Source organism: Salvia miltiorrhiza, chromosome 8 (genome assembly GCF_028751815.1).
Source record: "Salvia miltiorrhiza cultivar Shanhuang (shh) chromosome 8, IMPLAD_Smil_shh, whole genome shotgun sequence".
Taxonomy (NCBI): Eukaryota; Viridiplantae; Streptophyta; class Magnoliopsida; order Lamiales; family Lamiaceae; genus Salvia; species Salvia miltiorrhiza.
In genome coordinates, this window is record NC_080394.1 from 54,752,125 (window position 1) to 54,893,736 (window position 141,612).

At 38.1% G+C, this 141,612-nt stretch overlaps 19 protein-coding genes and 2 long non-coding RNA genes across 28 annotated transcripts in view; 10 read left to right on the forward strand and 11 right to left on the reverse strand.

Annotated features, from left to right (window-relative positions):
• The window catches only part of LOC130998693 (uncharacterized), a 1,242-nt gene extending 697 nt beyond the window's left edge, over positions 1-545 (reverse strand). Inside the window, exon 1 of the mRNA XM_057924104.1 lies at positions 1-545. This exon is cut by the window's left edge and continues 697 nt beyond it. Within this exon, the coding sequence (XP_057780087.1) occupies positions 1-545 (545 nt within the window).
• Positions 546-6,722: 6,177 nt separating this feature from the next.
• LOC130999235 (uncharacterized) lies at positions 6,723-8,392 on the reverse strand. Of its 2 annotated transcripts, none has more exons than XM_057924745.1 (2): positions 7,352-8,392; positions 6,723-7,188 (listed from the first exon to the last, which is right to left on the reverse strand). In XM_057924745.1, the coding sequence occupies exons 1-2, from the start codon at positions 8,247-8,249 to the stop codon at positions 6,992-6,994; spliced, it is 1,095 nt and encodes a 364-aa protein (XP_057780728.1). In that variant the 5' UTR covers positions 8,250-8,392; the 3' UTR covers positions 6,723-6,991. The 2 variants fall into 2 exon arrangements, with proteins under 2 accessions (XP_057780728.1, XP_057780729.1); XM_057924746.1 differs by having other exon boundaries at positions 6,723-7,176; positions 7,352-8,391.
• A 3,216-nt stretch (positions 8,393-11,608) lies between these two features.
• On the reverse strand, positions 11,609-12,760 carry LOC130998694 (uncharacterized). Its single transcript, XM_057924105.1, has one exon. The coding sequence runs from the start codon at positions 12,758-12,760 to the stop codon at positions 11,609-11,611; it is 1,152 nt and encodes a 383-aa protein (XP_057780088.1).
• Positions 12,761-17,590: 4,830 nt separating this feature from the next.
• On the reverse strand, positions 17,591-18,742 carry LOC130998695 (uncharacterized). The gene has a single exon (XM_057924106.1). The coding sequence runs from the start codon at positions 18,740-18,742 to the stop codon at positions 17,591-17,593; it is 1,152 nt and encodes a 383-aa protein (XP_057780089.1).
• A 2,814-nt stretch (positions 18,743-21,556) lies between these two features.
• LOC130998696 (uncharacterized) lies at positions 21,557-25,009 on the forward strand. The gene is made up of 3 exons (XM_057924107.1): positions 21,557-22,017; positions 22,373-24,597; positions 24,670-25,009. Exons 2-3 carry the CDS (start codon positions 22,373-22,375, stop codon positions 25,007-25,009), a joined length of 2,565 nt encoding a protein of 854 aa, XP_057780090.1. The 5' UTR covers positions 21,557-22,017.
• A 737-nt stretch (positions 25,010-25,746) lies between these two features.
• Positions 25,747-30,659, reverse strand: LOC130998697 (uncharacterized). The gene is made up of 7 exons (XM_057924108.1): positions 29,726-30,659; positions 28,147-28,986; positions 27,128-28,066; positions 26,743-27,039; positions 26,563-26,670; positions 26,294-26,482; positions 25,747-26,210 (listed from the first exon to the last, which is right to left on the reverse strand). Exons 1-7 carry the CDS (start codon positions 29,744-29,746, stop codon positions 25,776-25,778), a joined length of 2,829 nt encoding a protein of 942 aa, XP_057780091.1. The 5' UTR covers positions 29,747-30,659; the 3' UTR covers positions 25,747-25,775.
• Positions 30,660-31,824: 1,165 nt separating this feature from the next.
• LOC130999237 (uncharacterized) lies at positions 31,825-32,806 on the forward strand. The gene is made up of 2 exons (XR_009093449.1): positions 31,825-32,027; positions 32,143-32,806. It is a non-coding gene; the product is annotated as an uncharacterized LOC130999237 (long non-coding RNA).
• A 924-nt stretch (positions 32,807-33,730) lies between these two features.
• LOC130999238 (putative late blight resistance protein homolog R1A-10) lies at positions 33,731-36,919 on the forward strand. Its single transcript, XM_057924747.1, has 2 exons — positions 33,731-36,615; positions 36,694-36,919. The coding sequence occupies exon 1, from the start codon at positions 34,024-34,026 to the stop codon at positions 36,610-36,612; it is 2,589 nt and encodes an 862-aa protein (XP_057780730.1). The 5' UTR covers positions 33,731-34,023; the 3' UTR covers positions 36,613-36,615; positions 36,694-36,919.
• A 2,389-nt stretch (positions 36,920-39,308) lies between these two features.
• Positions 39,309-40,533, forward strand: LOC130999239 (uncharacterized). Its single transcript, XR_009093450.1, has 2 exons — positions 39,309-39,418; positions 40,187-40,533. It is a non-coding gene; the product is annotated as an uncharacterized LOC130999239 (long non-coding RNA).
• A 2,115-nt stretch (positions 40,534-42,648) lies between these two features.
• On the forward strand, positions 42,649-43,286 carry LOC130998698 (transcription initiation factor TFIID subunit 8-like; the record flags this gene model as incomplete). Its single annotated transcript, XM_057924109.1, has 1 exon — positions 42,649-43,286. A coding segment is annotated over one exon (522 nt), but the record flags the coding sequence as incomplete, so codon positions are not given.
• A 708-nt stretch (positions 43,287-43,994) lies between these two features.
• LOC130999240 (cystathionine beta-lyase, chloroplastic-like) lies at positions 43,995-45,706 on the forward strand. 4 transcript variants are annotated; one of them, XR_009093452.1, is made up of 5 exons: positions 43,995-44,480; positions 44,613-44,740; positions 44,914-44,978; positions 45,187-45,289; positions 45,380-45,706. XR_009093452.1 is itself a non-coding variant. In XM_057924750.1 (4 exons), exons 1-4 carry the CDS (start codon positions 44,429-44,431, stop codon positions 45,553-45,555), a joined length of 459 nt encoding a protein of 152 aa, XP_057780733.1. In that variant the 5' UTR covers positions 44,306-44,428; the 3' UTR covers positions 45,556-45,706. The 4 variants fall into 4 exon arrangements, 2 of the variants coding, with proteins under 2 accessions (XP_057780733.1, XP_057780732.1); XR_009093451.1 differs by having other exon boundaries at positions 44,005-44,480; positions 44,610-44,740; XM_057924750.1 differs by lacking the exon at positions 44,914-44,978 and having other exon boundaries at positions 44,306-44,480.
• Positions 45,707-46,003: 297 nt separating this feature from the next.
• Positions 46,004-48,565, forward strand: LOC130998699 (putative late blight resistance protein homolog R1A-10). The gene has a single exon (XM_057924111.1). The coding sequence runs from the start codon at positions 46,004-46,006 to the stop codon at positions 48,563-48,565; it is 2,562 nt and encodes an 853-aa protein (XP_057780094.1).
• Positions 48,566-49,138: 573 nt separating this feature from the next.
• LOC130999241 (uncharacterized) lies at positions 49,139-55,883 on the reverse strand. Of its 4 annotated transcripts, none has more exons than XM_057924753.1 (12): positions 55,747-55,876; positions 54,819-55,314; positions 54,100-54,215; positions 53,875-53,994; positions 53,405-53,492; positions 52,945-53,036; positions 52,765-52,869; positions 51,478-51,587; positions 50,571-50,658; positions 50,450-50,485; positions 50,266-50,366; positions 49,139-49,170 (listed from the first exon to the last, which is right to left on the reverse strand). In XM_057924753.1, the coding sequence occupies exons 2-11, from the start codon at positions 55,102-55,104 to the stop codon at positions 50,283-50,285; spliced, it is 1,125 nt and encodes a 374-aa protein (XP_057780736.1). In that variant the 5' UTR covers positions 55,105-55,314; positions 55,747-55,876; the 3' UTR covers positions 49,139-49,170; positions 50,266-50,282. The 4 variants fall into 4 exon arrangements, with proteins under 4 accessions (XP_057780736.1, XP_057780735.1, XP_057780737.1 ...); XM_057924752.1 differs by lacking the exon at positions 49,139-49,170 and adding an exon at positions 49,801-50,021; XM_057924754.1 differs by lacking the exon at positions 49,139-49,170 and having other exon boundaries at positions 50,095-50,366; positions 54,819-55,027; positions 55,747-55,883.
• A 7,635-nt stretch (positions 55,884-63,518) lies between these two features.
• On the reverse strand, positions 63,519-64,953 carry LOC130999242 (uncharacterized). The gene is made up of 2 exons (XM_057924755.1): positions 64,803-64,953; positions 63,519-64,692 (listed from the first exon to the last, which is right to left on the reverse strand). The coding sequence occupies exons 1-2, from the start codon at positions 64,872-64,874 to the stop codon at positions 63,604-63,606; spliced, it is 1,161 nt and encodes a 386-aa protein (XP_057780738.1). The 5' UTR covers positions 64,875-64,953; the 3' UTR covers positions 63,519-63,603.
• A 966-nt stretch (positions 64,954-65,919) lies between these two features.
• Positions 65,920-67,436, reverse strand: LOC130999244 (uncharacterized). The gene has a single exon (XM_057924756.1). The coding sequence runs from the start codon at positions 66,792-66,794 to the stop codon at positions 66,108-66,110; it is 687 nt and encodes a 228-aa protein (XP_057780739.1). The 5' UTR covers positions 66,795-67,436; the 3' UTR covers positions 65,920-66,107.
• Positions 67,312-69,685, forward strand: LOC130998700 (adenylate isopentenyltransferase 1, chloroplastic-like). The gene is made up of 3 exons (XM_057924112.1): positions 67,312-67,386; positions 67,938-68,507; positions 69,569-69,685. The coding sequence occupies exons 1-3, from the start codon at positions 67,312-67,314 to the stop codon at positions 69,683-69,685; spliced, it is 762 nt and encodes a 253-aa protein (XP_057780095.1).
• A 2,557-nt stretch (positions 69,686-72,242) lies between these two features.
• Positions 72,243-82,851, reverse strand: LOC130998701 (uncharacterized). Its single transcript, XM_057924113.1, has 3 exons — positions 80,988-82,851; positions 80,134-80,483; positions 72,243-72,656 (listed from the first exon to the last, which is right to left on the reverse strand). Exons 1-3 carry the CDS (start codon positions 82,849-82,851, stop codon positions 72,243-72,245), a joined length of 2,628 nt encoding a protein of 875 aa, XP_057780096.1.
• Positions 82,852-87,402: 4,551 nt separating this feature from the next.
• Positions 87,403-88,831, reverse strand: LOC130999245 (uncharacterized). The gene is made up of 2 exons (XM_057924757.1): positions 88,689-88,831; positions 87,403-88,578 (listed from the first exon to the last, which is right to left on the reverse strand). Exons 1-2 carry the CDS (start codon positions 88,758-88,760, stop codon positions 87,490-87,492), a joined length of 1,161 nt encoding a protein of 386 aa, XP_057780740.1. The 5' UTR covers positions 88,761-88,831; the 3' UTR covers positions 87,403-87,489.
• Positions 88,832-90,115: 1,284 nt separating this feature from the next.
• On the reverse strand, positions 90,116-91,276 carry LOC130998702 (uncharacterized). Its single transcript, XM_057924114.1, has one exon. It carries the CDS (start codon positions 91,274-91,276, stop codon positions 90,116-90,118), a length of 1,161 nt encoding a protein of 386 aa, XP_057780097.1.
• A 32,581-nt stretch (positions 91,277-123,857) lies between these two features.
• Positions 123,858-126,111, forward strand: LOC130998703 (uncharacterized). The gene is made up of 2 exons (XM_057924115.1): positions 123,858-124,737; positions 125,903-126,111. Exons 1-2 carry the CDS (start codon positions 123,858-123,860, stop codon positions 126,109-126,111), a joined length of 1,089 nt encoding a protein of 362 aa, XP_057780098.1.
• Positions 126,112-137,638: 11,527 nt separating this feature from the next.
• LOC130998704 (uncharacterized) lies at positions 137,639-139,999 on the forward strand. Its single transcript, XM_057924116.1, has one exon. It carries the CDS (start codon positions 137,639-137,641, stop codon positions 139,997-139,999), a length of 2,361 nt encoding a protein of 786 aa, XP_057780099.1.
• The last annotated feature ends 1,613 nt before the right edge of the window (positions 140,000-141,612 follow it).

Below are 141,612 nucleotides of genomic sequence, written 5' to 3' on the forward strand. Positions count from 1 at the left end.
TCCAAATTGATTAACAGAAAATGGCTGCGTCGTTTCAAAAGTCTGGCCACATCATGATCGGATCCCAGCAAGCACTTCAGCGTCGATAGTCTGGGAATGATCCTCTTCTCATAATTTGAATGTAAAATAACCGGATTTTCGGATATTATCTTGGCAATCCCCTTGGGGCAAAGGCCTAAATTTCGGAATACATTGAATTTGAAATTCATGGTCTCAATAGTAAACCCTAGAACTCGATAATCAAAATATGCGACGACTTTCTGCAGCTGAGTAGCCGTAAAACCATTCTCTTTGAGGAATGACACTACTGAATCAGCTCTTATGGGGCAACTAGATTTAGGTAAAGCCGATGAAGTTAGTGAAGCTAAAACAGGATGAAATTGGTATTTGTTGAGCAATAGATCGTGGATTTCAGGGTTAGGGTTTTCCACCCTCCAAGTGGAGAAGAAATGGATTGACGGGAAGAAATGAGCATTGGAGTTGCAGAGAAATGAATTAGGGTTTGCAAATAAACAGGAGAGATTCCTGCGTGCAGTTGCAATCATGTTTGATAGAAATAGAACTTGTATTGGGAAATGATAAACGACTCGCCTGTAAAATGGACGGATTGAAAGCTTCTGGATTGAGGGTTTCTGAAGCAGCGGCGCCGCCGTAGCAAAATAGTCTCAGTTTTCTCCACTTTTTATTTTTGTTGAGAACTAAACTAGGGGGGTGTTTGGCTAATGTTATTTTAAAGAGCTTATAAAATGTGTAATTTTAAAGAGTTTTTAAATTGTCAAAGTGTTTGGATAATTGAGCTTATAAGCTAGAGAGAGAATTTTTTGTTAGAGAGATAAAATATTTTTTAGAGAGAGAAAATCGAATAAAAATGAATTTGAACGATATATAATAAAAATAATAAATTATAGTTGAAAAATATTTGTAAAATAATTGTTGCATATGAGATTATAAAAAAATAAATTAAGGTAGATGAACTTATTTTTTAGGGAGATTATAAGTTGTTTATGAACTTATTTTACCAAACACTTTGAAGAAGCTTATAAGCTGTTTTGAGGAGCTTATAAGCTTCAAACACCATCTAGGTCGTGTTGCCTTTTTATTCACAGTCCAAGAGTATGTATTGGGCCTCACATTTCTCTTTTGGGCTGGGCTGGGCTGGGCTGAGCTATTTTGTACTCTCTCTATCCTTTAGAGCATCCGCAATGGGGTTCCTTGATAGCCTACTTGATAGTGGTTGTGTTATTGAGTAGGTAGTGTTGCATTGGGGTTCCTTGATAGCCTACTTGATAATATTAGTTTTGATTTTATGTTTTTCATTTAAATTTTATTGCATAATTTAAATAACATATTTTTGTAATAGTTAATTACGCCATTAAACATAAAATTTAAAATTACCTAAAACATAAAATAAAAATTACATAAAAATTTAAAAACACCTAAAACATAAAATAAAATTACATAAAAATTAAAAACAACTAAAACATCATTAAAATCACATAATTAAAAGCCTAGGATAGACCACGACGCCTGAGCACGTCGGCGACCATGGACGCGTGCAATGCACGTTGTGCGTCCGTCATGTGCGTCGTATCCGTGTTCAGGAGCTGCATATCGAGCTCCCTCTCCCTGATATCGTTCCTCCGCTGGTACTGGGCGGTGAATGCCCTCATCTGCTCGTCGGTCCTGTCCAACCTCTCCACTATTGCCGGTGGAGGATCCGAGCTCGTATGCGACGCTGATGCCTTCCATTTCCCCTTCGCTGCCACCTTCGCCGCCTTGTTACCAATGGGCCGGGCAGAAGAGATCTCCTCGCCCGACGCCGAGGTGGTGAAGCCGCCCTCTTCCGTGGTCTTTGTCCTCTTGGAGGCATGCACGTCTCCAACGAGGTACATCGACTTGAACTTGGGATTATTCTGAAGAATTTTCCACGCGTTCCAGAAATTGAAGGAGGCCCTGTGTGGGCTTCGAGCCCTGAAGAGGATTTGGGCCTTGTCACGAAGCATATCATCCGAATGACCGGAGGGCCAATTGTTGCGCGTCTCCACCCAAACAGCTTCCCAGAGACGCACATCCGCGCTCACCCGGGACCAGTGACCTTGAAGTTGCTTGATCTTAAGGTCGACGTCGAGGATGGGGTTCACACGTGCGCGGATCCGGCCCCAATACGCCTCTCCTTTTTGATCCGTCCCACGGATGGCGTCGTTGGTCTCCTCCGCCCAAATTTGGACGATGAGATCCGTATGCTCGGGAGCATACGTATGATGGTACCTAGCGGCCTTGTCGTGCTTGATTTTGGTGGCCATTTCCTTCCTCCGGCCGCCTTTCTTTGGTGGGGAGACACTCTGTTGTGCACTGACCGGTTCCTCATCGGGCGGGCTCTCCCCCAAGTTGATTCCTCCCATATCGGGATGATAATCGGAGGAGAGATCGGGGCACCAATTTGGATCGTAGAAAGGGTTGTGTGGATCCATGACGGAGAAAATTGTTGAAGAGAAATGGAGGAGATGAAAATTAGAGGAGAAGAAGAGGTGTGAAGATGGTGGGGAGAAGTTGGGGTTTTTTAAATAGGAGAAGAAGAAGAAAAAAAAAATTGAAAACGGTCGGTCAAAGGAGCGCAAATCGAGGAGATGCAGTCAAAATTCGAATAAAATTTGAATTTTCAATTTTTTTTTTAATTGGGCGCGTGCATTGCACGCGCCATCCCTTCCACCCTTCGAGCATACTCGAAGACTCGAGTATGCCTCGAGTAGCTCCACGCCGCAACGCCCTCCTCGATGCCACCCCTCTCCTCGAGGAGCCCCTCGAGTACCCGCGTTGTGGGTGCTCCCTCCGTCCCACGAATCTTGACACGTTTTCCTTTTTGGGCCGTCCCACGAATCTTGACACGTTTCCTTTTTTGGTAATAATTATTACCTTCTCTCTCCTACTTTATCACCTTTATTATATTCTCTCTCCTACTTTATCACTTTTATTACCTTCTCTCTCCTACTTTATCAATTTTATACTTTATTAATTACACACTTAAAACACTAATCTACAACTCCTTAATTCCCGTGCCGAACCCAAACGTGTCAAGACTCGCGGGACGGAGGGAGTATTTCATTTGGTGAAAAACACGAGTTTTAAGAAATATTTTATAAATAATGTGCTGAGTAGATAAATGATCTATTACTCCATACATCCCATTAGACTTGTCTCATTTCTTTTGAACACCATTATTAATGAGAGTAAAATAATTGTTGTAAAAATGTGGTGCCATATTGTTTGTAATGTAAAATCATTACAAAAAATAAAAATAGGACAAGATCGATGAGACGGAGAGAGTACTTTTTTAAGTGTAGTGTTTTTAATTGTAATTATTTTAAGACCTATATTATCAATTTTATTATATTATACTACATAACTGAAAATTATTGTTATTGATAGGGGCACCTTTGACGAACAGCCAGTACTGGAGCTTCGATGAAAAAACAACATATACTGTTGAGGCGACGCATGAACTTGCTAGATTTGCAGTTAATTTAATAATCTGAAAGTTCGATTTTTTGATTGACTTTTTCACGTTGTTCAATTAGATTTGAATATATAATGCACTTTTTTCGCCAAAAAAAGAGTAAAATTTATAATTTATTTGAAAAATTAGAAACGTGTAAAAGTTCTTACTCTAATGTAAAGTCTGCCTTAAAATTAATGAAAACAAATTTCATAATGGGAAAATAGTGTAAAAATGGAAATACTGAAATATGCAAGGGCAAAATCGTAACATCAACATTCAACTATCAGAGCATCTCCAGTGGGTTGTGTCTTAGGGGGTGTTTTAGATGGTGGTCCCCATCTAAGACACACCCCTCTCCAATGCATTGTGTCTTAAAGGGTGTCTTAGATCTTCATTTCCACAAAATTCACATTTCTACACTTTTATTTTTAAATTCCCAATTTAATTAAAAATAAAATTAAACATTACAATAATTAAAATAAAATTAAAAACATAATTAAATAATGAATTTTGAATTTTTAAATAATGAATTTCGATTTTTTTTGAATTTAAATAATAAATTTCATTTTTTTTTTAATTGGGCGAGTCCTCAGGACGCGCCATACATTTCTCGCCTTCAACCCGTGTCTTGGCTAAAACACGGCCTCGCATCTGCCCGCGTCTCCAGTGCAGCCCCCCTCCCTGATAAACATGCATTTTTACCTCTTGGTGTGTCATTTTTGATGCTTAGTTGTGAGGATTTTGTGTGTTTGTTGATTTATTTGAGCTTATATTGGTTTATGGTCAAGAACTTGTCACTTTCTCGTTGTTTCAACGAATTTTCAGAAATAATGAAGCAGAATTTGGAAGATTTGGCTGAAATATAAGTTGTAGTTCATCTCAAGAGGAGTTCGTGAGCGCAAACGGTTCGTAAATCGGAGTTCGGACGAGGGAGAACGAGCCAAAACAAAATCACTGCGCAAGGCGCGCGAGGTCGCGCGGTCCAGTCGCGCGGCCGCGCGACCGGGCCGCGCGACGGATCAGAGCTTGCTGGAGGAGCGCGCGGGCGCGCGAGAAGGCCGCGCGAGGGCATGCGGTCTCGGCGCGCGGCCGCGCGACCCGGCCACGCGAGACGCCGTTTTCTCGCCCAGTTTCCGGATTTTTCACTTAAAAGCACGATTTTGGAGTATTTTTGAGAGCTACAAGACCTAGGGCATATAAATACTCCCCAAGAACTTATTCTTTGCAACATTTTATCATCTTTTATCATATTTTACTTTTCCTGAGAGCTGTGAGAGACGGAGAACGGAGACAGAGCAAGATTCAAGATTCTCAACTTCACTACGGTTTTTCATTGTTGAATGTTTATTTGTGTTTTTGAGATATTGATTTTTAGTCATATGTCTGTGTGTGGCTAGAATCCTTTTTCCCAGGGTTTAGGGAGTAGACATGATTTGAATTTCTGACTGTTTGATTCAATTAATTGAGATTGTTTTTCCTTTTTATGTTCTTGTTACAATTGCTTGCTTTATTGCTTGATCACCAATTTAGCATTATCATAGGTTTTAATTTGAGATCGGGAGATGATAATTAATACCTGAACTAAGAACATAGAACACATTTATTTTAATTCTAAAGGGAATTGATATTTGTGAGGGCGTTAATCCTATGAGCTTTTAGGAGTTGCATGTTAGAAGTGCGATCCGGGGACGGTAGCCTTGCATGTAATCAACGGTTTGTATGCCACGGGAGTGGGTATAGACTAGTTTTGAGATTGCCTTAGGAATCATCTTATTAATTGAATTGAACATGTTAGCTAGGAGAATCTGTTGAAACCTTTTCCTTGGGAAATCTTCTCTTATCTGTTTCTCTTTTCACAGCTTGCTTTATTTTCTTTCCTGCTATTTATTTATTTTGTTCTTTACTACAAAAACTCTCATTTTCGTTTGTCCAGATAGAGTAGAATAATTTAGGATAGGCATTGATAATAATTAGTCTCTGTGGAATACGACCTTGCTTGCTACTGTACACAATTGCACCCGTACACTTGCGGCGTGTTAATAAAATAGCGAACACTCCCCAAGACCCGGATCGATCCTCCACTCGCACTGGCGAGTAGAGATGCTCTCAACAGCTATGGTGTCTCCTTGATGCTAACATAGAATTGTTGGTATTTTTGTTGCTAACATGTTTATAATAATAATTACTATATATTGTTTCTATACAAATATTTATATATTTATTTGAGTATCCATGAAGGGAAAAAAAACAAACACACACACACACATATTTATACTATATTAAAAAGCCAAGATTTCAATTTGAAGCTAGTTTCAAATTGATTTTAAAATTAAATTGTAATTTTGTAGTTATTATAAAATTGAAGGTATATTTGTGAATTATATCTTTTTTGTTTTATTTTATTTTTTATTTTTATTTTATTTCTTTCTAAAATTATGGAATTCGATTAATTATAAAAGATTTAATATGTATATTAAATTAAAGATCATGATAAGAGCTTTAATTTGATATTATATATTATGTAAATATCTGATTAAAATATAAAAAATATATTATTAAAGATTAAAATCTAAAAAATTCCTTTATCCTCTTTCATTTTTTATGAATAAATCTGTGTTTAAAATTTATTTTTATTATTTTTCTTTTCTTTTTTTTAAATTTCAATTTTTATTATTGTAATTTCTTTTTATTTTTTCAATATTAAGTTTAAATACATTCAATTAAAATTAATTTTGTTACTCCCTCCGTTTACAAAAAATAGTCTTTTTTTTGTCATTTTGAGATGTCCACAAAATCAATCCATTTCCATTTTTGCAAACAATAGTCTTTTTTTATCATTTTGGGACGTCCCCAAAAATCAGTCATTTTCCATTTTTGCAAACAATCTATCACATGGTGGGTTCTATTCTTCACTCACAATATAATAATTATCATTATAAACACTACTTTTTAAATAGATTTCTTTCTCCACTCACAATAGTAACTATTTTTATTAAAATCTGTGTCGTCTATCTTTAGGATTATTTTTTGGTGGGCGGAGGGATATATTATATTTATAAACATGATAATTACATTAGTATCAACTTATATAAAAGTATAAAACGTTTTCATTCATTACACAAGTGCAAATACTAATAGTATGTACGAAATCACGCTAACAATTCTACTCTATGACTGACATTTCCAATTAACACTCTCAAAATGAGAGCATTTCCAACCACAAGTCTTGAGAAATAGAAGGAAGTTCCATTAATGAAATGAGAAATTGAGAAATTCTGGCAAAAATCACAAGGATTCACAACAGCATATCTCGCCTACTGATCTACAAAAAAAAAATCATATTCACTCCTCCAAACTCAGCTGAATCCAGTCACCTCCAACTCTACTGCAATTGCTTCAAAATGCATCCAATATAAGAAAGTTTAGAATATAAACTAACAATCCATTTGAATCACCATGGCTTCTTTAGCTAGCTCAAGGCTTTCTCCAAGTTCATCAGCCCTCCGACGCCACATCATCGCAGTATGCTTTCACACTCACAGCAGGACAGGGACCAAAACTTTGAGCATCCGATTGCAAAGGCGAAAATCGTTGCTTACAAAGTTTCATCTCTTTTTGTCTTGACATATATCTTTGTGATGTGTTCTTCGCCAATCTCATCACGATAAGGCTCAACAAATCTGTCAAAAAAACTATCCTCTATTAATGTAGCAACAGCTGACAGTTTTGGCCACTTTTCAATCAAACTCCTACTTTCCAAGAGTCTAAGTATTTGCAGACGCGGCTCAAGCCTCTTCTTCATACTGCACATGAGTGCTACTGGACAAGTGACAATGCTGGATAGATCGTACTTACCGGTAGCAAGCAGAAGCTCTGTGACATTCTTCATTTTCTTCCCAGATTGTGAGAAAACCAATGGTTGCTTCCTAAATATTGTGAGTATATCATCATCAGAAAATCCCAAATCGCGGAGCGTTTGCACCTTGACTTCCCACATCCCTTCACTCGTATGAGTGAAAAGATTCACAGCTTGGATAAAAACGCCTGAAGTCCAAGGGACCCCAAATTCTATAGCCCTGACTACAGATTTCTGCATAATATCCGGCTTGACCACGAAACATCTCGGGCGAAGATGGAGAAAATGAAGGATATGCACCATTGGTATGCTATAGCTCTTCAAGATTTCCATATTTGGCATTAAGGTTTTCTCCAAATCGGCTGTCAGAAACCAGCTGCATCGTTTCAAAAGTCTGGCCACATCATGATCGGATCCCAGCAAGCGCTTTAGCGTCGATAGTCTGGGAATGATCCTTTTCTCATAATTTGAATGTAAAATAACCGGATTTTCGGATATTATCTTGGCAATCCCCTTGGGGCAAAGGCCTAAATTTCGGAATACATTGAATTTGAAATTCATGGTCTCAATAGTAAACCCTAGAACTCGATAATCAAAATATGCGACGACTTTCTGCAGCTGAGTAGCCGTAAAGCCATTCTCTTTGAGGAATGACACTACTGAATCAGCTCTTATGGGGCAACTAGATTTAGGTAAACCCGATGAAGTTAGTGAAGCTAAAACAGGATGAAATTGGTATTTGTTGAGCAATAGATCGTGGATTTCAGGGTTAGGGTTTTCCACCCTCCAAGTGGAGAAGAAATGGATTGACGTGAAGAAATGAGCATTGGAGTTGCAGAGAAATGAATTAGGGTTTGCAAATAAACAGGAGAGATTCCTGCGTGCAATTGCAATCATGTTTGATAGAAATAGAACTTGTATTGGGAAATGATAAACGACTCGCCTGCAAAATGGACGGATTGAAAGCTTCTGGATTGAGGGTTTCTGAAGCAGCGGCGCCGCCGTAGCATAATCGTCTCAGTTTTCTCCACTTTTTATTTTTTATTTTTGTTGAGTAAGTATTGGGCCCCACATTTCTGTTTTGGGCTGGACTGGGCTGAGCTATTTTGTACTCTCTTTATCCTTCATAAATATTTCATTTGGCGAAATAATGTGTTGAACAGATAAATGAATCTATTACTCCCTCCTCCGTCCCATTAGGCTTGTCTCATTTCTTTTGAATACGGCTAATATTGTTTGTAATGTAAAATCATTACAAAAAATAAAAACATAATAAGATCAATGGAACAGAGAGAATATTTTTTTAAGTGTAGTGTCTTTAATTGTAATTATTTTAAGACAAAAAGCCTTTAATCTTACACCTATATTATCAATTATATTACTCCCTCCGTCCACGAAATGAGTACCCATTTGTGGACGGCACGGGTTTTAAGAAATGTATTGAGTGTAGTGTGAATAGAATAGAGGTCCCACCTTTTTTAGTGTATTAATTAAAGTGTTGTGTGGGGTACACTTGCCAAAAAGGGAAATGGATACTCATTTCGTGGACGGACGAAAATGGAAATATGGGTACTCATTTCGTGGACGGAGGGAGTATCTTGTACATAACTGAAAATTATTGTTATTGATGGCACCTTCAACGGACAACTAGTACTGGAGCTCTGATGAAAAAAGAAAATACACTGTCAAGATGACACATGAACTTGCTAGATTTGCAGTTAATTTAATGATATGTAAGTTCGATTTTTCGATTGACTTTTTCATGTTGTTCAATTAGATTTGAATATATAATACACTTTTTCGCCCAAAAAAAAAGAAAGTAAAATTTATAATTTATTTGAAAAATTAGAAACGTGTAAAAGTTCTTACTCTAATGTAAAGTCTGTCATAAAATTAATGAAAACCAAGTTTCATAATGAGAAAATACTGCAAAATTGTAAATACTGAAATATGCAAGGGCAAAATCGTAACATCAACATTCAACTCTCAATAGCTATGGAGTACTATATATTGTTTCTATACAAATATTTATATATTTATTTGAGTATCCATGAAGGAAAAAACACACACACACATATTTATACTATATTAAAAAGCCAAGATTTCAATTTGAAGCTAATTTCAAATTGATTTCAAAATTAAATAGTAATTTTGTAGTTATAATAAAGTTGAAGGTATATATCTTTTTTGTTTTATTTTTTTATTTTTATTTTATTTCTTTCTAAAATTATGAAATTTGATTAATTATAAAATATTTAATATGTATATTAAATTAAAGATCATGATAAGAGCTTTAATTTGATATTATATATTATGTAAATATTTATTTAAATATAAAAATTATATTATTAAAGATTAAAATTTAAAAAATTTCTTTATCCTCTTTCATTTTTTCTGAATAAATGTGTTTAATTTTTTTTATTATTTTTCTTTTTCTTTTTTAATTTCAAATTTTATTATTGTAATTTCTTTTTATTTTTTCAATATTAAGTTTAAATACATTCGGTTAAAATTAATTTTGTTACTCCCTCCGTTTACAAAAACATAGCCCTTTTTTTTTTGTCATTTTGAGATATCCACAAAAATCAATCAATTTCCATTTTTGCAAACAAAAATCTCTTTTTGTCATTTTGGGATGTCCCAAAAAATAAGTCATTTTCCATTTTTGCAAACAATCTATCACATAGTGAGTTCTATTCTCCACTCACAATATAATTAATTATCATTATAAACACTACTTTTTAAATAAATTTCTTTCTCCGCTCACAATACAATAACTATTTTTATTAAAATCTGTATCGTCCACCTTTAGGACTATTTTTTGGTGGGTGGAGGGATATATTATATTTATAAATATGATATTTACATCAGTATCAACTTATATAAAAGTATAAAAACGTTTTCTTTCATTACACAAGTGCAAATACTACTAGTAGGGATGTCAATCGGGTCAGCCCACCGGGTTTTCGGGCTAGCCCTATCGGGTTCCGGGTTAGTCGGGTGCGGGCTAATCGGGTTGGAGATTTTTTCGGGTTGTAAATCTTCAACCCTAACCCTAAACTTTCGGGTTTCGGGCTAGCCCATCGGGCTAATCAGGTTAAAGGCGTAAAAATAAAATTATCATTTGTATTTTATTATTCCTAATGATCTAATGTATAATGTATAAAATATACATAGATATTAAAGATATAAATTATATAGCAAAGCATGAAATGCAAAAATATAAGATATTCAAGATTACATAAACAAAATTATATTAAAATGAGATAGTAAAATTTAACATGTATCAATGCACTAGAATCAATCTGGATTATTACTGAATAATTAGTGGATTTGCCATGCACGTCTCATTGACAAAAATAAAATTGGTATCACTTTAAAATGAGATACTAATAATTAATTTCTAACTAATGAGATACTAATAATCAATTTCTATAAAAAAATCCGTAATTAATTTCACATTTTTTAATGAGATTGCACACACACACACACACATATATATTCTAACTAATTAATTTCACTTTTTTTTAATGAGGCTACATATATATATTTAAGCAAATACCATAGATCTAAACATCGCAGAAGTTGTAACTGGATGCATCAGTCACAATTCCGTCAGCCCACCGGGCCAGCCCATCGGGTTTTCGGGCTAACCCTATCGGGTTCCGGGTTAGTCGGGTGCGGGCTAATCGGGCTGGAGGTTTATTCGGGTTGACCCTAACCCTCTAATTTTGTCGGGTTATTCGGGTCGGCCCACGAGTTTCGGGCTGCATTGACATCCCTAACTACTAGTATGTACCAAATCACGCTAACAATTCTACTCTATGACTGACATTTCCAATTAACACTCTCAAAATGAGAGCATTTCCAACCACAAGTCTTGAGAAATAGAAGGAAGTTCCATTAATTAGATGAGAAATTGAGAAACACTAGCAAAAGCCACAAGGATTCACAACTGCATATTTCGCCTACTGATCTACAAAAAAAAATTCACATTCATTCCTCTGAACTCAGCTGATTCCAGTCACCTCCAACTCTACTGCAATTGCTTCAAAATGCATCCAATACAAGAAAGTTTAGAATATAAACTAACAATCCATTTGAATCACCATGGCTTCTTTAGCTAGCTCAAGGCCTTCCCCAACTTCATCAACATGGAACAAAACTTTGAGCTTCCGATTGCAAAGGCAAAAGCAACTACCAACTTTCAGCATTAGAACTTCATACAAGTTCTTTAAGTATCTGCTTACAAAGCTTCATCTTTTTCTGCCTTCCACATATATCTTTGTGATGTGTTCTTCGCCAATCTCATCACAGTAAGGCTTAACGAATCTGTCAAAAAATCTATCCTCTGTTAATGTAGCAACAGCTGAAAGTTTTGGCCACTTTTCAATCAGACTCCTACTTTCCAAGAGTCTAAGTATTTGCAACCGTGGCTCAATCCTCTTCTTCACGCTGTACCCGAGTGCCGCTGGACAAGTGACAATGCTCGATATCTTGTACCTACCGGTAGCAAGCAGATGCTCTACGACGTTCTTCATTTTCTCCTCAGTTTGTGCAAAAACTAATGGTTGCTTCCTAAATATTGTGAGTATATCATCATCAGAAAATCCCAAATCGCGGATCGTTTGCACCTTGACTTCCCACATTCCTTTACTCGTATGAGTGAAAAGACTCACAGCTTGGATAAAAACGCCTGAAGTCCAAGGGACCCCAAATTCTATAGCCCTGACTACAGATTTCTGCAAAATATCCGGCTTGACCACGAAACATCTCGGGCGAAGATGGAGAAAATAAAGGATACGCTCCATTGGTATGCTATAGCTCTTCAAGATTTCCATATTTGGCATTAAGGTTTTCTCCAAATCGGCTGACAGAAACCAGCTGCATCGTATCAAAAGTCTGGCCACATCATGATCGGATCCCAGCAAGCACTTTAGCGTTGATAATTTGGGAATGATCCCATTCTCATAACTTGAATGTAAAATAGACGTACGACCGGATATTATCTTGGCAATCTCCTTGGGGGAAAGGCCCAAATTTTGGAATACCTTGAATTTGAAATTAATGCTCTCAATGGTAAACCCTAGAATTCGAGGATAACATATGACGAGTTTCTGCAGCTGAGTAGCCGTAAAGCTATTCTCTTTGAGGAATAACAATAATGTATCAACTCTTAAGGGGCTTCTAGATTTAGGTAAACCCGATGAAGCTAGTGAAGCTAAATCAGGAGGAAATTGGTGTTTGTTGACCAATAGATCGTAGATTTTAGGGTTAGGGATTAGGTTTTTCACCCTCCAAGTGGAGAAGAAATGGATTGACGGGAAGAGATGAGCATTGGAGTTGCAGAGAAATGAATTAGTGTTTACAAATAAACAGGAGAGATTCCTGCGTGCAATTGCAATCATGTTTTAATAGAAATAGAAGATGTGTTGGGAAATGATGAACGACTTGCCTGCAAAATGGATGGAATCAAAGCTTCTGGATTGAGGGTTTCTGAAGCAGCGGCGTCGCCATGGCAGGGAAGGGAGAAGCTTTAATCACTTTCACTCTCTCACTTACTCATCGATATATTAATATTGAAATAATATTGTACATTCTTAAGTCAAAACAGCCCTTTTGCCTCCGTATTTTCGATGAGGGTTATTTACCGTAAAATATTTATAATTTGCTAATTTTTGGTTTATAATATAACTTTATAATTTTATTAAAAAATATATTAATTTTTAATTTAATCGCAATTGTGACATAATTTATATTTTTGTCAAATAAAATTTTAGTTGGCAATTGGAACTCCAACGTGACTCAAAATGGTCGGTTGTCACACAAGATTCATAGTTATACTAATGAAGCTAGTGTCGTTTTTTAACTGATGATTTTGTGGCATTTGACAGAAATTTAAATTATGTCATAATTGAAAATAATTTGAAAATTAATGTATTTTTTAATTAAATTATAAGATTATACTCCCTCCGTCCCTGAAATAAGTTCATCTTTTTTCATTTTGGGACGTCCCCCAAATAAGTTCCTCTTTCTTTCTTTCTATTTTTGGACAACTATCCCACCACTAATAATACTTTATTTATTCTTACTTTTCACTTTTTCACAACTCTCAATACTAATTATAACACTTTTTCACATTTTCACCACTCCCAATACTAATTATAACATTTTTTTTTCCACCATCGATACACTTTACCATTTTCCTTAAAACCCGTGCCGTCCCCAAAGAGGAACTTATTTTGGGGACGGAGGGAGTATTATAAATCAAAACACACACACACACACACATTTATACTATATTAAAAATCCACGATTTCAATTTGAAGCTAATTTCAAATTGTTTCCAAAATTAAATTGCAATTTTGTAGTTATAATAAAGTTGAAGGTATATTTGTAAATTATATCTTTTTTTATTATTTTTTTTCTATATTTTCTTATTTATATTTATTTTATTTCTTACTAAAATTATGAAATTCGATTAATTATAAAATATTTAATATGTATATTAAATTAAAGATCATGATAAGGGCTTTAATTTGATATTATATTTTATGTAAATATTTGATTAAAATATAAAAATTGTATTATTAAAGATTAAAATTTTAAAAAAATTCTTTATCCTCTTTTTTTTTCTGAATAAATCTGTGTTTAAATTTTATTTTTATTATTAATCTTTTTTTAAAATTTTAATTTTTATTATTGTAATTTCTTTTTATTTTTTCAATATTAAGTTTAAATACATTCAATTAAAATTATTTTTGTTACTCCCTTCGTTTACAAAAGATAGTCTTTTTTTTGTCATTTTGAGATGTCCACAAAAATCAATCCATTTCCATTTTTGCAAACAATAGTCTTTTTTTATCATTTTGGGACGTCCCCAAAAATCAGTCATTTTCCATTTTTGCAAACAATCTATCACATGGTGGGTTCTATTCTTCACTCACAATACAATTAAGGGTGATTCTATTCATAGCCCTCATTTTACTCCTTTTAGCACCCTTTTAAAAATATTAATAATAATTTATTAAAAATTTACTATTTTACCCTATGATGTATAGCTCCCAAATTTTATTAAATTTTAAATTAATTCATCATTTCAATTTCTTTTTACTACTACTATTTTCTATCTTAATATTGATAGCCTCCATTTGCGTTCATACTTCATAGTCCCCATTTGCCAATGCGTAACCCCCATTTGTTATTTGCTTTCATGGCCCTTCCGCCGACAGCGATGTCGCCGCCGACCAGCTGGCCCTTTCCTTTCAGGGTCTCTGATCTTGAGAAATGTCGCGGCGGCGTGTGTATGCACCGGGATTTAGAGATTCAGACCAGTGTAGGAGAAGGTGTGGCGCCTAATGGAAGCGTCGTCCTTGCCGGACTTCGGTGTTACTGTTGGATTTGTATACTGAAAGCAAGAATGTTTTATGCTTGTATACAATGTTTCCTAAGTTCACTATTTTAATCTCCTATCTGATTGTGTTCATGATTGCATATATATGTTCTCTATCTCTATATAAGTAGATTATATGGTGTGTTGTAGATCACAGAAGACCATATAATTGGAATAACCTCAAGAGATATAATATGATCACAACCGAAATAACTCTAGGACAAGTTATTGGTTTAGGCTGCGGTATAGATGGAAGTAGTTTGTCTTGACTACTTGTCTATACTGGTACGTCATAACGTATTGATAGGACCACAGTGAGATGTATTCTTCTATCTGACTTAAGTGAAGAATCAAGATCTCGATGACTTAATAAAATCTTAATACTAATAAGATTTCAGATATATATGTTAATCCGTGTATCACTTTGATTTACTATGAATGAGAGTTATATAGTAACTTGAGTACTCTGTATCTTGGGTGATAGCGGTTAATATATGATATTTGATTATCTGTATTAGTACCCGTATCCGATATAGGATAATGACATCCCTTAAGGAGCTCAATAAGGTTTATTGCCCTAAACCCTGCAGGTTGATTAAGTTCAGGCGCAATAATAAGGTTTGAGTGGTACTGCTTAAGGATTACAAAGAGATTAATTAATTTAAGCTGTCAGAGCTCTAATTAATTAATGGATGTCGGATATTTTAAATACGGGGATTTAATAAGTCTAAATACAAGCCCCGACTCATCACCGGCAATAAAGGGGTAATTCAATATTGGTTCTCTAGTGGAATGAACTAATATTTATAAATTAATTATGGTCTGGGCTGACCATAGATAATTAATTTATTTGAGGCCCATCTTTATTCCTTGTATCTGGTCCCTGGACTGGCCCAAAGTCTCCTAGCCCTAGAAGGAGTAGAAATCGTCCCCTACACCTAATCTGTGCCTCCTACACATATTTAATTATTTAAATACAGCTGTCAGCTCTCAGGAAAACACACTGATAAAATATTAGGGTTTTGGAGAGCTGTGGGGCGCAGGAAACGTGAGGAGCATTATTTCTCTCTTGGGACTTTCATAGTTTGTTGTCCATTCAACGGTGAAAGCTGAGCGGGATACAGTTCAGAAGATCAGAGCTGGAGTCAGATTTTTCGCAGGAAATCAAGTTCTGGCAGTTTAAGGAGAACGGCCATAACTTCCTCCAAAGAACTCCGATTCAGGCGAAACAGGCGGCCACAGAAAGCTCTCTCGAAGACGAAGAAGTCGTATTTCTGGGCAGAATACGATTTGAGGACGTTTGAGCCTTCAAACGAAGGCTTGAAGCTGATTGGTCTGTTCAGCTGCGAGTTTGACGAATTCTTCTGAATTCTTCAGGTATTTCGGAACTCCAAAGTGCAGCACTTAAATTCATAGGAGCATGTTAGGATTAATAGGATTAATCGTTGTATGATAAATTAATAATAATCCAAGAAACGATCATTGGGCAATTAGAGTATTAATTCAATTTAATATTCCTTCAGTTACGGCGATGAAATTTGGAGGTGTGAGAAGGGCGGAAATCCGCAAGAAAATAGGGCGAGCTCTAGCGAAAATTCTGAACGATTGAGAGAAGCTCCGATGCGAGACATCGATCTACACCGAAGAGAAGGTGCAGACTCGCCGAAAATTGCAGGGTGGCGGAGCAGCAATTTCAGACGGAGAAGTTAGGGCTCAACTTTTCCCTTCAATTGTGCGCTTTCAGAGGAGAGAGAGAGAGAGAGAGAGAGAGAGAGAATGTGAGAAGGAAGGCGATAATCGTTCGTCGGATTTCAGATGAGCCACAGCGGCAGAACTTGTGAGTTAGAGGGAAGGCGACTGTTCTGTGTTGTGGGCAGAAGTTTGGAAAACGCAAGGGAGAGAGAGAGAGAGAAAGGGCTTTTCCAACCGTGACTGTAGGGAGAAGAGAGATCGTCCTTTTTCTTGGGCTGAGAATTATTAAGAAGTAAATATGGGGGCTATAGATCATAGGGTAAAATAGTAAATTTTTAATTAGTTATTATTAATATTTAAAATGGAGGCTATAAGGAGTAAAATGGGGGCTATGAATAGAATCACAATACAATTAATTATCATTATAAACACTACTTTTTAAATGGGTCTCATTCTCCACTCACAATACAATTAATTATCATTATGGACACTACTTTTTAAATGGGTACCTCTTTCTCCACTCACAATACAATAACTATTTTTATTAAAATCCGTGTCGTCTACCTTTAAGATTATTTTTGGTGGACGGAGAAAATATTATATTTATAAATATGATAATTACATTAGTATCAACTTATATAAAAGTATAAAACATTTTCTTTCATTACACAAGTGCAAATACTACTAGTATGTACCAAATCACGCTAACAATTCTACTCTATGACTGACATTTCCAATTAACACTCTCAAAATGAGAGAGTTTTCCAATCACAAGTCTTGAGAAATAGAAGGAAGTTCAATTAATGAAATGAGAAATTGAGAAATTCTGGCAAAAATCACAAGGATTCAGAACAGCATATTTCGCCTACTGATCTACAAAAAAAAATTCATATTTACTCCTCCAAACTCAGCTGAATCCAGTCAGCTCCAACTCTACTGCAATTGCTTCAAAATGCATCCAATATAAGAAAGTTTAGAATATAAACTAACAATCCATTTGAATCACCATGGCTTCTTTAGCTAGCTCAAGGCCTTCCCCAACTTCATCAACATGGAACAAAACTTTGAGCTTCCGATTGCAAAGGCAAAAGCAACTGCCAATTTTCAGCATTAGAACTTCATACAAGTTCTTTGAGTATCTGGTTACAAAGCTTCATCTTTTTCTGCCTTCCACATATATCTTTGTGATGTGTTCTTCGCCAATCTCATCACAATAAGGCTTAACGAATCTGTCAAAAAATCTACCCTCTGTTAATGTAGCAACGGCTGAAAGTTTTGGCCACTTTTCAATCCGACTCCTACTTTCCAAGAGTCTAAGTATTTGCAATCGCGGCTCAATCCTCTTCTTCATACTGTACCCGAGTGCTGCTGGACAAGTGACAATGCTGGATAGATCGTACTTACCGGTAGCAAGCAGAATCTCTGTGACATTCTTCATTTTCTTCCCAGATTGTGCAAAAACTGATGGTTGCTTTCTAAATATTGTGAGCATATCATCATCAGAAAATCCCAAATCGCGGATCTTTTGCACCTTGACTTCCCACATCCCTTTACTCGTATGAGTGAAAAGACTCACAGCTTGGATAAAAACGCCTGAAGTCCAAGGGACCCCAAATTCTATAGCCCTGACTACAGATTTCTGCATAATATCCGGCTTGACCACGAAACATCTCGGGCGAAGATGGAGAAAATAAAGGATACGCTCCATTGGTATGCTATAGCTCTTCAAGATTTCAATATTTGGCATTAAGGTTTTCTCCAAATCGGCTAACAGAAACCAGCTGCATCGTATCAAAAGTCTGGCCACATCATGATCGGATCCCAGCAAGCACTTTAGCATCGATAATTTCGGAATGATCCTATTCTCATAACTTGAATGTAAAATAGTCGTATTTTCGAATATTATCTTGGCAATCTCCTTGGGGGAAAGGCCCAAATTTTGGAATACCTTGAATTTGAAATTAATGCTCTCAATGGTAAACCCTAGAATTCGAGAATCATATGTGACGACTTTCTGCAGCTGAGTAGCCGTAAAGCTATTCTCTTTGAGGAATGACACTACTGAATCAGCTCCTATGGGGCTACTAGCTTTAGGTAAACACGATGAAGCTAGTGAAGCTAAATCAGGAGGAAATTGGTGTTTGTTGACCAATAGATCGTAGATTTTAGGGTTAGGGATTAGGTTTTTCACCCTCCAAGTGGAGAAGAAATGGATTGACGGGAAGAGATGAGCATTGGAGTTGCAGAGAAATGAATTAGGGTTTACAAATAAACAGGAGAGATTCCTGCGTGCAACTGCAATCATGTTTTAATAGAAATAGAAGATGTGTTGGGAAATGATGAACGACTTTCCTGCAAAATGGATGGTATCAAAGCTTCTGGATTGAGGGTTTCTGAAGCAGCGGCGTCGCCATGGCAGGGAAGGGAGAAGCTTTAATATCACTTTCACTCTCTCACTTACTCATCCATATATTAATATTGAAATAATATGAGTGGATTTTTAAAATGACCACTTTCATATTGTAAAATTAAAATTTGTCCACTAAGATAAAAATATTAAAAGATAGCCACTTTTACCAAAATACCCTTCCACATTAAAAATTAAAAAATATCCACTTTATATAACCCCTTTAAAAAATCCCGCAATTCACAACCAGTGTTTTGGTTGTGTATTCACACTGGTTGTGAATTCTCAATTCACAACCAGTCGAATTTATAATCAGAATTTTTTGTTTGTGAATTCACAACTAGTCGAATTCACAGTCAAAATTTAATTCACAACCAGTCGAATTCACAACTAGAATTTTTTGGTTGTGAATTCACAAAAAACGAATTCACAACCAGATTTATGTTGGTTGTGAATTCACAATCAGTCGAATTCACAACTAAAATTTATTTTGGTTGTGAATTCAAGTAGTTGTGAATTTGAGTTTTTAAAGTTTGAATTCACAATTAAAACTGTAATTTTTTTGATTGTGAATTTATAGATTTGGTTGTAAATTCAAGAATATTAAGTTGTGAATTCATCGAGCTGGTTGTGAATTCAAGAACATTAAATTGTGAATTCATATAACCAAAAAAAAAATTTATCCAAAAATCGAAGGACTTTTAATTTTCTCAAGGATGATTTGGATCAACAGTACGATAATTTTTCTATATGGAGTCGTCATTTCCGTTGAATTCACATTCTGCTGCCGCCGCCGCCACGGCACCGCCCTCAGCCGTCGGGAGATCTACATCGTTTGGAGCGACACCTCCCGCCACCGTCGTCTCCAGCCCGCCGCACAACTATTGACCGGAGGAGAAAAAGAAAGGGGTAGAGAGAGAGAGATAGATAGAGGAGAGAGAAAGAGAAGAAGGCGTCGCCTAAATCTGGATGAAGCCGTCTGAATCTGGATGGACGGCGTCGTTTTCGGCGCTGCTATGGGCAGAGACGACGAGGCCGAGGCGGCGGCGCTTCACCAGAGGAGAGAACACGCTAGAAATCCGATGAAATCCTAATCGAAAGGCCTCACAAACCGCCTCTTCTCCGCCGCACCCTCCATCTCCGTCACCTTCGCACCACCGCCTGTAAATCACCCCAAAACACCAAAAACAGACGCTTTTTCCTAAATCCTTGCAAATCCATAAGTTATTCGAGGAGATTTGCCTTGCAAACACCATAGAGAGGAAGGCAGGGGGAGGAAGGAGAAGAAGAAGGGAAGAGAGATAGAGCAAGAGAGAGAAAACGTAGAGAGAGAGAGCGAGTCAGCGAGAGGAGAGAGAGGAGTATGAATTTGTGGCTAATTTTTTAATTTTTATTGTTAGGGGTAATTTTGTACTTTTACACAAAAAGTGGCCAAATTTTAAAGTTTTTATTTGACTGGCCAATTTTTAAGTTTACTATATGAAAGTGGCCAATTTCATATATTGACTCAAATAATATTGTACATTCTTAAGTCAAAACAGCCCTTTTGCCTCCGTATTTTCGATAAGGGTTATTTACCGTAAAATATTTATAATTTGCCAATTTTTCGTTTATAACATAACTTTATAATTTAATTAAAAAATATATTGCTAATTTTTAATTTAATCGCAATTGTGGCATAATTTGTATTTTTGTCAAATAAAATTTTAGTTGGCCATTGGAACTCCAGCGTGACTTAAAATGGTCGGTTGCCACACAAGATACATAGTTATACTAATGAAGCCAGTGTCGTTTTTCAACTGATGATTTTGTGGCATTTGACAGAAATTTAAATGTGTTAATAGGGGAATCTACCCACTTCAATAATATGTCTTGCAAAACTACCCACTTTCAAAGTCAAAGACCGAAAAGCAAGTTTGATGGTGATGGGTTGCTTGGTTTTTTGTGTAAAAGTTGATGATGATGGAAATTGTGTAAGAGTTGTGTAAGAAAACAGTTAAAATTGGTACAAAATGTGAGAAAACGTCACTTTCATGCATTATAAGATTAAATAGTTTTGCAAATTTTGAATAAATTAGGGGACGTTTGTGTGTTACAAACATTAATACGAAGGCCAAAAAAATCACGAACATGTCAATTCTTAAGATTTTTTTTTTTGAAACCATTAAACTATGTATCCGCCAGTAATTCGTAGCCGGCCGAAGTAGCCGCTGAAGTTTGTGACCGGCGGCTACTATTCAACGGCTACTAATTACTGGCGGATACTTGTGTTATTCGCTTCAAAAAAAATACTTTGTTCATAATTAGCATGATTGTGAATTTTTATCCTTCGTGATTTTTTATTGTTACATATGCACCGTTATTTTTAGATTTTTATTTAATTTTACAAGGGGAAATATGAGAGATAGTGAAATATGTACAGTACAAGAAGTACACATGGATGGGAAATATGAGAGATAGTGAATCTGCCAAAATTTGGATTATAGTGGGGGTAATAACACTCACTTTATGCATGATTTGACTACACAAAAAATAATAGACTTGCACATAAAATAATAAGAAATTATATACCAATTATTTGGAAATTCATATATTCGGTAATGAAATAATATTATATAGCCAAAAAGTAAAGTATCCGCCATTAAATTATTTGATTTATCAGTAGCCGCTAACAAAAAATATATGGCGGCTACTGAACTTTTTGTACGATTTTCTGGCGGATACTTGGTCTGTTAGGCAGAAAATAATATTTTATGTCAAATTATGTATAATTTTTAATTTTTCAGCTTGTTATGAATGTTTAAATATAACATACGCATTCCCCTTTTGTATTTGTTGCGATTTTTTACTTTTAATTTTTTAGTAAAAAATTAAAAGTACATACTGAGAAGGTGACTCTGCAAAAAATTTGGTTGTAGTGGGGCATTAATGCTAATTTTATGCATGCGTGAGGTGACATGCAATAATAGATTGAAGCCGTATTGAATGAACACTGCACTTCACGTGAACTTTTTGTAAGGAATCAAGTTTAGTCCTTATAAGGCTGCATTTGTGAATGACCAAAACACAAATTGAAATACTCACCTTGAATTTCATAAATTCAGGCATACCCTAAAGATTTGAGTGGTTTTGTGCGAGAGGAGGCAATTTGTGTTGAATTTCAGCCCGAAAAGGTGATTCTCCTGTATTGTTTGTATAAATTATAGTTTGCATGTTTAATCGTACGTTGTTTTTAACGTTGAGAGCATGTTTTACGTTATTTTAATGAATTTCTTTATTATCTGAAATTTAAAAGCATGTTAGGGAAATATTAAACTTTTTTCTAATATAATTGAATTTTTTGAACCCAAAAAATAAAGTATCCGCCAGAATATCATTAGAAAACGATAATAGCCGCCGACCCTACAAGGTCAGCGGCTACTGGTGTCGGATAATGATTTACTGGCGGATACTTCATTTTTCGAGCTTATTGTGATGTTTTGAACTTTTTAAACGTATTTTAATACTGTATTTTATGTGGTTTTATAGATGGAATTCGTGAGATACATATATGTGAGATACAACGGAGTCGTCGATGGTATACACTATGTTGGCGGGGCTACGGAGGTCCTTCCCCTCTTAAATGAAACAGTTGCGAGCCTGATATACAGCATCAACAATGTGCTGACAATGCATTCGTTGAGCCCGAACTATCAATTGTATTATTTGGCGACCAATCGATTTGGAAGGGAGACGAAATGCGTAATAAGTGACGACGATGATGTGCAAGGCTTGTTGGAAACTGCCGAATATCCCATGGTGTACGTTGAGCACAACAACGACCCGGTCGAAGAAGCGTACATCCCTACTTTTGATTTTGGCCAGGCTTCGGGATACGGAGATGATGAAGCACAATCTAGTCAGTATGAGACGTCGTATCATGCTCGCGAGAGCGCGCCTCCAACACAGTACTTTTCATGGGATGGGCAACTGTTGGACGAATCCGCATGGAATCTGAATGAAATGTGCGGGAGATTCAACCAGGTGCGGACGGATGACGATTCTGATGAAGAAGCCGTACAACCTGAAGACGAAGCCGAAGAACCTGATGACGATTCTGATGAAGAAGACGAAGAATACGATCCAACGAACGAGTCGGGCACAGATTCTGCCGCCTCTGAGGATTTATTAGACGATGATCTGATAGAGTTCACGGCGACCGAGCGAGCAGGTTGGATCCGACAAAGTAGAACCCGTCATGGAAATCCGACGGACTCGACCGGTGAACTATCTAATTGGATAGTTCCGTTGATTCCAGTGGACGCCACGACTTCGCTCGTTGCTCGCGAGAGTGAGCTGTCCAGAGTTGCTGATTTGGGGAAGAACTCTTTTTACAACAGTAAAGAAGAATTGGTCCTTGCTGTTGGCTTCTGGAATATGAAGCAAGGGGCTGAGGCAAAAGTTGTACGCTCAGATCAGGGACGCCTCTATTACAAGTGCAAGCACTCTGATAAGTGCAAGTTCGATGTGCGTGCATCTTGTCACGGCGGAGGGATGTGGGGAGTGCATAAGTTTAAAGAGCACTCTTGCGAAGGGGAGTTGGGCATTTTGAAACGAATAAAGGCACATTCGAATGTGGTTGCAGCTTATGTGGAAAAAAGAATACGCGATGACGGAGAGGTCATTAAGCCGAAATCTATTATGTCGGAGTTGTTACGTGAATTTGGCGTCAGAATCAAATATGATGTCGCGCTGCGTGCAAGAAATCTCAGCTTAGAGAAGATATACGGTCGAATTGATGATTCGTTCATTCTTCTGCCCAAATATTTGTATGCCCTAACTCAAGCGAATCCAGGCACCGTGATGGATTTCGAAGTAGACGAAAACAACCGGTTCAAACATCTGTTTCTTGCTCTTGCGGCTTCCATCACACCTTTCTTCTTTTCGCTTCGGCCAGTGATTGTGGTCGACGGCACACACTTGAAGGGGAAAAACAATGGCATTTTGTTCGTCGCCGTGACAAAAGACGCAAACGAGCAAGTTTTTCCGTTGGCATTTGGTGTCGGGCCGATCGAGAATGATGAGTCATGGAAGTGGTTCCTCTCAAATGTGAGACAAACTTTTGGTCAGCCCGACAACTTACTAGTTGTCTCTGATGCGCATGTCTCCATTGCTAATGCTGTGAAGAGCGAGTTACCAAATGCTACTCACGGTCTTTGCTACTACCACTTGCAGAACAAAATTAAGGGCTACGGGCAAGCTGTTGTTGAGCTTTTCCGCCAGGCTGCATACGCCTACACGGACTCAGAATTTTCACGTGCAATGTCGGCTATGGCTCAATTGAAGCCGGCGGCGTACGGGAAGTTGATGCGCGTAGGCCCTGAGAAGTGGGCACGATCACAAAGTCCGGTGACCCGTTATAGTTTTCTTACATCTAATGCTGCCGAGGCTTTGAATGCCCGTTTGTTGTGGGCCAGACGCCTTCCTATATGCTCCATGCTGGAGGCAATCAGGATGGTTCTGGAGCAGTGGTTCAATGACAGACTTGCGTATGCGGAAGAGAGCGATGACCTTCTTACTCCAGAGGCAAAACAGAAGATAAGTGCGGAGATCTCAAAGAGTCGTCGCTACACTGCGAAGAGGACCTCCGAGAGAAAATACAGGGTTCGTGCTGGTGATCGTCGCTTCATGGTTGACCTTCAAGCGAAGAGCTGTGAATGCAATGAATTCGACCTGGACGGCATGCCGTGTTCTCATGCGATCGCAGCCATTACGTATGCTAAATCTATTTTATTATAAAATTACAGTTATTAGATGCCTACTAAATATTAGCTTTCTTTTCGCAGTGAGGCGAAAGAGCCAGTGGAAGATTACGTGGAAGCTTACTACTTGCGGAGTTCACTGGTTCAAACATACTCCGGAGCAGTAAATCACTTGCCTCCCTTAGAGCACTGGGAAATTCCGTTTGAAGTTGCATCTGATATTGTTTTGCCAAACCTTTCTCGGCGACAAGCTGGTCGACCAAGAGAATCTAGAATTCCTTCAGCTGGTGAGAGGCCGACTCAAAGGACCACAACAGCGGATGCATCAAGTAGTCTGGGAAAACGAGCACCCAAAACCTGTGGTCTATGTGGCTCGCCTGGCCACACACGTAGAGCATGCAAGGGTACGGGCTGGGAGCAGTAGCTTAATTACCTTTTTATATTAAATTTTGATGGATATTGTTGTTGGGAGTATTGGATACTGATTGAATATTCAGTAGAGCTAGTTCATTCCAGTAAGTGATGTTCTGAAGTTGGGAGTATTGGATACTGATTGAATAAATTTCGAAGCGGTTTCATTTGCATAATATCGATGAACTAGCAAACACCATGGAATGCTCACTATCCGCCAGTAATTAATGGTTTATCACTAGTAGCCGCCCAACAATAAACATCAGCGGCTACTGGCCGCGGATATGTATTTACTGGCGGATAGAATGATAATTAGCGGTTTTTTGATGTTTTAGAAGCTATTGTGTTGCCTGATTTGAAATATTTGAAGCAGAAAACACACGCCTTTAGTAATGACCAACATGGACATGTCTTAACAATTATGAGTTGAAATTATGAATGAGACTTTGGAGAAGTGAACAATGTTTTATATAAAAGTTTAGTTAATAGCATAAAACACCCAAAGTATGCTTTTTTATGCATTAAACTATCAAATAAGACGTTTAGCCCAAGTAGCCGCCAGAAATTAATTACCCGCCGTGATTAGCCGCTGAAATGTTTTCAAGCGGCTACTGCTTGCGGATAATTATTTACTGGCGGCTAGTTTCATTAATCATCTTATTTCATAATTTTATCTAGGATGCAAGTGGAAAATCATAGAAAAATACTCAAAAAGATACTGCAACCTCTAATCAAAACGTCATTTGCATAATTATCATTTAAATGTACAAATACATAAGCTATTTCGGTGCGGGGATGCAAAACTCGTAGATGCTACTGCCTATCTTGCGCCTATAGTCGGCGGCGTGCCCATTGCCCCACGCAAGGCTCGGCGAGCCTGATATCAGACGCTCCACATACATGCACGCAAAAACACCGGAGCTGCATTGATCTGGCTGCTGAAACTGCTCATTCTCGTCGGCATATTGGATTTTCAACCTTCGCCATTGGAGGTTTTCCAACGGGTTGTCGACAATCGTGGTCCTTGCGAACCACTGGGACACTTCAAGCATCTTACCCAACAGGCACTGCAGCGGATATAGGGCGGCGATCACATCGAAGCGCGGCTGCGGCATGGTCTTGAACAACTGCGAATCGAAGATGTCGCAAACTCCACTCAGCAAATCCACTCGGCATGTAATGTAACGTCCACACACATGTATAGGCAAAATGAGCTGCACGCGCAAATGCAATTGGTGAAGAGGAAATAAAAAATGAACTACTCCAACATATTGATACTGTAGATATATATGTGTACCGTTGTGGCATTCATCCAATCGCCATGAGTCGAAGATACCCCCTGCCCATGCACCATATACATCTTCTTGGCATGCGGTTGCCACGTAGCAAAAACTCCGTCGGAATATATAAACCGCCCTTCTGCCTTCGCGGGAAACATTTCCCGCCACGCTGACTTCAACTGCGTGAATTCATCATCGAAATATTTCTGCAGCAATTAAACATTATATTAAAAGCATATTTGATTATAATTCTGTATCCAATAATAATATTTAATTAAATGCTTACGAATAACTCTGTATCCAATACGATGGTGGTCCTCGCATCAACACCGTCTATCAAGTCATCACCCCTCATCAACCTCGATCTCATCGTCATCATGTAGCAATCAACAGCCTGCACGTACTTAAATGTTAGTAACAAGTGACCAGACTTTCATGATAACAACTGATTCATAAATTAACCAACATTGGACGAGAGGTCCCTCCTCGTGTTTTGCATAGTGGTCCAAAAGCTCCACGGGAGAGGGTGTTCGCTCTCTGCCACCGACATCGTCCGGTAGTTGCCACGGTTGCCAGCTTTCATCATACGGTCAAACCCGTCAACATACTGTGAGTCGACGGGTCTCGGCACGGCGCTGTGCACGTATGGTGATCGAAGTGCAGCCGACGGGTTCCGTTCTCGGCGACTTCTGCGTGGAGCCTCCGGTGCACAAATACTGAGGGGAACAGCAGCTACTGCCTCAGAAACTGCCTCAGAAACTCCCTATAATTCACATAAAACAACGCAAGTTAAACAATGTTGGCATAATTTAAATTAAATGACTTGTAAATTTAATGCAACGACAACATACCCCTCTAAACTGCTTCCAATACTCGTGCATCTCATCTTGAGTCAGGATCGGAGCCGAAGAACGGGCCGGCTCAAAAGGGTATGCTGAACTCGTGCCCGGCTCAGCCCACGAGTAGCGTGGCCCGCCATAAGAACTGGACGCCTCGAATGTGGGCATGTGGTGGACACCCATGTGCGGAGTCTGCACATGCCCAAAACTAGTCGGGCCACCAAACGGATCATGCTGCCACTGCGGGGTGTGCATGGCATCACCAGTAGTCTGTCCCACCTCTCGTGCAGGAGACTCATGTGCAGGGGATTGGTGATGCGATGGGGCCTCTGAGGATGTAGGCTGCGCCGGATCGGAGTCGGGCTCGGGCTGGGGCTCGCGTCTCCTGTCAGAGTGAGATCGTGGAGCAGGTCTGGGCACGTGAACATCAGTGCTATGCGAGCATCGGCAACGCATAGCATCGAACTTGTCCTCGAAATATCTCTTAATCCTCCTGAACAGGCTGTCCTCCACGGTCCTCGCTACCCGTTCCTCACTCTCGCGCATCATGTGCTGCATGCGCTGCCAATCCTCCTCGCTCCACTGTGAAGGTGCAGGAGCATCCTCGTGCCTAGGCCTCGGGGCTCTGTGACTGTGAGACCTTCGACCAGAATCAACGGGGTGATCGCCCCCAATGCTCTGATCGTGATGGCTGCTGCTCGATGAGGTGTCCACTATTTGTCCCCTCGGGCGCTTGCCAGTATCCTGTCTCATACTGCGACGCCGAGGTTGATGCTCAGGAGCATCCTCGTTGTGGTCCCCACCAGTGTAGCGCTGCCGAGGCTGCCTATGACCAAAGACTGCCGGCTCTGGTACTCGAACCCCTATCCCGGCATTGACGCCTGCCACCGATAGCCAGTAAGATGTCTTGGCCTCGTACTCATCGGGGACCATCTCCCATATCCCGTTCTCCTAGAAACAAAAAAAATGTAGTCAAACATTAATATTCATAAACTAAAATAATATTAACAAATAAACAACTAAATTATTACCGGAGACTCAAAATAACTCTGTAACCCATCCAACTTGGTCTTCACGAACGTCCACCTCCGAAATCTAGGGTAAACCCCCGCATTGCATATGGCTATGGCTGGGCCCAAATAGGGAATTTTCTCAAGACCCCAAATGAATAGGGCCCAAGAAGGACCGTAGAAGTGATACGTTTTACAATCCTTTTTGATTGTGCTGTGCTTCAACCTGTAGTTCAAGCTTCTATACGCGCACGATCCCCAAGGAAATCTGGAAAAGGTCGACAAATCATCCACCAGCTTCCAAGTCCAGGACTGCACGGGTCGGCGCACGTCCACTCCTAATACAAATGCGTGTAGCACCAACAAGTGGGCCACACGGAGGTACAACCCGCCGTCGGTGTCAACCACTGGATTGACGGTGTCGAAATATATATCCGCCAGCTCCCGCACTGACACCGGTTGAGAGCGGCAAAATTGTCTAAATGTATGAGCCCGACTCAGATCGTGCTCAGCCTCGGGGTCAAAAGGATCATCCCCAAAGGACAATCCTGTCACGAGAGCGAAATCTCTCGGAGTAAACTCAACGTTCCTCCCGTTGATGTAGAAGCAGATCTCATCATCCTCATCGTCTCTCGTGATCTTAAGATGACGAGAGACAATATGGTGCAATGCAGCATTGCACTTCTGGCCCGGCTGCCAATCCAACATCATCCCAAAGCACCCATGCCTGAACGTATTCTCCAGTGCAAAACCGCCAATTTCGTTTAGTCTCGAGACTACTGTCGATAGGTAAGTAATATTGTTGTACGTACTGATCTCAACTGCCACACGATTGATTTGCTCGCGCCTCGAATAAGGGACCTATTCAATACAAAAAATAACTCAATTTACAAAGCATAATGAATTAACAAACATCAACTAATAATAATGCATAATTAACTATTAAATTACTAGAAACATAAATAAAAAAATATAGAACCACAATAAACAAGTATCCGCCAGTAATTAATTTTTTTAAGAAGTAGCCGCCTGGTGTTTTCAAACCCGGCGGCTACTTCTTAAAAAGATTAATTACTGGCGGATATTAGGTAATTATGGTTCTATATGTTTTTATTAGTATGTTATAAATTTTTAAATTCTGAATAACCAAAAAAACGTTATTATTTTATGCGTAATACAGTAAAATTAACCTAATGATCTAAATAGACGATTAAATATATCTAAATATGCTTCAACTAAATAAAAATTCTAACAACACTGAAACTATACTCAAACTTGTAACAGCACTCAACTACACTATATCTAACATATACGAAACATATAAATAAATCTAACAAATACTATATCTAAATCAAAATTCAATACTATACAAAACATATGAAAATTCGAAACATATAAATTGTAACATACAAACATATAAATTCTAACATAATGATTCTAACATAAAAATTCACCCATATACAAAACATATAAAAATTCGAAACATACAAAACATATACTTACTTAAAAATATACAAAATTCGAAACATATACAAAACATATAGATTCTTAACATATAAATATATCTAACATATATAAAACAACTAACAAGTATACTTACTTGGTTTGAAGAAGAAGCCATGGCGTGAATTGTGTAAAATATTGTGTAAATGGGCTGATTTTTTCCTTCTCTCAAGTGGAGTGCGGCTGATTTGAAGAAGAGGAACCAAAACAATGGATTTTTTCTTCCAGCGGCTGATTTTTTCCTTCTCTCAAGTGCGCGGCTGCTTCTCTACTTCTTAACCCTAATTTAACATAAAATATTGTGTAAATGGGCCCTACCCAATTTATCTCTCTTATCAAAGCTTCAATTTTTTCAAACAAATCCCACAAAAGCCGTGCCCGCTCAATTCTAGCCGCCCGTGACTTAATTTGCTGCAAAGCCTATAGATTCCCACCCTATAAAGCTTCACCCTTGCCGGTTGAATTGTCCAATCACAATTAAATTAGCTTTAGCTCTTCAAAATTGAAAAAAATACAACAACCATTAATTGGAACGATAATAAATAAAATTTATATATATTGTGATATAAAAAGCAGTAATAAATGACATGGTACTATTATCCGCCAGTAAAAAGTATCCGCTAGAAGTAGCCGCTTAGGGTTTCTTTCACGCGGCTAATTCTAGAGGATACGAATTACTGGCGGATAATTATATGGTAGGCTCTCTAGTATTTTACTGTTTCATAATATATGATTATATATTATTTTTATCCAACATTTTCTATTATTTTATGCGTTAGGCTATATTAATTCCTGTTAAATAAAATAAAATAAAAAATTCGAGACTTATTACACCACTATAATCCAAATTTGTCTAAATAGAAGCCTATTATGTATTTCTACTTCATAGAATATATTTTAAAAAAAGAAATACAAAATTAAGGTAAGTTTGTGTATAATAAAACAGTAATACGAGGATGAAAAAAATTGTACTTTAAGTATATTTGGAAACAAAAAAAAATTATGAACCTAATGTATACATTATCCGCCAGTAAAACATAGCCGCTAGCATTAGCCGCCGGGTTTAAAAAACCCGGCGGCTAATGCTAGCGGCTATGTTTTACTGGCGGATAATGTATACATTAGGTTCATAATTTTTTTTTGTTTCCAAATATACTTAAAGTACAATTTTTTTCATCCTCGTATTACTGTTTTATTATACACAAACTTACCTTCATTATTTTCAAACTTAGGGCATTATACGTCAATCATCTTACAATAATTGCACATTTATCTGGTTTTGTGCATTTTTAACTACCTATCTTACACATTTTCTTACACAATTGTACTTGTGTAAGAAAAGTGTAAGAACTTTTACAAAAAACCAAGCAACCCATCACCATCAAGTGTACTTTTCGGCTTTGACTTTCAAAGTGGGTAGTTTTGCAAGACATTTTATTGATGTGGGTAGATTTAATTCCAACCCAATTTAAATTATGTCATAATTGAAAATAATTTGAAAATTAATGTATTTTTTAATTACATTATAAGATTATATTATAAATCAAAACACACACACACACACACACATTTATACTATATTAAAAAGCCACGATTTCAATTTGAAGCTAATTTCAAATTGTTTCCAAAATTAAATTGCAATTTTGTAGTTATAATAAAGTTGAAGGTATATTTGTAAATTATATATTTTTTTATTATTTTTTTCTATATTTTCTTATTTATATTTATTTTATTTCTTACTAAAATTATGAAATTCGATTAATTATAAAATATTTAATATGTATATTAAATTAAAGATCATGATAAGAGCTTTAATTTGATATTATATTTTATGTAAATATTTGATTAAAATATAAAAATTATATTATTAAAGATTAAAATATAAAAAATTTCTTTATCCTCTTTATTTTTTCTGAATAAATCTGTGTTTAAATTTTATTTTTATTATTAATCTTTTTTTTTTAAATTTTAATTTTTATTATTGTAATTTCTTTTTATTTTTTCAATATTGAGTTTAAATACATTCAATTAAAATTATTTTTGTTACTCCCTTCGTTTACTAAAAATAGTCTTTTTTTTTTTGTCATTTTGAGATGTCCACAAAAATCAATCCATTTCCATTTTGGCAAACAATAGTCTCTTTTTGTCATTTTGGGATGTCCCCAAAAATAAGTCATTTTCCATTTTTGCAAACAATCTATCACATGGTGGGTCCTACTCTCTACTCACAATACTGTAGGGCGTGTTTGATATGGGAGATAAGGCGTGAATAGGATACTTATATGCCCTAATCCATTTGTTTGGTATACCATATAAATAATCAAGAAAGCCCGAGAAATAGGCGGCCCGCTGTTAAAACACTGTTCCTCTTTAGGAATGTTATCACACCCTCATCCTCGGTTAGCTATGCTTGTTTGTACAGTAACCTAGATTATTTTACATCTGTCAGTATTACCCTTCAATTATTTCAACTAATTTGTCTCATATGTTGATTCTATCATCATCTCACGGTAGCGACCTTGGGGATCTGATAGAATTTGGATTGAGGAAGGAGACTGGTGCAACCTTGTGGATCTCACGGGATTTGGACTGAGATGGTGATTGTCAGGTTGTATCAGGAGGCATATTGGTTCGACGACGGCGACGCTGTTGTTGTTGCTCGGTGGATGAAAAGGGGACCGCCACCTACCACTGTCGCGGCGACGACGACGAAAACAACGTGTGTTGTCGTTGTTTGCCTAAATTTTAGAAGAGGAGCAGCGATTTTGAGTGTAATTAATGATTTATGCAAGAATTGATTTTGTTGAATTAAGATGTTGGGCGGCATTCTGTAGAAAAATAAAAATTGGGTGGTGCTATGTGAAGACTAAAGAATGGGAAAAAAAGATTGAGTTAGGCGGTGGCTCTGCTCTTTGCATGTGTGTGGTCTGTTGAAGTTCCGTTCAAGCAGATTTTGGAGGCATGGGGTCATCTGTTTCAAGAAATTGGGGGTAGTGTTGGGCGGCCGGCGGTGGAACTTTTTTGTGTAGTTGGGAAGTTGGGATTAAATAGAAAAATGTTTATTTTTGTATTTCTTAATTAATTAATTTTAATTTATATAAGGTTAAAATTGTAATTTGCTCATTTATTATAGTTGTATCTTTTTTACCAAACATGAATATTAATTATCTTAGTATTACTATCTTATCTATCAAACATGAATAAATAATAACAATCTCGCGTAATCCATATTATTTATCTAAGTTTTATTTATCACTCCCTATCTCAATTTATATACCAAAGACACCCTTAGTTTTCCTTTTGCAACTGATTCTGTTGTTCTGCAGCCTTCAGCTACGGAACCTGGAACTTATGAATTGGAAATCTTTGCATTACTCTCATGTACTGATCCGAGGTGTATGTAATTTTTACTACTCTCTTCGTTCACAATATCGTCGTCACTTTTTCTGTTTTTGGTCTGTACACAATATATATAAAAGCAGAATTGCTTAGCAGAAATATTTTTCCGCCATTTTGCTTAACCCCATATTTAGAAGGTGTTGGTGTTTTTTTGTTTCTTTCAAGTAATGCATGAAACATTGACTTTGTTTATTATCTATTTAATTTTTATTTTATCCAAATAATGCATGGAATGTCGATTGTGTTTATTACTACTCCATCCTTTCCAAAATATAAGATGTTTTAAACCTTTGCACAAGAATTAAGAAGAATTAATTAACATCAAATTTTAAAAACTCATTCTCTTTTCTCACCAGCTAAACTTAATGTACTCCATATCCCAATAAATTTAAATGAAAGATTGATAATTCTTCCCTTTAAAAAAAGTATTTTAAAAGGAGAAGTGATAAATAAAGTTAATTAATATATTAATGAGGGAGTTGGAATGTGAAAAATTTAATGAGAAGAGAGAGATAATAAATCTTGATTGAAGAGACAATCTTATATTGTGAAACAAAATAAAAAACTTAAAACATTATATTTTGAGAGCTGAAGAAAGAATTATTGCCTCGACCCATTGAAAAATAGATAAACAAATAATAGAAGTTAGATGTAGGGAGGATAAATGAGAGAATTTGAAGGTGTATTGAAATATAGCAACAATGGTCTCTATTTATAGAAAATAAAAAAATATAAATTTTGATATTTTTAATTATTTTTTAAATATTTATATTAAAAATATACTAATTTTTTATTAATTATCCCAACAAAATCTACTTAACCAATCAAATATTGACAAATCGTTGCACCATTGATCCAAACTAGATGAGAGAGAGTGATCACTCCCCAATTTTCCTACCGACAAAGATGGTCTTAATAATGGCAGCCATATTTACTGAACACCACTTTCCTTTCCTTTTGTTTTGCTTATTTTTCGAGTGAGCAGAGATCTGAAAAATGGCTTACAATCTTCAATCACTCATCACCATCCTCCATGGGATTCTGGATCCCGAACAAACACGCTGGAATCTTGGACGTGAGAAACCACAACTCCAATCCCTCCTCGAAAAAGCTTCTTACCTGCAGCAGCAGATTCTCGAAAAAACTCCACTACTCTCCAAAATACCAAGCTTGGAGTGCCAAATCAGAGACGTAGCAAATGAAGCAGAAGACATCGTTGAATCTCACATGGTTAGACGAATTTTCTCGATGCATGAATCTTACATGCTTGAACAACTGTTTTCGATGCCAGAAGAAGAAGAAGAAGACACGACACCAGATGTGCTGCTTGTGACACAAAAACTTGATTCTGTGATCGAACAAGTCGTGAAGCTCGTGGAGGTGGAGACAAACAAGAAGCCGACTGGCAGCTCAGTGAGTGGTGCTTCTTTCTCGAGCGTCGTGGTGGGAGTTGATGAAGATCTGATGCAGCTGAAGGATCGGCTGATCGGGATGCAGAGCAAGTTGGAGGTCCTGCCCATCGTGGGTATGGGTGGTATAGGTAAAACCACTCTTGCTCGAAAACTTTATCAAGATCCACTCATTCTTGACCACTTTAGCTATCTTGCTTGGACCACAATTTCACAAGATTACAATATGCGCTCAATTCTATTAAGCCTTCTTCGTTGCATAACTGGATCAGACTATGAACATGAGGGAGATGGTGAGTTAAAAGATATCTTGTATAGGAGCTTGTGTGGTAGAAGATACATGATTGTATTAGATGATATTTGGAGCACCACATTCTGGGATGAGATAAGGATGTACTTCCCGGACTACAATAACGGGAGTCGGATTGTGATCACCACTAGGGAATCGGATGTCGCCAAATATGCAGACTCGGAGATTCAGCACCATCATCAGGTGCAGTTGCTGAGCGAGTCTCAAAGTTGGGATCTTCTTAGCCAAATTGTGTTTGGAAAAGAGGATTGGCCTCATGAGTTACAAGGGATAGGGAAGAAGATTTCGAGTGATTGCAGTGGGCTTCCTCTGGCTATCAATGTGATTGGAGGGCTGTTGTCAAAGGTGGAAAGATTGAAAGATGTTTGGGAGAATATTGGGAACGACGTAAGAGCTGCAATTGCTGAATCGGACAAGCAGTTCTTGAATATACTATCCTTAAGTTATAACCATTTGCCGATTCACTTGAAACCATGTTTCCTCTATATGGCAGCATTCCCCGAAGATTATGAGATTGACCACTTGAGACTCATATGCATGTTGGTAGCAGAAGGATTTGTGAAATCGAATGGAGATAAAAGTTTGGAGGAAGAGGCAGAGGATTATTTAAAGTCACTTGTAGAAAGGAATCTAGTTTCGGTTATTACAAGTTATAGTTGGTATGGAAAAGCAGAGACCTACAACATGCATGATCTTTTGAGAGATTTATGCATTAGGAAAGCTGATGATGAGAAGCTTCTACATGTCAAGAATTCCACATTCTCTAACCAGCTGCGTCGTGTGAGTATTCACACATCATATGGAATGGAAGATGATGAGTATGCTTCTTCATCAGAGATGTCACTTGTTCGATCATTTCTACTCTTGATCGAGTTGGATAGGAATGTACTTCCCATGGTTTTCACATTAAGATTGCTTAGGGTGTTGGATTTATTGGAAATGCGTAAGATTGAGTTCCCGGAAGAAATATTACAACTTGTGAACTTACGCTACTTAGGTATCGATTGCAAGTCATTGCCAAGAAGTGGAATATCAAGATTGTGTAATTTGCAAACGTTGATTGCTTGGCTACGCGATGGCTCTTGTCCAGCTGAGTTGTGGGAGATGTCTGAGTTAAGACATCTCATCATGTTGGGTGCATATCTCAGGATAGAAGATGATTACATGAAAAAAATTGTTCAGAAGAAGCTGCAGACGATACGGACTGTGATGCTCAGTCGATTAGTGATTAGAAGGGGTTTCTTGGAAAGCATTCCAAATATAAAAAGCTTGGAAATCTGGTATAAGGTTGAAGGCTCATCAGGGATGAGTGACGTAGTTGATCTGAGTCATCTTCACAAACTCCAAACATTAACCTGGAGAAGTTCAGTGTTCAGGAAATATTATCCGCACGTACCCAAATTTCCATCTACTCTTAAAAAATTAAACCTGGATCGTTGTGTAATAACTCCGGCAGCGACGACGGCTCTGTGTGCACTACCGAATCTGGAAGTGCTCAAGATAGAGTATTGTACCTTCAAAAGCAATGAGACAGAAGAAGAAGTAGAAGAAGAAGAAGAAGCAAATGAAGAATGGGAAATAGCAGAAGGAGATGAATTCAACTCATTGCAGTTTCTGCTACTCGTTGGTTTAAAACTGGTGCGTTGGAGAGCTGATGAAACCAACTTCCCTAGACTCCGCCATCTCTTTATACGAGGTTGTAGGAAGCTAGAGGAAATCCCCGCCCGCATTGGAGAAATCCCAACCCTCCAATTAATCCACTTAGAAAGGTGTAGCGGTTCAGCAGTGGCGTCAGCGAGACAGATTCAAGATGAGCAGCAATCTGAATACGAGAACTACCAACTCCAACTTCGTATCTTCCCATAATTGGTCAGTCTTATTTTCACTCTAATCATATTGTTGGGTTTCATGAAACTGACGAATTTCTTGTGTCGCATATCTACACAGCACAGAAAGAGGAAGAGAAAAGAAAGGAAGATGAAGATTGAAGACGACTCAAAGTGGCCACATTTGAAACTCATTAGATTTCTCCTCTCTTGTCTTGTCTACCATTGCTTCATAATTTGCTTTGTTTTTCTCACTAGCTTGTTTTTTCCACTTTTTTTTATTGTTTTAGAAGAGCAACTCATTTTCCCTTTTAGTGTTTTTAAAAAGAGGTTATTGCAAGAAAATACATATATTTTGTCATTTTTCTGGTTTATAACATGACCTCATAATTTGACCAGAAAATACTTCAATTTTTAATTTAATCGTAATTATAACACGACTTTATAGTCTAATCAGAAAATACACCAAGTTTCAATTTATTCTTAATTATAACATGACCTTATTTAGATTATTTTTCATCATAGATGTATTAATATTTAGGGATAATTGCCTGTAAATTCCTAACGTTTACACGGAATTGGTTTTTGCACTTTTTTTTTATTTTTCTTCTTTTAAATACCTAACCTTTAGTTTTTGTCTGGAATTTGTCCGGTGATCGGTTTTTACTGACACCGGCGCCGGAAATGCCACTGTGGCAGCCGGAATTGATGAGGTGGCAACCGAAAATTAACATGGTGGCACTTTTGTGACATATGGAAAAAATATCTAAAGAAATTTAAAATAAAAAATACATGTGGAAAGAAAATTAAAAAGAAAAAGAAAAAGAAAAGGAAACCCCCCCCCCCAATCGTCTTTTCCGTTTTCCCCCTTCCCCCCACCCCAAACCGATCACCGGCGCCGCTCCCTGCCACCTCCCCTTCCCCCACCCTCTGCCATCACCACCGCCGCCGCCCCCTCGCTTTCCCTCACCCTCCACCGCCACTCCCAAACACCGCCACCACCGCCACGCCGGCGCCCGCCGCCCCCTCCACCTCCCCAGAGCTCTGAAATCCGGACTTCAGCGGCGACGCGGCGCACAAAATTCAGCGTCTGAGTTTTTAAAATTATGCAATTTTATGGTGAATTCGAATTTTTGGTTTTCTAAGTTTTTTGGATTTTGGATATGTTGGTGCGGGCGGTGGAGAGGGAGTTGTGCTGGTGTGGAGGGAGAGAGGCGGAGGCGGAGGTGCCTCTGTTGAGGGGGAAGTGGCGGTGCCGAGGTGGGGGTCGGATTTGGGGATTTAGGGCTTTGGGTTGTAGTGCCGAGATGGGGTTTGAGGGAGAGACGATGGCGGCGGCTTCGCCGCTGCTGTCGCCGAAATTTCAGAGAGGGGAGGGGGAGGAGAAGGCCGGCGAGGTCTGGGGAGGTGGAGGGGGCGGCGGGCGCCGGCGTGTGGTTGTGGCAGGCTGTGGCGAGATCTGGGGTTGGGGAGGGGGCACCGGGATCTGGGGATGGGGGAGGGGCTGACGGGATTTTGGGGGAGGGGAGGGGTAGACGGGGTCTGGGGAGGGGGAGGCCGACGGGTCTAGGGAGGGGGAAGGTGCTGCCGGCGCCGGCGTGTGGTGGCGGCAGGCGGCGCCGGCGGGGGGGGGGGAGTTAGGGTTTGGGAGATGGGAGAATGGAGAAGATGATGATGTGGATGTTTTCTTTATCATTTTTTTTATTTTTTTTTCACATGTCCTAAATTTGCTTAGGTGTCACTTTCCGGCTGCCACTGCATCGATTCCGGCTGCCACCTTGTAATTTCCGGTGCCGGTGTCAGTAAAAATCGGTCACCGGACAAATTCCAGACAAAAACTAAAGGTTAGGTATTTAAAAGAAGAAAAATAAAAAAAGGTGCACAAACCAATTCCGTGTAAACGTTAGGAATTTACAGGCAATTACCCCTAATATTTATTGTATTCAAATTAAATTGTTATGTATAAAATATTGTTAATTGATTGATTAATTTTTATAAAAATTAAGTTAGATGATTAATTATTTTATAATAATTATTTCATTATATATATATATATATATATATATATATGTATGTATTTTTAAACCATCAATATAATATCTTGATATATATAGGGGTGGGCTACCGTGAGAGCACATCTTAAAATAAGAAATAAGAGCAATTTTTAATGTATGAATTTTATGTAGAACACGTATAAATTCGCTGTATAAAGGTATGAATTGTGAAAAATAAATTTTTGCAACCTTTGGGATTCGAACTCAGGACCATAAATCCATCCAACAGGATTACGAATTAACCGTAGATCTTGATGATCTAAGGGCTGAAAATGATTCTTATTTTATATCTTAAGAAATGCTCTTATTTTAGTCCTTCCCTTTATATATATATATATATATATATATATATATATATATATATATATATATATATATAGGGTTGGTATCATGTGAGAATTTTAGATTTTGTGACACCTAAGAACAATCTTAAGCCCTTGATTTTGGGTAATCCAACGACTAACATTTAAAGATAATAATCATAATTAATATTACAATATAATTAAGATATCAATCGAATTGTGTGAATGAGGGCACATAAGGTATTACATAAAAGTCAAATAACGCATATTAATTAAAGATTTGAAAAGATTCCTGAATTAACGTGTTTGCCTAAATTAGATAGAATTCAAAAGGTAATCTAATTATTTCATGCAATCTTTTCACTTCATTTCTAGCCTATCACTGTCGAACACACTTTAGAGTAAAAAACTTGTTCATCTATCACCAAACCACAAGTTCATCACCACATTTAGGGTTGGCGTCCGGTGAACATCGCCTCCATCGACGACGGTGAGTGCCATATTCAGGGATGTATATATTTTTTCTGTTTAAATCTTTTTCTCGACGAACACCAACTTGGTGGGGTTAGTTTGTGTGATTTCCGGCTTGGTGGAGAATCGATAGGACAATTTCTTGTGTGATTTCCGACGACGATTTTCTTCGATTCCATGTTCATGTGTCTATGTTTGTTGTTCATATTTGTGTGTGAATATGACAATCTCTGTGTGTATTTTGGTCTTTTACATTGGGATTAGTCTGTGTAATTGTACATAATGTTGTGAATATGACTAGTGTTAATGGAAATATTATTATTCATGCCACTTGTTCGTGTGAATATTGTAAGTATTACTAAATACCACCTGTTCCGATCCCTTCAATTGTTCATGTGAACATAGTAAGTATTACTATTTTTACCTTGTGCATGTGAACATAGTAATTATTTCTGGCAAAATGCTTTGTTCATATTTTTATTTGGATATGAACATGACAAGTGGCCGCAGGTCGTTCGTATGCTCATGTATGTTTTTTGTGTGGATGTTTTAAGCATTACTACATATAAATATACCATTTGTTGATCATTATTATTGTTAGCAATGATTATAATGTGAATATGAGGTATATTTGTTAATATAAGATTTTGTTTATGCTTATTGAATGTGTGAATATGATGTGGGGTTGTTCATGTATGACATATGCTATGAATATAGTGTATGTGCATATAATATACGTTATTCATTTCTATCATCGTATATGAATATGTTATGTGTTAAATTTCAGATTGTCGTCGTTATGCGCAATGGATCAACAAGTTGGAAGTGTGGAATGTCATCGTCGTCTCCACGTCATATGAGCCATATGCGAGTTAGATATTATGGCACGATTTTAAGTTGCGAGTACAATGATGCGAGGGGAGGGCTGTTGAAATGTGCGTCTACACATTATCGAGAGTTGTGCAAGAATAGTAACTTCAATGCTAATTATGTCTTGCTTGGATGAGACAAGTCAGTAATATGAACAAATTATATACTTCCAAAAAAATACTATGTTTTATGTCATATTTAAATAAAGCACAAACTCGTGATTACATTTGGTAGTTGAAATCAAAGTTTATTCATTTTTCATTATTCTAATTTGCTCACGTATGCTTATGAAAAAATGTGCAGAAATTTGGTTATGCACCGTTGTTGACCAATGTCAAAGACTTCTCCCTGTAATTTTTTTTAATGTTTTAAAATGATGTTTCATGTTCGAAATTCATAACCAAAAATATATTCATTAATTAGAAAATACCTATTCAACACACTATATATTACTCCCTCCGTCCCAATAATCTTGTCCCACTTTCCTTTTTGGGTTGTCCCAATAATCTTGTCCCATTTCCTTTTTTGGCAAAGTTTAAGGCTTGATTAGTTAATTAAACAACATCCTAATTAATTCACTCATCCTACTCTCTCGTCTCTCTCACCCTCTTTATTTCTCACCTACACCAGCACGACGGGAAGAGAAGAAGTCAAGTCGCCTCTTTCTTCCACAAAATTCCGTCACCGTCCCTCTTCGACGGCGTCAGCCGCGCCTGAATCCGGTGAGTCGTGCCCCCTTTTCTCCTTGTGGTTCTTTCTCTCCTGTCACCCTTCTCAAATTCTCAATTTACCTACCCTCTTCTGCAAATTTTGAGCCCTAGCTCTCCCCCAATAATTCAGCCACCGACGCGGCTCCTCTTTCCGGCGACCCCAGCGCCTCTCACCTGACGCTGCTTCCCCCGCCTGTCACTCCTCTTGCGCCATAGTTGCCGCCCTCCTGCCTTCGCCCTTTGTGCTACCGCCGCCCTCCCGCTTCCGCCCTCTCCTCCTCTGTTTTTTTTTTAAATTCAGAAATTAGGGCTTTTTTTCTTCATCCCTTTCCTTTGTTTCTCTCAACAATTAAAAGTTTCTATTTTTTGTTTTTTGTTGTTGTTATTTGTGGATCTCTTTGTTTCTGTGGTGGTGTTGCTCTGTGGTGTGTTTTATCTTTGGTGGGCTCGAACGAAGGGAAAAGTAGACTGGAGATTTGAGGCTCGGCGGCGGCCTTCTGGTCATGCGATCGCCGAATTTTGGGCATGGGAGATTTGGCTAGAGAGATAGGGGATGAGAGATAGGGAGGGGTTTTCAGATTCGGCTAGAGAGATAGGGGATGAGAGATAGGGGTGGCAGTGGTTTTCATTCTTCTGTGTTTCAATTTTCTGTTTATAAGAGTCTTCCTTATATCTCTGTGGCTTCGTAGCGGTCGCCGGAGACAAGGGAGAGGGGCGGAGTTGAGAAATGGTAGAGACAAAGGGAGAACAGGGGGCTGGGACCGGCAGTGGCTGCTCCCGCTGCTGCTCGGCGGAATCAGAGAGGTGGCTCCACCTACTGTTGCCGTCGCCGGAGTTAAACATGGTGTCGCCGGCGGCGCGGCGTCTGCATAGTGTATGTTGAGGGAGAGAGTGCCGAGAGAGAGAGACATGTTTGGGGAGGGGCCTAAGCTATACTTGATTTTCCTTAAACATGTGGGACCTTCTATTTTACAATACTAATTTTACACTCCTTAATCTCCGTGCCCAAAAGAAAGGGGACAACATTATTGGGACGGAGGGAGTATTTACATATAGATGTATATTTATCAAATATATATGTATATATATAGTATATTGTGAGATGAAAAAAAAATTAAAAATATTTAATATTAAACTTTGATATTATTATACTAAATTAATTACAAGGTCATGTTATAATTGAGAATAAATTGAAACTTGATGTATTTTATGGCCAGACTATAAAGTCATGTTATAATTGCGATTAAATTGAAAATTGATGTATTTTCTAGTTAAATTATAAGATCATGTTATAAACCAAAAAATGGACAAACTATATGTATTTTCTGGAAATAATCCCTTTTTAAAAGGTTTTTGCCATGGGACTTTTAATGAGACTTGAACCTTTAATTTATTTATTTTAATATGATATTATAATTTCATGGGTTAATTGCCGAAAAATCTGAACTGAAATACATCAATTGGAAAATTAATTGCAATTTTCCCCCGCGTCCACTTTCCGGCGAGCTCCGATTAAGCGTGGCATAATTCATTCCATCTGTCAAAAACGTGGCAGCCACATAAACATTAATTTCCACCTCACATTTTACCCAATTTTATCCTAAATCAATAAAAACACTCTCTTTCACAATCCAAAATCGTAAATTCCTAAATTTGAAATATGTAAACAAACTTGTTTTTTTTTCTGGTGGCGGTAGCACAAATCTGTCAATCGATAGGCTACAAAGGAGCTGAGAGACCGGCGCTCGAATACCTAACCAACATCGCTACCAGATATTTGAAAGCAGTAGCCAAATTGAGCGTGGAATCCGCCAATTCGAGCGGGCGCACCGAATCAAACCTCTTCGACATCGTCGCCGTGATCGAAGACTTGACATCGGTGCAAGGCTTCGACGGCGCGTGGAGAGTGAGGTCGCAATCGTTGTGGAGGTCAGCCGTGATTAGGGATTTGATGAAGCTGGTCAAGTACACAGACCAAACTCCGTTTGCTCAGCCGTTGCTGCCGAGGAGGAGTTGCTCCGATAAAGAGATATTGTTGAAAGACAGGGATAACAACGGGTGGTACAATGAGGGGAGATTGAAGCACGTGCCACGGTGGTTGCCAGCGGTGGTGGAGCGGGGCGGTGGGGCGGAGGAGAGGGAAGGGGAAGTGAAGTGGGAGGAGAGTATGGAAAGAGAGGGTTTTTGTTGATTTAGGATAAAATTGGGTAAGAGGTGAGGTGGAAATTAATGTTTACGTGGCTCCCACGTTTTTGACAGATGGAATGAATTATGCCACGTTTAATCGGAGCTACACCGGAGCTCGCCGGAAAGTGGACGCGGGGGAAAATTGCAATTAATTTTTCAATTGATGTATTTTAGTTCAGATTTTTTTGTCATGGGAAAAAACCAAAAATCGAAAAAGTACATGGTTTTTGCGGCAATTAACCCTAATTTCATTGATATATATTTTGTCAAAGTTAATTAATTTGAAGTTTCGGGTGAATTATGATCTTTAAACATTTCTAGTCCTAGTACTTTTAGCTAGATAAAATTGGCATGCATGATGTTACTTGTAGCCCACATTTTACTTTTTATAACCCCTTTTTTAAAATAATAATAATAATAATAATAATAATAATAATAATAATAATTAAGTATTTACTATTTATCCTATATTTTATAACCTTAAATTTAATTTAGGAGCTATAAAAAAATAAGGTAAAATAGTAAAATAATTAAATAATTTTCTTGTAAGATTTTGATGCTTCGCAGCACCAAAATCATACAAGATATAAATAAACAAAATCACATTAAGTTAATCAAAATACCCTATTAAGCCAAATCAGATAATTCGGGTATTTGAATATCCTATTTATCCAAATTAACAGCTTGACTTCTTAAACTTGACATTTGACCGAGAAAAGTCACTCATTTTTCATGGATATGAATTTTAGAATCATATACAGATAAAGCTCCATATCACCTTAACAGAATCTTTTATCTTGGGGAACACCTGCCAACAAAAAAAAACCTTTATCACTGTCATGTTTGCCCAATGACCAAATCAAAAAAGATTTATTAAAGTTGAACAATGAAGAACACAAGAACCAATTGCAACTATACTATGTTTCAAATCAGTGAGAAGTATCATTACTCCACAGGTGCCCTTTGAGAAATTTGGAAGTATTAAATTCAGAAGTATTAGGCTATGCGATCACTCGTTTTATTACCATTATGCAGAAAATTTTCAAGTGTTTTAGCTCTCTGTTTATCCTTTATCTTGCCATTTGCTATTTGATGTTTCCAGCCAACTACTGCCTGACTACCTTGTTTCCTCTGTAACAAAATGCCATACATACAACCTCTATCTTTGATCAATAAACTGATCACAAGATAACTACCATTTTGAGCTAACATTTACAGATCTCTTACAGCATCTCTGTTTCCATTGCTTGAGATACAAAGGGATGGATGTCAGCACGTCTGCTTTGGTTGATGGAGTTGCCGAATGCACAAATGGTAGCTGTATATTATATACTCAAGCTGTTTTAGGCAAACACACACGTTTATATCTTTACTCTAGCTCGTGCATGTCAAGGCACGACGTGTTAAAGTTTGCGCAATTGTAATGTAATAAACTTGTGACAGAAGAAGAGATCATACAAACAAGTCGCCAAGTGGAGCCAAGTGTTTCCACGGTGTTGATGAATTTTTCCAATGACTTTGATCCTTATGAGGCTTTAAGCACACCTCTATATCAAACAGCAACTTTCAAGCAGGTGAGTTCTTTCTAGCTTTGATGTTTTGAGAGGTTTTCTGTAAAGTGAGAGATGAGAAGAAGCCTTGTGGGGGTCGTGGTGTTTATTGAAGCTCTTCTTGAAAATCGAGGAATGTCTCTGAACATTGCAGTAACTTTAGTTTTCATTTTGCAACTGATTCTGTTGTTCTGCAGCCTTCAGCTACGGAACCTGGAACTTATGATTATACAAGAATTGGAAATCTTTGCATTACTCTCAGGTACTGGTCCGAGGTGCATGTAATTTTTACTACTCTCTTCGTTCACAATATCGTCGTCACTTTTTCTGTTTTGGTCTGTACACAATATGTTTGTCACTTCCATTTATAGCAATAGGATCCTCAAATTCCACTCACAACAATAGTAGAGTTCAAACTCTACTCACAACAATATTCACTATTATATAATTGATCTGCCCCCGTGGTGCAGGCGAAGGGTGCAGGATCCGTGCTGAGCTTCTTAACGGGGTCGCTGGCTCTCTCCAAGCACGTCGTTGAGACGACAAAGTATTTCAGCATAACCGTGAGTTTCGGTGAGTATTCTCGGTTCGTTACTCGATTTGCCCGCCACGCTCCCGAGTAATTTTAACTCAAGCATGAAAGTGTTTGTTTTGGAACGACAGGGAGCGTCAAGTCCCTCATCAGCTTGCCCTGCTTCATGTCTCATGCAAGCATACCTGCAGCGGTACGCGAGGCGCGAGGTCTGACCGAGGATCTCGTGCGTGTATCCGTCGGGATCGAAGATGCCGACGACCTCATCTCCGATCTCGAGCACGCCCTACGGACGGGGCCTGCGTAGCTTGCCTCCGCATATATAAAAGCAGAATTGCTTAGCAGAAATATTTTTCCGCCATTTTGCTTAACCCCATATTTAGAAGGGTTCTTTCAAATAATGCATGAACCATTGACTTTGTTTATTATTTATCTATTTAATTTTCCATTTATCCAAATAATGCATGGAATGTCGATTGTGTTTATTACTAGTATTTATTTATTTCGTTTTTTTAAAATATTTTATATAAAAGATATACTAATTTTTATTAATTATCCTAACAAAATCTGCTCAACCAATCAAATATTGACAAATGTCGTTCCACCATTGATCCAAACTAGATGAGAGAGTGAGACCACTCCCCAATTTTCCTACCGACAAAGATGGTCTTATGGCAGCCATATTTCCCTGAACACCACTTTGCTTTCCTTTCCTTTGGTTTTGTTTATTTTTGGAGTGAGAAGAGATCTAAAAAATGGCTTACAATCTTCAATCACTCATCACCATCCTCGAAGGGATTCTGGATCCCCAACAAACACGCTGGAATCTTGGACGTGAGAAACCACAACTCCAATCCCTCCTCCAAAAAGCTTCTTCCCTGCAGCAGATTCTCGAAAAAACTCCACCACTCACCAAAATACCAAGCTTGGAGTGCCAAATCAGAGACGTAGCAAATGAAGCAGAAGACATCGTTGAATCTCACATGGTTGAAGCAAATGAATCTTACATGCTTGAACGACTGTTTTCGATGCCAGAAGAAGAAGAAGAAGACACGACACCAGATGTGCTGCTAGTGACACAAAAACTTGATTCTGTGATCGAACTAGTCGTGAAGCTTGTGGAGGTGGAGACAAACAAGAAGCCGACTGGCAGCTCAGTGAGTGGTGCTTCTTTCTCGAGCGTCGTGGTGGGAGTTGATGAAGATCTGATGCAGTTGAAGGATCGGTTGACCGGGACGCAGAGCAAGCTGGAGATCGTGCCCATCGTGGGTATGGGTGGTATAGGTAAAACCACTCTTGCTCGAAAACTATATCAAGATCCACTCATTGTTGAGCACTTTAGTCATCTTGCTTGGACCACAGTTTCACAAGATTACAATATGCGCTCAATTCTATTAAGCCTTATTCAGTGCATAATTGGAAAAGAAGAATGTGACGAACATAATGGAAAAGGAGATAGTGATTTAAAAGATATCTTGTATAGGAGCTTGTATGGTAGAAGATACATGGTTGTATTAGATGATATTTGGAGCACCACATTCTGGGATGAGATAAGGATGTACTTCCCGGACAACAATAAGGGGAGTCGGATTGTGATCACCACTAGGGAATCGGATGTCGCCAAATATGCAGACTCCAAGAGTCTGCATCATCAGGTGCAGTTGCTGAGCGAGTCTCAAAGTTGGGATCTTCTTAGCCAAATTGTGTTTGGAGAAGAGGATTGCCCTCATGAGTTACAAGGGATAGGAAAGAAGATTGCGAGTGATTGCGGTGGGCTTCCTTTAGCTATCAATGTGATTGGAGGGCTGTTGTCAAAGGTGGAAAGATTGAAAGGTGTTTGGGAGAATATTGGGAACGACGTAAGAGCTGCAATTGCTGAATCGGACAAGCAGTTCTTGAATATACTATCCTTAAGTTATAACCATCTGCCGATTCACTTGAAACCATGTTTCCTCTATATGGCAGCATTCTCCGAAGATTATAAGATTGACCCCTTGAGACTCATATGCATGTGGGTAGCAGAAGGATTTGTGAAATCGAATGGAGATAAAAGTTTGGAGGAAGAGGCAGAGGATTATTTAAAGTCATTTGTAGAAAGGAATCTTGTTTCGGTTATTACAAGTTATGATTTTGATGGAGAAGCACAGAGGTACAGCATGCATGATCTTTTGAGAGATTTATGCATTAGGAAAGCTGATGATGAGAAGTTTCTACATGTCAAGAATTCCACCGAACTCACATTCTCTAACCAGCTGCGTCGTGTGAGTATTCACACATCATATGGAATGGAAGATATTGATGAGTATGCTTCTTCATCAGAGATGTCACTTGTTCGATCATTTCTACTATTTGTCAAGTTGGATAGGAATGTATCTCCCATGGTTTTCACATTAAACTTGCTTAGGGTGTTGGATTTATTAGAAATGCGTAAGATTGAGTTTCCGGAAGAAATATTACAACTTGTGAACTCACGCTACTTATCTATCAATTGCAAGTCATTGCCAAGAAGTGGAATATCAAGATTGTGTAATTTGCAAACCTTGATTGCTAACCTACACTATGGCTCTTGTCCAGCTGAGTTGTGGGAGATGTCTGAGTTAAGACATCTCATCATGTTGGGTATATATCTCAGGATAGAAGATGATTACATGAAAAAAATTGTTCTGAAGAAGCTGCAGACGATATGGAATGTGAAACTAACTCCGTCAGTGATTAGAAGGGGTTTCTTGGAAAGCATTCCAAATATAAAAAGCTTGGGAATCGGTTATGTGGTTAAAGGCTCATGTGAAGTAGTTGATCTGAGTCATCTTCACAAACTCCAAACATTAAGCTGGAGTTTAATGTACTGGCAATATCTGCACGCACTCAAATTTCCATCTAGTCTTAGAGAATTAAGTCTGGTGTTTTGTGTAATAACTCCGGCAGCAACAACGGCTCTATGTGCAATACCGAATCTGAAAGTGCTCAAGATGCGCACATGTACCTTCAAAAGCAATGAGACAGAAGAAGAAGAAGCAAATGAAGAGTGGGAAATAGCAGAAGGAGATGAATTCAGCTCATTGCAGATTCTACAACTCGAAAAATGTCATAGACTGGTGCGTTGGAGAGCTGATGAAACCAACTTCCCTAGACTCCGCCATCTCATTATACAACGGTGTTCGAAGCTAGAGAAAATCCCCGCCAACATTGGAGAAATCCCAACCCTCGAATTAATCGAGTTAAAATGGTGCAACGATTCTGCTAATGCGTCAGCAAAACAGATTCAGGAGGAGCAGCAATCTGAATACGAGAACTACCAACTTCAACTTCGTATCTAATACTCCCTCCGTCCACGAAATGAGTACCCATTTGGGGGTGGCACGGGTTTTAAGAAATTGATTAAGTGTGTGTAAGTGGAATAAGGGACCCACTTTTATTGTGAGTGGGATGTGTGGGGTACACTTACCAAAAAAGGAAATGGGTACTCATTTGGTGGACGGACCAAAAAGGAAATATGGGTACTCATTTCGTGGACGGAGGGAGTAATTGGTAAGTCATATTTTCACTCTAATCATGTTGTTGGGTTTCATTAAACTGACGAATTTCTTGTGTCGCATATCTACAGAGCACATAAAGAGGAAGAGAAAAGAAAGGAAGATGAAGATTGAAGACGACTCAAAGTGGCCACATTTGATTTCTTCTCTCTTGTCTTGTCTACCATTGCTTCACAATTTGCTTTGTTTTTCACGGGTTTTTGCTATGGGACTTTTAATGAGACTTGAACCTTTAATATGATATTATAATTGATGACATCCAGTCCAGATATAGCCTGTTGCCATCCCTATCCCCAATAGTTCGTGTAGCAGTTCAAGACATCCAACAGCCTGTTGCCATCCCTATCCCCAATAGTTCGTGTAGCAGTTCAAGACATCCAACAACAAGACTGACAATATGGAAGGATAATTCAGACAATGAGCTTCAAAAGTAAATTTTAAGTTTTTAAGTTGACTGAAAGTCCAAATCTCAACTCCGAACTCACAAAAATTTAGAGAGATGAATTTACTGCAAATCAAAAAATTGGACATTTCGTCCCCTTGGGATGGCCTAGTGGATGGGGTGGTTGCCTGTTGTCCAAGAGGTCACAGGTTCGAGTACTCTCGGCCACAATACCCACCATAGGTGGGGGGTATGTGTGGTTTGTATTATTTATTAAGAAATTATTCATCAAAAAAAAAATAAAAAAAATTGGACATTACTGAATGTTTTAAATTTTTTTGGTCTAACTTGCAACAAGATTGAAAGAGTGAGAATTAACTAGCAATTGTCTGATTATCTCAAAATATTAAGCATAAGGTGCAATAATACATAAACCAATGCGAAATCAAACTGGGTGAATAAACTATTCTGTATAAAAGGTAAGCTACGTTGCAAGCATCAAACTCTCATTTAAAAAAACATTGTCATACTATATAAATATGATTCCAGGAAAAGTTAAGCTGGCCACATTAAAAGTTTATCTTAACTCCACTCACAAATAGATGGGGGCTAAACTAAATCCTTAAAATTCCAAACATGAGAAAGAAAAAAAAATCCTCTTAAAGACTCAGAAACAAATACAATATCCAATCCTTGATAACAAAGTGAAAAAACATTCCCAGAAACAGACCCAATATCCAATTTTTGATTCAGAGATGGCCAGTGTTAAAATATGTTTCCGATTACACATTGATTTCTCTATTCAATATCAACTGCACAATGACCTTAGTATTGGGATGCATCACATCACTGGAATAACTGCAATTTTTTAACTAGTGAGATCCAAAACGTTGATATTTGAACACCAGACATTATGATTTTCAGGGGAGAATAAAACAAAATCTTGTGTGCATATAGCAAAAGAAGTTTTGCAAAGAACTACAATTAGAATTTAAAAACTAACTACTAATTGGTAATTAAAGCTTGAGGGAGAGTTGTTTTCCTATTCTAGCGCCCTAGGTTCTACTTGTTTCACTAATTCAAATCCAGCATGAACAAATACCTCTCAAGAAGCGCCTTCTAGCGTGGGACAAACCGGGCAATATTAGCTAGTACTGTCCTTAAACTTCGGATACCAGCCCCAGTTTTCGAGCTTATCATCATCTGTAGTTAGACAAGGTTATTGTAATTATGATTCATATTATAGAATAAAACTACACGTAAAGAGAAATTATTGATGTCCATACCAAAGGCTGAACTGCAGATTTCTTTGCTTTGAGGTTCTGTAAGATCATAGATGATGTTGCTCCAGTCAGAAAAGCATGTATGGATGTGATTTCTATACTATTACACGTCTACAATACTTACCTCTTCAATTTGCATTGCTCGTCGCGCCACATCAATTGGAAAAACCAAATCAGTTTTTGTTAAAACAATTTGATACTTTGTCTCATACCTGCACATTTAAGATGAAGAAGGGTTAGCAAAATTCTCATTAGTGGAATTAACAACAAACTAGCAGCAAATTGATTTTCAGGATGATGCTCCATCAAGTCACTAAAAACAATTGTACACATAATCTAAATCTTCAATAGCCCACTTATTTTAGCAGTTGGCCTGTTTAGCATTACAGACATAATACTCCCTCCGTCTCTTAAAATTATGCATGATTGACTCAGGCACGAGTTTTAATAAAAAGTTGTTTGAAGTAATGATAGTGGAGAAAGGGTCCCACATTGACGGTATTGTTAAGTAGATTGTGGGTAAATAGTGGAAGTTAAAAGGGTAAAATTATAAGAATTATATGTGGGGTAGTGTCCAAAAATAGAGTATGCATAAATTTGGGGGACGTACCAAAAATGCAAGGTATGCATAATTATGGGGGACGGAGGAAGTATTAAATACTCCATCCATCCCATAAAAACATGCATGGTATGGGACCACATGAGTTTTAAGAAATCTTGTAAAATGTAGTGTGAGTGGAGAAAGGGTCCCACATTGATTGTGATGTTTAGTGGGAGAGTTATTACTATAAATGGGGTATGCATGTTTTTATGGGACGGAGGGAGTACAATTTACAACATATGACTAATAAATACCCAAGGAAAAATATAAAGAGTAAAGCAACTTTGGACCACCTCTGCCATGTGATTCAACCATTTATAATAGTATAAAGTTATGGACATCACTCTGTCACTGAAATTCACCAATAGAAAGATTTTGCAACAGAAAAAGAAACACACGATGATGGAGGTCGTGCAAATAATTTATGTACCTTTCCATCAGATCAATAAGTTCAAAATCCCTTGGCTTCATACCCCATTTTGTGTCTATAAGAAGGCATACCCGCTTTAGACCAACACGTGTCATGACATACTCTTTTACCTAAAAAGGATTTGGGATATAAAAAAACGCAACAATTAGAAACTGAATGTAATCTACACCTTGTCAAAATATATCAAACAACGTAAAGAGAAATCACCAGCATATGAAACCTCTAAAGAAAGCTTAATCACCATAGTTGAACAGGAAGATGTTAATCTAGTTTATAGAGAAAATTATTCAACTTAAAATCTTTTGATTGCATATGAGGCATTCAAAAAAAGACAAGTTAATTTTGATTATCCTTTTTGTGAATGGACAAATGTGATGAGAATGAAACTGTAACGTTAGATTTTCAAATCCTATGGCTGATATTTACCTAAAGGAGGCGAATTTTTACCTAGGTTTGAATCCTGAGGGATCGGAAATTGTATCAATTAATTGAATGTCATTATTCAATCATTATAAGAAACTTATGCAACACTATATACTGACTTATGCATTATTTTCATTTCTCACGAAAAATAGCATTCTCACTATAACCTAACTCTCTCTCTCTCTCTCTCTCTCTCTCTCTCTCTATATATATATATATATATATATATATATAATGTGTATTTATTGGATGTAACTTTGTTTCCCATGTTCGAAATGTTATCTCATTAAGACCTCACCTAGCAAAACATCATGCGAGGTAGGCATCCAAACATTAACAAAAATTGATTTTTTTTTAATATCACTTTATCCAAATTGGTCTCTGATACTTTAATAAAGGTGTAATTGCATTAACATTTGAAGAGGGTGCTTCCTTCCCCGTACAGAGGGCCTGAGTTGAAGTGTGAGATTATGTTTGCTTCTTGTGCTTGTTCTCAACCCTCACATACCTCACATAAATCATAAGGACATGATGTCATATCGTGCTATGATCACTAATCCAAGCTCATCATTGACAAGCTAGACCTAGTTTTCCCTCCCTTCTACAGACAAAAGTTGCTGATCACCATCATCATTAACCTTTAGTTTCTTGAAATTTTCCAGTATAAAATGACTTTCTTTTTTCCACTTTTTCATCTTACCTTTTCAAGAAATTGACAAATACTAGTTTTCTTTTCTTAGGAGTGACCGAACGTGTGATAATCACCAACAAATCACAAGAAATCCAGAATGGCTGAAGGAAAATTAGAGACAGAAATAGAGATGTGAAATGGAACAAAGTTGTAGTGCTTGTTAGAATACTCACAAGTTCCTCCCATGCTTCTTTCACCTCTTCTTTGGCATAAGCAAAACCATATCCAGGCAAATCCACCATACATAGCTTCGGTCCAAGCTTAAAAAAATTGATACTCTGCAAAAGGATGGTAAAATGTTAGTGTGTGTGCATATATATTTTGAGTGTTAGCAGTAACAACACATGCAGCACCTGTGTGAGGCCCGGCTTGTCTGACGTCCGTACAACACCCCATTGCCTCGTTAGTGCATTGAGCAATGATGACTTTCCCACATTTGACCGGCCTAACAGAATAAACAGTCCAAAGTAAGTACTAGAAACTTATTCTGAAATGAAGCTGAATGTTTTCCCAGGAAGTTTGTAATATAAGTTCCATAACATTAAAATCCAAATCATCTTGTAAGAAAGACAACAATACAAGAGCCCTAAGATAAACTGGATCAGCTATTTGTCTTTTATCTATACTTCGGTCTTCATGCATTCAAATTTCATGTGCCATAACTATTTGGAAAGTATAGTATACATAGGAAAGCAGTCTTAAAACAGGAAAAAGAACAAAAACGAGAACTGTGCTCAAGGAAATGCAAAATCCAAAAAACCAACTTTTCACTCTATTTATATTGAAAGGAGGTGACTAATATTACGATTCTACCTGCAAATGCAATCTCAGGAAGATCAGGAGGGGGAAATGATGAGGAAATCTTTGCAGCAGCAAAGAATTCTAATTTGTTTCTAAATGCCTGCAACGTGATCAAATTAGCAAGAGTAAGGATTCAATGTAAGATCCAATAACAGTTTTAGACAACCACATCACATAGCATATTTTTTTTTATAAATTACACAAGTACATTTCAGGTAATTATAATGAAAAAAGGAGAAGACGTCATGCAATAAAAGCATAATATTGAATATATATTAGTTTGGCTAGCATCAGAAGTCCAAATTTCATGTTAAGCAGATGATAGTAGGTATCAAGAATAATGGGAAGAATCAAAGACAGGTGATATTCCAGCCTTGTTTTCCAACAACCCACCATTCACCCCATTCAGCCTTAGTCAACTTCAAATATCAAACATGAACATGGTAGAAACAATTCAAAATTGGAAGAGAGTAACTCCATACTGGTACTTCGATCCGTTCTCTTTCTGGAGTCGTTGAGAAGGGTATGTTGTCTAAAGAAGCAGGAAGCTCAATGTTGTAGCCAGCTCTCCTAAATACAATTTCACGTCTACGTCCTAATAACTGGATAAAGATTTTCCAGAGAAAAAAGAAAAGAATCACAACGTTAACAGTTGAGAATGTAACTATAGGAGTTGCCAATGACATATAGGTTGAATGGGTTATTACATTGTCTTCTACAAAGGAAAGGATGGAGGAGCTAGGACATATAGCACGAAATTGTGCATTCTTTGACATTTGAGAACCACTGCTTTCTGTCTCATCCACCTTCCCCTGATTATTACCTGGACATCATGCATAGAAATCAAACTTAAGAAGCCAAAGTTTCATCCCAAAAATTCATTCATCATTTATGGTTTTGTACCAGAATTTGGGTTTGGCACGGCTCACTCAACTGAAAGGATTGTGCCAGCCCCTAGTTGTAATGACAAATATATTCTTTTAAACAAGTGAAGCTAGTTGTTTTTCAATTGAAGGTAACACTAATCTGCTACCGTACTATCAAAATTAGGATTTGCTTGGGCTGATAAAAATCCAAAACCACAAGCTTGATCCGTAAGACAGTAGGAGCTGAATGAGTACCATATCGATCTCTGGGTGAATAGAATCCAAAGATAATTTTGCTTTCCCTCATGGATTTATAAGAGATTAAAACCTCATGATAATGCAATTCATAATTCAACTGGTAAGAAAATCTGATGTAACCTTCCATTTTGCCAAATTCTGGAAGTCAAAATCCTTTACTAAGGAAAACAAAGGAACATGTATCAAAATAACATACAAAACTAAAGGAAGATTGATGTTCTTTTGACAACTAAAAATAGAAATCATAAATTCTAGACTGGTACAGAGACAAGGCTAGCCATTAGAAGAAAAACCATACTGACCTTGATCAGATATGCTATCATCCAATCTCTTGTTTGATGTATCATAAGGATCTATCCGGATACCTCGTTTTTTCTTCTTAGGTGGTGCCTCTGTTAAATCTGAACCATTAACCAAGGCCTTCATTCTCTGATCCTTTCTATTGTGACGGACAGAACCAACTGCATTTATTCTCTGATTCAACTCCTTTTGTGTGGCCAAAGGAGCTTTCCTGTTATCACTTATCTTTGATATTACATTCCCTAAGCCATTGTCTCTAACATGTTTTGGCTTATCAGCACGCCCCATCTTACCGTTCTGACCTCTCTTATCAAGTGATTCACTTCCTCTGAATTTACCACTCTCTGTCACTGATTTGTTTCTGCTAGAGACCTTAAATTCATAATCCTTTCCAAGTGATTCACTTCCCTAGAGATGGCCTAGTGGACACCCTCGTTTTCTTTTCTCTGGCGCGCTATGTGCAAAGCGCAACCAAACTCTTCGTCTTCTTCAAGGTCTCTAGCAGAAACAAATCAGTGACAGAGAGTGGTAAATTCAGAGGAAGTGAATCACTTGATAAGAGATCAGTGACAGAGAGTGGTAAATTCAGAGGAAGTGAATCACTTGATAAGAGAGGTCAGAACGGTAAGATGGGGCGTGCTGATAAAGCAAGTGACAGAAGGCAAGTGACAGAAAATTGGCTAAACTCAAGTGACAGTAGCTGAGGCCAAACTTAAGACCAACAATTATTCAAACTTAAGTAGTAGATGAGGCGTGTGATTCTAGCATGCTCACGGATTCAATAAACAGATTTCTAACAAAATTCTAACAAAATATGCTCACATGCTGACATGATTCACAAAATATGCTCACATGATTCAATAAACATGATTCAATAAACAAATTCTAGCCAACAGCCCAACACACAGATTTCTAACAAAATATGCTCACATGATTCAGACGGAGGGCGACCGGCGGCGTGCGACGAGCCTGGCAGACGTTGACGGCAGCAGCAGATGGAGAGGCTGTCGACGGCAGCAGCAGACGGAGAGGCAGACGGAGAGGGCGGCGGGTGCAGACGGCGGGGCAGCAGCAGACGGAGAGGGCAACGCCAAAGGTGCAGACGGAGAGGGCGGCGTGGTGCACACGACGGGGCAGCAGCAGACGGAGGGCGACCGGCGACGTGCGACAAGCCTGGCAGACGTTGACGGCAGCAGCAGACGGAGAGGGCGACGCTAGAGGTGCACACGACGGGGCATCAGCAGACGACGGGGCAGCAGCAGACGGCGCGGCGTGCGTGGAGAAGAGGAGAAGAAGTGTGTGGGGGAAGAATAGGGCAGGCGCGCCGCTGGAAGCTTGGAAATTGAATCGAGTGACAGATCTTGAATTGGGAATGGAATGGAGTTATGGAGGCGCGATAGTTTTTCCAATTAGAGTTACAATAGTTTTTTTTACTATTTTTTTAAAAAGAGGGTTAAAAAATTAAGTTCTACAAAAATTATAATTAAAATGTTAATATTCTATATATACTATATATACAATTAGGATCAGAATAAGATATTATAAAATTATAATTAAAATATTATATATATATATATATATATCGAATCGAATATCTACGAATATCGAATCGAATATCATAATTTCATATACGTATTTGAATAATAATCGAATCGTATCGAATACGAATCGAATAATTTTGAATACGAATCGGGCAATTTCGAATCAAATCTCGAATCGAGCAAAATTATTCGATTCGTTTACAACCCTACTCCAGCGTGACTCAAAATGGTCGGTTGCCACACAAGATACATAGTTATACTATTGAAGCTAGTGTCGTTTTTTAACTGATGATTTTGTGGCATTTGACATAAATTTAAATTATGTCATAATTGAAAATTAATGTATTTTTTAATTAAATTATAAGATTATATTATAAATCAAAAAATGGATAATTATGAATATTTTCCGATAATAATCCGTTTTCGATACATTACTTGTTTTTATGCACTTTCCAAACAATATATTAAATATAGAGAAATATTATCTAAAAACATTATTTAGATTTTACTTGAATGTGAATCTCTTTCTTTTTTTTTTTTTTTTTTTTGATCAATAAAAATTCCAATAAAAATGAGGATGGTACCAGAGATACCACAAAATTACACAAGAGGTGAGTGCTCGTTAGAGCACCAACCAGAGAAAGAGACATTTGACTCTACAATATGAAAAAGCTGGTTCCAACTCCACATATTTCCTATGATATTTTTTGCAATCTTGGACACCTCCACATTCTTATTCTCAAACCTACTATCATTTCTATATCTCCACAACATCCACACAGTATCAATCCATAAAGCTTTCAGAAAGGTCGTATTTTTCATACCTCTTCCCCCTCCTATGAAGGACTTGAAATGCTCCACCAATCTTTGTGGCTTCGTGGTTTCGATGCCGATCCACTGATGAATGTGATCCCACACACGGTCTACCTTCGGGCAATGGAGTAAGGAATGATCAACCGTTTCCTCCCTCGTCACGCACGCATTACACCACTTTTCTTCATCCGGAATCGGTACTTTCCTTTTGAGTAAGTTATCACAGGTTGGTAACCTATTACAAAGTGCTCTCCATGCTGTCACTTTAGCCTTATGTGGTGCCGGAGCCGTCCACAGTTGCTTGCTTTCTTCTTTGAAGACCGCGGGCCGCTCTCCTTCTGCCTTCGCGCACTCCGCATATGCCTCTTTGGTCGAAAAGATTCCTTCCGCTGCGGTCTTCCAGTTCCATCCATCCTGTTTGCCAAGACAAGGAGAAAAAGCACCAATCAAAATCATCATATTATCCTCCATCTCCTTTTCCCTCCCCCTCAATTCCCTTCTCCACTTAATATCCCACTCCCACCCTTCGTCCGTCCATTTCCCCGACCCCTCCACACTGTTAGTTTTTAAGAGACAAAGGTTGAAAAGCCTCGGATAAAGAAACTTGAGAGGTCTGCTCCCAACCCACGCCTCCCCCCAGAAACTAACCTCCTTCCCGTTCCCTACCACCCTTTGGATGTTGCCGTTAAACCACTTCTCACTCTCCCCCCCTCCCCTCCCTACAATTTTGGACCACCACCCCTTCATCCCGCCTCGTTTCTCCACCTTCCACACCCCCCCCTCCCCTACTGTCAGTTCCCCATACAATGAGCGAATGACTCTTGCCCACAACGCCTCCTTCTCCTCCAAATACCTCCACATCCATTTGAACACCAGAACCTTATTGAACCACTCAATGTTTCTAAAACCCAGACCTCCTTGAGACTTATCCACACACAAATCTTTCCATTTGAACCAAGCAATGGATCTGGAGACCCCGTCTCCCCCCCACAGGAATTTCCCAAACGCTGCATTAAGCTTATTAATCACCGCTTTAGGAATGAAGGTGAAAGAGAGTTGAAACACTGGAATGGCTTGCAAAACAGACTTCACAAGGACTATTCGTCCTGCTAACGATAACGATTTCTTCTTCCATCCTCTAATTTTCTTCATCACTTTTTCCTCCAAGAAACTCCAATCAACGCTACTGTTCATTCGCCCTCCGACCTTTATACCAAGGTAATTGAAAGGAAGAGAGCCCTCCTTACAATCAAGCAAAACGGCCCATCTTGTCAATGAGGCACTTTGGACTCCGACCCCCATCAAACTACTCTTGTCAAAGTTAATTTTCAGCCCGGCCAAAAATTGAAAAAGCAGTAGAATCCTCTTAATGGTGATCACGTTGCCCTCATCCGCTGTGAGCATAAAAATCGTATCATCCGCATATTGCAGGTGCGACACCTGAATTTTCTCCATCCCCACAACAGCCGGCCTCACCATCTGTTTCTCTGTTGCTCGCTCCATCAGTGCGTTAAGCCCTTCGGCGATAATTAAAAAGAGAAAAGGCGACAACGGATCCCCCTGTCGAAGACCACGTTCCATCTTGAAATCCCCTGTGGATGATCCATTCACCAGAACACTCCCCGACGCCGATTCAAGACATCCCTTCATCCACCTCCGCCATTTATGGTTGAAGTTCATCTGCCCAAGTAGAACATCTAAGAAATCCCATTGCACGGAGTCATAAGCTTTAGCAAAATCGATCTTGAAGAAAAGTCTACCGATCTTCTTTTTCTTTGCTTCCGCGATTGCTTCGTTAAGAATCACCACTCCGTCAAGAATGTACCGTCCTTTAATGAAAGCACTCTGATTATCCGAGATAATGGACCCCATCACCCCCTTTAACCTTCCAACCAAGGTTTTTGCGATGATTTTGTATAAACTGTTGATCAAGGAGATTGGTCGGAACTCATCCAACTTCTCCGCCCCATCCTTCTTCGGGATAAGCACGATGAACGACGTGTTACTCCCCTTGGGAATCTTCCCATTCTCGTGAAATTCCTTCAAGATTTGATGGAGATCTTCCTTAACCGTATCCCAAGCACTTTTCCAAAAGCTGAAGTTAAACCCATCTGGACCCGGGCTCTTATCGGTACCACAACTCCACACCGCCTCCTTAATCTCCTCCATCTCGAACCCTCTGCACAGCCACTCCCGCTGTTCATCGGACAGTTTCTTTTTTAGGAAGTCAATGGGCATTTTTGGCAATTGCCTAGACTTTCTTTTGAAAAAATCAGCGAAGTGATCCCTAACCTTGGTTTTGACCTCCCCTGGATTAGACACCCACTGCCCCCCGAAATACAAACCCACAATGGCATTCTTTTTTCGTCTTCCCTTAATTGCTCGGTGGAAGAATCCGGTGTTAAGATCGCCACTCTTGAGCCATCGCACCTTGGCCTGCTGTTGTAGAACTCTTTGTTTGTCCTTCAACTGGAGGAATAGGTTCGCTTGAACCTCATTCCTACGGATGATCTCATGCTCCTCCATCCCCCGCTCTTCATCTTTCTGATCGAGGTCTTGGAGTTCGGCCTTCATCTTGTGAATCCTCTCATCAATATTCCCAAAGGTGGTTTTATTCCAACCTTTCAACTCCATCTTTAACTTCTTCAATTTTTCACTGACCACAAAGCACCTCCAGCCCGGCAATCCGTTGTCATTCCACACATTCCTAACCCGTTGTTCGAAATCCGGATGCGACGCCCACACGTTTAGAAAACGGAAAGGCCTCGGACCCCAATCTTCAACCTTAGACATCAGCAAAATGGGGCAATGATCCGAAATAGAACGTTGAAGACCACGCCCGATGGACCCCTCCCACTGTCGCAACCAAGAGTCGTTGACCAGAAACCTATCAAGTTTACTCTTGCACTTGCCATTCGGTTTGTACCAGGTGAATTTGCGTCCTTGGCATCTGATTTCCGTGAGACCACTATCACAAATAAATCCATCGAAGATCCTAGCTTCAGCTGCCCCAAACGAATTCCCAGCACCTACTCTTTCTTCCCTCTTCCGAACCGCGTTAAAATCCCCCATCACACAAACTCCACAATATTCATTCTGTTCCACAACAGTTTTGATAACATCCCATAACCTTGCTTTTTCTTCCGACCCTGCAGGTGCATAAACGTTAATAATACAGCACCCAAAATCATCTTGAATCCATTTTCCGTTGACAATCACCGCCCCGCTGACCTCCCACTTGCTAGACATTTGGAAAACTTCTTTGTTCCAAGCACAAACCATCCCCCCTGACCTCCCTTCAGAGTTTCGAAAAGCAAGGTCAAAATTGTCTGTTCCCCACCAAAAGTTGCATAAAGAGGAATTGAAATCAACTATTTTTGTTTCTTGAAGACAACAAAAATCAATCTTTTGCAATTTAATAATATCACCAACGTCTTTCTGCTTCGCCAAACTCCCAAGTCCCCTAATATTGTATGACAAAAGATTCATAGAGACTTACTAGTTTTGCTCCCAGCTTCTTCACTCGCGACCCCTTCCACCTGAGCTTTAATTTGTTTAGCCATCTCCTGGTCTGGAACTTGGCTTGAGAAGCCTAAATCTTTCCCTAATTTCCAAATTTCTAAGCTTTCTGATTCCAAATTTGAAATGAAATTATTAAAGAATCTCCCGTTGTTCGGAGCTATAATACAATATCTTTAATAATAATGAAATAGGCAGATTCAATTTTAACTCCAGCAACATATTTTATTATATAGCAAAAAAGAATATTTAAAAGATATTTTAATTAGTATATTCTTGATTAATATGTGGAGTATAATTTATTGTAATTAATGCAAAACAAATAATAATAATAATTATAATTATAATAATAATTATTATTATTATTTATTTATTTATAATTTGAGCAATTTGACAAGACTTTCAACACATAAATATTCAAATAAATCGTCTCAAAAAATGAATTACTACTTCTTAATAAATCTAATTTAATGAATTTACTCGTAATTAAATTTTGAAATTCCAAATAAGAATGTCTGTGTATTTTGGGTAGATTGATACAACATTCAACATGTATATATTAAAATTAATCAACCAATTTTTTATTATTATTATTATTATTTTACTTGGGGGGAAGCGATGGGGTTTCATCCTTAGACCTCACTGTTCGCAGACAGGAGGTCGCACTGCTTGGTATCCCCTTGGGATAATTAATCAACCAAATTAAATAGCCAAATTTAATTTTTCAAATGGGACTAGGCAGCCGCCAATTAGCTAGCTCGAGCACATTGAGAAATTTGACCGGCTACCTAGTTGGATAGATTATTTAAAAATAAAAAATAAAAAAAATTGAGAGAATAGTTGGATAGATTAATTAACAAATATATTTGCTAAATTTATTGGAAATACGTAAAAAAAAATTGATAAATAAAATAAATCCACATTTAATTAAATCACATATCGAAAATCCAATACTCAATTGGACAAATCTGGACAAACTCGTGAGTCTTCTAGCTCTACCGCTGGGGTCTTGCACAAATCAAATATCCTAGCAGCAATGTTCCACCTATACTCGGTGACGTGGCCATGACCCCATTCAATGGAGGGTGAATCGGCAATAAGCCGCTCTACTTGCATGCAACAGAATACGCCGCAACTAACATTGTCTGCCTGATTAAACTGCATCGTCGGTGCAGCTACCCTCAAAGTAAATTCCAATATACGGAGTAGTATTTAGGAAATGGAGAAAAAAGTAATTAGGTAAGAGTTAAAAATAATTATGAAATCTCCACAAAAGGATAAAATCTTACGAACAAATCAGTGTCACAGATGATGGTGTTATCAGAGTCAACACTCTGTAATAGAACATTCTTGGCGATCACCCTAACCCTCAACGCCAACATGTACAAATCAATAGCCTGCATCAAACTAAATATATAAGAATTCAATCGTGAAAGAGTAATTTATAACAAACACAATGCAAAAAAATAAACAAGTTTTGTACCCCTATCGCCAAATCTTTGCTCTGGTCCACGACATCTGCAAAAAAATCATACTCGAGGGAGTTGCCATCGCTCTCCTTAAGGACCATCGCCATCACTCGCCCTCCTTAAGCAGCATCGGACATATACTTTGCAAACCTTGTTTGTAGCGTTGGCGAAAGTGGACGTGGAGCCGCATTGCTCACGTACGGTGGCAACAAAGCAGCTGTGGGTCGTTGCTCCTCAACGCCAGCTTCTATTGTTTCAGATAAGTGTTGCAACGCACTCACAAAATCCGAATTCTTCTTTGCTACGTCGTCCCAGTATTCCGCGGTGAGGTCTTTGGATACGAGGCTGGCTATTTTGAGAATTGCGAGAGGAAGACCATCACAGTTCTCAGCAATTTTCATCCCACTTCTCCTCAGATCAAAAGGGCAGTTATCTTCTTCAATAAACACCTTTTGACAAATAAGCTTCCAGCTTTCTTCTTTACTTATAAAATGGGATAAAACAGTGTTGTCATTACCTGTAAAATTGTTGAAGTCTTCTTTGATTTTACGTACCTGGATTGAGATTCAATACACGGAAAATAAATTGAAATGTTTTTATATTTTTATATTTATATAAAATTGATACCAATTCAATTATTATATTTATAAGGGTTAATTGCCCATAAAATACTGAACTTTCATCTAATTCTGGTTTTGCATACAAACTTTAAACTGTGGCCTGATTAAATACTAAACTTTAATTTTATCTGATTTTGCTACTAATTTAAATTCTGGCGAAATTTCGTCCAAATTCCGTGCCATTATTTGACACGTAGTTGGTAAAATAATAGTTTTTTATTTAATTTCTTATTAATAAAAAAAAGAACACAAAGCAAATAACCAAAATTGTCAATAACTTAATATATCAAATCAAATAATAATTATTTTTAGTTGAATTAATTAATTGAATAAATTCAATAAAAATATTCTCGTGCATTATAGAGGAATTAGTAGATGTTTTACACATTCATGCATCAAAGGGGCTTTCTGATCACCACATGCCTGTTTCCTCAAAGACTTGATAGAAAAGATAATTAACATCGAATGCATCTGAACATGTCATAAGCTTGCCTAAAGCCACAAACAGAATGAAGGATGCTGTTATCAATAAGTCAAAACACTCAAAACAACAAAAAAGAAAGAAAAAAGAAAACAAGTAGAATAAGAAAATGGAGAAGCTGATACCAACTATTGTATAAGGAATGAATAGAGGCATGTACTTGACTACTTGTTTCTAAAGAAGTAATAATTTACCACATCTGAAATGCATACTATGAATAACATGTCCAATGTAGCAGCTACAAGTTTGTCAATATTGATGACATGAAAGAAAATAATGTTTATAAATTAAAGATCCCTCAAACAACACATTGAAATAGTGACAAGAAAACAGAATAGATGCCCTTAACTTAACCACACGAGGCTGTTCCTATGCACTGCATACTCGGCGAAATTAGCAAAAACAGGTACATCGATGGAGTGGATTTCATCTGCACCAAGATTGTAGTAATAGCAAAAGCAACGAATCCCCCTGAAAACAAACACCAACACCTCCGGATATTTAACCCAGCCAACTATCTGAAGGTCATCCTGACTCTCCAAAGCAAACTGTTGGATTCTACACTTATGAGCTCTCAGGTCAATGTTGCGCGACAGCTTTCTCCATTCCCCAGTTTCCGGTTTCATCTCCCAAACTTGCCACAACAAATGTTCATACTCAATCAACAGAGAGAGATACCTCCCTGTTGAAAGATAACAATACGAGTGCCTCCTCTTGTCATAATCTGGAGGAAAAATGGGGACATGAATCTCTCTCATAACTTCACTCTCCACATTCAATGTCATGATACGAGTCCTTTCTAAAAGCCAGAGCATAAATCCTTGAATGATTAACGGAGTCTGAAGGATGCTAATTGATTTAGCAATGGCGACACTTCTCCAAGTCTTGTCGACTCCAACAGTTAATATAGCACATTTATGTATCCTATCAACAATATATGTTAGGACCACTTTATACTCCATGGAAGCTGCAGCATAAGCTATCCCGAGGAAACCAGACTCTCCTCCAACAGGCAATGGAGGGAGGCTGAAGCGACACTTTGTAGCGGGATTCACAATAAACGCAGCAAACTTTCCACAGAACTCTAACCCCACAGTCAAACCATTACAACTAGAGACATGTCGGAACCTGATTACGTAACCTAAATTAGATACTTCAATTCGGCCTTGTGTTGTTGCAGTTATAAAAATTTGGTCATCCGAGGAATGTGAGAGAAGAAGTCCATAACTAGTATGGTTAAGGTGCGCGTACACGAAAGGTTTGAAATGGATTAGATGGTACCATCTGCGACACACCAGCCTTACATTGGCGTAAAGATCATCAGCTGAGAGACGTACCAGGATTTCTATCAACAGCTCCTCGAACAGAGACTCTATGCTTGTCGGATTCACCTTTTTACACCTCCTAAAAGAGTAAGGGCGAGTTCGAACACTCTGCAAATAACAAAATAATCAATCGCTACAGCTTTAAACTATTGCTCAAAATTCTGATTTCATTTAATTCAACAATTCATATCCGATCCAATTTCTTCTTCTTTACTTACCGGAAACTGAACCCCAATCAGCGAGCCTTCACTGCACCGGCGGGGCCGCGGTGGCGGTGGAAGACTATCCATTTGCAACAATTCTATTTTCCCGCCAAAACTTAATTTGATTTTTTTTTTTTGGTCTCTCTTTTGTATGTGTTGAGTTGTGTGCGTGTGTTTTGAAGAAGAACAAGAAGAAGAAATTGATCTGAGCCATTGAATTCCAGTTGGGCTTGTAAACTTTTAAGATGGGCCGATTTTCTTTAAACGAAAAAGGGACTCGGCTGCAGATTTATTTATTTGTTGGGCTTTGTTTTATTTAAAATATTGGACCATGTGTTTTTATTTATTTAGTTATCTAAGCTCAATTAGTTTATTAAGTAGACTTTATATTTGAGCTTGATTAATTATTTTACTAAAGTATAATTGCATAATAATAATAATATTTATTATGTGCATATATTAAGTGTGATTACTTGTTATATTAATTGAGCATGAAAGAAATTTGCATTAATATTTTACTAATAGGATCATTTATGATTAAAGTTTGTTTTTCATAAATCCAATTTTCAAAGAAAAATCGACTAAGGATGTTGTCGGTGCTTTTTGTTCAAAAAAAATTAGTTTTCATTATTTATTTATTAAATTTTGAAAATCCGGTTAAGTGAATCATAGAATGTTTAAGCAATTCACTATGATTTAAGATTAGATTCATGGTACTTATTAAGATTATAGATTTCTTGTAGGCTTTGTGGGTCGTGAGTGAGGACTAGCGTTGCTATTCCGATTCAAAGTTAAGAATAAATGACAGACATTGCAAATGTTTCAATGAAATGCAAACTGTTCATCGGATAAAATATTTTTGTGCACCCACTCTATTTAATGCTCGCATAAGTTAATCGATCGAGATTCTTTCTATTGTCTACGAAATCACATCAACAATTCTACTCCATTATTCTATTTCTGATGACTGCCGTTTCCAATTAACACTCAAAATAAGAGTATTTCCAACCAAATGTATTGTGAAATAGAAGGAAGTTCCATTAATGAGATGAGAAATTGAGAAACACTGGGAAAAGCCACAAGGATTCACAACAGCATATTTCGCTTACTGATCATTAAAAAAAAAAAAAAAAAAAAAAAAAATCATATTAATTCCTCCGAACTCAGCTGAATCCAGTCACATCCAACTCTACAGCAATTGCTTCAAAATGCATCCAATATAAGAAAGTTTAGAATATAAACTAACAATCCATTTGAATCACCATGGCTTCTTTAGCTAGCTCAAGGCCTTTCCCAACTTCATCAACATGGAACAAAGCTTCATCTTTTTCTGCCTTCCACATATATCTTTGTGATGTGTTCTTCGACAATCTCATCACAATAAGGCTTAACGCATCTGTCTAAAAATCTATCCTCTGTTAACGTAACAACACGTGAAAGTGATGGCCACTTTTCAATCAGACTCCTACTTTCCAAAAGTCTAAGTATTTGCAATCGCGGCTCAATCCTCTTCTTCATACTGTACCCGAGGGCTGCTGGACAAGTGACAATGCTGGATATATCGTACTTACCGGTAGCAAGCAGAAGCTCTGTGACATTCTTCATTTTCTTCCCAGATAGTGAGAAAACCAATGGTTGCTTCCTAAATATTGTGAGTATATCATCATCAGAAAATCCCAAATCGCGGAGCGTTTGCACCTTGACTTCCCACATCCCTTCACTCGTATGAGTGAAAAGATTCACAGCTTGGATAAAAACGCTTGAAGTCCAAGGGACCCCAAATTCTATAGCCCTGACTACAGATTTCTGCATAATATCCGGCTTGACCACGAAACATCTCGGGCGAAGATGGAGAAAATGAAGGATATGCACCATTGGTATGCTATAGCTCTTCAAGATTTCCATATTTGGCATTAAGGTTTTCTCCAAATCGGCTGACAGAAACCAGCTGCATCGTTTCAAAAGTCTGGCCACATCATGATCGGATCCCAGCAAGCACTTTAGCATCGATAATTTGGGAATGATATTATTCTCATAATTTAAATGTAAAATAGTCGTATGTTCGGATATTATCTTGGCAATCTCCTCGGGGGAAAGGCCCAAACTCTGGAATACCTTCAATTTGAAATTAATGCTCTCAATGGTAAACCCTAGAATTCGAGAATCATATGACGACTTTCTGCAGCTGAGTAGCCGTAAAGCTATTCTCTTTGAGGAATGACACTACTGAATCAGCTCCTATGGGGCTACTAGCTTTAGGTAAACCCGATGAAGCTATTGAAGCTAATTCAGGAGGAAATTGGTGTTTGTTGAGCAATAGATCGTAGATTTCAGGGCTAGGGATTGGCTTTTTCACCCTCCAAGTGGAGAAGAAATGGATTGACGGGAAGAGATGAGCATTGGAGTTGCAGAGAAATGAATTAGGGTTTACAAATAAACAGGAGAGATTCCTGCGTGCAACTGCAATCATGTTTTAATAGAAATAAAAGATGTGTTGGGAAATGATGAACGACTTGCCTGCAAAATGGATGGAATCAAAGCTTCTGGATTGAGGGTTTCTGAAGCAGCGGCATCGCCATGGCAGGGAAGGGAGAGCTTAGTTTCAATATCACTTTCACCTCTCTCACTTACTCATCGATATATTAATATTGAAATACATATTGTACATTCTTAAGTCAAAACAGCCCTTTTGCCTCCGTATTTTCGATGAGGGTTATTTACCGTAAAATATTTATAGTTTGCTAATTTTTTATTTATAACATAATTTTATAATTTAATTTAAAAATATATTAATTTTTAATTTTTTTTACTTGATATTAATTTTGGGTAAAGTATCAAATAAGTCTCTGACATAGTAGCGCTTATCACGTTTACCTCCCTATAGTTCAAGTTGGGCCAATTAAACCCTCATAGTACCTAAAATCGAATAAGTGAGCCCTCGCCTCTAACGGCCATATAACGCCGTCTGTCTTTAATTTTTTTTTAATTTTATTAAGTGGGCCCCACCAGTTTTTAATTTCTTCCATTCTACAAATATTTTCACTCCTCTCTCTCTGCGCTCCAACGTAACAAACAACCAACCTCTCATCCACCACTCTTAATTCCTTTCAATTTCATAAATCTTTTCTTTTTCTTCTTCCTTATGAGAAGATTATCACTGCTCCAATTTCAAACGCGTCATCACAAGACACCACCGTTTCGCAGGTGCGCCGCGAAGATGGCCTCTGTCGCCGCCGCCACAGGAAGATAGTGGTGGTGATGGGCCCCACGGGCTGCGACAAGACCAAGCTCTCCATCGACTTGGCGTCGAGATTCTTCCGATCATCGGAGATCGTCAACTCTGACAAAATCCAAATCCACCGTGGCCTCGACATCACCACTAACAAAATCCCTCCCCGCGACCGGGAGAACGTCCCCCACCACCTCCTGGGCCAGTTCGACTCATCCGAGTCGCACCCCGAGTTCACCCCCTCCGACTTCCGCCTCGTCCGAGTCGCACCCCGAGTTCATCTACGCATTGCTGGCGGAGAAATTCGACCCCGCGTCGGACGCGTTCACCGTGTGCAGGGGGCTGAGGTACAGTACAAGTGTTGCTTCATCTGGGTGAACGTGTCGTCGGCGGTGCTGGCGGAGCATCTGGTGCGGCGGGTGGACGACATGCTGGGGTCGGGGATGTTCAAGGAGCTGGCCGAGTATTTCGGCGGCTGCGAGTGGGACTCGGTGAGTCGGCGCGGACTGCGACTGCGGGGCCCACTTAATAAAATTAAAAAAAAAGATTAAAAGCAGGCGACGTTATATGGCCGTTAGAGGCGATGGCTCGCTTATTCGATTTTAGGTACTATGAGGGTTTAATTGGCCCAACTTGGACTATAGGGAGGTAAACGTGATAAGGGCTACTATGTCAGGGGCTTATTTGATACTTAACCCATTAATTTTTAATTTAATCACAATTTAAACATAATTTGAATTTCTGTCAAATAAAATTTTAATTGGCAATCGAAACTCTAGCGTGACTCAATATGGTCGGTTGCCACACAAGACACAATTACTCTAATGAAAATGGTGTCGTTTTTTAATTGTTGATTTTGTGGCATTTTACAGAAATTCAAATTATGTCATAATTGGAATTACTTGAAAATTTATGTATTTTTAATTAAATTATAAAATCATACATAAAACACATACAATTCCTTTAATAAAAGAAAAGTTATGAATTTGATACCACGCCGCTGCAGCGGCGGCCGCCGTCGAACGCCTCCCTCAGACCTCCTCCCGGCTCCCTCTATATATTCGGCGGTGACACGATCACAAGTCGCGTCCCCACATCTAATCCCGATACCCCAGACACCACCTCTCATTCCTGATATTCTGGTGACCGCAGCCGCAAGGCTGCCATCGCCGCACCCGATTTTCGACGACTGTGCCGCCACCATGGTCCTGAAACCCCTCGCTGAGAATCCGACGACACCACGACGGATCTCCCTCTCTCTTGAGCTTCGATGAAGTGGCAGCGAAAAGCCACCACTTCGCCTCACATCTCTCACCACTCCTCCGTCCACCGACTAATTGTGGAGCCAATGCAGTCAATGACTAACGAAGCGAGCGGTTGGATGGTCTCCAAAGTTGAGCCTTGCATTATTGGATAATTGTAATCATTTCCTCCTATCTCTCCCATCAGAACCAATGACTTTTGGAAATACTTCTTCCCATCTGATGTGAATGATAATGATTTTTCATTGCTTTGGAGAAATTTTACTTGCATTTGAAACTTCATACTGTAGATCCTGATTAGGAATGAATTTTGTTCATACCTGGAATTGTGGCCAGAAATCGTGAAATTAACCCCCTGCGCGATGGAGATCGGAACAGTAGCCTCCCCAAAACTCCACTACCGCTGAACCTAATGCAAAGGGTGTAATTGAGCTATTTTTAATACTTCGGGGGCCTATTTGCACACACATTGAGTAAGAAGAGTTATACTCTATAGGGGCTACCAGTACAAGGGTGCATCTGCACCTTTTCCCAAAACATAATAATACAACATAAGAAAATGATAATCTACTCCAATAAGCGATGTTTTTGTATATGTAGATCCAATAAAATAAAAAGAAAACTATTCATATATGTATATTCAATTATAACTTTCAATATTCATATCTATATGTATATTTCTATATTTCTATTGTGATTTTGAATTTTAATATCGTTAAATTTGAAACGATCATTTTTTGAGAATAATTGCATGTAGACAGGACCACTACACACACAAAGATGAAAAAACTAACCGCACACATGCAAAATTGAACCCAAGACCTCTCACAAATGAGAGTTTTTGGATGCCTCAACTTTGCCATTTGAGTTAGACCTCATTGCCGATATTTAGTTTTAATTAGTTGTTTGTTTTTTGATTGATTAATTATAATTAGTTGTTAGTTGATATATAGTTGAGTTTTATTACTTTTGTGTATTGAGAATTTTTTTTTCAAATTAATTGATAAAGTATTTAATTATTTTGATTAAATTAATTAATCAAGTTTGGCTTAGTTGGTCACGTTTTTATTAATATAAGGTATTGAAGAATTGCATCTATATTTGGTACTTGATTAAATTTAATGATTCTGTGTGAACTGATTTGTTTGATTAGTATTTTTTTTAGGGCAATTAGTGTGTTTAAAACTATGCAATAGAGAAAAACACATTTGATCATTTTGAATAAACCTATATAATTGGAGATTGGGTTCTTGCCAGTATATATATAGGAATGTATGAATTGCGAAAAATAATTTTTTTTTTGCTACTTATGGGATTCGAACTCAGGACCATGAATTCATCCAATAAGGTGATGAATCAACCATAGTTCTTGATGATCTAAATACTGAAAATTGTTCTTATTTTATATTTTAAAAAGTGTTTTTATTTTAACTCACCCCTATATATATAGGGACTGGTATAAATTATAATAATGTGAGAATTTATTGTTAACGAGTGATGGTAAAGTATGACATTTGAAAATCAAATTAGATTAATCAGATCAATTCAGTTGATTTTTAAGTTAGTTCAATCGGCCTAAACCCTTAACCCTCAATCTTATTGGACTGTCAAACTATTTGTTTATGTCATTCAAATTTGAATTTTTCCTAACCACTTCTTTGTTCAATCTATCTAGAACAATTCATAGATTTCTAATTAAATTGATATGAAGTTAGAATGTGTATTCACAAATTTTATGTATACAAGAAAACATTCTAATTTTTTTTATGAAGTATATTTTTTTTGTATTCTTTGTATAACTTTAATGCGTATATAATTTATTTTATTTAATCAAGCTCTCATCATGCCCACTCCCAAACTTTTAGATTTTTTTTATAAAAAAATAAATTTAATTATTATTTACACTAACATATATAATTAATTTGTTTAAATAGTTTCTATATTTAAATCAATTAATCAACTTAATTTAGTATCAATTAATAGATTTTCAATTTTAATTTTAATAATTTGTGCAGATGATTGTGTATTTTTATATTTAAAGGTAATTAATTTAAATATAAAACTAGCACGGATCTTACAAGTGTATATATTCGCATGCGTGTGGGTATATATTAAAATATGGTAGTCAAATTAGATGTATATGATTCTAATATAATTTGTGTAATTAAATTAACTTATTCTATATAGAATGTTATAATATTCATGAATTTTAAAATATTATTTTTAAATTTTTCTCACCCTATTCATAGTGTTAGAATTTGAAAGTTCATTTTATCTATATAATAGCAGAGTGATAAAAAAAATTATTTTCCCACCTAAACTACAGTTGTAAATTCTATTTTTTTGGGCAACATCATTTAATTTTTTTGGTTTGAAATTTTAATTATTTGTTGGCTGAATTTGATCAAATTTATTCGTCCATTTATTAATATAATGTGTGTTTATTATATCAGCTTTAATTTTGTCATGTCATTTTTGATTTGGTGAAATTAAAATTAATGACAAATTTCGGAATTGACTAAAGTTTATGTATTAGCATTACAACTTTATAGAGTTGGAAAAATACCAAAATTCACTAATAGTTTGTGGATTTACAGCCAATTAATGTCTCCAAAAATATGTTGTGAAATACTGATCTATAAAAAGTAATTAAAAGTTCCAAAAACTCTTTCTACACTAATAGAAAATTTGAAAGAAAAAATATGTAGGTATTTTGGTAAAAACTTTAAAGAGATAATAGTGTTCATTAGATAAAAAAAGTTTTGTCAAAATCTTGATCATTCATTTGATAAGGCTCCAACTATAAAATAATTTCATCTTCATTTTAATGCTACTATTTTTGTTAGAACTATTTTAAATAATATATAAAACTTATAAAATTTTAGTTTTTAAATATAATATTTTAAAAAATATAGATTATAATAGAATAAGGCATATTGCGACGCATATTGCGTGGGTGGTAGACTAGTGGCCTGTAGAAAGAGGCTCACTGGATCCATCCTCGTTCTGTTCATCAGTTGCAATATTCTCCAAATTATTCTCATTGGGTGCACGCTTACCAAGTTTAGGCTTAGCATGATACTGTCCAGATGTTGATGTTGCATTATTCCTCTTTGTACCACGTTTAGGCTTAGAATCATAATGTTCTAATGTTGCAAGCTCATCGGTTGCAACATTATCTGCATTCTCCTCATTGGGTGCAAGCCTATGACGTTTAGGGTTAGGATGATACTGTCCAGATGTTGATGTTGCAACAGAAACATAATTGTTCCTCTTTTCACCACGTTTAGGCTTTGCAACATGATGCTCAAGATGTTCATCCTGGTCAGATGGCGAAGGGTTATTTGAATTCGCAACATGATGCTCAACATGTTCATCCTGCCAGATGGCGAAGGGTTATTTGAATTCGCAACATGATGCTCATGATGTTCATCCTGCTCAGATGGCGAAGGGTTATTTGAATTCTGAAGAGCAATCTTTTTGTAACGACCCAACTTCCCAAACAAAAGAAATAAGAAAATATTGTGATATGAGTTGATCAATATTGAAGATTTAAAGATTAGGTAACTGTATTTGAAGAGATTAATACAATAAAGATAAAATAAAATAAATGAATGGGCATTAAGTGACATAATCGATTAACAATCATTCAACGTTCCAGGAGCGCATAAGTTTAGTTTCGTGACTCTGATCATAATAGAAGATGGCTTCACTAATTGAAATACGAATTAACGAGATAATATTTTACCATATAATAGAAGTTCTTAGTTTAGGAGATTGAAAGACAAGATAGCAAGCTAGTCATTTAGCGAAAGCAAAAGACAGCGTGGAACCCTAGCCTCAGCTCCGTCTGCACCAACCGAACAACCTGAAAATATTTGAAAATAATTTGGGCTGAGTACTAGTGTACTCAGTGAACAGGAGTTTACAAGATATTTTATGAAATAATTAAATAGTGCAGTTTATCCAATATCATAATCATAACTCAGAAGGTTTTGAAAATAGAAAATCCACTTCTAAGCATGACAAAACATTTTTCACGTTGAGGGCCCCATGTAACGTTGAGGCAGCCCTTCGCCAAATTGAACTTGGCCCTCTTCACGTGTGACCCATTGATTACATATCTTCACCCACTCATTGTTCAAGTACATCTATTACAATGTAGTATTTAGGAAATAGGAAAAAAGTAATTAGGTAATATTCCTTTCGTCTCAACTTTTAGTATTCATTTAAGAGGATCACGAGTTTTAATAAAGTGATTGAATGTGTTGTGAGTGGAATAAATGTCCCACTTTTACGTGAGTGCTAAATTAATTAAAGTGAAGTAAGGACCCACCTACTTTCACTAAAAATATAAATGGATACTAGAATATGGAACGACCAAAAAAGAAAAGTTGGATACTAAAAACTGGGATAGAGGGACTAGTTAAAAGTAATTATGAGTTTACCGTGAAAAGATAAAATCTTACAAATAAATCAGTGTCACAGACCAGGGGCGGAGCTACAGCTTAGGGTAGTGAGGCAATTGCCCCTCCTAAAAAAATTAGTAGTACCATGTATATATATGTATACTTATAAAAATATATATATCTTTGCCCCACCAAAAAATTGAGCAAAAAGGGGGCAACCACGTGACATTGCAGATGAGACTTAATCAAATTTGATTCTTTTTTTTTTTTGTTATATACCTTATATATGGATTGGAGAGAGAAGATAAAAATAAATAAAAAAAAAGATATATAGGAAAGAGAAATCATTGTTATCTTTTTCCACACGTTTCCTTGTATCAAAAGGAAATATCAAATGGTATTCTCTCCCTATGAATTACCGTATTTTTAGTTTTTCACTCTCAATTTTGTTCTGTCTCTGTCGTCTGTCTTCTGCTGTCTGCTGAACGAAAAAAATATATTCATCATCAAATTGAGAATTCTTCTATTTGCCATCTTCACAATTGATTTTTCAACTTGAGGATTACAAGGTATACAAAATCAACTATTTTAAATACTTTTTTTTTTGTTATTATATAGTATTGTTAATTTTTTTAATTAATTTGTCATCAAATAGGAATGGACAAATTTATTATCAGAAAATCATCAAATACGAATGAAGAGGCAAGTCAAAGAGAAAAAGCTCCTCAAGAACAAATTCCTGCCACTGCTTCAAAGAAACCTCGAGTTGAAATCAATTTAGATGATGTCCCATCAGATCCTGGGTTGAGGAAAAAGTTTTCATCTTATGATCCGAATGATCGAGAAAAAGTAAGAAGAGCTTACTTGCAAAAAGGGCCATGTCAACCTCGCAATCATAATTTTCCACAAAGAATGATTGGTAAGGTTTCAAGAAGATTTTGCTCATCTTGATTTAATGAATTTCAGAATTGGTTAGAGTATAGTGTGAACAAGTGTCGCAGCCCGATATAGCCAGTGATAGCGTATACCAAGTATCGTACGACTAATAAAAGAAATAGTGAAAGAAGTAGAAATACATCTTGTTTTAGCGGAAGCAATTGCAAACTTTACTCATTTTCAAGAAAGATGTTAAGACTAAAATAATTACTAGCTTGGGTGAAACATAATAAGCAGTTGAAACTTAGCAAGGGTTTGAGAAATATTTTCCCTTAGGGGATATTACAGACCAACAATATAAATAAAGAGGTTCATCAGAGTTGTGCAGCGATGCGTTACTATATGTGTGAAGACATATAGCAGGGAGTATAAAATCTTATAGAGTCAAGATAATAAGATAAACATGAGATATAGGAAGACACTGTCAACTGACAATTCCAACAGCTTTCACCCATCCACGCGCCAAGCCAGACCTGCACATTTAGAAATATATGCAGGGCTGAGTACCAAAAAGCACTCAGTGGACTCATGCCGGAAATAATTGAAATCTTGCTCTTAGAGCTATATGTCAATCTTGCCCTTTTCAACGCATCAACAGGATTTAACTGAGATTTAAAAATACCTGTTCATGTTTTTCTGTCATAAACTCATATGCATCATAATAATATCATTAGTCTGCAGACATTATATACTGGGTATGTGCCAACTATGATAACTCATATAATATATATATATACTAGGTGAAGAGAAGGAGGCCTCCTTCAAATCACCGTGACCGGTCGACTAGAGACGACTCACGATCACCTCTGTGCACTAACCTTTACTGTCATCTGGATCAGTTAAAGGCCGATATCTTGCTTCATGATCATAGTCATGTCTTTCATAGAGGCAACATACCATACTTCTTTCTCATCAATAATAAATATGGCAAGATGACAATTTTCATACTATGCATCAATAATGCTTCAACATGCTTCATTTTCATAATACTCATCAATAATGCTTCATCATGCTTCATTTTCATAATACTTTGCATTTGAACTCATTATCATGGTAGCTAGCCATAATAGAGTTAGAATAAAGCCCACCTGTCTCAGGAGTCGATGACGTAACGCTCGGGGTCGTACTAACGCCGGCCGTCACTCGAACCTTTAGTGGCGCACGTGTTTAGATTGCCATGAGACAAAATAAACTCTAGTTAGAAACTCATCTAACTCATATCTCATACTTAAGCTTAAACTTTCATCATGTGCTTAATCTCATCTTATAACTTCTCCACTATTTACCCAACTGGACTTCCCAATATAATCGGATATCTTATCCAATTAAAGGACTCTCAATCCTAGGTAAATAGCATTCAAAAATCACTTAATCATACATGCTTCAAATAATCACTTATTTCACATAATATGCATATAACTTATCTTAATAATCAAATGACTTAAAAGTCATTATATGAACTTGAAATCTTTTTCTTTGTGGAGAAAATCCCAAATATTCATATAAGCCTTGAAAAATATTTATAAACTTTCTAGTAGCATTTTCATGCCATAATATGATGTATAATTCCACCAAAACTCTTTTAAAAACTCTTAACACAAAATCAAGGTGAAATTTTCGGACCTTCCAGTTTACCATTCTGTTCTGTCTCGACTTTAACGAATAAACTGCTTTGACTCAGGAATCTCCTGGATTCGAGACTTATACCGATGAAAAGCTCCTTGAGTCTAGTTTCATTTTAAAAAAAATAGACTGAAAAACTCCAAGCGGTTTAGGAGATATGGGTGTTTTCCCACAGTCTACCAGATTCGGCAGTTTGGCACGACTGGAAGTTAGGATTTTTAAAAATTAGCAAACGTTGTCCAAATGCTTTGAAATTTTACATGAGTCTGTATAACACTTATATATTTCTGCCATAAAAGTTTTGGAGGTTGAATATTTTTGAAAGTCACTGAAAAGTGTGACTCCACAGACTGCCTTCTTAAATTCTCGGCGGAAATGTGCAGTAAAAGTTTTATATTTTAAAAAGGTAGTAAATCAAGTCCAAATGACTTGAAATTTTACCAGAGCTTACAAGACTCATGTATGTACACACCATAAAATTTTGAAGATTTTTGGACGAGGGAAACCTCGTCGACTCAACAGTTCCAGAACGTAAGAAAATTCCCGAAATGGCCGAATTTATAACATATACACATATCATCATAGATTCATGCTTTCACCATCATTCTCATGCATTTTCTTACTAAGAACTTATCATGCTTCACTTATCATAACATATATCCCTTTCAAGGGTTCTCAAGAAACATATCTCTTCCTCTCATGTATCTAACATGGAGAGGTGTATGAGCACATGAAGGTAGTGGAAAGTTGAAAGAATTCATCATGCTCTCTTTTATCAAGATTTTCGAGAATTACAAGAGTAGAGAGGGGACTATCATGCTTCAATATACTTCAATATACATGCTTATACATCAAGGAAAATATATATTTAACATAAGAGGAGGATTGAGGTTGCTACCAACAAGATCAATGGAGGTGGAGTAGAAGATGATGCGTAGGCCTCTTGGAGCTTGTGCTTGAAGATTGAAGTACACTTGATAGCTTGGTGTGAGGGTAGCACTTTTGGCTTCCTTAATCCTTTCCAAAAATGGTGAAACAAGGAGAGAAGTGTGGTGGAGTGAGGAGGGGAGGGGGGCTGCCGAAGGGAGTAAAAAAAAGGAGGGAGGGAAGCTTGCTTTGATGAGCTTTGATGAGATGATGTGATGGAGTGATTTGCTTCATTAATGTGTATCTTGCAATAACTAGGATGATAAATGTTGAGGATGTCATCCTATTAATGGTGTAGGAGAGTGAGAAGAGAGAAGGAGAGAAGAGAGAGGGGAGAGAGCCGAGCATGAGGGGGAGAGAGGGAGATTGTGCATGTGCATGTGTGATCTTGGCTATTAATGCATAATCTTGTAGTAAATGTGTGAGAGCTTGAAGTGTGGAGGATGTTTGCTAGATAGAGTAGGCATTAGAAAGGTTACTATGCATGCATGTGTGCTTCATTTAAGGTGGAGAAAGAATGAAGTAATGAGGGAGAGAAGAGAGAAGAGAGAGAGCTGCGTGAGGGAGAGAAACCGAGAGAGAAAGGGTGAGAGAGATTGAGAGAGGTCGAGAGATAGAGAGAGTGAGAGAGATCGAGAGATAGAGAGAGTGAGAGAGGAAAAGAGATGTATCTATATATATATATATACATCTATATATATATATATACTTGAATAATTAAAACTCTTATTAGTATGTGGGAAAATATATCTCATGAAAAATATACCTCAATTATGATATAACTAATATCATAATTACAATGCTTCAAATAAATCATATGTGAATATTCTACCACGTAAAATATTAATATCACATAGATATCTCAATAAAATATAGGGCGAAGATAGGCTTCTCCATAATAGGATTTATAAAGCCCGAGAAAATAATCTTGCCGCCTATTAAACTCTCAAAAATCTTATCTCATTTATTCGCCCATGTGCATTATTCCACTAGCTATTATTTAATAGCTCAAAATAAATACGAGCTAGGGCATAAAATAGCTTCTCAAAATACGGGGTGTTACATCCTTACCCCCTTAAAGAAAATTTCGTCCCGAAATTTGAAATCTCACCTTCGGGAAACAATTCTGGATATTTCTCCTTCATTTTATCCTCCAATTCCCAAGTTGCTTCTTCTTGCCCGTGATGTCTCCATTGTATTTTGACCAGGGCAATTGACTTATTTCTCAACTGTTGGATCTTTCTATCCAACACAACTTCGGGTCTTTCCTCGTATTTCAGGTCTGGTTCGAGGGATATATCCTCTCGATGAATAACATGCTTCGGGTCAAACACGTATTTTCTCAATTGCGACACGTGAAAGACATTGTGAACGTTCGCGAAATTTGGAGGTAACGCGAGTCTATAGGCAACAGGGCCTACTCTTTCTAATATCTCGTATGGGCCTATAAATCTAGGCTTGAGCTTTCCTTTTATACCGAAGCGGTGAATCCCTCGAGAAGGGGAAACTTTTAAAAAGACTTTACTTCCCACTTCAAACTGAATCTCTGTGCGTCTAGTGTCGGCATAAGATTTTTGGCGATCTTGAGCTTCTTTAATTCGTTGCCGAATTTGTCTCACAGTTGTGATCATCTCTTCCACTGCGTCAGGGCCTAACACTTTTCTTTCTCCTACTTCATCCCAGTAAAGCGGAGATCTACATTTTCTTCCATAGAGGGCTTCATATGGTGCCATGTTAATAGTCGTTTGGAAACTATTATTGTAGGCAAACTCAATCAGGGGTAACACTTGTTCCCATTGAGCTCCTCTATCTAACACTACAGTCCGAATCATCTCTTCCAAAACTTGTATAGTTCTTTCGGACTGCCCATCCGTCTGTGGATGAAAAGCTGTGCTAAAATTCAACTTAGTACCCAATTCTCTGTGTAAGCTCATCCAAAATCGTGAGGTGAATTTTGTATCTCTATCGGAGGTAATCGTCATTGGAACTCCGTGCAAACGTACTATCTCACGAATGTATATTTGAGCTAACTTTTCAGATCCATGCGTAATAGGAATCGGTATGAAGTGAGCACTTTTTGTCAATCTATCTATAATCACCCAAACGGCGGTATTCCCTCTATTCGACTTTGGCAAAGCAGTGACAAAGTCCATGGCAATGTGGTCCCATTTCCACTTTGGGATTTCTAACGGTTGTAATTTGCCATAAGGTCGTTGGTGCAACGCCTTCACTTGCTGACAAGCTAAACATCGTTCTACAAACGAAGCTATGTCTCGCTTCATGCCTTCCCACCAAAATCTTGCTTTCAAATCTTGGTACATCTTTGTACCTCCCGGATGTGCTGCGTAAGGCGTGTCATGAGCCTCGCTCATGATTTCATTTCTTAATTTCTCATCATTGGGTACACAGATTCTTCCCTCAAACATCAATGCATTATCCGCTGCTTCTTGGTATGACTCAAGCTTCTCGGTACGGATTTTCACTCGCAATCCTTCCAATTTTTCATCCTCTCTTTGCATACTAACAATCCTTGATCTTAGATCGGGGGTAACACTGAGTGTCGCCATGATCAAATCTGTGGTTTGCGGTGGAAATACCACTTCCAACCTTAACCTTTCGAATTCCTTAACCAAGTCATTCTCCTTGGTTAGGATACATCCTAACTTGCCTCGTTCCATTCTACTCAAGGCATCTGCCACGACGTTGGCTTTGCCTGGATGGTAATTGATTCCACAATCATAGTCCTTGACTAATTCTAGCCATCTTCTTTGTCTCATATTCAGATCCTTCTGTTCAAAGAAATATTTGAGACTCTTATGGTCGGTGTAAATTTCACACCTTACTCCATAAAGGTGGTGTCTCCAAATTTTCAATGCGTGCACTACTGCTGCTAGCTCTAGGTCATGTGTCGGGTAATTTGTTTCGTGTGGCCTAAGCTGTCGCGAGGCATAAGCTATTACCTTTCCCTCTTGCATCAGCACACAACCTAGTCCTTTCTTTGATGCGTCCGTATAGATAGTATATTCCTTGTTTGCTTCTGGGACGGCTAGTACTGGGGCGGTGGTCAACCTCTTCTTCAATTCTTGAAAGCTTTGCTCGCATTCGTCTGTCCACAAGAATTTGACTTCTTTCTTGAGCAGATGAGTTATAGGCTTGGCTATTTTGGAGAAATCTTGTATAAAATGACGGTAGTAGCCTGCTAATCCTAGGAAGCTACGAATCTCATGAGGTGTCGTTGGTGATCTCCATTCTTGCACTGCTTGAACCTTGGCAGGATCCACTTTGATTCCTGCAGCTGAAATGACGTGGCCTAAGAAATTGACTTCTCGTAGCCAAAACTCACATTTGCTATACTTAGCATAAAGCTTTTCAGCTCTTAGCTTTTCTAGCACAGTTCTGAGGTGCTCTTCATGATCCTTCTCATTCTTTGAGTAAATCAAGATGTCGTCTATGAATACCAACACGAATTGATCTAAGTATTCGTGAAACACTCGATTCATGAGATCCATGAATACGGCGGGGGCATTTGTTAATCCAAAAGGCATCACTATGAACTCATAGTGTCCGTATCTTGTGCGGAATGCTGTCTTTGGAATATCCTCAGGTCGTATCTTCAATTGGTGATACCCTGTCCTTAAATCTATCTTTGAGAAAGCGCGTGCTCCTCGAAGTTGATCAAACAAATCGTCTATACGTGGCAAAGGATACTTGTTCTTTAGGGTCACCTTGTTCAATTCCCGATAATCGATGCACAATCTTAAACTTCCATCTTTCTTTTTGACAAACAGGACCGGTGCTCCCCAAGGCGAAGCACTGGGTCGAATGAATCCCATATCCAACAACTCTTGTAGTTGCAACTTCAGTTCTTGCAATTCTGTTGGTGCCATCCTATATGGTGCTTTGGATATTGGTGCTGCTCCGGGCTCCAAATCGATCGTGAATTCCAATTGTCGGTTCGGGGGTAGACCTGGTAGAATATCGGGGAAAACGTCTTGATACTCCCGCACTATAGGTACATCTTCAATCTTTACTTGTGCTTCCTCTTCTTGGTTCAAGTATACTAGATATGCTGTCGCGCCCTTTTCTTTTAGTATCTTGTTCGCTTGTACTGCAGAGATGATAGGTGTCTTCTTCCATTTTCTATTGATGGCATAAAAACATGTAGGTTCCACGCCTGGTGGCTGGAATGATATCCGTCTCTGCTCGCACTGTATCACCGCATGGTGTTCTGCTAACCAGTCCATTCCCAAAATGATGTCTGTGGTCCACATGCGCAAAAGTCTCAACGTCTTAGCCTTAAGCTTAAGAGGTCCTAATTCGAATTCCAAGTTAGGACACACATGTGTAACAGTGGTGAACTTCCCTAAGGGAGTGGCTACCCTTAAGTGTAGTTGGGCTGGTTCTATATTCAGCTCTAACGTATCCACACAGGTATATGAGATGAAAGAATGTGATGCTCCCGTATCAAAGAGAATAACAATGGGTACACCTTTCAGTTCCCCAATACCTGTTAGGTTTCCTTGATTCTTATCCTGATTCTTCTGATTGATAGCATACATCCTTTGATATTGCTGTGGTCTTCCTGCTTGCGGTGCAGGTAGCTGCTTATGAGGCTGATTTGGGCGGCGAAAAGGTTGTTGCTGTAGTGGTTGAGGTAGAGGGAGAATTCCTTCCATTGCCCTGAGTTGTGGGGTTGGAAACTGATTGGGTCTTCCTCCACTCATCCCTTGCTGTCGGTTGGGGCACTGGCTCGAGTAATGCCCTGGTTTTCCACAAGTGAAACAATTTGGGTTTCCAGCTTTGCACACTCCTGTGTGTAACCTGTTGCACTTAGGACAAGGGGATATCCCTTGGTGTCCGGGGTGTGAGGTCGCTGGTCCACCATAAAAAGACTTATCACCCTTCACGAAGGGAGGCTGGACATTCTGGCCTTGCCATGGCTTCTTGCCGTCATTTCTGTGATTATCCCATTTGCGTTTTCCTTTCTGTCCTTGATTAGAGTAGGGAGTGTTCGATACTTGCGTATACTGAGCTGCTGGAGGCGCTGGTGCGTGTGTTGCTTTCTCCGGTTGCATTGCTAGCTCCATATCTAGAGCTCTGTTCAAGGCCTCGGCGTAGGAAAGTGCCGTTTGACTAGCCAATACAACTCTTATCTCTTGTCGCAGTCCGGCGCAAAACAACTCGGACATCTTCTCATCCGTATCCACTCTATACGGTGCATAGCGGGCCAGATCGCAGAATAGTCGATCGTACTCCACTACAGTTTTATTCCCTTGCCTTAAGGTGGTAAACTCCATCTCCTTCTTTTTCCTATAGCTTCTGGGTATAAACTTTTCACACAGGGCAATCTTAAAAAGATCCCAAGTGAGTTCGTCTAACTGCTCTGGGGCCATAGTTTTCTGCTTTGCTTCCCACCAATAGTCGGAGGTTCCTTTCAACTGGTAAGACACGCACATAAGACGTTCTGCGTCATTGCATCTCAGAAATCGAAAGATTCGTTCCATAGCACGAATCCATTCTTCCGTTTCAGCAGGGTCTCCCGTGCCTGCGAAAGTCGGTGGGTTCTGTCTTAAGAAAAGTTCTTCCACTCTCCTATCATGAGGTGGAGGCGGCGGCGTAGGATCTCTGGGTTCTTCCTCATTCTCGGGTGTATCTCTGTTCACTCTTCGTGGAGGCATTATGACAATCTACAAGTTTGGGTCAAAAGATAAGTTTCTCTATGTGACAAGGCTCATCGTACTCTAGTCTTATAGCTGAGTAATGCACAACATATCATGCATCTCGTATATATATACATATATATACATTATCACATAGAAAATACTCAATGCCTCAAAGTACTCTGCTTTCAATCAATGATATCAAATAGACAATTACTTCATAACAATGCATATAAAAAAAAAGTAATCTCATTACTCATTTCATCAAAACTGGCCGCTTTGGCCCATCATATATATACCGTGAAAATTGCCTCAGCGAGGACTTCTTTTGTACAAAATGTATACTATGATCTATAACTGCTATAGGTCAGTACAAAGTACTACTCTGTTAAAGACCTAGCTACTGCATCAGTACTGCGTCTATGTACAATCAGCCCTACCACTGGGTACAGATACTATCCGTTACCCGTGTACTATAGGGGCCTAACAAAATAAGTACAAGCCCTGGCCTGGGATGGAACTATCCAATGCCAGCCAAAACTATGGGCTATCTGAACAAAGCTACTATATACATATGTATCTCTACATAATACCATCATATCAGTACCATATCCACCCATGACCTCTACCATCATCCCTGCTACAATCATCACTCTCATCCTCCGTAGCACCATCACCGTCATCCTCTCGAGCGTCGCCCAATCGAGGCACATATGGCACGCCGTCCTCACTATCAGAGTCGGCACGGTGAAACGGGTCGTAAGAGGCTCTCTCTCGAAGCGGATCCCCTCGAGGAATGTCCGTCTCGAATGCCAGGCCCATGCTAGGAAGATCCAGGGGCTGTGAGACGAGAGTCCCAACCACCGGTGCTGCTCCCGTGTCGTCCTCCTCGTCTCTAGCCGTCCCCTGGGGTCGTGAAGGCCCTGGTGCGAAAGGGTCAACATCAGTCATGGCAATCTCACCCTCTCCAACAGTAGGGAGGGGAGGAACAGGGAGGGTCTCACGAATGGGGCTCATCAACTGCTCAAGAGTGTCGATGGCCTCAGTAGTGTCAATGGTCATCGGGGTGACATAGGATAAATATCCGAAGGTCGGGGAGTACATCCCGGGAGAAAACATGGGGTAGTCAGGGTCCAAGATAGCAATAGGAGGAGTCTCATCCTCAGGCAGAGTGCCCTGAGGAAGTGAAGAAATAGGGTCAGCAATCGGCTGGGAGCTAAGGAGATCTAGTCCCAAGGCCATCAAAGGATCCTCAGTCTCAGGAAGACCCTGAGGCTGACTCTCTGCCTCCCCCTCTCGGGTGTCACTCTCCGTGAGATAAAAATATGGAGGCTTCGCATGAATCACGAACCGGCTCATCAGTATGACTAGGTACTCTGAAAACCGCACCTCAAAACCACCCGGTGCCAACGGGTCGTAAAAATCAGGGGCTATGAAGTGGCACCAAGCCTGCCAATGGGGTGGCATCCTGTAAGGTAGGATCTGCATGGCCTGCTGCGCTGTGACTCCGTACTCTACGGCGTCTATCCACCTGTGGTGGAAACGGGCCAAGAACTCCCCAATAGTCTCGTGGTGCTCTAAAGTACAGTCATAGAAAGCCTGTACTATATCGAATCCCTCTGCCATGCTATAAACAAAATAACAACTCGTGTTATTCAATTAAGTCAAACATGACTTACTCGTTTATTCTCAATAACATACTTGCTTGCCTACGATTCTCGTAGTGCATCATGCACTTATCGTGCCTCTTTTCTCAACTTATAAATATAATCAACTTATCAATTGCATATCTCATGCTCATAAGAAACTTTAACTTAATCAAATGCATATCTCATGCACATAAGAAACTTTAAACTCAATCAAATGCATATCTCATGCACATAAGTAACTTTAAAACTTTAACTTTGCATACCTCGTCAAGCTAGCGGAGATGGGGTGTTGGCTCTTGTCAGTGACATAACTCTTTTAGTCTAAGACTCTAGCTTAGACTAATAACTCAATTGAGAAGAGACTCTATAAGGGATTATGCTCAGAGCAGACGAGCTGCTCTGATACCACTCTGTCGCAGCCCGATATAGCCAGTGATAGCGTATACCAAGTATCGTACGACTAATAAAAGAAATAGTGAAAGAAGTAGAAATACATCTTGTTTTAGCGGAAGCAATTGCAAACTTTACTCATTTTCAAGAAAGATGTTAAGACTAAAATAATTACTAGCTTGGGTGAAACATAATAAGCAGTTGAAACTTAGCAAGGGTTTGAGAAATATTTTCCCTTAGGGGATATTACAGACCAACAATATAAATAAAGAGGTTCATCAGAGTTGTGCAGCGATGCGTTACTATATGTATGAAGACATATAGCAGGGAGTATAAAATCTTATAGAGTCAAGATAATAAGATAAACATGAGATATAGGAAGACACTGTCAACTGACAATTCCAACAGCTTTCACCCATCCACGCGCCAAGCCAGACCTGCACATTTAGAAATATATGCAGGGCTGAGTACCAAAAAGCACTCAGTGGACTCATGCCGGAAATAATTGAAATCTTGCTCTTAGAGCTATATGTCAATCTTGCCCTTTTCAACGCATCAACAGGATTTAACTGAGATTTAAAAATACCTGTTCATGTTTTTCTGTCATAAACTCATATGCATCATAATAATATCATTAGTCTGCAGACATTATATACTGGGTATGTGCCAACTATGATAACTCATATAATATATATATATACTAGGTGAAGAGAAGGAGGCCTCCTTCAAATCACCGTGACCGGTCGACTAGAGACGACTCACGATCACCTCTGTGCACTAACCTTTACTGTCATCTGGATCAGTTAAAGGCCGATATCTTGCTTCATGATCATAGTCATGTCTTTCATAGAGGCAACATACCATACTTCTTTCTCATCAATAATAAATATGGCAAGATGACAATTTTCATACTATGCATCAATAATGCTTCAACATGCTTCATTTTCATAATACTCATCAATAATGCTTCATCATGCTTCATTTTCATAATACTTTGCATTTGAACTCATTATCATGGTAGCTAGCCATAATAGAGTTAGAATAAAGCCCACCTGTCTCAGGAGTCGATGACGTAACGCTCGGGGTCGTACTAACGCCGGCCGTCACTCGAACCTTTAGTGGCGCACGTGTTTAGATTGCCATGAGACAAAATAAACTCTAGTTAGAAACTCATCTAACTCATATCTCATACTTAAGCTTAAACTTTCATCATGTGCTTAATCTCATCTTATAACTTCTCCACTATTTACCCAACTGGACTTCCCAATATAATCGGATATCTTATCCAATTAAAGGACTCTCAATCCTAGGTAAATAGCATTCAAAAATCACTTAATCATACATGCTTCAAATAATCACTTATTTCACATAATATGCATATAACTTATCTTAATAATCAAATGACTTAAAAGTCATTATATGAACTTGAAATCTTTTTCTTTGTGGAGAAAATCCCAAATATTCATATAAGCCTTGAAAAATCTTTATAAAACTTTCTAGTAGCATTTTTATGCCATAATATGTTGTATAATTCCACCAAAACCCTTTAAAAATTCTTAACACAAAATCAAAGTAAAATTTTCGGACCTTCCAGTTTACCATTCTGTTCTGTCTCGACTTTAACGAATAAACTGCTTTAACTCAGGAATCTCCTGGATTCGAGACTTATACCGATGAAAACCTCTTTGAGTCTAGTTTCGTTTAAAAAAAAGTAGACTGAAAAACTCCAAGTGGTTTAAGAGATATGGGTGTTTTCCCACAGTCTACCAGATTCGGCAGTTTGGACAACGTTTAATTATCTTTGCTTCATTGGACATGTTATTCATAGTATGCATTTCAGATATCCAGTCGTAAATTATTAGTTCTTTAGAAACATGTACACGTCTCTATTCATTCCTTATACAATAGTTGTTTGTAATAATTCGCAGCAGCTTCTTCATTTTCTTATTCTACTTGTTTTCTTTTTTAAAAGAAAACAACGTTGGATAATTATTACAGACTTATACATTTGTCAATATTGATGACATGAAATAAAACAATGCTTATAAATCTAAGATCCCTCAAACAACACATTGAAATAGTGACAAGAAAAACAGAATAGATCCCTCAAGCAACACATTGAAATAGTGACAAGATATATAAAAATATTGTCGTGCATTATAGAGGAATAAGTAGATGCTTTACACATTCATGCATCAAATGGGCTTTCTGATCACCACATGCCAGTTTCCTCAAAGACTTGATAGAAAAGATAATTAACATCGAATGCATCTGAACATGTCATAAGCTTGCCTAAAGCCACAAACATAATGAAGGATGCTGTTATCAATAAGTCAAAACACTCAAAACAACAAAAAAGAAAACAAGTAGAATAAGAAAATGAAGAAGCTGATACCAACTATTGTATAAGGAATGAATAGAGGCATGTACTTGACTACTTGTTTCTAAAGAAGTAATAATTTACCACATCTGAAATGCATACTATGAATAACATGTCCAATGTAGCAGCTACAAGTTTGTCAATATTGATGACATGAAAGAAAATACTAATGTTTATAAATTAAAGATCCCTCAAACAACACATTGAAATAGTGACAAGAAAACAGAATAGAAGCACTTAACTTAACCACACGAGGCTGTTCCTATGCACTGCATACTCGGCGAAATTAGCAAAAACAGGTACATCGATGGAGTGGATTTCATCTGCATCAAGATTGTAGTAATAGCAAAAGCGACGAATCCCCCTGAAAACAAACACCAACACCTCCGGATATTTAACCCAACCAACTATCTGAAGGTCATCCTGACTCTCCAAAGCAAACTGTTGGATTCTACACTTATGAGCTGTCAGGTCAATGTTGCGCGACAGCTTTCTCCATTCCCCAGTTTCCGGTTTCATCTCCCAAACTTGCCACAACAAATGTTCATACTCAATCAACAGAGAGAGATACCTCCCTGTTGAAAGATAACAATACGAGTGCCTCCTCTTGTCATAATCTGGAGGAAAAATGGGGACATGAATCTCTCTCATAACTTCACTCTCCACATTCAATGTCATGATACGAGTCCTTTCTAAAAGCCAGAGCATAAATCCTTGAATGATTAACGGAGTCTGAAGGATGCCAATTGATTTAGCAATGGCGACACTTCTCCAAGTCTTGTCGACTCCAACAGTTAATATAGCACATTTATGTATCCTATCAACAATATATGTTAGGACCACTTTATACTCCATGGAAGCTGCAGCATAAGCTATCCCGAGGAAACCAGACTCTCCTCCAACAGGCAATGGAGGGAGGCTGAAGCGACACTTTGTAGCAGGATTCACAATAAACGCAGCATACTTTCCACAGAACTCTAACCCCACAGTCAAACCATTACAACTAGAGACATGTCGGAACCTTATTACGTAACCTAAATTAGATACTTCAATTCGGCCTTGTGTTGTTGCAGTTATAAAAATTAGGTAATCCGAGGAATATGAGAGAAGAAGTCCATAACTAGTATGGTTAAGGTGCGCGTACACGAAAGGTTTGAAATGGATTAGATGGTACCATCTGCGACACACCAGCCTTACATTGGCGTAAAGATCATCAGCTGAGAGACGTACCAGGATTTCTATCAACAGCTCGTCGAGGAGAGACTCTATACTTGTCGGATTCACCGTTTTACACCTCCTAAAATAGTAAGGGCGAGTTCGAACACTCTGCAAATAACAAAATAATCAATCGCTACAGCTTTAAACTATTGCTCAAAATTCTAATTCCATTTAATTCAACAATTCATATCCGATCCAATTTCTTCTTCTTTACTTACCGGAAACTGAACCCCAATCAGCGAGCCTTCACTGCACCGGCTGGGCCGCGGTGGCGGTGGAAGACTATCCATTTGCAACAATTCTATTTTCCCGCCAAAACATAATTTGATTTTTTTTTTGTCTCTCTTTTGTATGTGTTGAGTTGTGTGCGTGCGTTTTGAAGAAGAAGAAGAAGAAGAAATTGATTTTAGCCATTGAATTCCAGTTGGGCTTGTAAACTTTTAAGATGGGCCGATTTTCTTAAAACGAAAAAGAGACTCGGCTGCAGATTTATTTATTTGTTGGGCTTAGTTTTATTTAAAATATTGGACCATGTGTTTTTATTTATTTAGTTATCTAAGCTCAATTAGTTTATTAAGTAGACTTTATATTTGAGCTTGATTAATTATTTTACTAAAGTATAATTGCATAATAATAATAATATTTATTATGTGCATATATTAAGTGTGATTACTTGTTATATTAATTGAGCATGAAAGAAATTTGCATTAATATTTTACTAATAGGATCATTTATGATTAAAGTTTGTTTAACATAAATCCAATTTTCAAAGAAAAATCGAGTAAGGATGTTGTTGGTGCTTTTAGTTCAAAAAAATTAGTTTTCATTATTTATTTATTAAATTTTGAAAACCCGGCTAAGTGAATCATAGAATGTTTAAGCAATTCATTATGATTTAAGATTAGATTCAGAGGACCTATTAAGATTAGAGATTTTTTGAAAGCTTTGTGGGTCGTGAGGACTAGCGTTGCTATTCCGATTCAAAGTTAAGAATAAACGACAGACATTGCCTAATCAGATGGACTTATTTTTCAAATGTATGATTTAGTTATTGAGCTTAAATGTTTCAATGAAATGCAAACTGTTCATCGGATAAAATATTTGTGTGCACCCTGCTCTATTTAATGCTCGCATAAGTTAATCGATTGAGATTCTTTCTATTGTCTACGAAATCACATCAACAATTCTACTCCATTATTCGATTTCTGATGACTGCCGTTTCCAATTAACACTCCCAAAATAAGAGCATTTCCAACCAAATGTATTGAGAAATAGAAGGAAGTTACATTAATGAGGTGAGAAATTGAGAAACACTGGAAAAAGCCACAAGGATTCACAACAGCATATTTCGCTTACTGATCATTAAAAAAAAAAAACAAAAAAAAATCATATTAATTCCTCCGAACTCAGCTGAATCCACTCAGCTCCAACTCTACAGCAATTGCTTCAAAATGCATCCAATATAAGAAAGTTTAGAATATAAACTAACAATCCATTTGAATCACCATGGCTTCTTTAGCTAGCTCAAGGCCTTCTCCAAGTTCATCAGCCCTCCGACGCCACATCATCGCAGTATGCTTTCAAACTCACAGCAGGACAGGGACCAAAACTTTGAGCTTCCGATTGCAAAGGCGAAAATCGTTGCTTACAAAGTATCATCTCTTTTTGTCTTGACATATATCTTTGTGATGTGTTCTTCGCCAATCTCATCACGATAAGGCTCAACAAATCTGTCAAAAAATCTATCCTCTATTAATGTAGCAACAGCTGACAGTTTTGGCCACTTTTCAATCAGACTCCTACTTTCCAAGAGTCTAAGTATTTGCAGACGCGGCTCAAGCCTCTTCTTCATACTGCACATGAGTGCTACTGGACAAGTGACAATGCTGGATAGATCGTACTTACCGGTAGCAAGCAAAAGCTCTGTGACATTCTTCATTTTCTTCCCAGATTGTGAGAAAACCAATGGTTGCTTCCTAAATATTGTGAGTATATCATCATCAGAAAATCCCAAATCGCGGAGCGTTTGCACCTTGACTTCCCACATCCCTTCACTCGTATGAGTGAAAAGACTCACAGCTTGGATAAAAACGCCTGAAGTCCAAGGGACCCCAAATTCTATAGCCCTAACTACAGATTTCTGCATAATATCCGGCTTGACCACGAAACATCTCGGGCGAAGATGGAGAAAATGAAGGATATGCACCATAGGTATGCTATAGCTCTTCAAGATTTCCATATTTGGCATTAAGGTTTTCTCCAAATCGGCTGAAAGAAACCAGCTGCATCGTTTCAAAAGTCTGGCCACATTATGATCGGATCCCAGCAAGCACTTTAGCATCGATAATTTGGGAATGATGCTATTCTCATAACTTGAATGTAAACTAGTCGTATGTTCGGATATTATCTTGGCAATCTCCTTGGGGGAAAGGCCCAAACTCTGGAATACCTTGAATTTGAGATTAATGCTCTCAATGGTAAACCCTAGAATTCGAGGATTATATGTGACGACTTTCTGCAGCTGAGTAGCCGTAAAGCTATTCTCTTTGAGGAATGACACTACTGAATCAGCTCCTATGGGGCTACTAGCTTTAGGTAAACCCGATGAAGCTATTGAAGCTAATTCAGGAGGAAATTGGTGTTTGTTGAGCAATAGATCGTAGATTTCAGGGTTAGGGATTAGGTTTTTCACCCTCCAAGTGGATAAGAAATGGATTGACGGGAAGAGTTGAGCATTGGAGTTGCAGAGAAATGAATTAGGGTTTACAAATAAACAAGAGAGATTCCTGCGTGCAACTGCAATCATGTTTTAATAGAAATAGAAGATGTGTTGGGAAATGATGAACGACTTGCCTGAAAAATGGATGGACTCAAAGCTTCTGGATTGAGGGTTTCTGAAGCAGCGGCGTCGCCATGGCAGGGAAGGGAGAGCTTAGTTTCAATATCACACTCACTCTGTCCCTTAATATTGAAATAATATATTTTAATTACAACCTTTTACTGGGCGACACATCTATATATTATATAAAGAACCAGTTTCACAGCATCCAATTTACCCACGAAACCCTATAATATTTTCTCTCCCACTATTTTATCTGTTTTAACTGATATCCCGTCTCCATATACAATTTTTTTTATCTCTACTCCATTTCTGCAGAAACCTCGACTAAATTACAATTCTGCAGAAACCATCAAAACTTGATAACCCTTTTCCTCACCCCTATCTCCTCCTTCTCTTATTTCATCGCTGCCTCGATTCACCGCCTTCTAACTCCGCTGGATGTTTACTCATCAACCTCTGATGGAAATGCCTTCGCCGCCTTTGCCGCACCGTCTCGAACAAACGTAAGTTTTCTTCTCTCTATTCCTATTTGTTTTTCAATTTTTTATTCAGCACACTTGAATTTGTACTTTTTTTTTGTTCTTATTGATTATCAGCCTGGATCAATTTTATTTCTAAAAAATGGCGATGGTTCCTGGGCAGCTGATGTGGGAGATTGCAGGAAGACCAATTCGTTTCTGGTAAAGCAGTTCGGGAATGGAACCATGAGTGTGCAATTCAGCAAGGAGCCTAACAATCTTCATAACTTGCACTCTGGTCTGTTTCTCAATTTTTGCCTCTGGATTTCATTTTATCATTGGTGGAAAAAATATGTCTCTAAATATGATCTATGAAATTTTATAAGTGTTTTTTTACGATTGGAGGGTGTTTGAAATAATTTGGCTTCATTTCGCATTAATTATTTTACAAGATTTCCTGGATTTGTTACATGCCATAGAATTGAAAAATTGTGCCTTTTATAATTAATGTTCAGATGAGTTAACGTTACCATTTAAACTAAGGTTGATACTAAAACTTGCATTTTCTGGTGTTTGAATTTTATTGCCAGTCATATATTATGATCATTCTTATAATTACCATGTACCTCATTATTATATACTTCTTGCTTTCAATGATATAAAGTTTACTCCTTTATTTGATAGAAAGAGGCAGGGAGGGGAAGTGTGTGTCAAGCATTTAATGTGTTTTTGAGTCTCTGAATTCACAAAGAACAAACCTTCTACAATGGATGTGTGTACTTTGTGCCCGTAGAATCACTTATATTTTTCCGTGTTTGTAGTTGTTTTCTTAATCAAACAAATATAGGTAAAACCTAATTCTACCCTCGATGAAAGCTACTAATTCTGATAATATCTTAAACTATCTTGGTAACCTCTAAAATGATAATTCTTAATTTACCTTAAGGAAGGATTATGTTGATAGTACTCAATCATGATTCTTTCTTCTTAAGTTGTTTCATTTTCTAATATTCTGTTTTAGACAATCTGGAACTGCCATAATTTAGATAGCATTTTCGAAAAAGCTGATATCATTAAATAACTGAGCAATTAACATATTTTTGGGATGGACTTTTGTTCATTTTTTTGTTTACAAAGACTTTTGTTCTCTTTTGAGAAGTTTACTAATTCTTGCATGTTGTTTCTTCTATTTTATTTATATTCTCCGTACAGTTGGTGGGGCTGTAATGCCTGTTAAACTGAAAATTATTGTTTTGTCACTTTGTCAACCCAATATAATGTTGGCTAAGTGTTTCATCGACTTAGCTCTTTTTATCATTCTATTTGTTTAGATTCAGTCATGAATTCTTACTTCCACTTTGTAGGAAAGTCTGTTGTCCTTCTATATACATCAAAATATCATGACATACTTGTTGTTGTAAATCTTTCTGATTTTTATGATCTCAAAAGAGGAATTTAGGAACGCTTTGGTAATGATATCTTGGGAAGACTCAAGAAGAACGAAGACATAGATGTAAAAGCTGAGACAGGTTATTGTTTGATTTTTCCAGTTCTTCTTTTGGCATATTTTATCTCTCTCACGTTTCTCTCTCTTCCACTATTCTCTCTTCGTTTAGCCCACGATTTTCTCTTGATTTAACCTATAGACATGTGAATGTGTGTCTCTAAAAATGATAGGAATTTAGTTAGTGTATTAGTTGTAAGTGATGCTATGAGATATTTTAAATTCTTTAATCTACAACATAAATATGTGATTTCTTGAACATTTTTCTAAAGTTAAATTATCATAGATGATCATAGGGATAATATTAAAAGAGTGACTTATTATAAGTTTTATGTTGGACAAGAGAGACTGATATGTGATAAAGGTTTTATTCTAAGAAGATCCTCCAACACCAGTGGTAATGTAACATTGAAAAGGTTCTTATGTCATTGAATTTAATTTCTCTTTTCTATAATAGCTTTAAAAACAGTGGAGAAATGTATCCAGATTGGGTGTCGAAGAAGGATGGAGAGCATTAGAAATTCGATGGAACGAGGGAAGGGAGTAAATGGGTGTTGTCCATCGATGCATAGATCTTTGAGGTTGCACCGGATTTTCATCTGGTCAAGATGAAGAAGGCGAACATAGATACATTGGAGTATCATAAGGGAGTGAAGGAGGAGATAAGGTCATCGTTGAAGGATATTATTTGGACATGGCAAGGGGAGGAGCCGCCGCCTACACCACCACAACAACACGAAAAAATAGAGTTTCAGACATCTCAGATTTCAGAGTTTTTACCTTAGAAGCTTTAGGTTTATGATTGTGACTTAGATATTTATGTATTGTATTTTTCCTTAGGCAAGAGTTGATTCCCTTTGATTTTTTAGTCATTTGTATCTTCATGCTAATTTTTCGATATAATCTAACATTGCGATCTTCATACTCATGTTTATATTTTAAAATAATCTTGATGATATCCCTTTTGTAAGAATAAATAGATGTAACGTTTATTACATTGTCATGTAGATCATTTATGTTTCAACTTGAGAATGAATGTTTTTATACTTCCTTAATATTTATATAAAATTATTTGCTGTGAAATCAACTTAAGAAACAGTAGGTGCATGGAAATGTACGGAATAATAGCAATTTTGGAAATGATTTTTTTTTTTTTTAAAATATGACATGCATTTTTCCGTGTCTAACTAATGGAAAATGGAAAATTTGATGAAGTCAATTTGTATAATTTTGTAATTTTGATATGAATGTTATATAAAATGAAATATCTCAAAATCAATAAATTTTATGATTTTATATTAAATTTTTGTGATTTATAATTCCATTCTATTGAACAATTTGATTGATGTAAATTATATTTTTGTTATCCATTAATTTAACTCATAAATAATGATATTTTTATATAATACTGTAAAATATGAAAAAATTATATCATGGTCCACGCGATGATCCGTGCATCGCACGGGAGGACGTACTAGTTTATCATTAAGTCCATGTTTAGTTGGATATTTTTGAAAATAAAAAAAAGAATTCAATTAATTGAATCAATTATTCTTTTATTAGTATTATTCTTTTTTTTATGCAGTTAATCATTATTTTTAATTGAGGGTAATGCAATCACTCAATTATTACCCCTCAAAATGAAGGGAAAACAAAAGAAAGAAAATCCCTTACTAGTGATTTGTTTTCATTATCAAACTAAATACTCAATAAAAGTAATAATTGTTAACTTTAGGGTTAATTGCGTGAAATATCACGAACTTTGTTTAAAATCCATTTTCCCCACGAACTTTAAAAAATCCACATATTATCAAATACTTTCAAAATTGTTCAAACTCCCCATATCAACTTTTATGATAATTACAAGCCTACCCTATATTCATATAAAATTATAAAAAGACCCCCACATCTATTCGATATTTCTACAAAATAATAAAAGAACCCCAACATGATATTATTCAGATTAAATTATTCTTATGAGTTTTATATATTTATTTATTTTCAATTTTTCAATTTATTTATTTTTTGAAAAATTTATTTCTAGTTTATTTATTTTCTGAATTTTAAGTTTATTTATCTATTTATTTTTGAATTTTCATTTTATTTATTTTCGGAAAATTTTATTTCTATTTTATTTATTTCCAGTTTATTTATTTATTTTCTGAATTTTCAGTTTATTTATTTATTTTTGAAATTTTAGTTTATTTATTTTCTGAAAAATTAATTTCTAGTTTATTTATTTTTCAGTTTATTTATTGATTTTCTGAATTTTCAGTCTATTTATTTATTTATTTTCGAGTTTTCAGTTTATTTATTTTCTGAAAAAATGATTTCCAATTTATTAAGTTTTCAGTTTATTTATTTATTTTCTGAATTTTCAGTTTATTTATTTATTTATTTTCAAATTTTGCAGTTTATTTATTTTCTGAATTTTCAGTTTATTTATTAATTTATTTTCGAATTTTCCAGTTTATTTATTTATTTATTTTCAAATTTTCTGTTTATTTATTTTCTAAATTTTTTTTCAGTTTATTTATTTATTTTATGAATTTTCACATCATTATCTAAAAATAAATAAACTGGTTTTTTTTAGAAAATAAATAAACTGCAAAATTTGAAAATAAACTAATAAATAAACTGAATATTCAGAAAATAAATAAACTAAAAATTCAGAAAATAAATAAATAAACTGAAAACTTAATAGGGTTAAGGTGCAGATAGGCCCCTCAAGTGGAGGCCCTTAGAGCGTTTCAGTCCCTTTACTAACTGTGTGTGCAAATTGGCCCCCGAACTCTAAAAAATGGTGCAGATCGCCCTCTCTGACTTAACACCGTTATGGGCCGTTAGTCAGAGGGGGCGATCTGCACCGTTTTTTTGGAGTTCAGGGGCTAATCTGCACATTTTCCCTTTTTGGAGTTCGGGGGCAAATCTGCACACCGTTCATTAAAAAAAATCACATCTCATCTTCTCTGACCAACTTTTCCGGCGTCAATCGCCGTCAGATGAGGAAAATCACGAAATCAAGTTCCCAAGCCCCAAATCGGGAATTCCAAATCGGCGTCATTGCTCCCGAAAATCACATAATCGAAATGGAAACTCGAATTCTCCCTCGAACGTCACCGCCCCCAATTGCAGAATCACCCCCAACGAATCGAACTTCGCCTCGCCGTAGGCGGTGATCGTGACCCCAATCGAGATCGAGATCATGTTGGCCATGGTCTCTGATTTGAAGGCGTTCTTCTTCAACAGCACGCCGATAGTGTAGATGACGACGGGCATCGTCGGCCTTTATCACCGGATTTCACCGGATTTGAGAGAAAGAGGCGACTCCTTATCGAGAAAAGCTAGGCGACTCCTCATCGAGAAAAGCCAGGCGGCGGCGCCCAAGAGAGAAAGAAAGGGGAGGCGCCCTCCGAGGTTTAGGGCCCAAGAGAGAAAGAAAGGGGCGGCGCCCTCCGCCGGCCTCGCCGGAGCTTGAATCAGCGACAACGACGATCAAATTTTGAGCGAGAGAGTTGAATTAATTAAAAAGTTAAAAGGTGCAGATTAGCCCCTGAACTCCGAAAAAACGGTGCAGATCGCCCCCTTGACTAACGGCCCATAACGGTGTTAAGTCAGAGTGGCCGATCTGCACCGTTTTTTTTAGTTCGGGGGCCAATTTGCACACACAGTTAGTAAGGGGACTGAAACGCTCTAAAGGCCTCCACTTGAGGGGCCTATCTGCACCTTAACCCAACTTAATAAATTGGAAATCATTTTTTCAGAAAATAAATAAACTGAATACACGAAAATAAATAAATAAATAGACTGAAAATTCAGAAAATAAATAAATAAACTGGAAATAAATAAAATAGAAATAAATTTTTCAAAAAATAAATAAAATGAAAATTCAAAAATAAATAAATAAATAAACTGAAAATCGAAAATAAATAAATATATAAAACTCATAAGAATAATTTAATTTGAATAATATCATGTTGGGGTTCTTTTATTATTTTGTAGAAATATTGAATAGATGTGGGGGTCTTTTTATAATTTTATATGAATATAGGGTAGGCTTGTAATTATCATAAAAGTTTGATATGGGGAGTTTGAACAGTTTTGAAAGTATTTGATAATCTGTGGATTTTTTAAAGTTCGTGGGGAAAATGAATTTTAAACAAAGTTCGTGATATTACACGCAATTAACCCTTAACTTTATTGCTACTATTTCACCCTTATTATTTGATTCTACTCCCTTTCCATTCATTATATGAATCAAAAGAGCACTAAATTTTGCAATACTAGTGAAGAATGTTTGTGTATTTTGGGTAAATTGATACAGCATTCAACATGTAAATATTTAAATTTAAATTAATCAATCAAAATAAGTAGCCAAATCGAATTTTTCGAATGGGATTAGGCAGCCGCCGATTGGCTAGCTCAAGCACATTGAGAAATTTGACTGGCTACCTAGTCCGATAGATTAATTAACAAATGTATTTGCTAATTTTTTTACAAATACATAAAAAAAATTGATAAAATAAAATGAATTCACGTTTAATTGAATCACATAACAAAATTCCAATACTCAATTGTAAGGCTGGGAATCGGGTCGGGATCGGGTACCCTACCCGAAAAAATCGGGTATCCGACCCCGAATAAGGTCCGAAAATGATACCCGACCCCGAACCCGATTTGTAAATCGGGTACCCTAATAGCCGACTCGGGTACCCGAGTCGGGTATTCGGGTACCCTAAATTACCCGGTCAAATTGCCAATTTCCAAAGTCAAACTGTAAATTCGGGTAAATCGGGTATTAGGGTACCCGAATTATCCAATTTGGCTTAATAGGGTATTCGGGTACCCTAATACCCGATTTATAATAATAAAAAAAAAAAAAACGAAAAGTATAGAAAAATGCGCACAACCAAACACACCCTCTATATATTTTAGGCTAAATTAACAAAAGCAAAGAAGTTTGTTAATAGAAAACACAATTGCACAAAACAGTAACCAAACATCCATTGCTAAAAGATAAAAACTAGGAATCAAACATCCATTACTTAAAGATAAAAACTAGGAATTCAGAAGACCAAATATTTCGATACAAGCCAAGCCAAAAATATAACAGTCAGCTTAACTGGTAATTCTAACAAATTCGATGCAGCAAATTTTACCAAGAATAGTAAATCGTCACATCGAAATTCTAACAAGTCCTCTCTAACCACATTGACATCAATGACAAGGAAATGAATTCGAAATCTGTATAAAAAAAAAAAAAAGAAGAAGAAGAAGAAGAAGCTCATCTGTCCTCGGAGCTCGGAGGCAGCACAGCTGCTGCGGAGAGACAAGCTCGGCGGCGAACGGCGGGGCGACTGCTGACTGGGCGAGGGTCGCGGTGGGAGTCGCGGCCTCGTGGGACTGGGGAGGCTGGGACGACTGGCTCTTAAATATGAACGACGGCGAGGCCGAGCAGACGAGGGGCGCCGCCTCCCACGCCGGAGACGGGAACGATTTCTGGAGACTGGAGTGGGGCGGCCGGGCGGGAGTGCAGAGTTAGGGCTGGGACGATTTGGGGAGGGAGGAAATCAAATCAAAACAAATGGGAACAGGGGGTGAGGTATACGGGAGTGCAGAGTTAGACTTTAGTTTTAATTTTAATTTTTAAATTTCATATTTAATTTAATTAAATAATTTAAAATTTATTAATTAAAATATCGGGTATTTCGGGTATACCCGATACCCGATTTTTTCACACCCTAAATACCCGACCCCGACCCCGATCCCGAATTTTTCGGGTATAGGGTACCCGATACCCGATTTTTTCGGGTCGGGTATCGGGTACCCGATTACCCGATCCCGAAATTCCCACCCCTACTCAATTGGACAAATCTAGACAAACCCGCGAGTCTTCTAGCTCTAGCTTGGGGGTCTCGCACAAATCAAATATCCTAGCAACAATGTTCCATCTATACTCGGTGACGTGGTCATGACCCCATTCAATGGATGGTGAATCGGTAATAATCCGTTCTATTTGCATGCAATAGAATACGCCGCAATTGACATTGTCTGCCTGATTAAACTGCAGCGTCGGTGCAGCTACCCTCAAAATAAAATTCCATCCGATTTTGAAAATCCAGAGACCGAACCGGACTATGAGTGAACTATCCCACCAAACAACAACAAACGTGGCAATAGCTTTAGTATTCCAGTCTCATCTGCATCAATTATAGTCAAAACACCCAAAACAACAAAGAAGAAAGTTAACTGTTACTAGAAAATATAGTTAACCATCCAAAAAAGAAAGAAAAAAGAAAACAAGTAGAATAAGAAAATGAAGAAGCTGCTGCGAATTATTACAAACAACTATTGTATAAGGAATGAATAGAGACGTGTACATGTTTCTAAAGAACTAATAATTTACCACTGGATATCTGAAATGCATACTATGAATAACATGTCCAATGAAGCAAAGCAGCTACAAGTTTGTCAATATTGATGACATGAAAGAAAACAATGCTTATAAATCTAAGATCCCTCAAACAACACATTGAAATAGTGACAAGATATATAAAAATATTGCCGTGCTTTATAGAGGAATAAGTAGATGTTTTACACATTCATGCATCAAATGGGCTTTCTGATCACCACATGCCAGTTTCCTCAAAGACTTGATAGAAAAGATAATTAACATCGAATGCATCTGAACATGTCATAAGCTTGCCTAAAGCCACAAACAGAATGAAGGATGATGTTATCAATAAGTCAAAACACTCAAAACAACAAAAAAGAAAACAAGTAGAATGAGAAAATGAAGAAGCTGATACCAACTATTGTATAAGGAATGAATAGAGGCATGTACTTGATTACTTGTTTCTAAAGAAGTAATAATTTACCACATGTCACTTACCACATCTGAAATGCATACTATGAATAACATGTCCAATGTAGCAGCTACAAGTTTGTCAATATTGATGACATGAAAGAAAATACTAATGTTTATAAATTAAAGATCCCTCAAACAACACATTGAAATAGTGACAAGAAAACAGAATAGAAGCACTTAACTTAACCACACGAGGCTGTTCCTATGCACTGCATACTCGGCGAAATTAGCAAAAACAGGTACATCGATGGAGTGGATTTCATCTGCATCAAGATTGTAGTAATAGCAAAAGCAACGAATCCCCCTGAAAACAAACACCAACACCTCCGGATATTTCGACCCCGCGTCGGACGCGTTCGCCGTGTGCAAGGGGCTGAGGTACAGTACAGGTGCTGCTTCATCTGGGTGTACGTGTCGTCGGCGGTGCTGGCGGAGCATCTGGTGCGGCGGGTGGACGACATGCTGGGGTCGGGGATGTTCAAGGAGCTGGCCGAGTATTTCGGCGGCGGCGAGTGGGACTCGGTGAGTCGGCGCGGACTGTGGACTGCGGGGCCCACTTAATAAAATTAAAAAAAAAAAAGATTAAAGGCAGACGGCGTTATATGGCCGTTAGAGGCGAGGGCTCACTTATTCGATTTTAGGTACTATGAGGGTTTAATTGGCCCAACTTGGACTATAGGGAGGTAAACGTAATAAGGGCTACTATGTCAGGGCTTATTTGATACTTAACCCATTAATTTTTAATTTAATCACAATTTAAACATAATTTGAATTTCTGTCAAATAAAATTTTAATTGGCAATCGAAACTCTAGCGTGACTCAATATGGTCGGTTGCCACACAAGACACACAGTTATACTAATGAAAATGGTGTCGTTTTTTAATTGTTGATTTTGTGGCATTTTACAGAAATTCAAATTATGTCTAATTGGAATTACTTGAAAATTTATGTATTTTTAATTAAATTATAAAATCATACATAAATCAAAAAATTGACAATTATAAATATTTTCCGGCAATAACCCATTTTCGATACATTACTTGTTTTTATGCACTTTCCAAACAATAGATTAAATATAGAGAAAATACTATCTGAAAACATTATTTAGATTTTACTTGAATGGGATTCTCTTTCTTTTAAACAATCTCGCTTTAATACTGAAATAGAGCATATTCAATTTTAGCTCCAGCAGCCTATTTTATTACTCCATCTGCCTCGGCTTTTGGTATCCAGTTAAGAGCGGCACGAGTTTTAATAAAGTGATTGGTGTGTTGTGAGTGAAATAAGGATCCTACAATTTATGTGAGAGTTAAAATAATTAAAATGAAGTAAGGGTTTCACCTACTTTTACTAAAAATAGAAAAATGAATACCAAAATGTGGGACGGCCAAAAAAGGAAAGCTGGATACTAAAAGTTGGGACGGAGGGAGTATATTGCAAAAAAGAATATTTAAAAGATATTTTAATTAGTATATTCTTGATTAATATGTGGAGTATAATTTATTGTAATTAATGCAAAACAAATAATAATAATAATAATAATAATAATAATAATAATAATAATAATAATAATAATAATAATAATAATAATAATAATAATAATATTTATTTATAATTTGAGCAATTTGATAAGACATTCAACACATAAATATTCAAATAAATAGTCTAAAAAATGAATTACTTCTTAATAAATCTATTTTAATGAATTTACTCATAATTAAATTTTGAAATACTAATTAAGGATGTCTTTGTGTATTTTGGGTAAACTGATACAACACTCGACATGTATATAGTGGTCTTGGGTACACCCGAATGTACCATACAATTGAGTTACATCTTCACTTAGACTTTGATACGCACTCTGATTTGAACCCATATCATGACCCAAATCATATAAATAACACTAATTTGGGTACGGGTCAATCCGGTTGTACGGTACACCCGGGTGTACCCAAGATTTTGTGATATTTAAATTAATCAACCAAATTAAGTAGCCAAATCAAATTTTTCGAAGGGGACTAGGCAGCCGCCGATTAGCTAGCTCGAGCACATTGAGAAATTTGACTGGCTACCTAGTTGGATAGACATAGATTAATTAACAAATGTATTTGCTTTTTTTTAGAGAGAAAAGCGGAGATATATTATTGACCACAAGAATATGGGACGAGGAGATGACTCACCACAGAAGACATGGTTCATTTCAAACATGATGTTTGATAAAATCTCTCACAGCCTTCGCTAGACAATGAGCGATGACATTCTGTTCACACCTAATATGATGAATACTAAAATTCTCCCTCAACAACGCTGGGCGACCCGCAAGTTTGATGGATTTGTTAGTCACAAAGCTCCCCTCATGATCTTTGATAGCCACACCCAACACCCATGGAGTGATCCTCATCAAAAAATGCAGCATCAACATTGCATTTAATCGACCCTTCGGGGATAAGGTGCCACCCCAAACAAGTAGCAACCAAATATGCCCAGCTTTCCAATCACTCCTCATAGCAACAGCGCAGAGCACCGATCTAGAAAAAACAGGGGAAACCTCCTGCCAAACCATCACATTCCCGTCCCTCTAAATTTGCCAAAGCCTTGACATCATCTAATGATACGCAGCGGAAATACAATCAAGGATAAGATCTAGATTTATAATTATATCCATGTGTAGAGATAAAACACACAACAGTTAGAATAACTTACTTGTTGTGTGGTAGAACGGTCGTGACGTTTCCTGTAGTTGAATCCACTACTAAAGAGGTATCCACGTGTATGCAGATTCGATGCAGGAACAATTCCAAGTGCAAGTTTCAATCACGGAAAGCTAGAAAATCCTGATTGAATACTATATTGCTCTGTGTGTTTTTCTCTCTTGTGTTTTCACGTGTCTGACAAAAGAAATATATTCCTAATCTTATAGGAATATAACCGCCTCTTAACCCTAGATTAATAGGGCCGAGACTTTTCTTTTGTCTACAATTAATTAGTCCAATAGTCCAACTAATAACTAATTAGTTAGGTTATTAGAATATATCAAATATATCCTAATCTAGTCCATAAAATATCTTTCAATCTCCCACTTGGACTAGTATTAGATTAAACACCAAGCACTATCTTTGCACCCTTGAGCGAATCAACAATACACATAAAGTGTGACCCAATAGGCCTCCATTATCGTCGATAATCAAATTAAAGTCTACACAAAACTCCTAGACTGCGTTGTGTAGCGAACTCGATATATGAAGAACGATTACGTGGATTATGTAAACAAACCTTTATATGAAGTTTATGTAATATCCTTTCATTCACGAACCACTCGATTGAGCCTATGATCTGCCATGTGTCTATCAAAATAGCTCAATCACTTTATCTCATCTTTATTATATGACCCATTCGATCATATTCAATTACTTCTAATTGAATATATCTTTACATTGGCCAATGACTAACGGTCAAATAATATAGAGAATTTGAAGTGTTATCTCGAAATTCGAATCGAAGAATGAATCCTATTCTTGGCTAAACTACCACTTCCATTTGCCTCATGATGTACCCAACACAAGCCATATCTACCCCTTAGATGGAGTGCAAGCATTGTACTTGGTCAAAGCATACCACTCAACAAACAAAATGAGTATTGACCTCAAGTCAAAGGACTATTACATACTCCACACACTATTAAATCATAGACACTAGAACAAATGATTTAATAGCAGGGTATACCAATACTCTCCAAAGTATCCATGTGTCCATCATGAGAATCAATTATCTCGTAGTTGTGAGATCAACTACATTCTCTAAGAATATGATGCAAACCACATGTCAACTTATTACGTGTCATCAATATCCCATTCTTGATAACCATTGGTTAGGGCACTTTTAGAATTACACTTATATCATTAATATCTCACATCATAAATAACAGTGATAATTCAAGGGAACAGATAAAAGAATAAAGTCAAACAATAAAATAAATTATTTCAATAAATGCACAAGCCTATGAAATCAAATAACATATATATAAATGTGATCAAGTAAGGATGTCTCATTACAAATTGTTTCTAAGACATTCAAACAAAACTCCCACTAAATCAAAGCCAACTTCCAACATGTCAAACACCCAAGCTTTCAAAGTATTTGTTCTGTTTTGCTATACACAACGGCTTGGTGAAAAGATCAGCTAAGTTATTATCAGTGGGTACTCTTTCTAATTTCACATCGCCTCTCTCTATTATTTCTCTGATCAGATGATATCTCCGGGGAATGTGCTTGTTTCTATTCATGGGTCTTGGTTCCTTTGCTTGCGCAACCGCACCAGTGTTGTCACAATACAATGGTATTGCACAATTGGTACTTGGAACGACACCTAGTTCTTTCACGAACTCTAACAGAGCAACAACCTCCTTGGCAGCTTTAGATGCAGCAATATACTCGGCTTCGGTGGTGGAGTCGGCAGTAGTGCTTTGTTTGGAACTATTCCAACTAACTGCTCCACCATTGAGGATGAAAACATAGTCAGACTGTGACTTATAGTCATCATGGTCTGTTTGGAAGCTAGCATCAGTATACCCAGTAACTGATAACTATGGCTGTTCACCATAGACTAAGAAGTATTCTTTAGTCCTTCTAAGGTACTTTAGAATAGTCTTGACAGTTCTCCAATGTTCCTCACCGGGATTTTGCTGAAATCTGCCTGTCATGCTAAGCGCATAAGCCACATATGGCCTAGTAGATGTCATGGCATACATTATCGATCCTATAGCAGAAGCATATGGGATCATTTTCATGTATTCGATCTCTTGGTCACTAGAAGGGCAACCTTTCTTAGACAAGATAATACCATGTCCCATAGGAAGAAATCATTTCTTGGAATTTTCCATTGAGAAGCGCCTTAGCAATTTGTCTATGTAGGTGGACTATGATAATTCCAACAATCTATTAGGTCTATCCCTATAGATCTTTATCCCAAGGATATAGGAAGCATCACCCAGGTCCTTTATCATAAAGGAACTGGACATCCAATCTTTCACGGATTGCATCATGGAACGATCGCTACCCATAATCAAAATGTCATCAACATATATGATAAGGTAGACAATGTTTCCATTCTCGCGTTTACTATAAACACATGGATCCTCTTTGCTTCTGACAAAATCAAACGATTTGATGGCTCTGTCAAAACAAATATTCCAACTCCTAGAAGCTTGCTTAAAACCATAAATGGACTTCTTTAGCCTGCATACTGCATTCGGCCTTTCTTTGGATACAAAACCTTCAGGTTGAGTCATATAGACTTCCTCTTCAAGTTCTCCATTGAGAAACGCAGTTTTGACATCCATTTGCCAAATGTCAAAGTTATAGTATACATCTATAGCAAGTAAAATCCTAATGGACTTGATCTTTGCAACTGGTGAAAAGGTTTCGTAATAATCAATGTCCTCGCGTTGACTATAACCCTTTGCCACCAACCTAGCCTTGTAGGTTCGTACTATACCATCTGCATCTCTCTTCTTTTGAAGATCCATTTGCAGCCTATGGGATATTTCCCATCTGGCAAATCAACTAGTTCCCAGACTAGATTGAAGTACATCGAGTCCATTTCAGAAATTAAAGCTTCAAGCCACTTCTCCGAGTCGGTGCCTGACACCGCTTTGGGATAGGTCTTAGGTTCATCATCATCCAGATCAACTTTATCATCTTGGTTCTCAACCAAGAGATTAAGTCTTTCAGGTGCTCGACGATTCCTACGAGGCCTATGGAGTTGTTCTTGCGTTTGCTCGGGTTGTACATTCTGATCGTGAAGAGGTTCCTCTGTGTTGAACGTTTCAACAGTTTCGGAATTTTCAGAGATATCCTCAAGATTTTCTTGAGGTGGTGGTAATACAACTATTGTATCATCATGTCTTTGATGCATCTCATTGTTTTGAGGTGTCTCTCTAGGAGATATTCCCCTTTCCAATAGATCATCAATGACTTTCACTGAATTCTTGTCCACACCATTAGATAAGTTTTCATCATCTATGTTATTTTGTGGTTCTTGAATTTCTTCAAGTTCTATCGTATTGTGACCTTGTTCTTTAGAGACATAGATGTCTTCTAGGAACATCACATTCCGGGAAACTATCACCTTGTGATCACCGGGAACGTAGAAATAATATCCAATTGTTTCCTTAGGATATCCCACAAAATAGCATTTCTCACTTTTAGATTCCAACTTATCAGTCATCATTTTCTTAACAAAAGCAGGACAGCCCCAGGTCCGCATATGGTTAAGACTTGCCTTTTTGCCACACCATAGTTCATATGGTGTTTTCTCAACTGATTTAGAAGGAACTCTATTCAGAACATAAATAGCGGTCTGTAAGGCATAGCCCCAAAGGAATAAATGGAGACTTATAAAACTCATCATGGATCGAACAATATCTAATAAAGTCCGATTCCTCCTTTCAGATACCCCATTTATTTGAGGTGTTCCTGAAGTTGTCCAGTCTGACCAAATTCCATGTGATTTTAAGTAATCAAGAAACTCGTGGCTTAAGTATTCTCCTCCTCGATCTGGTCGAAGAACCTTGATACTTTTCCCAAGTTGCTTCTCGACTTCCAACTTAAACTCCTTAAATTTCTCAAAGGCCTCAGATTTGTGTTTCATGATATACACGTATCCATACCTCGAAAAATTATCAGTAAAAGTTATGAAGTACGAATACCCACCTCTTGCTTGTGTAGGGAACGGTCCACACACATCTGTGTGAATCAGTTCTAGCAAGTTTTTGGCTCGTAACCCCTTCCCAGAAAAAGATTTCTTAGTCATCTTTCATTTGAGACAAGATTCACAAGTACCATATGACTCAAGGTCAAATGATTTTAGATAGTCTAACTTTCTCAATCTTGCTATCATGTTCTCATTGATATGACCAAGTCTACAATGCCAAAGATAAGTAGTATTATTCGTATTACTTAGCCTAGGTCATTTGTTTTGTACATTGAGAACACTTCTTTCACATTCAAGAAAATATAAATCATTCAAAAGAGAGGCACTTCCATAAAACAATCCATTAAGTGAAAACGAGCATCTACAATTTCCAAAATGGAAGGAAAAACCATCAATGTCTAACATCGGAATGGAAATAATATTCTTAGAAATAGAAGGAACGAAGTAACAATTACTCAAAACTAGTCTATTTCCCGAAGGAAGATCTAATCTATAAGTCCCCACGCGTTCAGCAGCAACTCTTGCTCCATTTCCCACGCGTAGTTCGACTTCCCTGGGCATCACTCTCCTGGTTTCACTTAGACCCTGCACACTATTACAAATGTGTGAGCCACAAGCTGTATCTAATACTATTAGGTCCGGAGGGTCTCGAATAGGTGTATGGGGGGGAGAAATACACCTATAGGCTATTTTTCGACAAATCAGAGGAATCTCAAGATAGAGATCAAAACGAAACTTTACAAGCAAACTAAGACACCTGTTAACAGAAAAGAGGTTTGACCAAACAGGGTTGATGACTGATACTGAAATACTCTTCAGTAATGAGTTATCAGTTAAGTAACTGAAACTTAACTGATGCACGTAAGGCTTCAGTCGAGTTTGCTAAAACAGAGATGTTATAAATCTTCCTGACTATCAGAAGATAGATCAGTCAGACTGATAACATACGCAGCGGAAATAACTTTGTTTCGTAATAGCCTTTGTTGAGCACGTTGTTAATCTTAGGTTTCTCTTTGCAGTTAATCAGTATTCAGTTTATCAATTGTAAGAACACAAGTAGGAATGTAAAATTGAAAGTTGTAAATAACACAGAGAATTTTTACGTGGTTCGAAAAATACTTCTTACATCCACGGTCGGTTGATCAGACCAATAATCCACTCTGCAAGTGCTTACTAGAGCACTGCAAACCTATCCGTGTGCTTAGCCGGGTGCACACAACCGAATCAACCGAAGATCCAATCTTCAGTACCAGCACTTCACTCGCGTTGGATTTCTCACTCCTAGCTCGAACTGGCACTAGGATCTCACGGAGTCAGAGTACCTTCCTGAACTCCTTTTCACTCAAACACTCGATTCAGTTAGTCGAAGGGAGGTTTGAAATCTTTCCAACTAAACTTGAAAGAACAAGTTCTTTGGAGCTAGTTTGACCTAGGCTTCTGGGTAAACAGAGGTTTGCCTAAGGTCTAAGAGAATGTGTGTAATCAGCAGTGACTGATTTTTGGCTTAATTTGGAATTCTCTTCTTCGATTCAAGCTTTGGAGAGGTTAAGCTTTTAGCTGAGAAACTATTTTGGCAGAGTTTCAGCTTATGTTGTTGAATCGGTGAAGATTGAAGTGATCCTCGAGCGCTATTTATAGGAGAGGTCTTGAATAGATCTGTTGGCGGAGAACGTATTCAAGATTTTTTCCGTTGGAGAACTTTTTGAATTTGGGCTGAAGCTTCAATCTTTGAGGTTTCTTATTTGGTAGGAACAGCTATGTTGAGGAGCAGGAGATGCGACGTTTTTGATAAAGTAGCCACCAAATAGGAATGACCTCTGCAGAGAAGGATGATCATGAGATCTCTGCATTTAATGCGGCTGTACTTTTGGAGTATGTGGCTTCCTTTGAACGTTGGAGGTTCAGTTCGAGGAAGAGTGTTTAACTGATACTTGACTTTAGTATCAGTCCGCTGAATCCACGTGGCACGCATTAAGTAATCAATTCCGAACTGATTCTTCAACTGATACTTCAGTTGGTAACTTCAGTCTTCAGTCTTCAGTCCTTCGTTCTTCAGTCTTTAGTCTTCAGAACAGCAACTAAACTAGAAAAGAACTCTAACACTTGATTTCGAACAGTTCTAGTCTATTACATTCAAAGCCTATGAATTTTGGTATCATCAAAACAAGGATTAGGATATTCCATTAAGTTCCCAACAAATACCCAGGATTGTGAATTGTTAATAGACATGTTTATCTCAATAACAAACATACCTAAGCTCATACCCGATGCACCTTGTGCCTTGTATTTCGGGCAGTCTTTCTTCCAGTGCCCCTTTTCATGACAAAATAGGCACTCATCCTTTGGCAACTTCGACTTTTTATGAGTCCTTCCACCTTTAGGCTTTAAACTAGCATCAAATGCTTTCTTCTGCTTGTCTTCTTCTTGGAAGATGTAGCAGTAGAGCTCACCATGAGCACAAATTTGCCTTTAGAAGTGGTAGACTCATAGGTCTTCAACATGTTGTGAAGTTCAGCCAGAGTTGCCTTCGTGCCATTCATATTGAAGTTCATAATGAAGTTTTCAAATGAAGCAGGCAATGACTGCAAAATCAGATTGACAGAGACATTAATGGGTAGAATCGTTCCAATCGATCCCAACCTCTCAATCAATCTAATCATCTTCAGTACATGATCAGAAACCTGACCCCCATCATGAAGCTTAGACCTAAAGAGATCTCGAAGTATCTCATACTCCATGGTCTGAGCTTCCGAAGCATACAGACTCTTCAGGTGTTTTAGCATTTCATGAGGGAACATGTGTTCGTGTTGCCTCTGTAACTCCGTATTCATTGAAGTCAACATTACACACTGAGCCGTAGTTGCATCCTCAACATGCTTCTTGTGAGCAGCTTCGTCAAACGAAGCATACTCTGCAGAATTCTTGTCGGGAATCACAGAGATTGGGTAGTCCAAGACGTACTCAATCTTTTCTAGCCTTAAGACCAGACGCAAGCAACGGAGCCAATCCGTGAAGTTTGACCCAGTCAACTTGTTTGTTTCCATCAAACACTTTAATGACATATTCGACATAATATCTGATCAATAAATAAAGAAAAGCAAATTAGAAAGAGTAAACTATGATCATATTGTATCACCAATCAAATAATGGGCTATCGTATTGATTAGCTCCCACTAATTTTTGGCATATCTTACGCCCCCAACGTAAAATACGGATTTATAAATTATATAAATCTTAGTGGTCCAAGATCCAAGTCAATATTATGTAGCCTCTGCTTTGCTGATGACTACAATAATATCACTTAGTAGGCCTCTAAGCCAATTGCAACAACAATTTTGCAATTCTTGGTTGATTAATCCAATTAATCTGCGTCCTTAAATCATTCTTGGTCACTTTGCGTTCCAAAATAATTTAAGTAAGTCAACCCCATCACACGGTGCCAACCTATGAATGAGACTTGGCCTTGTCGATTTAGAGCATACAATTTTATGTAAATACTCTTGGACGAAAAGGTTAGGTACTCAAACAATTATGATGGATGACGCGTTTTGTGCTTACACAAAGACTTATATTTAATGGGGATTTAGCACGTGATACTAATTGCTTATATTTAATATCCAATATTAAATAGCAAAACAATTACTAGGTGCCGCCTACCCAGGCATAAAATGCGGACCACACATATTGGGCGCCGCCTACCCAAGAATAAAAGCGGTCTCTTACTACTATAGTAAAATAATAAGCATAAAAATCAAATAGCATGCTTATCACATAAAGACACAAAATCTCTACGAATAAAATCATTAATCAAATTAATATTTTATTCTCTAATTAAATATGGGTTAATCAATTTATATTAATTCTAAATTTAATATAAATTTATTTCTATTATTATTAATTCAAAATTAATAATAATAATAACAAAAATTTATTAATCAAATTAATAAATTAATTATGAAATTGGGATATCAAGTATTAATTCTAAATTAATAAAAGTTTTTTTTTTATCTGTTACAGCCCAAATGGGCATTTTAATTGAAATTCACAGGCCCATCCCTTTAAAACACAGCCCAGCAGCTCTAGACCCAGACCGGCCCAAATGCCATAGGCCCAGATCAGTACTAGGGCTTGCAGCTGCAACAGCAGCCGCCTCCCTTTGATTCCCGTCAGTCCGCCTTTCGCCGCCGGAATCCGCGACACCGACGACATCGCGCGGACTCGACGGCCATCTTCTCATCCAACCGTCGTCATCCTTCAATCACCACTGCTTCGGTGACCAAGTTGTGGCCGGAGAATGCAGTGGTTGAAGTAACGAAGTCGCGCTTCAGTGCGTCAACACGGTGGTCGCACGCCGCTGCCATTCAGCCACCATTCCCCACACTCCGGCATTCAAGCTTTTGCGGTGGGGTATAGTTTCGAAGGAACAGAGGTGCGCCGGCTCAAAGCCGTGATGCGACGCAAACGACAACAAACAGTCGAGCACAGCACGACTGCAAGCCTCAAGCCGTCTGTCACCGCCTCATCTGAGGAAACATGACGGCCGAACATCGTTTATCTCGCCGCCTCCAGCGGTTGTAACGTTTCCGGCAGACAAAGCAATCTCAGAATTCAAGTCAAACAATTTTCAAAACCAAGTTTTCAAAATATGTAGAAGACAATGCCCAACAACAAAATCCCAATTCCAAAACTTTCGATTTCAATTTCCAATTCGAAACAAATTTCAAAAATCAAATATTAATTAACCCATAATTAATTAGAACATAATATCAATTATAAATCGAGCCCCGGGCTCTGATACCACTGTTAGTAATCATTGACATCATCTAATGATACGCAGCGGAAATACAATCAAGGATAAGATCTAGATTTATAATTATATCCATGTGTAGAGATAAAACACACAACAGCTAGAATAACTTACTTGTTGTGTGGTAGAACGGTCGTGACGTTTCCTGCAGTTGAATCCACTACTAGAGAGGTATCCACGTGTATGCAGATTCGATGCAGAAACAATTCCAAGTGCAAGTTTCAATCACGGAAAGCTAGGAAATCCTGATTGAATACTATATTGCTCTGTGTGTTTTTCTCTCTTGTGTTTTCACGTGTCTGACAAAAGAAATATATTCCTAATCTTATAGGAATATAGCCGCCTCTTAACCCTAGATTAATAGGGCCGGGCCTTTTCTTTTGTCTACAATTAATTAGTCCAATAGTCCAACTAATAACTAATTAGTTAGGTTATTAGAATATATCAAATATATCCTAATCTAGTCCATAAAATATCTTTCAATATCATGAGATCCTTTAATGGGGATTCGAGAAAATAAGAGAATTTCCAACCACATGTATTGAGAAATACAAGGAAGTTCCATTAATAAGATGAGAAATTGAGAAACACTGGCAAAAGCCACAAGGATTAAAAATGCAAATCCAATATAAGAAAGTTTAGAATATAAACTAACAATCCATTTGAATCACCATGGCTTCTTTAGCTAGCTCAAGGCCTCCCCCAAGTTCATCAGCCCTCCGACGCCGCATCATCACATTATGCCTTCAAACTCACAGCAGGACAGGGAACAAAACCTTGAGCTTCCGATTGCAAAAGATGAAAATCGTTGCTTACAAAGCTTCGCCTCTTTCAGTCCTCGACATATATCGTTGTGATGTGTTCTTTCGCCAATCTCATCACAATAAGGCTTAACGAATCTAACCTCTTGTAATCTAGCAACTGCTGAAAGAGATGGCAACTTTTCAATCAGACTCATACTTTCCAAAAGTCGAAGTATTTGCAGACGCGGCTCAAGCGTCTTCTTCACACTGCACCGGAGTGCTGCTGGACAAGTGACAATGCTCGATATCTTGTACCTACCGGTAGCAAGCAGATGCTCTACGACGTTCTTCATTTTCTCCTCAGTGGAGCAATAATCATCTCAAAAACAAAACAATCACACACCACCAACCAAGTAGGATAAAACAATAAAGCCAACAAAAATAATAAAAGTGATACACATATCTAATCTCACCCCCCTCTCCCAAACTTATTATAGAACATAAGTTCGAAAATAAGTTTGGAGGGATGATGATATGTGTGTCACTACTCATAGAAACACATGCTCCATGATGGTGGTATGAACAAGGCGGGAGTTTCCGCATCTTCCAAGCTCAACTGCACTAAAACCGCAAAATGAAGAAAACAATGAAAACAAAGAAATAAAAGAAACTAAAAGAAAGAAAAATAAAATAAAGAAAACGGTTGGGTTACCTCCCAGCAAGTGCTTAATTTTACTTCTAGAGCTCAAAGATAGCTCAAGGCCTCAATGAACATCAAACGCAACGGGCGTGACAGACCGCCTAACACGAAAAGAGGTAGAGGACCCATGCGGATCAGCTGCGTCAAAGATAACGCTTCCATTCGGCACAACTATCTTCAGGAATATCGAGGACCAAGAAATCCATAGGGAAGACGAGCTTGTCAACCTTCACAAAGATGTCTTCAAGCTTTCCTCTTGGCTTCACTCTTGATCGGTCCGCCATCTGAATCTTCATCGAGGTCAGCTTGAGATCTCCAATTCCCAACCGCTTGAAAACAGAGATGGGCATCACATTGACACTAGCCCCTAAATCACAAAGAGCCTCGGGAAAGAGCTCTCCTCCAATCTCGCAATCAATGGTGAAGCTACCCGGATCTTTCTTCTTCGAAAGTAGCTTCATTGGCAGCTCAGTGCACAAAGCTTTCGCCTGCGAGATTTTCTCCTCCTCATCACCTGTCTTCTTGTGATGGACAACTTCTTTCTCATCTTTCTCCTTGGGATCTTGCAATTTTGGGAGAGTTGGAAGCTGTGCATGCCGGTCCGATTCTTCAAGTAGTCTCTCTAGCTCTTCCACTATACGTCTATGCTCTGTCTCTTCGGGATTGGCAACTTTATTCTCATTCTTGCAATGGGAGATCTCCAGCTTGATTTCCTTGGTATCCACATTTTTGATCGGCTTCACAACACATTGCTCTTCAATGACCTCTCTCTTCATCAACTTACGGGGGAATGAAGCATTTGGGATGTATTCCCTAAGTGGAACATGAGTCTTGTATCGTTCCTCACTTGGTGGTTCGTTCTTCTTGCTCGTCCTCCTATCTTTTGGGGATAGAGTGCCATCGAAAATATCATTGCACTGGCCCTTCTGTTTGCCTTCTGAATGTCCAATCCTGTTCTGCGCAGCTGCATGGTTGGCCATCTGACCAACTTGATTTTCCAACATCTGCATTTGCTTGGACAATGCTGAATAATTATTCTCTATGCTAGATATTTTACTCCTCATATTTCTCTCCATCCCAGTCACTTTCATTAACACTTGTTGCATCATCTCTTCAAGTGAGCCATTCTTTTGTTCATTGATGACTCCTCCACTAGAAATAGAAAATCCCAGTGGAGGTTGCACAGCATTGTTCAGGTTTTTATAAGACAGATTCGGATGCGAGCGTCCTTCTGGCTAAAAATGTTACTGACCTGGTTGATACTGCTGACCTCTGCTATAAACTTCTGGTTGTCCTTGCTGGAAATTCCATAATTTCTGCCATTGATATAATTGGCGTCTTCTACGCCTGATGGGGTTTTCACAACTTGCTTAGTATTTTCAACAGTCAACGCATTCATCTTTGCATTTAGCTCTGCCAACTGCGTAGCAATCGCTGCCTGCTGTGTAACCATCGCTGCTATAGGATCAGAGCTGGAAGCAGCTGCCACCTTTTTCAATTGCACTCTCTCTGATGGCCATTGATAGCTCGTAGAAGCCATACTATCAATGATGCTCCATGCTTCAGAACTACTTTTTTGGAGTAGAGAACCATCTGCAACTGTGTCCATATGCATTTGTGTACGTTCCCCACAAGCATTGTAGAACATAATCACGAGTGTCCCTTCATCGAATCCATGGCTTGGACACTTCCTGAGCTTTTCTTGATAACACTCCCATGTTTCTGCCAGATTTCTTCCCTCAAATTGTTGGAATTGCACAATGTCCATCTTTAATTTCAATGTGAGGCCAAGAGGATGAAACTTGCGTAGGAACACATGAGCCAGATCTTCCCACACAGTAGTCCCAACTACAGCGTATGATACCACGACTTCACTTTATCCCGCAGTGAGAAAGGGAAAAGACGAAGACAAATAATGTCATCGGGAACACCATTCATCTTCACCGTGCTGCATAGCTCCAGAAAATGCGCCAGGTGCACATTAGGATCTTCAATCGCATGTCCTCCATATTGATTCTGTTGGACCATTGTGACCAAACCAGTCTTCAACTCGAAATTATTGACATTGACTCGTGGAGGTTCCTGGTAGATATATTGCGGTATGAACGCCTCATTAATTGCAGGTTGCTTCTGAGCCTCTAAAGCCTCCTTTTCGTCAAGCAACTTTTTCAATTGTTCTTGCAAAGCTCGAATTTGAATTTGTTCAAGAGTAGCCATTGTATCCAAATTAGCTTATTTCTTTTGATTCTTGAGATTGCGACAGGTAACGCCGATTTTCGGATCAAAATCAAATAGTGGAAGACCCGAAGATCTTGTATTCATGCGCAACCTACAAAAATCACCAACTTCAAAACAGAAGTAAAATAAAAACAACAAAATAAAACGCCTGAATTACCGTAAAATTCTATCAGAAATATTAGAGAAACTTCTAATCAGTCCCCGACAACGGCGCCAAAAAGTTGATCACTAATTTCTTAGCAACAAAATACCCCAACTAACACGGTGTAATTGTAGCATATATAGCAATCGAGTATCGTATCCACAAGGACTGATAAACGAAATAACTCTATCTATTCCCTAAACAAACTCTCACAGTAGACAGGCAATCAGGAAAGGAAGAAGATTTAACTAAAACTAAATTCAATCAGCAACAAACAAAATTCACGGAGAAAAATCAAATTATCAAAACAACTTATCCTAGGGTAGTAATTTCATTAACTAAATCCACATAATAAATCTATCAGTCCTATTAATCAATTTTAATTCAGTTATGATGAGAGATCACTTAATTAATTAATTACTCTCGCTAGAGCAACAACGATCGTAGATTAGTTAATTCTCTATCTCCGCTAGGTCTCAAGAAAATCTACTAACTCCCAATAGCTTCTAAGAATAGCTCTTTATGATCTACCTATCTCCGTTGGGTCTCAACGTTAAGATCATATCATACATTCCTGAATCCGCTAAACAGCTATCCCCGTTGGGTCTCAAGCCGAATAACTACACATGCAAACTATTGATAAGATAATTCACACGAATTCAAGCACTAGGAATTATGAATCATAAACTGGAAGGTCAATTGACTGAATTATGGCGGTCAATGGCGAGTGGTGGATGATTTTTGAAATGTGGCTCTGGTGGAAATGTGACTGTAGCAAAAACGTAGTGATGTTTGTCGGCTGACGGTGGCTCAATGGATGGGGGGATCTTCTCTTTTTATTTTTTTATGTTAATAATTTTTATAATTTATAAAATAAATTGTACATAAGAGTACAAATGTCCTAAATGGGTATAATTTATTGTTTTGTAAACAGTGGATATTTTTTTATGTTTTGTCTTTCAAAAAGAGTATATATCATTTTGCCCCCAATAGAAATATAATCCCTCCGTCCACGAAAGAACTTCCTATATTTCCTTTTTGGGACGTCCACAAAAGAACTTTCTACCTATTTTTGGACTATACCCCACCACTTATAATCCTCTTACTTTTCACTTTTCACAACTCCCAATATTAATTATAATACATTTTCACCACTCTCAATACACTCAACTATCTTTTATCCACTCTCAATACACTCAACAATATTTTTTCTTAAAACCCATGCCACTCCCTCCTAGGAAGTTCTTTCATGGATGGAGGGAGTATTTCATATAGATTTTTATTTGATGGCGTTTTATAAAAACTCAATATGGGATTGAATAATTTAGAAAAATTAGAAGAAAAAAAATGTAGATTTGATGGAGCCAATTAAATTTTACATAGACAATATTTATTAATTTTTTACATTGACAAAAAAGAACTAATTAAAAACCACATTTGTCATCTGAGCATCATCTCATCTAAAGACCACATTATCCAGAGCTTGTGAGATTATACCATTTGTAACATGTTGTTCGCTAATTTCTTTAACACGCCGCAAGTGTACGGGTGCAATTGTGTACAATAGCAAGCAAGGTCGTATTCCACAGAGACTAATTATTATCAATTCCTATCCTAAATTATTCTACTCTATCTGGACAAACGAAATTAAGAGTTTTTGTTGTAAAGAACAAAATAAATATACAGTAGGAAAGAAAATAAAGCAAGCTGTGAAACAGAGAAACAGATAAGAGAAGATTTCCCAAGGCAAAGGTTTCAACAGATTCTCCTAACTAACATGTTCAATTCAATTAATAAGATGATTCCTAAGGCAATCTCAAAACTAGTCTATACCCACTCCCGTGGCATACAAACCGTTGATTACATGCAAGGCTACCGTCCCCGGATCGCACTTCTAACATGTAACTCCTAAAAGCTCATAGGATTAACGCCCTCACAAATATCAATTCCCTTTAGAATTAAATATATGTGTTCTATGTTCTTAGTTCAGGTAATAATTATCATCTCCCGATATCAAATTAAAACCTATGATTATGCTAAATTGGTGGCCAATCAATAAAACAAACAACTATAACAAGAACATAGAAAAGTAATAACAATCTCGATTAATTGAATCAAATAGTCAGAAATTGATCAAATCATGTCTACTCCCTAAACCCTGGGAAAAAAGGGATTCTAGCCACACATAGACATATGAACTAGAATACAATTCTCAATAAAACAAATAAACATCCATAAGAAAAACCGTAGTAGAATTGAGAATCTTCAGTTCTTGCTCTCGCTCCGTTCTCCGTCTCTCTCAGCTCTCAGGAAAAATAAAATATGATACAAAGTGATAAAAACTGCGAGTCGCGCGGAAATACGGCGAGTAGCTCTAAAAAATACCCAAAATCGTTAAAAAACGAATTTTGGGCGGAAATACGGCGAGTCGCGCGGCCACGTCGCGCGGCCGCATGGCTGGCCCGCGTGACGAAACAGAATTCCTGACAGCTTTGCGCAACGATTTTGTTTCGGGTTGTTCTCTCTCATCCGAACTCCGATTTATGATCCGTTTGCGCTCACGAACTCCTATCGAGACGAACTACAACTTGTATTTCAGCTAATTCTTCCAAATTCTGCTTCATTATTTCTGAAAATTCGTTCAAACACAAGAAAGTAACAAGTTCTTGACCATAAACGAATATAAGCTCAAATAGACCATCAAACACACAAAAATCCTCACAACTAAGCATCAAAAAATGACACACCAAGAGGTAAAAATGCATGTTTATCAACCCCCCAAACTTGAACTATTGTCCGTCCTCGGACAAAACAAGGATGAACCAAGAATGAGTCAATAAGAGCGCAGAGAAAAGTGGATAACATTGTGGTTTCAGATTCGTCAACAAAAATACCAACATGCATTTGTATCTCCTATCATCAAGATATCACACTCATGACGAACTTCAAATTATGGTCTCAATGACTTGCAATCCTCACCAAAAGATAAAGAATTTAAGAACTCTCAACTCTCAAGTGCATCAATCAAGATCATGGACGTGTATACGCTCAGTTCAAGCAAGACAAGTGCTCAACCATAGGCTTGTCGATCGTCTCACATCTCCACCACTATACGTGTGCTCCTATAACCAAGATCAAAAAGGTCTTTATTGAAGGTTGTAACGTAGGCTCTTTGGTAGGGTAGGATATATTTGGCTAAGTGACTAAAAGATAATTCTCAATGTAGCACAATCACCAACCTTATAACATTCTAACTCAACAATCATCCACCTATCACAAAAACCAAATTTCCAATACAAAATCCATCACAACACAATAATTAATTCTCATGATATTATGACTTTCTAAAGCATCCTATGTACCTATTTTTTTCAATTCTTTTCTCTCTTTTCTTTTTTTTTTCTCTTTCTTTTTCCTTTTTCTTTTTTTCGACGACTTGTAGGGTACTAGGATTTTTTTCAATCAAGATCAAAGTACATAATCCATAAACACACATCTCCACAAACCAACTACCCCATAACAACAATCTCCAAGCTCCCACCCACGGCTAAACCAAATAAAATGGAAAATAAAAGGCTCAAAGGGGTGAACTAGGATCATATATAGTAATAGGACAAATATGGGATATATAGGCTAGAAAAGATGGCCTTCTATCATCTCAAAGTTATTAAGCACACTATGTGGCCTCGAGGGAGAAACCAAGACAAGTTCTAGTGAGACACATGCAAGCTTGAACAATCACTCAAGAAACAGAAATAAGACTGTAAAAATAATGACAGTCAAGGTTCAAATCCTCACAGCTTATTTCATTGCTTGCAACAACAAGAGACCATGTTTATCATTCATCAATCATGCTCAATCACAACAATATCGACACAAACGCATGCACTTTCACAAGTTTTAAACAGAAATCATCATAAGCCAGTTATTCATCCAAATCCCTACACAACTCATATCTCCACCAAGGTATCATCACAGAGAAACCATCAAAGCAAGACTAACGAACTCAACAACTAAAAAGAAAACAATGCACCCACAAAGAGACATCCCCCCAAACTTATTCACCACCAAGGAGAATAAGTTTGAAAAGGAATTGTGGGGCACGAAAACAAACAAACAAAAGAAAAGAAACAAACTCACCAAAATTGGGTTGCCTCCCAACAAGCGCTATTTTTAACGTCATTAGCTCGACGATCCAGCAGGTGTAGGTGGTGGCCACTTTTCATCAAATTTGAGTACATCATCTGTTTTGAACCAATGATAAGGTGGTTTTCCCACCTTCAAAATTTCTTGAAAACTATGGCCATCCTGTGAACAATCAAAAGTACTACCACACTCCAAAAAGTGTTCATCAGATGAATTAAAATTAAAATCAAAAGATGGAGTTAGATAAAAACTAAAGAGACAAGCCTTCAATGATTTCCCTTGGTCGATGCAAGTGTCGACTACATTTAGGACATTGCGCTCTTCAACACTTTTAAAATTTTCATCCTTCAAGCTCATCTCAACTTTCAGAACTTCTTGCTCTTCTTCCATCGCTTGAGGCTCTTCATATGATGTATCACTTTCGAGCTCAATGGTCATACACTGCTCTTTTGGACTCACCACGGTATTTCTTGAGAATTGGCCCGACTGATATAGATTGCTAATAGCAGTGGTCATTTGAGTCATCTGAGTCTCAAATACCTTCATCTGAGTCCCTAAAGCAGCAGTGGTAGACTCAAGCTTCTCCATCCTCTCATCCGACTTGGAGATAAATTTCATCAGCAGCTCTTCCAAATTAGGCTTCTTCTCCTCATTGATGACTCTATTGGTGACAGAGAAGCCTGATGGAGCTTGAAGCGCGTTATTCGGGCACCCTCCATGATACAACTGTTGCCAACTCTGATTGTTACCCTGTTGTACTATTTGAAATCCACCCTGCTGAAAATTCCTGAAATTCCAATTGCTGACAAAATTTGCCTCTTCCATCATCATCAGATTTTTCACAGCTGACTCCATCTTAGCAATATGCAAAGCATTTATCTTGGAAGACAATGCAGCGATTTGAGTGGCTAACAAAGTAACTGAATCAGAATTTGTGGTGGCAGCAACATTCTCCAAATATACCCTCTCGGCTGGCCATTGATAGCATGTAGTGCCCACGTGTGGTAACCCAAAATATTTTAATTACAAATTTTGATTTTTTTATTTGTTCTCAATAATTAAAGTTTTAAGTCTTATAAGTCGCGCCTAATTATGACTTCGAGCATGAGCATTTAATCATAATAAATTCTAAGCTTTTATTATTACTACTATTATTATTATATTTTATGAGGATAATATTTTATTTCTACATATTTTAAGCCCAAACATTTATATATTTTTTTTAGTGCTGCCCAATTCTTTCTAAAGCCCATTCCTTGAGCCCAAAGAAAAATAGTAAGGGTTTCACACCATTCCTTCATGCACGTTCTTGCTGCAATGACTCATGCCCTAATTTACCTTTCCTTTTTGACTGAATCACAGTTATGGGAAGATTTTTCTTGATTGATTTATCTGCCAAAAATAAGCTCTCAACTTCTAGTATAAATAGCAGTCCCTTTTCACCTATTTTGCACACTCAAATTACCGAGCTCTATTTGCTTTTGGGCGAGGTATTTACGCTTCCTTTTCTCCTCCATTTTCATCTGCTTTGTAGTTTGTTCTGTATTTTTTCCTTTGAGTCCCCGATGACAAGGAGAAGCAGCTTTATCTTTAAGTCTTGTCTTCTAAAGTTTTGTTCAAAAGCTTTTCCTTTTGTCAAGTCAGTGCATAGGTATGCGTGTGTAGTGCACTTCTCTCAATACTTGTTCTACTTTGTTTAATAAATATATATATATATATATATATATATATATATATTATATTTAATACATTATTGTAGGAAATTTTGTTTGGTTAAAGGTGTTTCATTACTTTTATGTTTGACATGTATATATATATATATTACGTGTACTTATATATATGTATATATGTATTGGTTATGAGAATGACTTTGTTTTGTCATTTATAAAGTTGAGGAATCATTACTGTTCCCGTACATATATATACATATACTTTTTGGAGTTATGCAAAAATATGAAATGTATTCTATTTGTATGGTTTAGTATTAAAATAGTTATATTAGTATTTCTTTTATATTGAGTCTTCTGTTATCAATATGTGAATAAGATTATTTTAGAACAACACTTTATACTTTATCTAGTGTGTTTAAGGTATCGTTTATAACTGATATTAGTAAGCATTTTTCTTAAATATTAGTAAAAAGGGGATTTTTTTTATAATTATTCATATTCATGTGCATTCAGTGATTTAAATGTATCTTAATTATGATTTCATAATTTATTTTTAGGCAAGGCGCGCAAGACTTAATCTTTAATTATTCTACACGTGTCAAAGAGAAGTAAAGGTGGGGTTATAACGTTGCATTTAACATTTATCCTTATTATACGTTTTACTCAATTTATATGTGTGAGAAGCAGGCAGAGCCTCCGGGCTATGAGACAGAAAGTTATAACCTACGGGTTATATGAGACAGAAAGTTATAGCCTACGGGTTATATGAGAAAGAAAGTTATAGCCTACGGGCTATATGAGACAGAAAGTTATAGCCTACGGGTTATATGAGAAAGAAAGTTATAGCCTACGGGCTATATGAGACAGAAAGTTATATAGCCTTCGGGCTAAGAGACAGAAAGTTATTGCTTTCGGGCTAAGAGACAGAAAGTTATTGCTTTCGGGCAATATGAAAGAGCAGACAGTTTTTATTGCACTTATATTTTGTTGTGATTCTTATAATATGGATAAATGCACCCCACTGAGTTTATTGTACTCACCCCAAAACAATATCTTTTTTTCAGGAGATGACTCGGGCGATGAGAGGCGGGGCGAATGATGGTCAAAGATGAAAGAAGAATAATATTTTCAATTGGAATAAAGACCCTTTTTGTTTATGATGATTATTTTAATGTTCTCAGTTGGATTCGGGTTTTTAGTTATTTTTTTTAAATATTGAAACCTTGTTATTTTTATTCAAAGTACTTCTTTTTATTTAATAAGAAAATTGGGGCGTCACAGTATGGTATCAGAGCAGGTCTACGTTTCTGTAGACATGCAATAAAAATATTTTTAAGAAAAAAATGACCATCATCGCAACCGCCACGTCGCTACCGAGTGAGGTAAAAGTGAAAAGTATATGTATGATGCTTTAAGTTTTCTTTGATGAAGTTAGATTTTATTTACTTTTTCTCACGTCCTCGAGATTACTTGTCTAGATGGCTAGAACACGCAACACATGTAGAAAGAGCACGTTGGTGCCTACGAGTATCAAAGAGTTGGGAAGACGTTTCTTCTCATACCAGTGGGAGGAGTATGTTTCCAATGGAGGAGAGTCGGGTGATATGCGGGCAATGAATAAAGTAGTAGAAGTAATTGACCCCCGTTTGAAATATTTTGCCCTAGAAGCATTCGAAGCTAGCTTCGATCATTCTGAAAGTTGCATTAAAAAGACATCTTTTGACCGGTATATAAATATCCTTGTGAACAATTTGAAGACTGTCTTTCGTGGGAAGAAAGCTGTAGAAGAAGGCCAAGACTCCAACCATTCCTATGAAGAGCCATCCGTCGGAAATTAACTACTGATTTTTTTTAGACATTGCGTTATTACTTCCTTGTTTTGAGACATTGTTGAACCTCGTTTTGAGGATTATTATTTTGGGTTTTCTTTTAATCGTTTTAATTTTTTTCCTTACCTCTTATATTTTTTCGTGTGATGGCCTTTAGGCGATGGAAAGAACACATATGATAAGATTCGGGGGAAGTGCCCCAAGTGGACGTCTAGCAAGTCGGGTCCCTACTCGTACTACCGAATTATTGGATAGGTTCCAAGAACTAACATGGGACCATACTCTTGGAGTAGAAATGCAGCTACTCCTCTACCGTGACCTATGGAGGGAAATGGAAACTGAAGGTTGCACACCTGAACCGTTGTACTTCACGGAGCGAGTTAGGGAAGTGGCTCCCAGAATGATAGGATGGATGGTGGAGGAAGTGATGGAAGACGTCGTCAAAATCGGACCCGGAAGACATGGATTAATGGAAACTCTAGACTTTGAGGAGTTTATCTCTGAAGTTTTAATAACTTGGAAATACTATGTCTATGGGAATAACTCAAAGACAAATGGCCCAAGCAAGAAGAGGAAGAGAGCTAGTAGTGTTTAGTGATTATTTAAGTCTTTATGTTTTTTTTTTCCGTTATTACAAGATGTTTGTTTTATGAGATGCTTAAAAGAAACTAGTATCTAACGTTGTTTTGACCACCAACTCTAATGTTTATACCGCATTGTTTTAGTTCATGGCCAGGACAAGGGGTAATAGGAGACCTCCGGCAGATGAAGAATCTGATAGCGAAGCCACTCAATCAATGGGAAATAGGAATCAAAATCGAAACGATGTTAATACACTGGCCCAAGTACTAGTACAGGCGTTGAGGGGGGCATTGCCTCAACAACCACCACAACCTCAGGCGGAAAGTGGAAATGGAGTAGTAGCTCAGTTCCGGAGCATGGCACCACCGACGTTGAAAGGAAACGAGGGACCTTTGGGGACTGAAGAGTGGATGCGTCAGATGGAACGCATTTTCAACTACATGCGCAGTAGAGATGACTCGAAGGTGACATGTGCGGCCTTCCAACTTATAGATGATGCAGGGCATTGGTGGGAGTCAGAAACTGCTGTCTTTACTGAGGAGCAGGTGAGAGCCATCAGCTGGCGGACTTTCAAGGAGAAAGTGATGGAGAAGTATTTCCCAAAAGCTTTTCGCAAACAAAAGGAGATAGAGCTCATGAACCTGGAGCAAGGGAACCTGACCGTGCTGGAATACGAGCGAAAATTTACCCAACTAGCTCGTTTCGCCCCTCACTTGGTGGACACTGATGAGAAGAAGGCATGGAGGTTTGAGAATGGGTTACGCCCTGAGATTGGTGGACACTTGGCGGCTCTCAACATCACATCATACTCAGAAATCTTGGAGCGAGCTCAAGCAGTCGCATCACGCCTCAAACTAGACAACTCGGTTGCTCGACCTCAACATACTGGAGGAAAGAGGCAGTGGGATGATCGAGACAAAAAGAGAAACAATCAACCAGAAAAGAAACCAAAGAGTAATATGGGAGACAACCAAGGATTTGTGCCGAACAAGCCTCTATGCCCACGTTGCCAGCGCCACCATTTCTGTAATGACCCGCATTTTTATTTTTATTTAATATGGTATCGCGATAATTAATATCGCATCTTTCAGTAAATGAAACCCAGCTGCCAGTTATATATGAATCCAGTTTATGGTCCTGATTTTTTTTATCAGAGACGGAGTTATTATTTAGCTTTATACTTTTATAACGTATGAGAAAAACGTGACGAGAATTATTGAGCCATTCAATAATTTATTATCCAGTTTAATAACTGACTTAGCAAAGTCAAGTTATTAATTTATATGCGATAGAAATATTATTTCTATTATTTACTTGGAAGTCGTGATCTAATTCCGAATCATAAGAACGAGTTAAATTAGATATTTAATTCGTAGAGAGCTATAACGAAGCGTCGTTATTTAGTAGAAACCAATATTAGTTTTACAAATACTTGATTAATTAATATTAATCAAGCTAGATGATTTTTTTTATTAGTAACTTCAATACTTTACAATCATCATCATCATTATTTTTATTTCTCACTCCCTAATGTTTCCTACACTATACACGCACACTCCACTAACTATCAGCCACCAACCTTTGCACTCTACCAACTCCACCACCCTTTTTCTCCACCAAACTTTCCACTTACTTCCTTCCCCACCACACGCAATAATGCAATACTCACTCAGCTCATTCACAGAGTACCAAAGAACAATCCCAGCTTGTTCCTGCCAAGTTCTCAAGGTAAGCTTGCCTTAATGTTCCCATCTTTCTTCCATTTGCAACCTGCATTTATTGAAAGAAACAAGTTTGATCTTTCAGTTCAGTAGTTCCAGTTCATATAACTCAGCAACAACAGCCAACCAACAGTTAGACATCAAGGTATTATACTAAGCTCAGCTTATTCAAATCCAGTGCATGCATCATACCATCAATCACATGTTTGAATAAAGATACAGAGTATACAGATGAGAGTATGCATAAAGAGACTTAGCAATCACAGGAAGTTAGTTTATATACATGTTCTTCATGAGACAAATGCATTAAGAACTCTTATCAAACAGATGCAATCACATGCCTAGTATTGATATCTCGCATTTAGTAATATAGATATCTCGCATTTAGTAATATAGGAGCCAAGAAAGTTGAGTTATGAACTGCCAAAAACTAGAAGTTCTTCTTCACAGTAGAGTATTACTGAACTTAGCATTTGGGGGAAAAATGGGGAGTCTTTGGGTCGAACCTGTTCCATTAAACGAAGAAGGAAAGCAGCAGCAACTCCAGGCGCAACTCCGGCGAAACAGCAGCAGTCGGCGGCGGCTCCAGGCCGGAGCAACGCCGCTCCCAGACGGCGACCGGCCGCCCATTTCGATAGGGCGCGGCCACGATGATATCTCAGATCCATGGCTCGATTAAGGGCTCTGCGATGAAGAGAAAAGGCGACGCTGGGTTAGACGCGTCAATAGACGACGCCGGTGGTAGCAGGCGACGGCTGAACGGCCGGATGAGAGAGCGCCGGCTGAATCGCCGGATTCCGGGCGAAGAAGTAGCAGCGACAGCGGCGATGAATTCTTGAGTTAGGGCTCGACTGGTTTGAGGAGAAGGGGACGAGCGGCTCTTCCAGAGAGAGAAAGGCGAGATTGGATTTTGAGGAAGAGAGAAGACGACGCCGGACGGAGCAGGCGGTGGCCGAACGGAATCTCGGTGAGAGGAGAAGAGGCCGAGCGGCCGGCTTTGCGTGAGAGAGAGGAGAGTGAGTTCTGTTCCAGCGTGTTTTGAGAGAGAAATAGGCTGATGTTCAGCCGTGAAGGGGAAAAGAGAAATGAGAATTGGGCTTTCTTTTATTTTGGATGGGCTGGTAGTGATTGGGCCGAAAATTTTTGAAAGAGAAAGAATTTTGGGCCATTTTCCTTTAAATGCTAATTTTGGAGCAGATTGGGCTTTCTCCTTATTATTATTAGCTTGGGCTTCCTTCTTTTGTTCTAATTGGGCCGATTTTAATTACTGTATGGGCTGTTGTTTTAATTCATTTGGGCCACTTTTATTGATCTGAGCCCAGAATATTTTTATTTAGTTGGGCCGAGTTCATTTCAGGAATTGGGCTTTGTCTTTTAATTCTTTGGGTTGCTGTACCATATCAGCTGGGCCGAGTTTTATTTAATTTTAAGCTCAGAATAACTCATTCTATTCTTGGGCTAATTTTAAATTATGGACTGAAATTTTATTTAGTTGGGCCTTACATGATTTATTTATTTGAGCCCAACTATTCATTATTTAATCATTTGGGCCAAGAATTATTTAATTACTAAGCCCAATGAATTATTTCAATTGGACCTTTCATTTTAGCTATCCAGGCCCATTTCTGCTTAATTAATTATTGGGCTACCTTATGTTGAGCCTTTTAATTATTCAAACTCATAACATTTCAAATTCTCATTATTAAGCCCGATTAATTATGAGTTTATAAAGAGAATAAGCTGAAGTATTTAATTATTTTCTATCGACTACGAGGAGCGGGATTTATTTAATCGACGGATTAGAACACCCTGAAGAGAACGGATTAATTTTAGTTAATTATCCGGAACCATGAGACGAGACTTAGCTTTTGTTTAAATCCGATAACCTGGATTAACAATAGAATTTCCTTGATTATTATTTCAGAATATTAGTTCATGCATACCAGATTCATGCATAGTTAATTACGCTTTCTCATTAATTGAGAATTTTCCTCGAGGCAATGTCTTATTTTATATTCTCGTGATTAAGGTCAAGCGCGAGAGTAAGAACTACACAAGGAGTTAGAGTACCTTAACAAAACTTTGCTATCAGGTGGGCAATTTCTTACGCGTAAATAAAATGCTATGCAAGTGTTATGCTTTAAAATGCAAATTGGATCTTCAAGTGTGGTATGCTTTATTACGCTTATATGAGTTAAGCTTTATTATGCTGCACGTTAAATGATTTACGCTATGTTGTTTATACTATTTACGCCCTATGTAATTTACGCTTGATTACGCTTATTTACGCTTGAATGCCTTACGCTGATAAGTTTATGCTTATGTTTGATGCTTGCGTCTGTTGGGGGAGGCCTCCCTCAACAGTACGATGCCGTGTCCGCTGAGGAGGGCCTTCCTCACGGCGCGATGCCCGTGTCCGCTGAGAGAGGCCTCTCTCGCGGCGCGATGCCAGTATGCCAGTATGCCAGTGTTACAGCGTCTATTGGGGGAGGCCTCCCTCAATAGTACGATGCCGTGACCGCTGAGGGAGGCTCCCCCTCACGGCGCGATGCCCGTGTTCGTTGGGGAAGGTCTTCTCCACGACACGATGTTTGTTAATGAAGATTGATGATGAAGAATGCCCTTATGCTATTTAAGAATTTGGAAATGTTTAATGAGCAAAGAATATGAAAGAAACTCATGCCTCTTATGCGATATTGTGAAATTGTTAATGATGTTATATTATATGCTTGGCAACTGCCCACTAAGTACTCTTGTACTTAGCCCTTCGATGTTTATGTTTGTGCAGGTTGAGCTGTGATGGGCGATGAAGTGTTGTTGCTGAGTGGAGTTTTTATCGAACTTAAAGTAGGCTCAGAAAGGATACATGTCTTCATACATGTATCTCAGTTATGCATTCCGCTGTAAACACTGATTATTTCAGTTACGCCTTCCGTTGCAAACTCTGATAATGTTTTAGCCAAGCCCCTAACGATGCCTTTTTCCTTTTTAAGGAATATTTCACGCGTATTCAAGCTCTTTGAGTATTCTTTTATGCACCCCTTTCTAATCCCGCTTCTTAATTTCCCTTCCCCAGTCATGGTTTTCCCGGATTAATTATCCTTAATTAAGGCCGGTCGTGACAGAGTGGTATCAGAGCAGTTCGTTTGCTCTGAGCCTAAGAGTTTATTTATGCCAAACTTAGAATGGATCACTAAAGTGTCTAGAGTTCAATCGACAAAGCTCAGCACTTCATCGCATCACACTCAACGAAGCAGAATGGTAAGCTCTTCCAAGTTTTGAGTTAATGTTTACAAAAAGTGAGTAACTGTCAATAGCTATGTTAAGTTGTTATTGAATGAAATGATTTACGCAAGCGCGATTAAGTATGCCTATGGAATGAATTCCTATGAACATAGAGCTATTAAGTTATGAGATCACCACTACTACAGAACATAGAAGCAAACGTAGAAGAAATTCGACTGTATCTTTTGGTGGCTATAATGAAGGCTGCAAGATAAGTGATGTGTATAGAATAATTTTTAAGCTCATGATTTTATAGCCGCTATAAATCTCCATGACTTATGCTTAAGTATCCAATTTAGATGATGAGATATTATATGCTTAAGAATTGATATGACTCATGGATTTGAGATGCTAAGGACCCTTAGAGCTTACTACATCAATGTTGTCATTGGAGTTATGACTTGTTTACAAGTTAGAATAAGTTGACCTTTACAAGAATTCTTTAGAGGTTTGTATTAGATTATGCTAGAGTGTACTAATTGGCACATCTTTGCTACCAGAATGCGGCCTAAGAGAGGACGCCCTGCGAGAAACAATAACAATCGCAGAAACCGTAACGCTGTACCCGAAGAACCACAAGATGCTCAAGGACATAACCCATCCCCTCCGCCCCCAACTAGGAGAGTCGAAGAACTCTTTTTAAGGCAAAATCCACCTACGTTTGACGGAACGAGTGAACCGGCTGAAGCTGAGATTTGGGTGCGTGCAATGGAACGCATCTTCAACTTTCTACATTCTACTGATGAGGAGCGCCTATCTTGCGTCTCATTCCAGCTAACAGGATCAGCGGATTTCTGGTGGGAAGCACGACGAAAAATTTTGACACCTGAACAATGGGCAAGTTATACTTGGGAAGATTTTAAGACAGGATTATATGATAAATATATTCCGAAAAGCTATAGGAAGAAGAAAGAAGCTGAGTTCTACGAGTTGAAACAAGGAAAGAAATCTGTGGTTGAATACGATAAGGAATTCTGCAACCTGTTGAGGTTTGCTCCGCAACAAGTGGACACAGATGAGAAGATGGCAGAGAAATTTTGTGCCGGACTGCGGTACGAAATTAAGATGGCTCTAGCAAGCCACGGAGGACTCTCATATACGGAGTCTCTAAACAGGGCACTTGACATTGAAGCTGCAATGCCGTCAGACAAGTCAGCCCCACCATTGATCTCGACACCAAACGATCCACCAGTAGCCTCACATACTCTCAAAGGGAAGCGCAAGTGGGACAACAACGAAGACAATATCAATCAGACTAGTCAGAAAGTGTGGCAAGAAAAGGAACGGGCCAAACAGTTTATTCAACCAAGGTACGAGTCACAGACTAATCTCGAGCCAACTGGAGGTAAACAAGGTCAGAGAGGAATTTCACCTTGCCCAAATTGTGGTAAGATGCATAGGGGTGTTTGTCGAGTTGGGACTAACGGTTGTTACAATTGTGGCCAAAAGGGTCACTACTCCACGCAATGCCCCAACAGACAACGAGGTTCAGCAATTGGGAACACTCGCACCTCCTTGCCAGCAATACGTGGACACTTGCGAAATCAGCCTCAATCATATCAGTGAAAATCTTATGGAGACACCGCAGACAAGAAGAAGCCACGTGGGAACTAGAAGATAAGATGAGGGAGAAATACCCCGAACTGTTTTAGCAGAGATATGCAAATTTCGGGACGAAATTTTTGTTAAGAGGGGTAGTATGTAATGACCCGCATTTTTATTTTTATTTAATATGGTATCGCGATAATTAATATCGCATCTTTCAGTAAATGAAACCCAGCTGCCAGTTATATATGAATCCAGTTTATGGTCCTGATTTTTTTTATCAGAGACGGAGTTATTATTTAGCTTTATACTTTTATAACGTATGAGAAAAACGTGACGAGAATTATTGAGCCATTCAATAATTTATTATCCAGTTTAATAACTGACTTAGCAAAGTCAAGTTATTAATTTATATGCGATAGAAATATTATTTCTATTATTTACTTGGAAGTCGTGATCTAATTCCGAATCATAAGAACGAGTTAAATTAGATATTTAATTCGTAGAGAGCTATAACGAAGCGTCGTTATTTAGTAGAAACCAATATTAGTTTTACAAATACTTGATTAATTAATATTAATCAAGCTAGATGATTTTTTTTATTAGTAACTTCAATACTTTACAATCATCATCATCATTATTTTTATTTCTCACTCCCTAATGTTTCCTACACTATACACGCACACTCCACTAACTATCAGCCACCAACCTTTGCACTCTACCAACTCCACCACCCTTTTTCTCCACCAAACTTTCCACTTACTTCCTTCCCCACCACACGCAATAATGCAATACTCACTCAGCTCATTCACAGAGTACCAAAGAACAATCCCAGCTTGTTCCTGCCAAGTTCTCAAGGTAAGCTTGCCTTAATGTTCCCATCTTTCTTCCATTTGCAACCTGCATTTATTGAAAGAAACAAGTTTGATCTTTCAGTTCAGTAGTTCCAGTTCATATAACTCAGCAACAACAGCCAACCAACAGTTAGACATCAAGGTATTATACTAAGCTCAGCTTATTCAAATCCAGTGCATGCATCATACCATCAATCACATGTTTGAATAAAGATACAGAGTATACAGATGAGAGTATGCATAAAGAGACTTAGCAATCACAGGAAGTTAGTTTATATACATGTTCTTCATGAGACAAATGCATTAAGAACTCTTATCAAACAGATGCAATCACATGCCTAGTATTGATATCTCGCATTTAGTAATATAGATATCTCGCATTTAGTAATATAGGAGCCAAGAAAGTTGAGTTATGAACTGCCAAAAACTAGAAGTTCTTCTTCACAGTAGAGTATTACTGAACTTAGCATTTGGGGGAAAAATGGGGAGTCTTTGGGTCGAACCTGTTCCATTAAACGAAGAAGGAAAGCAGCAGCAACTCCAGGCGCAACTCCGGCGAAACAGCAGCAGTCGGCGGCGGCTCCAGGCCGGAGCAACGCCGCTCCCAGACGGCGACCGGCCGCCCATTTCGATAGGGCGCGGCCACGATGATATCTCAGATCCATGGCTCGATTAAGGGCTCTGCGATGAAGAGAAAAGGCGACGCTGGGTTAGACGCGTCAATAGACGACGCCGGTGGTAGCAGGCGACGGCTGAACGGCCGGATGAGAGAGCGCCGGCTGAATCGCCGGATTCCGGGCGAAGAAGTAGCAGCGACAGCGGCGATGAATTCTTGAGTTAGGGCTCGACTGGTTTGAGGAGAAGGGGACGAGCGGCTCTTCCAGAGAGAGAAAGGCGAGATTGGATTTTGAGGAAGAGAGAAGACGACGCCGGACGGAGCAGGCGGTGGCCGAACGGAATCTCGGTGAGAGGAGAAGAGGCCGAGCGGCCGGCTTTGCGTGAGAGAGAGGAGAGTGAGTTCTGTTCCAGCGTGTTTTGAGAGAGAAATAGGCTGATGTTCAGCCGTGAAGGGGAAAAGAGAAATGAGAATTGGGCTTTCTTTTATTTTGGATGGGCTGGTAGTGATTGGGCCGAAAATTTTTGAAAGAGAAAGAATTTTGGGCCATTTTCCTTTAAATGCTAATTTTGGAGCAGATTGGGCTTTCTCCTTATTATTATTAGCTTGGGCTTCCTTCTTTTGTTCTAATTGGGCCGATTTTAATTACTGTATGGGCTGTTGTTTTAATTCATTTGGGCCACTTTTATTGATCTGAGCCCAGAATATTTTTATTTAGTTGGGCCGAGTTCATTTCAGGAATTGGGCTTTGTCTTTTAATTCTTTGGGTTGCTGTACCATATCAGCTGGGCCGAGTTTTATTTAATTTTAAGCTCAGAATAACTCATTCTATTCTTGGGCTAATTTTAAATTATGGACTGAAATTTTATTTAGTTGGGCCTTACATGATTTATTTATTTGAGCCCAACTATTCATTATTTAATCATTTGGGCCAAGAATTATTTAATTACTAAGCCCAATGAATTATTTCAATTGGACCTTTCATTTTAGCTATCCAGGCCCATTTCTGCTTAATTAATTATTGGGCTACCTTATGTTGAGCCTTTTAATTATTCAAACTCATAACATTTCAAATTCTCATTATTAAGCCCGATTAATTATGAGTTTATAAAGAGAATAAGCTGAAGTATTTAATTATTTTCTATCGACTACGAGGAGCGGGATTTATTTAATCGACGGATTAGAACACCCTGAAGAGAACGGATTAATTTTAGTTAATTATCCGGAACCATGAGACGAGACTTAGCTTTTGTTTAAATCCGATAACCTGGATTAACAATAGAATTTCCTTGATTATTATTTCAGAATATTAGTTTATGCATACCAGATTCATGCATAGTTAATTACGCTTTCTCATTAATTGAGAATTTTCCTCGAGGCAATGTCTTATTTTATATTCTCGTGATTAAGGTCAAGCGCGAGAGTAAGAACTACACAAGGAGTTAGAGTACCTTAACAAAACTTTGCTATCAGGTGGGCAATTTCTTACGCGTAAATAAAATGCTATGCAAGTGTTATGCTTTAAAATGCAAATTGGATCTTCAAGTGTGGTATGCTTTATTACGCTTATATGAGTTAAGCTTTATTATGCTGCACGTTAAATGATTTACGCTATGTTGTTTATACTATTTACGCCCTATGTAATTTACGCTTGATTACGCTTATTTACGCTTGAATGCCTTACGCTGATAAGTTTATGCTTATGTTTGATGCTTGCGTCTGTTGGGGGAGGCCTCCCTCAACAGTACGATGCCGTGTCCGCTGAGGAGGGCCTTCCTCACGGCGCGATGCCCGTGTCCGCTGAGAGAGGCCTCTCTCGCGGCGCGATGCCAGTATGCCAGTATGCCAGTGTTACAGCGTCTATTGGGGGAGGCCTCCCTCAATAGTACGATGCCGTGACCGCTGAGGGAGGCTCCCCCTCACGGCGCGATGCCCGTGTTCGTTGGGGAAGGTCTTCTCCACGACACGATGTTTGTTAATGAAGATTGATGATGAAGAATGCCCTTATGCTATTTAAGAATTTGGAAATGTTTAATGAGCAAAGAATATGAAAGAAACTCATGCCTCTTATGCGATATTGTGAAATTGTTAATGATGTTATATTATATGCTTGGCAACTGCCCACTAAGTACTCTTGTACTTAGCCCTTCGATGTTTATGTTTGTGCAGGTTGAGCTGTGATGGGCGATGAAGTGTTGTTGCTGAGTGGAGTTTTTATCGAACTTAAAGTAGGCTCAGAAAGGATACATGTCTTCATACATGTATCTCAGTTATGCATTCCGCTGTAAACACTGATTATTTCAGTTACGCCTTCCGTTGCAAACTCTGATAATGTTTTAGCCAAGCCCCTAACGATGCCTTTTTCCTTTTTAAGGAATATTTCACGCGTATTCAAGCTCTTTGAGTATTCTTTTATGCACCCCTTTCTAATCCCGCTTCTTAATTTCCCTTCCCCAGTCATGGTTTTCCCGGATTAATTATCCTTAATTAAGGCCGGTCGTGACAATTTCGGAGAGTGCAGATATGGCGAAAATGTATGTTACCGATGTCACAAAGGAGGACATATGGCGATGAACTGCCCAGAAGCACGGAGAACAAATGCCCCGAACAACAATATCCCAACCTGGCTGAACAAGAATAATAACTGGGGTAGGAACCAGGGAAACAACAACAACAATGGTGCTCGTAGGGGAGAGGCACGAGTCTATGCCATGAACCAGGAGGAGATGGATGGAGAGGCCCAGACCATGTCAGGTATCTTACCCGTTCTGAACAAGTCTGCTTTAGTACTATTTGATTCTGGTGCTTCACATTCGTTTATCGCAAAGAGATTTTATGAAAAAGCTGATATAAAGTGTGTTGAGGAAACCCAACCCTTGAGGGTAAGTATTCCCTCAGGAAAGGCGGTGGAAATAGATCGTTTGGCTAAAGGAGTACAAGTGAGAATCGAAAAGAGAACCCTGGAGGCAGAACTGTTCATACTGGAAATGACGGACTTTGACGTAATCCTAGGCATAGATTGGCTGAGTCAGAACCATGCGGTGATTAAGTATCGTGACCGCGAAGTAGTCTTTCAACACCCAGGGAAGGACCAATTTTCCTTTCGAGGGAACAAAACCAGGAGGACTCCCTATATCATCTCTGCCATGAAAGCTGTCAAAATAATGAAGAAGGCAGATTGTCAAGCATATCTAGTGAACGTGATGAGTTCGACACCCGCAGATTTGAAGATCGAGGACATACCTGTTGTGAAGGAATACCCAGAGGTGTTCCCAGAAGATGTAACTGGAATCCCACCGGACAGACAGGTGGAGTTCACCATCGACCTTCTTCCAGGAGCAACGCCCATATCTAAAGCACCGTATAGAATGGCACCACCCGAGTTGGAGGAATTGAAGATCCAAATCCAGGAGCTCTTGGACAAAGGGGTCATACGTCCTAGTGTGTCCCCTTGGGGTGCACCTGTCTTGTTTGTAAAGAAGAAAGACGGGACCATGAGAATGTGTATCGACTACCGTGAACTCAACAAACTCACCATCTAGAACAAATACCCTTTGCCTAGAATCGAAGATTTATTCGATCAACTGAAGGGAGCAGGAGTTTTCTCAAAAATCGATCTGAGGTCAGGTTATCATCAGCTAAGGGTGAAGGAGTCCGATATTTTAAAGACGGCTTTTCGAACAAGGTACGGGCATTATGAGTTCACAGTAATGCCTTTTGGACTATCAAATGCACCAGCGGTGTTCATGGACTTAATGAACCGGGTTTTCCATCAATACCTGGATAAGTTCGTCATCATTTTCATAGATGACATACTGGTGTACTCAAGAGATCAAAGTCAACATGAAGAGCATTTACGTTTAGTATTGGAGACACTCCAGAAGGAAAAGTTGTACGCCAAATTCAGCAAGTGCGAATTCTGGCTTGATCGGGTTGTATTTCTTGGACACGTGGTCTCAGCCCAAGGAATTGAAGTGGATCCATCGAAGGTTGAAGCAGTTCACAACTGGAAACCACCCAAGAATGCGGGAGAAGTTCGAAGTTTCTTGGGCCTGGCAGGATACTACCGTCGTTTCATCGAAGGTTTCTCAAAGATAGCAAGCCCAATGACCCGATTGACAAGGAAAGGAGTAACTTTTGAATGGGATGATAAATGCGAAAAGAGTTTCCAGGAATTGAAGCAGAGGCTGACGACAGAACCCGTACTCACCTTTCCACAGGGAACCGAAGGATTCGTGATCTACTGCGATGCATCTAAGCAAGGGCTTGGTTGCGTTTTGATGCAATTCGGCAAGGTGATAGCATATGCATCAAGACAGTTGAAGGTGCATGAGAAAAACTATCCTACCCATGATTTGGAGTTGGCGGCTGTGGTCCATGATTGGGCGTATTTATACGCATTTATTTGGTGGATTTTAGTATGATTTCTATGCTTAATTCGTGTTAAATATCATCTTTTGGATATGAATTATGGCCTTATATGAATTTTGATGGTATTTAATAGGTTTTGAAGAAAAGACATGATTTTGAGAAGAATTTTGAAGCTCGGAGCTGTGAAGAATACAAGCTGAAATTCAAACTAAATGGAATTGTTGGTGTGGCGAAAGTAGAGAACTTGGACTGCATTTTGATTTTCTTGTGGGCTGAATTCGATCCCTTTTTGCCCAAGGACTAGCGCCATTTATTTCTTTTAATCATTGTAGATTAGACCCTTGTTTATTCTTTTAAGTGGGCCTGCGTCACTTTCCTTGTTTTAAGTTAATTAGTTTAGTTATATTGATTAGGTTTCCTTTTCTTGGTTAGGCCCATGCGCCACTTTTTAAATAGTAGAATTAGGTTTATTTCCTTATCATATATATATGATAAGTTAGCTGCAACTTTGACACACATCACAATTCAGACGCCAACTTTGGAGAGCAGCGACTGGATGCAACTTTCAGCAATTAATCAAGTTTTTCGTTTCTTCATCCTTTGCAATTTATTTATTTATTTCTTGTGTTATTTAATTATGTTTTCTAGCTAAATTCGTTTATTCCGGCATTGATTAGGGAAGCACTAGCGAAATTATTATGTGAGATCTAATTGTTCTTATACTTTATTTTATGCTTGCATCTGCGATTCTCCATGTTTAATGATATTAATTGTTTTAATCCATTAGATAGTTGCAAGTATTTATTGGGTTAGAATTAATTATATAGCCAATTGAACCGGCCATCCGTAATTGTGATTTAGGTTTGATTAGTGGTAAATTGACACATCAGGGTCAAGGGAAAAGCAATCTTAATTCAATAATCCTGCGTCAGAGTTTATTGGTTTTGAATCGGGTTTCTCTAGATATTAATGCTATCGGCTCATTAAACCTATAGAGCGTCTCTTACGGTTGTCAGTCGATTAGGGTAGTAATTAGTGAAGCGTCTTCCTGGTTACCGAATAATTAAGGAGAAATAAGATCACGTCAGAAGCGTCTTCGGTGGTTATAACTGGTTTGTTTGCATAATTTAAAGTTATTTTTGCATCGATGATCGGAATAATTGAGCTAGGGTGGACTTAATTGATTGCTGGAATTCTTTTATTAATTGTTGGAATTTTTATTCATCTTTTAGTTAATTGGATAAATTGGTTTATTCGGATTTTATTTATTTAATTTTAAGTTTAGTATTTTCTATATTTTCTTCTCAAAATTTCGTGGTTACTTTGCAGACTTTAATTAGAGAAATTCTCGCCAATCCCTTGGGAGACGATTTTGCTTACTGCTGTTTGCACAGTGTGGGCATACCGGCTGACTGCCGGATATTTTTGGTGTAAAACGATGCACCAAATTTTGGCGCCGTTGCCGGGGATTGGTTTTAAGCAGGATTTTACTGATTTCAGTCTTCTTTTATTTTTAGTTATTTTATTTTTAGTTTATGCCCCGTTCTTCTCGTACAGGCGTATTAGTTTTTGATCCAGAAATCGAGAAGACCGCACGAAAGTTGAAGAAGCAAGCTAAGGAGTGGAAAAAGAGATCCAATTCTGCTCCACCGAGTCTTGAGGATCAAGAAGAAATTGAAGATCCAATGGGTGACCGTAATAATAGGGATGAGGAGAACGATAGAGAGATCGTTGATCCTCGACAGGAACCACCTCAACTGATCAGAGAGTTAGGCCGTCATAGAAGCAATCGCCCTTTGTGCATTGTCCTTCCTGCCATTAATGGCAACGCTGAAATACGGCCTGGTTTCATTCAAGTGCTACCCAAATTCGGTGATTTTCCTGGAGAGAGTGCACACAAGCATCTGGCTGAATTTGATCTAGTTTGCTCAACTCTACGCCCTCATGGTTTTACTGAAAATAATTTGAGGCTATTGACTTTTTCTCATACTTTGCAGGGTAGAGCGAGAGATTGGCTTTTTGATCTTCCTCCTGGTTCGATTAGAACTTGGGGAGATTTAGAAGAACAATTCTTGCGAAAATTCTTTCCTGAGTCCAGAGCTGCAAATTTGAGAATGGCCATTAGCAGCATTAAACAGAAGAAGGCGGAGAGTCTAGCCGATTATTGGGAGAGATTCCAACAGCTGTGTCGCAAGTGTCCTGATCATGGATTTTCTGACTACCAATTGCTTACTAACTATTTTTATCGTGGTATGTCTTCTTTTGATAGGAAAATTGTTGACGCTGCTTGTGGTGGAAGCTTGACCAATAAAACTTTGGACGAAGCAAAGCAACTCATCGTTGACATGGTTTCAAATGGCCAACAATATGAGGATGAGGATGATGATCGTTATAGGCCAGTGCAGAAAGTAGAAGATTCCAACATGAACGAGAGAATTGATGCTCTCACCTCTTTAGTTAGAGGACTTGCTGTCTCTAAAACTCAACACGTTCAATGTGGAATTTGCTTTGAAAATAATCATCATACTGATGCATGTCCATCTCTGCAGGATAATAATACTGAGCAAGCGTGCATGGGATCCGCTGATGAGCAAGAGATGAACGCACAAAGGCAAAGGCGAAACGACCCTTTTTCCAACACCTACAATCCAGGGTGGAGAAATCACCCAAATTTTAGGTGGAGACAGCAGGAACCAGGGATGTACGCGCCGAATCCGCCGCAGGCTGGACAGTATGCCCATACCGCACGTCCTGCACCAAGTTCTGCACCCAATATGAACGATATCATGAAGAGCCTCGCCCAGAGCAGTGAAATTGTGAAGAATTTGGTGCAAAGTCAGCAGGCATTCCAGCATGAAACTCAGGCAGCGTTGAGTAATATGGGCACACAAATCACGCAGTTAGCCACTCAGGTGAACAAGCTGCAGGCGAATCAAGGCCGACTTCCTTCTGTCACGGAGATGAATCCCAAGGAAAATGCAAGTGCTGTAACTACAAGAAGTGGGAGAATTCTAGTTGAGCCACAACCTAAGCAGCAGGACAAAGAAGAAAAGCTCGATGAAGCCAAGGACAATGCAATTAGTGAGAAGTCACCAGAATCCACCGAACCTAGCTCTTCTAAGGTAAGTGGAAAACCTAAGGTTTCAATTCCTCAATCATTGATTGCACCACCTTTTCCTTCTAGGTTGGCTCAGAACAAGAGAATTGAAGAAGAGAAGGATATTCTAGAAATATTCAAAAAGGTAGAAATAAACTTGCCCTTGCTTGATGCAATTAAGCAAGTTCCCAGGTACGCAAAGTTTTTAAAAGAGTTATGCTCTAAGAAAATGAAGTTTGGGAATGATGCGAAAATTCGAGTGAGTGAGAATGTTTCTGCTGTTCTTCAAAGAAAATTGCCCCAAAAGTGTCGAGATCCTGGTATGTTCACCATTCCATGCATTATAGGTAATAAGACTGTTGAGAGAGCCATGTTAGATTTAGGAGCGTCCATAAATGTCATGCCTTATTCTGTGTATAAGGATTTGCAATTAGGACCTTTGAAAGACACTCGTGTTATCATTCAGTTAGCTGATAGGTCTACTGCATATCCCGAAGGTGTTGTTGAGGATGTCCTTGTCAAGGTCAATGATTTGATTTTTCCTGTGGATTTTTATATTGTTGATATGGATGATTCTGCCTCTGCTAAGCAATCTTTGATTCTTTTAGGGAGACCATTCATGAAAACTGCTAAGGCAAAAATTGATGTGGATAGTGGAATGCTTAGCCTTGAATTTGATGGAGATATTGTCACATTTAATATTTTTGAGGCTATGAAGCATGTTGAGGATCCTGAATCTGTGTTCATGATTGATGTTATTGACCCTTTGGTTGAGGAATTTGTTAAGAATTTCAGGTAGGATGAGCTTGAGCAGGTTATTTTCAGTTCCCTAACTGAAGAGAACATCAAAACTGAGGAGAATGAAGCCATTAGAGAGATTATCATGCAGCTGTACTCAACGGAGGAAATTCCAGTTCGGCACTTGTCGAGCAGGATGCCCATACCGACCAGCACAGAACCGATTTTGCCCTCTGTTGTGAAGCCACCGAAGCTGGACTTGAAGGTACTGCCCCAGCATCTGAAATATGTGTTTTTAGGAGAGGATGACACGCTGCCAGTGATCATCAGCAATGAACTCAGTGCAGAACAAGAGGTAAGGTTGGTAAGTCTTCTTAAGATGCATAAATCTGCCATTGGATGGACTATAGCCGATATCAAAGGTATTAGTCCCTCTACTTGCATGCATAGAATCTTACTTGAGCCTAATAGTAAGCCGTTTAGGGATCCTCAAAGAAAATTGAACCCTGTCATGAAAGAAGTTGTGCTTAAAGAAATTCTTAAATTGCTTGATCTAGGGATTATTTATCCGATTTCTGATAGTACATGGGTCAGTCCTGTTCATGTGGTTCCTAAGAAGTCTGGTTTTCAATTGGTCAAGAATGAGAATAATGAGTTGATTCCCATGAGGTTGCAAACTGGTTGGCGTATGTGCATTGATTTTAGGAAGTTGAATGATGCTACTAGGAAAGATCATTTTCCATTACCTTTCATTGATGAGATGCTTGAGCGATTGGCTGGTAAGGAATTCTTTTGTTTTCTTGATGGCTACTCTGGATATTTTCAAATTTTTGTAGCTCAGGAAGATCAAGAGAAAACCACTTTTACTTGTCCTTTTGGCACTTTTGCATGGCGTCGTATGCCGTTTGGATTATGTAATGCTCCTGGTACTTTTCAGCGTTGTATGATGAGTCTATTTTCTGACATGATTGAGAGTTGCATAGAAATTTTCATGGATGATTTTACTGTACATGGAGACTCTTTTGACCATTGTTTGACTAATCTTGAACAAGTTTTGCAAAGATGTGTCGACACTAATTTGGTGTTGAACTTTGAGAAATGTCATTTCATGGTGAGAGAGGGGATTGTTCTTGGGCATGTGATTTCTGCAAGAGGAGTAGAAGTTGATAAGGCGAAAATTGATTTGATTGTTAAGTTACCTTATCCTTCTAATGTGAAAGAGATTCGTGCTTTCTTAGGCCATGCAGGTTTTTATAGCGCTTCATAAAAGACTTTGCAAAGACTGCTCAACCTCTCACTAGGTTGCTTCATCAAGATGTGTCTTTTGTGTTCGATGACAAGTGCAAGGAGGCCTTTGATTTGTTGAAGAGTAGACTCACTTCTGCCCCCATCATTCAACCACCAATTTGGGGAGAGCCTTTTGAAATCATGTGCGATGCAAGTGACTTTGCCGTTGGAGCAGTGCTAGGGCAAAAAGTTGGGAAAGAGAGCCATGTGATTTACTATGCTTCCAAAACTCTCAACCCGGCTCAATGCAATTACACAACCACGGAGAAGGAGCTTTTAGCCATCGTTTTTGCTTGTGAAAAATTTAGATCTTATTTGATTGGCTCTAAAGTTGTTGTTTATTCTGACCATGCAGCTCTTAAGTATTTGCTCTCTAAAAAAGAATCT

Excerpts from the sequence above, each read along its gene's own strand:
- LOC130999235 (XM_057924745.1), bottom strand. The coding sequence starts at position 8,249 with ATGATTGCAATTGCACGCAGGAATCTCTCCTGTTTATTTGCAAACCCT. Across the intron at positions 7,189-7,351 it reads AGAGCTTCTGCTTGCTACCG|TTTTTTTGACAGATTTGTTG; the intron begins GTAAGTACGATC and ends AATAGAGGATAG.
- LOC130998694 (XM_057924105.1), bottom strand. The coding sequence starts at position 12,760 with ATGATTGCAATTGCACGCAGGAATCTCTCCTGTTTATTTGTAAACACT.
- LOC130998695 (XM_057924106.1), bottom strand. The coding sequence starts at position 18,742 with ATGATTGCAGTTGCACGCAGGAATCTCTCCTGTTTATTTGTAAACCCT.
- LOC130998696 (XM_057924107.1), top strand. The coding sequence starts at position 22,373 with ATGGAATTCGTGAGATACATATATGTGAGATACAACGGAGTCGTCGAT. Across the intron at positions 24,598-24,669 it reads CATGCGATCGCAGCCATTAC|TGAGGCGAAAGAGCCAGTGG; the intron begins GTATGCTAAATC and ends TTCTTTTCGCAG.
- LOC130998697 (XM_057924108.1), bottom strand. The coding sequence starts at position 29,746 with ATGGCTTCTTCTTCAAACCAA. Across the intron at positions 28,987-29,725 it reads TGGCTTCTTCTTCAAACCAA|GTCCCTTATTCGAGGCGCGA; the intron begins GTAAGTATACTT and ends TGTATTGAATAG. Across the intron at positions 28,067-28,146 it reads AGAGTTATTTTGAGTCTCCG|GAGAACGGGATATGGGAGAT; the intron begins GTAATAATTTAG and ends TTTTGTTTCTAG.
- LOC130999238 (XM_057924747.1), top strand. The coding sequence starts at position 34,024 with ATGGCTTACAATCTTCAATCACTCATCACCATCCTCCATGGGATTCTG.
- LOC130999240 (XM_057924749.1), top strand. The coding sequence starts at position 44,429 with ATGGATGTCAGCACGTCTGCTTTGGTTGATGGAGTTGCCGAATGCACA. Across the intron at positions 44,481-44,609 it reads AGTTGCCGAATGCACAAATG|AAGAAGAGATCATACAAACA; the intron begins GTAGCTGTATAT and ends AACTTGTGACAG. Across the intron at positions 45,290-45,379 it reads CAGCATAACCGTGAGTTTCG|GGAGCGTCAAGTCCCTCATC; the intron begins GTGAGTATTCTC and ends TTGGAACGACAG.
- LOC130998699 (XM_057924111.1), top strand. The coding sequence starts at position 46,004 with ATGGCTTACAATCTTCAATCACTCATCACCATCCTCGAAGGGATTCTG.
- LOC130999241 (XM_057924753.1), bottom strand. The coding sequence starts at position 55,104 with ATGGGGCGTGCTGATAAGCCAAAACATGTTAGAGACAATGGCTTAGGG. Across the intron at positions 54,216-54,818 it reads TGATAGCATATCTGATCAAG|GTAATAATCAGGGGAAGGTG; the intron begins GTCAGTATGGTT and ends CATGATGTCCAG. Across the intron at positions 51,588-52,764 it reads AAGAAGCATGGGAGGAACTT|GTAAAAGAGTATGTCATGAC; the intron begins GTGAGTATTCTA and ends AATCCTTTTTAG.
- LOC130999242 (XM_057924755.1), bottom strand. The coding sequence starts at position 64,874 with ATGGATAGTCTTCCACCGCCACCGCGGCCCCGCCGGTGCAGTGAAGGC. Across the intron at positions 64,693-64,802 it reads TGATTGGGGTTCAGTTTCCG|AGTGTTCGAACTCGCCCTTA; the intron begins GTAAGTAAAGAA and ends TGTTATTTGCAG.
- LOC130999244 (XM_057924756.1), bottom strand. The coding sequence starts at position 66,794 with ATGCTAAAGTGCTTGCTGGGATCCGATCATGATGTGGCCAGACTTTTG.
- LOC130998700 (XM_057924112.1), top strand. The coding sequence starts at position 67,312 with ATGGATGGAATCAAAGCTTCTGGATTGAGGGTTTCTGAAGCAGCGGCA. Across the intron at positions 67,387-67,937 it reads GGCAGGGAAGGGAGAGCTTA|ATTATCACTGCTCCAATTTC; the intron begins GTTTCAATATCA and ends CCTTATGAGAAG. Across the intron at positions 68,508-69,568 it reads GCGGCTGCGAGTGGGACTCG|ATCCTGATTAGGAATGAATT; the intron begins GTGAGTCGGCGC and ends TTCATACTGTAG.
- LOC130998701 (XM_057924113.1), bottom strand. The coding sequence starts at position 82,851 with ATGCCTCCACGAAGAGTGAACAGAGATACACCCGAGAATGAGGAAGAA. Across the intron at positions 80,484-80,987 it reads TATGGGATTCATTCGACCCA|GCCACGTCATTTCAGCTGCA; the intron begins GTGCTTCGCCTT and ends TCAATTTCTTAG. Across the intron at positions 72,657-80,133 it reads TGCTGATGCAAGAGGGAAAG|GATGAACATGTTGAGCATCA; the intron begins GTAATAGCTTAT and ends GCCATCTGGCAG.
- LOC130999245 (XM_057924757.1), bottom strand. The coding sequence starts at position 88,760 with ATGGATAGTCTTCCACCGCCACCGCGGCCCAGCCGGTGCAGTGAAGGC. Across the intron at positions 88,579-88,688 it reads TGATTGGGGTTCAGTTTCCG|AGTGTTCGAACTCGCCCTTA; the intron begins GTAAGTAAAGAA and ends TGTTATTTGCAG.
- LOC130998702 (XM_057924114.1), bottom strand. The coding sequence starts at position 91,276 with ATGATTGCAGTTGCACGCAGGAATCTCTCTTGTTTATTTGTAAACCCT.
- LOC130998703 (XM_057924115.1), top strand. The coding sequence starts at position 123,858 with ATGGCCAGGACAAGGGGTAATAGGAGACCTCCGGCAGATGAAGAATCT. Across the intron at positions 124,738-125,902 it reads TTGCCAGCGCCACCATTTCT|CATTTGGGGGAAAAATGGGG; the intron begins GTAATGACCCGC and ends TACTGAACTTAG.
- LOC130998704 (XM_057924116.1), top strand. The coding sequence starts at position 137,639 with ATGCCCCGTTCTTCTCGTACAGGCGTATTAGTTTTTGATCCAGAAATC.